Here is a 144179-nt window from a genome sequence, read left to right on the forward strand (position 1 = left end):
GGCGTGAACCCGGGAGGCAGAACTTGCAGTGAGCCGAGATCGCACCATTGCACTCCAGCCTGGGCGAGAGAGCGAGACTTCGTCTCAAAAAAAAAGTTTGGAGAATATATCATCTAATATACATACTAATCCAGAAGACTGAATTATGATAATCATTAATGTGTGAATAGATACTCTAGTGACTATCTTGATATCAAATATTCAATGAAGTTCCTGTCTTTTCAGTAAAATGTGTGTGGCAGGTTCTTACTTTACAGGCATTTAAATTGGTCAGCTCCATCACCTAATAGATTCTGAAAATTGATATTTTATGGATTATATAGACTACCAGACTTTCAAAGGATAGGCAGACCTTTTAAAAAATCTGCAAATTTTGAACTTTTATTGCTCTTCCTATACAAAATGAGAATCCAGATGAACCAGTGATTAACAATTTACTGGCAACAAGTCTGATTAATACTTAAAGGAGTTGCCTAGAAAAAACAAAGACCTCCCCCTAATCACACCCAACCCCCAGGGTCACTATAAGATAACAATGACTCTTAACTAGAATGCATGCTCATTGAGGGCTGGGATTTTTATTTTTTCTGCTGTATCCCCCAGTGGCTAGTGTCAGAGATAGAGATTCAATAAACACTAGTTGATTGCATAGTATTCAAATTTGGCCAAGAACTTGAGGACATGGGCTTTCAAATTATCTGATTCCAACCTTTAAGCCAGGAAGAGCTAAGAAGCATTCCCTCTAAATAGTATACATAAAAACAATTGAAAGCAAGTAACATATGGGAAGGGTAATTCCTTAGAAGTGATGTTATACATATGATGCAAATCACACATCACATCAAAGTCTTGTTCTATTTCCTAGTTTTAGCTTTTTAGCTTTCACAGTGCTAGGTTGGCTCGTCTGATCCCAGAAGTATCCTTGCATCATGGCATACCACAGGTACATAATTCAACTCAATTCACACATAAATGGGGAAAAAAAAAAAAAAGAGAAACGAGACTCAGAGGCACATTCAATAGGTTTACATTTAATAAAGGCTGTGGTGAGACACTTTAGGAAAACCGAAGACAGAACTCTCTTGGTTTGGCAATATTAAACTGGAAGCAGGGCCAGGTGCAGTGGCTCATGCTTGTAATCCCAGCACTTTGGGAGGCCGAGGTGGGCGGATCATCTGAGGTCAGGAGTTCGAGACCAGCCTGGCCTACATGGTGAAACCCGTCTCTACTAAAAATACAAAAATTAGCCGGGCATTGTGGCACACACCTGTAATCCCAGCTACTTGGGAGGCTGCGGCAGGAGAATCACTTGAACCCGGGAGGCGGAGGTTGCAGTGAGCTGAGATCGTGCCATTGCACTCCAGCCTGGGGAACAAGAGCGAGACTTCGTCTCATAAATAAATAAATAAATATCTGGAAGCAGAAGTATTGACTTAAGGCCCTTTCTGCCATTTTGATTCTAGAAAAAATAAAAACTGCCTGATTAATTTTTTGCCAAACAGAAGGGATTAGTAGCAGGATTATTTTCCCTCAAAATTATGTAAAATTGAAATATTTTTGATTTGTATGCATTTTTTGTTACAAGTGGTAATGAGAATATAGCAGAGAAACTTATAAATTAGGTCCTTTAATAACTAATACTTCCAAAAGTAAAAAAACTAAAATATTTCCAATTAAAAGCAATGATTAAACTTAAATACTATCTATACAACTTGGGAGCAAAAGGGATATCTGTAGCTATGATGTGAATCTGATTTGACAGATTATATACTTTTACATTGAGTATAATGACTAGTATTATAAAAGGGAGCTATAACTAGTAGAAAAATAACTCAGTAAGATTCTGCTGTTTTGTAATCAGGAAATATATTTGTCATTGACTCACAAAACAAAATGTGCTTTCAAAATCTTTTGAAACAATTTTTCTGAAATTTATTTCTAAAAGTCAGAGACAAAACTTTAGAAGTGACACATTTATACTAAGCATACATGCGTGAGCAAAAAAAATAAGCACGGAATACAAAAATGAAATAGTAAAATTTTAATACAGTATTCTGAATACAAGTAGAATACCACTAGATAAGAATTGTATTTACCTAAGAAATCTATGATAGTGTAGGTGGAGATAAACCAGTTTAGGATAGCCACTTCACTATTCACATTTTAATCAGTGCTGACCAGAAGCTAAAGCAATTTCTTTTAGGCTAAGATTGGCAAAAAATCATAGACCCAATTTTCCTTGTTATGAATCAAATGAACATGTTTTAAGGTGATTTGTCCTCATTTAACAGTAGCTGGGGTAAGTCAAACCACAGAGAGCCCTTACAAAGACTAAGCACCAAATGATGAACTGTTTGTGGCTTTTGTTTTGGGCCATCTTAAGTTTTATTTTGTGTTTTCCATTAACATTCATGTGCAAATTCTTACAGGCAAAAGTTTTAACATGGAAGTTTCAGCTTGGAGATCTTGCCAACTGTACTTACAAGTTTTAAAGCAATTGATACTTTCAGAACAATCTCAAGCTTAATTGGTTACCATTATAAGATGCAGAACTTTTTAATGTTTTCTGGTCCCTGAAAATTCAATAGGGCCAAATGCATTAACTGGAAATAGCATTTTTTTAAAGTCTTAATCAAAGATGGTAATGGATAAAAGAACTATATAGGCTCTCATACACAATCTTTCTTAATTTTCACCCTGTAAGAAATGATTACAATGTCCTTCAGGCTTGTTATACACCCCCACAGAATCAAAAAGAAAGCCAACAAAGAATTGAACATTTCAACAAGCTAGGAAATATTTACTGTAAGCATATCGTGAAATTCTGGAAGACATACTATCAATACTTTGAGAAAACACTATTAACATGTGTTGAAGAAGGCAGTTTATAAATGAAACATTACAAATCTTATGTTTATGCATACAACTTATAAAATAGAAAAAAGCTGCTATTTTTCCAATAGTATAGCATCACACTAACACTATATAGTTAAGATTGAAAACTTCTGTACACACGTTCACTACACCTCCAAAGCAGCATATGCCTCTTAGACATCCTCATTTGTTATCTAACATATGCCAATCATGGTTTCAGGGATTTGTATCAGTTTGAGCAGGCTAAAACAATCATTCTGCTGTATTTATTTAACTTTAGACACAGTTAACTAGCTTCAGGGAACAAAAGTTCCATAATCAATGAAGAAACATTAATACCAAATCCCCACAACAGGATGGAAAACATTTCTAAGGAGAGGATATAATCCTAACAGAATGGACTATGCCCCTAGTTACAGTGAATGTGGGAATTAATTAGGAGTCTGAAAAAATACATTAAGATATATAAAATTTAAGTGATTATCAAATCAGTAGTAACTACTAAAACTTAAATATGAATTATTGATGTTTTTCTAATGCAACATCATCCAGTTTACTGCTTAGGACCACCCTCAAAGCTGATCTGCCATTACATTTTGCCATTAGTGCAAATTAATACCCAAATAATAGGGAGCAGTTTGAATCACATGGAATTTCAAAAAACAGAATGATTGTGTATCTTTTTGTATTCTGAAAATAGTGCTATAAAACTCAATTATTCCTAGCTTCTAAAATCTACCATCTTAGTTCAAATTAAACATGGTTGCCTGCAAATTCTTTTCTAGAGGAAGTAAACGCAAAACACATATGGTTATGTTTTGCTGCTGGTCTCCTCATACATGTGCTTCATCAACGAGAGCACTACTCTAGGCATGCATTTATCATACTACTTTAACGTAACTGAACATGAGGAAAACAGTTCACATTTTGATAAGTGATTTATTTTGGCGGCAGGCTTATTTTTTAATGAAAACAAATCTCTGAAGTCAAATGGCCAGTTTGACAACCTGAATTAGAAACTTAAGTCTGTAAAAAAATCTTAAGACATGGAAAGCTGTTACTGAAAAATACACAATCTAACTTTTTTTCACTTTGGCTTTTTCTTTTATAAATGAAGATTTGCGGTAAAAGTCAAAGATAACTCCAAGTCACACAGGGCATCATTTGTCACTGCTTTGTAATAGAAATATATCTTATAAGTATTTTTAACTTGAATTTCAAAGAATTTAAGATTTTTTATTAAAGCTCTAGTCCAAGTTTCCAGCTGTTAAATTTTTAAAAAATATAATTCGGGTCTCTGATAGAACTTAGCTGAGCTAAGCTACTTGGATAACCTTACAGGACAGTGAGGTTCAAACAGAGATCATTTCCTGAACATGGCTGATCTTTAAGAGAACAATTTCCTCACCCAAAGTTATGCAGGATACTGCCAGATCTCCGCTACAAAAAACCTGCCAGAATTTCTAGACAATTGTCTACCATCCATGTTAAAAACCTTGTACCACCACAGGCAAAGCAGATAAACTTGTTTCTAGTCTAGACTATTCACCTAAATAAACTCATAAAGTTGTAGAGAAAACTTAATAGAAAGTAATTTTATCTGATCTGTCAGCCAAAAAAATCATTACTAATTCTCTATAATAAAGAGAAAACGCAACCATAAAATGTCTGTTTAAGTAAAAATGCCAATCTTGAAGTCTTTTAACACCAAGACATAGAAAACAGTTTAGAAATTCAAGATGATGCTTAAAATGAAAGCTATGGTTCGAAATTAGTATTCATAGTAAGAGACTAAAATCCTGTCACTGCAAAATTCCCCTTGGCTTTTGGCATTGACATTGAAAGATTTTAGTCTTTTGGTCACTTGAAGCTGCTACAAAATACAACAATAAGCCTTTAAAATGGTGGCGGGGGAAGTATGGAATTGAAAGATAGTTAAGGTGACTACATCATATACAAGTAAAACATAGTTTGAAATAAACAGTCATTTCTGCTAGGGATCTGAAGATATAAGAACAGTTTTCCACTATCCCTTCCTTTCTGAAGAGGATCCTCTAAAGAAAATAATTCCTTTAAGTTACTGTTAAGTGGTGTTGCCTGGCAGCAGCTTCAATAGGCTAGTCTTCAATCCAAGTAATTAAGCAATCTCACAAGGAATAATCATACATGGCAACAGGGTAAAAAAGCAGGGCAGTTCTTCCATGCACAAACATTTCAGGAGAAAAACCATTAATTTTAAAGATAACCATCAGGTTTCAGGCATCCTAGCACACTCTAAACCTAGGTTTTGCTTTATACCATTGGTGACTAAAATTAACAATAAGTTTTGCAGTGAGGTGGTTTTTTTTTTGCCTGCAACTATATACACATTGCAAAACTATTCTGCGTCACATGATTTTAAATGAAATAAATACAAAAATGAACCACACAATCAACACATAACTTTAATACTCCACATTTATCTTGATCACAATGGTGGTAACCTCCTAGTCAACAATCTTGTGAGTTGAGGAGTTGATTCTCATTCTCATATCCATCAGGAAGATATGCCCTCCGTAGCTGGTCTGACTTAGGTATGGAGCCTCCATTCTTCACATGGCGAGATAGGAAAGCACGAACTGCTGGGTGATCAGCCTTCTCAAGTGGGATGTTGGCTTCCAGGCACATTTTCACAAAGTCCTGGATAACACTGACTTTCTCTGTTTGCGCAGTACTGTTGCACTGAAGAGATGCAGTTAGGGGCCTCTGCTTCTTTCTCACATTCTGCTCTTCAAATTCTGCCTTCCTCTTGGTATGAGTCTTTGACTTGAGGTGGTCACTAATGGCAGACTTGCGAACATGATTCAGAACCACATTGCAAGAAGTGCAGAAGAGTTTTCCTCCATCTTCATGCAGCTCACCTCCAAACTCAGTGACTCGATCCAGGGGAGTCACATACAAAGCAGTCTTAGAACGGTTTCGAGCAGGTGGTGCTGTTACTACAAATCGCTCCATTCTGACTCTAAATAAATATGGTTCTTTCAAGACAAAAGAAACAAAGATGAGTATTATAACAACAGTTCATTCTGGAAGTAATGAACAATAAAAGGCAGTATATAAACACTTTAAATACTTCAAAAAACTTAATTCAAATTAGTAGACTGTGTGTCTATTAATCTTAACTTACCTGAAATATATAAGGGAAGGCAAAACTAGAACAAGTTACTAACCAGTAGCAATCAGGTCCATTCCTTGATTTTTATGAAATTCAAGTAAATTAAAGACTATAAAGAAAGAACTCAAACTATCCCAGATGTCACTATTATTTAGGGAAACCTAATCACAGTTCAACATTTAGGATATAAATTACATTCAGGATATAAATTGTATTAATCTCATCCAATTTAGATATGCATTCAAGTTCAAAAGAGCTTCTTTCCTGTCACAATTCTGGGACAACTGATTTTAGGAACACAACTGTGGATAAAGTTTTTTCAAACAGGTGGGCCTATAAACTGCCATAATTCTATATGAAGATTAATATAGTTTCCAAAATTGTTCTGAGGAAAAACCACAAAAAAAAAAACCAGACCAAATACAACTAAAAGCAACAATGACATTAAATTGTAAAGCCAAAATATACAGTTCAGTTATTTTGTAATGCATGTATACCTCCGTTTTCCAAAAGGTGTTAAGATATGCAAAGTCTTACTTCTCTAATACTTGTTTCCTTTTCCCATTAAAATTAATAATTACATTTGTTAATACTTACTTCACTTAACTAGTAAGAACAAAATCAAGAACATAGAGTCTAGTATACAGCAGAACCTCAATTAAAATTTGATGGAAAAAGTACGTATCTTCACTATTTGTCCAAATATTTATATTTATTTAATCTAGAAGCAGCTTAATTTCTCAATTTATCCTAATAACACACTTTTATGAGCACTGCACTAAATACCAAATGACAGCCTTATGGGCATTGAAACCTTTAGATAATGAACATATTTTGGTAGGTGACAAATCATCAAGTCTTAATTGTTCCCTGGGGCCATACCTTTGGGCTCTTACAATAACCAAGACTTAAGAAGTTAAAGTGAATTTGATAAAATTCAAGATGGAATTCTGTCTGCATAAATATGTTAGAGAAATAATTCTAAGTGTGCTCTGAAGAATTATGCCTCATAAGTGTAATCAGAAACGATGGAGTATTCCATGAATACATACTAGAGAATAGCTGGGTAACATGAACTCTCTTTCAAAAGGACTTTAAATTGCCAACGTATCAGACACTCATGGATCCAGAAGATTAAACATTCCACAGAAATTCTGAAAAGTACGATAAAGTCTAGGTTTTAATAGATTTTATTTTTTCCACTTTTTTTTTTTTTTAAGTGCACAGGTCTCATTTGCCAAATATTGTGTTAGGCTACAGGTTTGCAACGGCAGAGAAGACAGTTATGATTCCTATCTAGTACTCACCATTCATTACACGTTTAGACTTTAAGTAAATGGTATGTGTTTTACACTCCCTCACAAATCAGTACCAATTATGATTAATGGTTCTAACCTAGTTGTGGTAAATATACCAAATATAACCTAGTTGTGGTAAATATGAGGTAACTATACCAAATATGGTTAATGGTTCTAACCTAGTTGTGGTAAATATTAAATATTTGTGCCCCGTAATGCGTAAGTCTTACTTTCTATGTAAAAAGTCTTGTATCTTTAAATATTTGGATTTCAAAAACAATAAGCATGTAATTCTTTATAGCATAAAATGCTCAATCATTTGTGCTAATGTGAAAGGCCTATACTTTCCAATGTTTTCGTAATTTCGAGAAGTCTGTTTGCGTTACTGCAGAGGCAAATTTCCACCCAGTAGAGGATGCTCGAGTTTACATACCCGAAGAACAAAAGTGTTTTCAATAGAAGATAAAACATTTTCAACAAATGAAGAAATTAAAAAGTGCAGGAATTAGCCAACAAAAGAGAAAAAGCATATCGTTTGCTAGATCAAAATAAAACTCATCATAAGTTTTCAAGTTTAAATGTTTACCGGATTAGTTTCCAGTTTTTTTCGTCTTGATACTTAGCAGGGAATGGTCTCCAGAGCGAAACCAGAGACGCATCAAATCCTGGCACTTTCCGTTTGTTCAAACCCGGAGATGCCTTCAAATCAGTTTTTCAACAAGTGGTGGTGGGGAAATAGTTTCTGGGCTTGCACCCGATTTTCCCTGCGGTGCCAGGAAGTCATGCCTTTACTGTAAAACACGAAAAACAAATGGAAGGAAAAAATGGGGGACGGAAGGAGGGTGACTGAAAAGATGAACAAGAACGTCAACAACTGCCACCACGCAGGTGTTTCTAAAATCACTTTATAGGTAACTACAAACCCGATCCCAACGTTTACCCTAACACTTCCCCTCCCAGGTCCTCCTCGGTGGTCCGCTCGCTTGGCACCTCCTCCAGCTCCCCAGGCCCGGGGGTTCGGGCGGAGGCGGGGGAGAGGCGGGGCCCGGGACGTTCCGGGCGTCTGGGCTCTCTCCTCCGGCGCCAAGCCCAGCACGCCGGCGCCCAGCCGTCCCGACCCCGCTAGCTGGGCAAGGCCGAGTCCCAGGTGCCAGCTGTGGGCCCGGGAACTCGACAGCCGACTTGGCGGCAGTCTCAAGGGAGGCGGCGGCAGGCGCCTGGCGGAGGCGGCCGCTGTCAAGCTTCCCGTCTCCTCCCTCTTCCTCCCGCCGACAACTGTGCCCCGGCCCCGCCCCCGGTTCCAGCTTCTGGACGGAAGGCCCCGGGCCCAGAGCCCGCACCAACGGTCGGGCCCACCCTCGGCCTCCCTAGCTCCTTGGTACCGTAGGATCGAGGCCGCCGTTAGGGAAAGTGGACGAGGCCCGGCCGGAAAGGAAAAGAGAAGGAAGAAAGAGGAGCAAGGGAATAAGGGAGGAGGAGGATCCGTCGCCGCCGCCGTCGCCGCCGTTGCCCGATCGAGCCCCGCGGCGGCCGCCGTGTCCCCCGCCGCGCCCCGTCCGCCTGCACCGCCTATGGCAGAGCCCGTAGGCGGTCCCCAGCAACCGCCGAGCAGCATTGACCAACAGACGGCCGGTTTATCAAACAGACTGCCGATTTCACCAATAATAGTGGAAAGGCGGGCATGAGCATGATTGGCAGCTTGCGCCTTCCAATAAAAACTGGGGGCGTGGGTGGGCGGAGCCGGAAGTAGAGCCCAGCCGAGAGGCCCCTGTCCGGCTAGGGAGGAGGGAAGGGGGAGGGAACTAGAGAGGAGGAGGAGGTTAGCCTAGGCATCTACGGCGGCGGCGGCGGCGGCGCAGGGGCTGGTACGCGCTGGGCGGCGAGAGCCTCATGGCGGAGGAAGAGAGCGACCAAGAGGCCGAACGCCTCGGAGAAGAGCTTGTGGCCATTGTGGAGTCCCCGCTGGGCCCTGTGGGGCTTAGAGCTGCGGGCGACGGCAGAGGCGGCGCTGGCAGCGGCAACTGCGGCGGCGGCGTCGGAATCAGCAGTCGGGATTACTGCCGACGCTTCTGTCAGGTGAGGCGTCCGTTGGCCGCCCCGACTTGTCACCCGGGTCCTGGGCCTCTCTGCGTCTCCTGGCCTTCTCGTCCATGAATCTGGTCTATGTCCAGTGCCCGCTCCTCCCCAACAAGGAGGGTGAGGCTGAAGCTCCCTCCTCCACTTATCCGGCTTGGGGTGGGGGGCGGGGAGCAAGGCGAGGGTGACCCACGGGCTTAGGGTTGCTGAGAAAGTGAGTTTGTCGGGGATGGAGGGGCTGGAAAGAAGGAAGGTCGGCTGTCCGGAAAGCTCTGTCCTGACATGCCTTCCCTACCCCAAACAGACCTTCCTGCCCGAGAGTCCCGCCTTTCTTGTGTTTCCTACCCTGGTCTTTCTTACCTCATTTGGCACCTCTGGTAACATTTTCTGCCTTCCCCTCTCCGCCGATTGCCCCCCGTGTTCTCCCCTTTTTTCCGGGATGGGAGACATGCCATCTTTCCTGTCACTGCCACTGTTCCCCCTCTTCTAGGGTCTCCTGTCATCCCCTCACAAGATCCGGCTGGGCCGGTTCTCCAGTTGGCGTAGACGCTGACCCACGGTGATTTAGTTACTTTTTTCGGACAGAGAGTGCGTTAAGGCAATGTGATTGTCATTTTTTTTAACCTCCTTCGGTTGACACACGCACTCTTTTCTAATTAACTGCTCATAATGAAAGTAATTTTCCTTAAACTCTTGCTCCGGTTAACATCACCAACCCCCCTCATCCTTCAATATATAATGTATTTTATTTAGCCTGTAAAATACAGTGTCCGAACGGTGACATTAAATTATTTACTCAGTCGACCGTCACAGGGGTTTGATGTTCAAAGTGTTTGTAATCAAATATAACAAATATACCCCTACTTTTTTAGGGGTAAAGTTTGTGTACTCTGCATTCTCATCTACTTTCATTTGTAATTTAAACGGTTTGTTCCCATTCACAACAGTCTTTTTTTGCAAGCTATTTTGGGGAAAAAAATTAACTGCTCCTTTTCCATCCCATCCCTTTTAAAATGCGTCCATTAATTTGGGTGTATAGGGTTCAGATTCTGGCTCCACCATCTCCTGGCAGAAATTATTACCTTGGACAAGTTACTCTGTGTCTCAGTTTCCCCTTCTGTCAAAGAGGAGTAATAGTTAAATAAATATGTGAAGGGTTTGAATCAGGTAGCTATTAATTTCATTCTGATAACAAGTAGGAAATAAAGTTAATGAGAAATGGGCATCATGTTTGCTGACATTTCTTTCAATGCTTGTAAGGAATTTTTTCAATGCTTGTAAGAGAAAGCTTGTAAGAATTCCCTTACAAGTATTGAAAGAAAAAGGATGGAGTTGACATTTTTCAGGTAAGTTTTTAATGCTTTAATTTAAATTGCCTTTTGATTTCATGTTTTCCCCCAGTGTCATAAAGAAGTTGGTTTGAAGAGTATGTCAGTTTCTTTGGCATTGCTATTTAATGACTTTCTTGAAAATGTATTTTTATTTTGATAATTGGCATTCACTTTTATTTTGATAATTGGCATTCACTGAATTTAGAGGTTCAGTGTCTTGTTTTCAGAGCACTTGTTTTGTAACTATACCTTTTACATCTAGAAACCACGCTATTGGTAGATTTTGTATCTATAGGAATTGTAAACTTCTGAAAATTAGGATACAATTTATATTTTTAATATATTCAGGGGCTGAAAATCTATTTGTTTGTTTTGCTTTTTATATCAACGACCAGCTACTAAAATTTTAGACCAAATGACAAATTTAGCCTGCAAAACACAGTGTCTTAATAGTGACAGTACAATATTTTAAGAACAAATGAAGTTGACTACTTTATGACTTCGCTACCTCCTGTATATCCAAGGAAATAAAACAGGAAGAACTTAATGAACGTTTATTTTCTATTGCTAAATTATGTTAGACTGACATACTTTCATGTTACCAACTTTTACCTGAAACATAGTTTATTACCTGAAACTTGACATATTTTATAATACTCTAGGTTACTGATAGATCTGCTCTGAGGTTTTGTCCTGGTTTTACTTTGCAGGTGAGCTTTGTGAAGTCCTTTTTTATATTAAAGCTTTTAGATGGAATAAAATATTCCTTTATTAAGTTGAATTTTATCTACTGAGAAATAAAATTATACCGTAGTAATTGCTTCATTCGTCAGTAAGGGAAGCAGGGGGATTATTTAATCTAATTCCTAGTCGAAGATTTCTTTTTAAAAATTTGGTTTTCTGACACTGAGGCTAATATTAACTATAATAATTTGTTTTTATTAGTGAATGACTTAATCGTGAGTAATGCAATGGATATTGTGCAGTTGGGGTATGTGACAGTTAACTAAATACATGAATTATACAGACAGGCTAGTGGTGTTTCAAAGAAAGGCTCTGGTTTATCTTCCTCTTTTTAGAGGGAAATATGAATCAAAATTTCTTGGCAGTTAGTTGTGTGGGCAAAGGGAGAGAGGAAGGAACACTTCTTTTCCAGAGGAGTTTTTGTCTCTTTTAACCATAAGGAAAAGTAAAACAGAAGATACAGTGTAATGTTGGACTGGCCCTATCACATCCTCCCTTGGCTCTTGTTAGCTGACTCAATAAATGCTTAAATAAAACTGGCCCTTAACTGATACTTAATTTGCTTTGAGGATGAAAGGTAGGGGAAAGTAACTTATGGAAGGCCTCCTAACTCTTAAGCTTCAGACAGCAAGTAGCATAGTTGAAATTGAGGCATGAACAAGTTAAAGTGTCTTAGTTTCCATTATGTAGACATGCTGGGATTTGAACTCAGTCTTCAGTTTCTGCTGAAAAGCAGTAAGTAAATCCTCAATTATAGAGGGGAGTTTTTTTTTGTTGTTGTTGCAAGTGATGTGAAAGGAAAAAGAAGTTACTGGAAATAACTTGGTATTATGGATGAAAAGTTTAGAAAGTACTCTTTCATTATGACACAGTAGTAAGAAATACTTCAAGAAGCAGACTGTTATTGTCTGACTTAAGTGCTGTAAACACTTTTCTAATTCCTGAAAGTTTTAATAATTCAATTTATTTTGTCACCAAATACACTGAATTTTTTGTCATAAATTGATTGTAAACTAAGGAAGTTAAGATACTTTCTTCTTAGTTCAGTGCCAGAATGAATATAATGAGTAATAAAAAAGGATTTCTGGAACCACTTTGATATGTTGATTGAAATATAATTTAAAATTATTTCATACTACAGTGGGGTTAATAGTCATGCCACGAGGATGTCATGAATATAAAAAGAGAGAAGAATATAAAGTACTTAGTATTGTACCTAGCACACAGATAGATTTAAATAGGTAGATGCTATTAATATTTCTCTCGTAAAATCCTCTGAGGATTTATGAGGGACATTAGAGATAATCTGTAGGTAGCTTATAATTTGTGTTTCGCAGTAAACTTGAGAGAAAATTTAGAAATGTTACAGTTCTTAAATTCTGTTATTTAATTAGAAAAGCCGAATGCTCCTGGTGAAACACAATGATTTGTAAAACAACTATGGCAGGGGTTCTCAGAGATTTTGTTTCTCTTAGGAGACATTTGGCAATGACAGGAGATAGTTTTGATTGTCATGATTGAGGTTTGCTGCTGACATCTAGTGCATGGAGGCTAGAGATGCTACTGAACGTCCTACAATGCACAGGATAGCTCTAACAACAAAGAATTATCTGGTCTGGAATATCAGTAATGCCGAGGTTGAGAAACTTGGCTGTACCCTTACTTTGGGACTCTTAGTGGGTACCTTATGTGCGTAATGCTGATATAAATGGCAGTAAAGTTTTTAATGATCCTCAAATAGTTTTTAAGTAACGACTGTGGGCCAGGCACTGTAATAGGTGCCTTAAGAGATAGTATTCACAGAAAAGAGAGTTTGTCCCATAGTATTATAAAATACATTCTAATGTCTCTTAATTTAGAGAAATTAAAATTTGTCTCAGGAAGAAACAATCCTTATTTCTTGGTCTTGATATAGGATTTACATAATACTTATTATAGCTCTATGAATAGTTTTCTAGGGTATAATACATTTTTACTAATTCTTGCTATTAATTGGGATTATTTTTAATTTATCTTTAATTTTTATTAATGTACTTAGTTTTAAGAAGTCATATAAGGCCTAAGTATCAGGAATTGCGTTTTGGTGCTAATGGAGACCTGACTTAAGTGGTTCAAACAAGGTGGGCATTTATTTCTTATGTAAAAAAATCTTGAATAGATAGTGTAGGGATGGTACAGTGGCCATACTATCATTTGCTCTTTCTTACTAGTCATCCTTGTCTTAGCATCCCGAGTTTGTGTCATGATCCAGGGTAGTTGCTTGAGTCCCAACTATCACATCTGACTTCCCAGTGGCAGGAGCTGGTTGTCTCTGTGGTGTAAACCAAAACAACTTGTCCTAAATCCTACTTAATGACCCACTTTCATCTTGTGAGTTATCCCCATCTGAAAAGAATGTTAGGAAATTTTTCTAGATTTTTGTTTCTTTGATCAACACATGCCTATGATTCTGTCAGTATGGAAGAAAACAAGAATGGATATTATTGAACAACCAGCTTCTTTTTTTTTTTTTTTTTGCCATAGCTTATAACAAAAAATAGCAGTCATGCCCTGTCCTCTTCCTTTCCTACTTCTTATTCTCCAGAGGTTATCACTGGCAACTCTTTCAGTTTTGATATTTACCTCTATATTTATAAGTAATTTTTTCCCTAGTTGTTTTAGATGGAATCAGTTGGCCTAGTACAGGAAGGAGATAGGGACTATCTTACTGTCTCACTATTGATCTCACTATTGAGCATGTTCACTAGGTACACTTTGATTATACCCCGTTTTTGTTTATCTCTTTCCTTCCTCCTACCCTCTTTGTGTCCAAATGGTCAGTGTCTTCAGAGAATTAGGAGTTAGTTGCCATTGTTTTGTTAGGGGAGGGATCTGGGGGAGATTTTGAACTGATCTTTTTGTTTCTGACTCTGTTTTCACATCTTTTGGAGGTATGTGGTACCTCAAATTCCTGAGATGTTCTGGGGTTCTGGAGTTGATTCAAGCACACATGAGCTTGTTCCCAAACTCCCTCTACTGATGGCTTGGCTTTCAGTTTCTTGGGTCTGTTAAGCCAGTTACCACCCATCCATCTAATTTCCAACTACCCATCTGTAGATATCTCTCCTTTTTCATTGCTTTGTCCAGTGGGTTTAGCTCTTTTAAAACACAAATATTTTTACTGTTATTTTAGTGGAGTTTTCAAGTAGGATCAGACGTAAATGTGGTTCAATCTGTCACATTTAACTAGAAGTCTCAAATTAGTTTTCTAGCTCAGTAAATAATAGTATGAAAGATGAAAAGGAAAGTATTGAGAATAATTTGCGGTCACTTATTTACTTTTGAAAAAGAGTATCCTATTTTCTGATCTATTCTGTGGTGAATATCCAGAGCTAGAAATAATTTAATTGCATTGATGCAATTAAATTTAATTGCATTGATAATTTTTAAATTGCATTGATAATAATTTTTTAATTGCATCGATAATTGAATTGATAAATTTAATTGCATTGATGCAAAATTATTTTTATTTCTCAATTGCAAATGAAAATTTTAGCTTTTTAAAAAGTTTTCAAATTTTGGCACATTTGGGATATTTCAAGTCTTCATAAAAGGTGAATTCCCTGGAAAGACATTAACTCGTTTATTATAATTAGGAAAAAACAAAACAAATGAACCTTAGATGTTGATGGCTGTATTTGGGGAGCTAAATCCTTTTTTTTTTTGTTATTGTTGCTCCTTAATGCCTTTATAGGTTGACTTTCAGAGTTGAGTTGAACTGATTGTTCATAATGACGTTGTTTGTAATAGTAAATCATTGAAAACTACCTAAATGACTATTATTAGGGGAGTTAGTACATATAATGTAATCCTATGTCCCTTTTCCCTAAACAATCGTGTATTTAAAGAATATTTATTGATACGAGAAACTGTTTATAGTATAACTACTGAAAAGACACAGGACACAGGTGATTTCACCTTTGTAAATAAAAAGACTGAAATATACCAAATTGTTGTTAACTTTGTGGTGGTATGCTTATGGCTGAATTTTATTTTTTACATTTATTTTTTTAGTTTTTAAAAAATTAAACCTACTTTATAATAAAGAAAAAATAAAGTATATAAAATAAATTTCATTTTCTTTTCCTACCTCACAGATTGTTTATTATTATTATTTTTTTGAGACAGGGTCTGGCTGGCTGTGTCGCTCAGGCTGGAGTGCATTGTCTGCCATCTAGGCTCACTGCAACCTCCCTGTCTGGGGCTAAAGTGGTTCTCAGCACCCATCAGCCCCCACCCCCAGTAGCTGGGACTTCAGGTGTGCACCACCATGCCCGGCTAAATTTTTGTAGTTTTAGTAGAGACGAGGTTTTACCATGATCTGCAGGCTGGTCTTAACTCCTGAGGTCAAGCGATTCACCCACCGTGGCCTCCCATGATGCTAGGATTACAGGCATGAGCTACCGCGCCTAGCCCTAGATTGGTTGTTTTTTACAAATAGATACAAGATTATTTTGAGTATGATGAAATTTTAATTCTTTGTTTCCCCAAAGCATGTGAGATGCTTTTTTAAAAAAATGAATTGGTTAAATAAACTTATGAACATCATTTTAGAATGACCAATGAGGTTCTAAACTTCAGTGATTTTTTTATACACAGTCTTTCATTAGATACATGACTATTATTGCTTTCCAAATAACCACTCATTACACTGCTTCAAAAAATCTATCCCTGCCAGGGTGTGGTGGCTCACACCTGTAATCCCAGCACTTTGGGAGTCCAAGGCAGGCAAATTGCTTGAGCTCAGGAGTTCGAGACCAGCCTGGGCAACATGGTGAAACCCTATCTCTACAAAAAAACAAAAATTTAGCTGGGTGTGGTGGCACACACCTGTAGTCCCAGCTACTTGGGAGGCTGAGGTGGGAGGATGGCTTAAGCCCAGGAGGCGGAGTTTGCAGTCAGCGGAGATCTCCAGCCTGGCTGACAGAGCGAGACTGTGTAAAAAACAAACAAACAAACAAAAAAACCAAAAAAACCTCAATTTTAATTTTGTAGATAAAATGGCAGGAGGAAATATATTTAAATGGAGTCATTGCTTTTAAGTTTTTTAGTTATATCATCTTTTCACAGTTCTGCCAAACACAAGTAAGGCACCATTTGTACTGTTGTTATTGGCACTGAATTTTCTTGCTTTCCTGCCAAAATGTGCTAAACTACACCTTAAAAATTACAAACAAAAACAAAAACAAGAACTTTACGAAACCTGTAGTAAAATATGTGTCTGGTAAGATATGTGAAGAAATAAAATAAGATCAATTAAATCTGACCCACTGAATGACACGTTAATTGTATATTAATATGTAATGTTAAAGATATTAGGAGATGGTGGGACATTGTGGCAAACTAAATTTGGGAGGAGGTTGAATTGTATAATTTATGAAATCCTACATTAACACTCTCTACTGTCAACTTTTCAAAGCAGTGGTGAATACAAAAACTGAAAGACTCCATCTAAACAGTAAAAAAGTCACTAATGTGAAGGTTGAAGCTTGTCAATTATATAAGGCACTGGGGATACAGTGGTAAGCAAACAGACATTGCCCAATTTTGTGTGCAGTTATAACTTTGGTAAGTGCTATGAAGAAAAGATACGCAATACTATAAATGGGAACTAATAGCTTGACTATGTATATTTGGATACCTGGGCAAGTTCTGCTCTACTGAGATCCTTTCGTTTGGTTTGATATGTTGAATTTAAGGTGCTTTTGCCTCATCCAAGGAGAGATCTTAGAGATAGCTGGACTTAACAGAAGCCAGAGCTCAAAAGGGAGGTCCGGTTATCATAGCTGTGTGGATGGTATTCGAAGTCATATGTGTGAATGAGCTCACATAGGGAGAGAAAGTAGACTAGGAAAAGGAGGACCTTAAAACTAAAGCTTGAGGAGCCTCAAAATTAAATGTCTCAGTAGGAAAGGATGAGTCTTCAAATAAAGTTTGAGAAGGATTAAAGAGGTTTCAGAAACCCAGAGAACTGTGGTGTCACAAAAGGCAAGGAAAGAGAATGTTTTAGGATGGGGTGAATGGTAACTGGCATTGCAAACTGTTGAGATCCAATCGTTGAATTAACATGGAGTCTTGGGTGACTCTAAACAGAGCTGTTTTGGTGTAGTGATGGGATCAGCAGTCAGGTTGGAGTAGTTCCAAGAGTGGGAGGTGAAGGAATAGACAGTAAGTACAAATAACCTATAAAGGAGAAGGAAAGATATGGTGGTAACTGGAGGCATTGTGGATTGAAGGTAAAATTTTCTTTTCTTTCTTTATTTTTTTAGTAAATTGGTGTGAACTGTGTACACTTAAAATCTGGTGAGAATGATCCATTTGAAAGGAAGATACAAATCTACAAAAGAAGGGATTATCTATATTATAAGACCCCTGAAGGGGAGGAAGGACAACACTCAAAGCACAAGTGGAGGGGTGTTGCTTTATATAGGAGTTTTGTGGTAGGAGTAAAGTTCATCTATTAAGAGTACATGGAGGTGGTTGGTAGCTGATTAGAGAGGTATGTTGAATTGACCCACAGAACCATTTGAATCTGATCATTGTGAGTGCAGAGTGACCATTAGTATGTACCTTTGTTCATCAGTGCTTATTTGTCTCGGTGAAGGTGTGAAAAATGAGTTACATTTATTCAGGATTAGGTGTAGACTATGATAAATCAGTTAATTAACTTTGAGAAAGAAAGGGACAGGTTCATTTTTGGGCTCCACTTGTGGCAAAACATAGCACAGAGAAGTGAAAGGAGAAGAAAAGTGGTTGTATCAGTACATATTAATAGGTGCACAAAATTGTTCTGTGTACTGTGAAAATAACTGTGCATATATAATGTCATAATAAAACATGTGCAGGTTGTTAATATGTATTTCTACAACTAGAGTTTATTGACATCAACCAGTATGTTTTGGTTACTCTAAAGTTGAAATATTATAAATACTCTTCCCAGTGATTTGATGTGTGTATGTTAATGTTTTTAATATCTGAAAGCTATTATTGGAATGCTTTATATATGTATATGCTGTATATATGTATATAACTCATTTTGAATGCTTTCCATGAATCAGGGATTGTGATAAGTTGTTTACCTGTTTTAGCTCATTTAATCCACTACCCTACAAGCTATGTGCCATTATTCTCATTTTTATAGGTCAGGAAACTAAGACCAGAAGAGATGGCTTGACCAAGTCCTGTACCTAGTATGTGATAATCAGACTGTAACCTAGCCAGTTTGACAGCCATAAGCCAGCCCGTGCACTTAGCCTCTGCAGTGCAATACAATACATTGTATTGTATCTAGGAATAAGCATTTGGTATCTATTGTACCATCTATGCATATATATTTGATATATACTGTAGCTTACTAAAGTTTTGATTGAGTGGAAGCAGTGGAATGGACACTGTTAAAAAGACTCAAGGCAGCAGAAACTAAAGATGTTCATAAATGTGAAACAGAAGAAAAAAATCAAATTCAATCTAGCAGAAGTTCCCCATCAGAAGTGATTCTCAGGCCAGGCGCGGTGGCTTACACCTGTAATCCCAGTACTTTGGGAGGCCGAGGCAGGTAGATTACCTGGGTCCAGGAGCTCAAGACCAGCCTGGCCAACATGGTGAAACCCCATCTCTACTAAAAATACAAAAATTAGTCGGGCATGGTGGTGCATGCCTTATTCCCAGTTACTTGGGAGGCTGAGGCAGGAGAATCACTTGAACTCTGGAGGCGGAGGTTGCGGTGAGTCTAGATCGCGCCGCTGCACTTCAGCCTGGGTGACAAAGTGAGACTGTTTCAAAAAAAAAAAAAAAAAGAAAGTGATTCTCAACTCTTAGTCCACCCCCCAACCCACTTGAATGGGATATGCTTAGATGAGATAGTAACAATGGCTCAGTTATAACTTTTCTTCATAGCACTTATCGAAGTTATAACTACACAAAACAGGACAATGTTTGCTTACCACTATATCCCCAGTGCCTTATATAATTGGCAAGCTTCAACATTCACATCAGGACTTTTCTGCTACTTAGATGGAGAGTCTTTCAGTTATTTTTGTATTCACCACTGCTTTGGAAAGTTGACATTATAGAGTGTTAATGTACTGGACTTTAGTATCTCGTGTAATATATTACACAAATTATAGCAGTTCTCAAAATACCAAAGTTATGGTGACTGCAAACCAGTAGAAGTTATTTTATGTTTATTATCTTGTGTTTTGAAAGCAGGAGAGTATGGGATGTGTTTTAAATGTTGATCCTAAATGATTAAAGTTTGTCAGTCTCTCCATATTTAGATTTAACCTTGAATATCTGGAAATCCTACCAGTCCCAAATACAATGGATGTGTTTTTTTGGACTTTATCTGTCGTACTGTCATTTGACAAATCTCTCAAATTACAGAATTTATTTTTAAAGTCTAAAATTTACATATATTCCATGCTCATGAGAGTATGAAGATCTCTTTTTCAGTTGATGGGAGTACAGATCACCACGACTTTTCTGGACTACAATTTACCAAGATATTAGAAACCTTAAAATAATTTGTACCTTTTGACTTAGTCATTTTTCTTATAGCATTCACTTCTGAGGAATTATAAATTTGGACACAATACTATTCTTCATAGCATTAATTATAATTAATGTAATGAATGAAAATAGGAAACCAACCAGAACATCTAAAATAGGTGAATATCTTTTCATCTCCCATAAATTAAAATTTTATGCAGCCATAAAAAATGATCTTTTCAGTGTCCACGTAATGATTGAGGTAAAGTTTTATTTGCATTTTCTTGGTGAGCAGATCCAAATTTCTTTTTTTTTTAAATCAGATTCTTTTAAGAATTTCAAAACTTGCCAAACAAATACAACCCAACAATAATTCAGACACACCAAAAAAAGTTATGAACCTTTGCTATACGCCACTGTGGCAAAGGCAACACTGCCTGTTTTTTTTTTTTGCAAATCATATTGGTGTTTGCCCATTTAATTTTATATACTCTGTGATTGCTTTCATGATACAACAGCAGGGCTGAATAATTGGGTTGGAGAAAGTATGGCCCATAAGCTACTTTTTGGCCCGTTAAGAAAAAAAGTATGTCAGTTCCTGTCCTAGATTCTCGTTTATCCTTTGCAAAAACTCTGTGAAATAAGTACTGTTTTTATCGTCATTTTATGAATGATGCAGCTGAGACTCAGAGAGATTAAGCAACTACCTTAAGACACACAGCGAGAAAAGGGATCAAGATGTTAATAGTGGTTATATGTGGGCAGTGCAATGATGGATACTTTTTTTCTCATGTATTATCCAAATTTAATATAGCGAGTGTACATAACATAAAACATAAGATGAGGGAAAGATATAAAACATAGGTAGAGAGTTGTGAGGATGTTAAAACTCATTCATCAGTTCTCAATTTATTACTTTGATTTCCTGCATATCATCCTGTCATCGTGTGTTTATAAACTTAGAGTAGATATTCAATTTTTGCTTTCCTTCCTGGCACCTAAAACTGTATTATGCAGTTCCCCAATTCTTGATTTTATTTAAAAAGTAAGAAATTATTATCTCGTTTCTTAAAAACTTCTGTATTGGGCCAGTCGTGGTGGCTCGCGGCTGTAATCCCAGCACTTTGGGAGGCCAAGGTGGGCGGATCACTTGAGGTCAGGAGTTTGAGACCAGCCTGGCCAACATGGTGAAACCCTGTCCCTACTAAAGACACAAAAATTGGCCGGGTGCAGTGGCTCACGCCTGTAATACCAGCACTTTGGGAGGCCAAGGCGGGCGGATCACAAAGTTAGGAGATCGAGACCATCCTGGCTAACACGGTGAAACCCCATCTCTACTAAAAATACAAAATAATTTAGCTGGGCGCGGTGGCGGGCGCCTGTAGTCCCAGCTACTTGGCAGGCTGAGGCAGGAGAATGGCGTGAACCTGGGAGGCGGAGCTTGCAGTGAGCTGAGATCGCGCCACTGCACTCCAGCCTGTGACAGAGCGAGACTCCATCTCAAAAACAAACAAACAAACAAACAAAAATTAGCCGGGCATGGTGGTGGGTGCCTTTAATCTCAGCTATTCAGGAGGATGAGGCAAGAGAATCACTTGAACCCGGGAGGCAGAGGTTGCAGTGAGCTGAGATCGCACCATTGCACTCCAGCCTGGGCGACAAGAGTGAGACTCCGTCTCAAAAAAAAAAGTCAAAAACACTTCCGTATCAAACTTCACTTGTGAAGCCATTTTGTACTTAACTTTTAAGACTTTTTATCTTCTCTCCTATATTTTGAAGTTAACTTCAACAACTATTAAATGCTCATAACTTGTAAGTGCTCATAAAATGCTGTATGTATTTTTCTTGTCAGACAGTACATACTTTTTCTTACTATCAATCAGTTGAATATCCTTAGATATCTTAGGCATAAATCTACATATATAAAGTACAATAATTGAGTATTGTAGAGGGTATTCCTTTAAGAAAATAATAGGTACTATGTGAAAAGCTTCATTTTAGTGATTATAGGGAATTTAAAGGAAAAACCATCCTTGCTCTAAAGGAACTGAATTATCTAGTAAGGGAGAAAAGGCATATCTAACTATTATTTCTGTCTATTATGACCCTGATCCAAACCATAGTTATCTTTCTCCTGGATTATTTTATTTCCCTGTTGCCACCTTTCCTCACTTTCAGTTTATTTTTTACACAGCAGTCAATGTGATCCTTTTAAAGGTATGAGTGAGGCCTCTTCCAAACCTTCCATACTTCTGTATCTCAGAGTCAAAGCCAAAATCCTTATAGTGTACTGCAGGGCTCCATAATCCTGCCCCATCTAGCTCTGTGACTTTTTCTTTTGTTACTGTACACTCACCAACACTAGTGTCTTTGCCACTCCTTGTACATATCTGCTTCTTGGCTTTTGTTTTGTCTGCCAGAAACATGTTTCATTTGGATATTATATAGTTTGCTGTGGGATCCTGCTCAGATAGACTCTTATTAGAGAGATAGAGGCCTTCCCTGAACACCCCATGTAAAGCAGCATCCCATCTCTAGTATTCTTTTTCCCCCTTACCTGTGTTTTATTAATATTATATTTAAAGGTACTTAACACCATCTAATATATATTCATTTACCTCTTATCCCTCCACAAAAAAATGAAAGCATCAGTGAACTTGGTACACAGTAGGCACTCTAAGGTTTGAATAAATTAATGAATAAATATAAATAAACCCTAAAATAGGGAAAGTGTGATTAGTGCCACTATTTGAATTCCTATGCACGTTCACATGGAGAGACCATTTCTGATAGAGATAATTTGGAAAATTTTAATGGATGAAATAGGATTTGACTTGACTCTTAAAAAAATTGTTAGTTTTAAAATGTAGGCATGAAGAAAGGAAATAGTATGGGGTAGGTGGACATTTTAAGTAGAGGAGATAACTTGTGAGAAGATGGATGGCATGGCACATTTATGAATGGCAGTAGTTAATTGATTAGAAATATGGTTCCTAACGTGTGGATCTCCAGACCAGCAGTATGAGCATCACCTGCAAACTATTAGCAGTACAAATTATTGGCTCCACCCAGACCTACAGAATCCGGAACTGTGGGACTAGGGTCCAGCAATCTGATTGTCACATTTTCCCAATGAGTCTAATGCATGCTAAAGTTTGAGAGCCACTGGACTAGAACATAAACTCAAAAAAGAATTGGTAGATAATAAGATTGGAAAAATAGATTGAGGCTTGGCTTAGGGGTTTGAATTCTGTGGGATAATATAGCATTAAAGGCAAAGTCATGCCATTATTAATCTTAAAATACTGTTTTAAGATACCACAGGAGGTAAAGAATGAAAGTCTACATAAAAAAAGTAAGCTATCGAAGTATCCCAGAAAAGGAATTGAGGGCCTGGCTGAATAACGGCAATGAAAATGGAGTGGCTGGAACAGTTTCAAGGAACATTATGTATAATAAAGTACTTAGCGTTTTGCTAAAAGTGGAGACAAGGCACCAAAGAATTCTATGAAATTATACTGGGTTTCTAATCTAAATATCTGAGAGTATAGTGATGGTATTAATGATAAATGGTGGGAGGAACAATTAAGGTATCTAAATGAACAGTATAGTTTTGGTTCTATTGGGTTTGAAGAGTTAGTGCATTCTTAAAAAAAGGAAGAATAAAAATTGTTAATCAGTAGCTACAATGTACATTTTTATTAATCTTGAGTATATTTATCCCTATTTAAGAAGAGAGCAGTGGATTTTCTAGTACCTTATGGTAAATATAAAACTCATAATTTATTTTCTCCTTTTAGTAATGTCTCAGTACTTAAGAGTATACGGCTTTTTAAGAGAGGCAGTTTCTGTGTTTGAGAAAGCTAATTAACCTGTGATAGTTTTTTAGTTTAAAATTTCCTTTCCAGTTTTAATTTGAGGTTTTAATTTGAGCTTTGGTACAGGGGATCAAATGTCCACAAAAATAAGAATCTACCAGATTTGATCATTTGTCTCCCATTTTTGAGTTCACAAAGAAAAATTAAAGTCTAGAGTCTAAAGACGTTAAGATCCCAAATTCTTCCCCTTCTAGAGTATTACTTAATCAGAGCCAGTGGGTTTCTCATGTGCCCCTATGATTTAGAGATGGGTATTTTTCAGGAGCTGCAGCTTGGGTTTACTTCCTCTGATTGGGAGTGGCTTCTTTTAGCCCTCTAAAGGAGAATTCTTTAACTTCCAGGCTCTTTTTGTATCTTACTTTTTTTTTTTTTTTTTTTTTGAGACTGAGTCTTGCTTTATCGCCCAGGCTGGAGTGCAGTGGCTTGATCTCAGCTCACTGCAATCTCTGCCTCCTGGGTTGAAGCAATTCTCCTGCCTCAACCTCCCAAGTAGCTGGGATTACAGGCATCTGCCTCCATGCCTGGCTAATTTTTATATTTTTAGTAGAGACAGGATTTCACCATGTTGGCCAGGCTGGCCTTGAACTCCTGACCTCAAGTGATCCGCCTGCCTCGGCCTTCCAAAGTGCTGGATTATAAGCGTGAGCCACCGTGCCCGGCCTGTGTCTTACTTTCTTAAGAGTCTTGAAGATCAGTAGGGCAAACATTTATTACTGCACCCAACCCAATACCCATTAAATTTAGAAATATACTAATATTTCTGTCAACTATACTATGTACTAAATTCAGGGAATTACTTTTGCCAGTAAAAATTAGTGATATCAGAAGGACGATGGATGTACAGAAAACAGGATACCAAGTGAATTTTGGTTTAAACCTCACCAGGCTCACCAGTGTGCCAGTTAGTTGTGCCAACTGCCAGTGTCCATAACTTGTGCTTATATTTTACTAGGAAAACTCATCAAGTGGTTAATTGTGCTACTGTCTGTTTACCATATTTTGTGGAGGGTGCTCCTACCCTGACCATTTCCTCCTTCCTGAAAGTAGTATCCTAATTTCTGTCTTTTTGCAAAGTTTACAAATTTCCATGGACGGTAGCCCCAGGTACCTCATCTTAATTGATGTTTCCTACTTTATATTTCCATCATATTAAAAGCTTTTAATTTCTATTTCTTCTGTGTTTTCCTGGTACTCCTTGTGCTGAACTAAGTGTGGAATCTGTTGAGTGGCACCGCTTCTACTAGCTGTTATAAAGAGCATATCACTTACTTGTAGTTTGTAAAGCTTCAAGCATAGTCATTTCCTTGCAGCCTCCACAACCTGTGTTCTTCTCTTGCATCTGTATTTCTCTAGCCCCAAACATGTGCCAAGGCATTTTTAGTCTTGCGCTACCTGGGCTGTTGCCATGCCCCCTGAAAGTTCTAGGCCTATCATAAAAACACTCTTTTTGTGCCCTCATATTTGTATTATTTGGATAATAACCATGGAACAGGTACCTAAAGTGGAACTACTTTTGTTGTTTCTGAAGTCTGTGCTTTTAGGAGCCCAGTAAAGACAATATCTCTTCTGCTGCTTGCTCTTTTAGACCTTTTCTTTGCTCTGCTTTTAATTATTCTAGGCCTTGCATAATTTGTTCTACTTTATTGGCAGAATAAACATTCCTTTTTGTCACATTTCTTTCAGCAATAGTAGGATATGTCATTTCAGATAAGCAGCTGGTTTTTGTGTTTGTTTACATTTGAGCCTGTTATTAAATTTGTCTCGCCTATCTTCCTTTTCTTTTCTCTTGGTTTTTTTTGTTCCTTCAGTTATCTCTTGTAGTGTCTTCCGTAATGTTAGAGAAGGAAAGTCAAGGAGTTCCAAGTGCATCAAAAAGCATTCAATATCAAGCAAATTTTGCTCACTCTCGTATCTGACTTAAGAAAAAAATCTTACCAGCACAACATCAAACCCAAGACTGACCTCTTAACTTTGTTTCTCTTCAGCATAGCTTTTCCCATTTACTTCCCTGAGACCTAACTTTGACTTTCTGGAGCACTTTTCTTTATGGCACAATGCCATACTGTATGTTGTCGTTTGTGGTAACTATTCACCTGAAATGCACCTGAAATGCTTCAGATATTTTAAGGTAATCTCCCTGCTTTTTAATTTATCAAATCTGTACAGATTTTATATTACTTGTATAGTAGTCTCAGTCTTCAAGGTGTGGTTTTTCAGTTGCTTTTATTATAGACTTTCTGCTTTTTAAAAAGCAAGCTTTTGCCATATTGCCATAGTTGGATCTCCAGTCTGGTTCACTCTTGACATTTCCATCCCATAGTTACCTTCTGTCCCTCAGTTAGGTACTTTTGTAACCAGTCACCCTTCCTTTATTATGAGTAACATCTATAATGTTTTTTTCCCCAATTTCATCTTTAAGTACGGTTACTTCTGATATATATCTCCTTTTTTCTTTTTTGATATCTGTCTAGTCTAGCCTCTAAGAGTGAACTTTTATTCCTAAGGAAGTCCCTCTTTTCTTTTATCTTAATCAGTATGCCCTCCTTTTATTTTTCTTTAATTCTTCCACTGTTAATTGTGAGTGCATCATCTGTTTTGTTTTGTTTTGTTTTAAACAAATTTAGTTCTTGAAACCGAGCATACCTCATCCTAGAGTTGGTGTTTGTTCATCCCTTATTTTAATTTGATCTTCATGTACTTCTTGTGCGTATATTTTGGGGTTCCCTTGTCCATGCACCAATTTTAATATTTATGAAGGAAGCATTTAATATATTACTCTCAGCTCTGATTTTGGAATGAAATGAAAAATTGGCAGGGATCAAAATTCATCTAAAGCCTTTAAAATGACCTACTATTCATAAGAGGAAAGTTGGATCTTTAGGCAGATACCTAAGCTGCCACATGGAGGACTCTGACCTGCCTCAAAGGTGGTGCAAGTAGATAACTCAAGAGGGATATGAGAACCAGACCAATACATTAACCTTGGCCAGGAGCTGATAGACTCTTATTAGTATTGTTGATTTTACTTCCCTGGAGTAAAAGAATTTTAGGGAAGGAGGAAAATCATCCTCTCACTGGTATTTTTTGAGATAGAGTAAGTTCTTATTTTATAAACAGGAATGTAGAGGAAAAGAGAAAATGTTTGCCCCAAACTTACCATGTCCAGAATTTGGGAAGAAGATAAAAATACAAGAATCAGAATAGAGGAGGAGGATTGTGAATGAATTTTTGTTGTTTAGCCTTCTCAACTCATCTCTGTTTCACTCACCAATATAGGCAGTGTGCTTTCCATTTCTTTGCCCTGGCTTATGTTGGTAGTTACAAAAAAGAGAAAAAGTTACAGACTTAAATTTTTTTTTTTTTTTTTTTGAGACGGAGGCTCGCTCTGTCACCCAGGCTGGAGTGCAGTGGCGTGGTCTCGGCTCACTGCAAGCTGCGCCGCCGGGTTCACTCCACTCTCCTGCCTCAGCCTCCCGAGGAGGTGGGACTACAGACGCCTGCCACCACGCCCAGCTAATTTTTTGTGATTTTTTTAGTAGAGACGGGGTTTCCCTGTGTATGGGGAATCATTGTTCTTCATTTAATTTATGAAATATACCTATGAAAAACTTGCATTTGTGGGAATGTCAGAAAAATTATACTGCTTCTGAGATAGGGAAACCTTTTCAAAATAACACATAGGAAAGATAAATGAAACATGCTGTAATACTTACTATTTTTATGTAAACTGACAGAATGCAATTTAACAGAATATTTTAAAAACTGAAGAAGTCACAACTGATTTTAAATATTAATGTCAAATATCTTGGTTCAAAGAGTTATTTACTTTGTGTTTAATGGAAATCATTTCTCGAAACCAAGGTTTTTTTTTAGTGTAGAAGTAATTCTGTATACTCTGTGTTGTAGCTTCACTGTATTTCATGAGTCACCAAAGCCCCTTGTTTTGTATATATGTTGAATTTTAGGTGACTATTATGAATGTAAATAAAACTACTTCATAGGTTGAATTCCTTTGTGAAATGTTGTGAAATTTCTTTGTGTTTAATATAAAACGTGCTTAATATGCTAATTCTGGAATCCCTATATTAGCAAGTATAATACTCTTTACATTTCAAACTATTGTGAATATCGGACTGATTTCTTTGTTAAACTAGTTAGTAGGGTTTTGATATATATTCTTTCCTCTTGGATGGAATTAATTCCTATAACATTATTTAATTTCATTCCTTCTTGTGCATGTTCATTATCTTCTGTTAAATCAACTGGTATGAATGAAGGGGGTACACCCTCTGCTTTGCATAGAAAAATAAAACTACTTCATTTTATTTTTGGAACTTCTAACAAGGTGAATGATTTTCAAATTGATAACTAAATGTGGTTAAACGTATTAAAGCCCAAAACAGGTAGGGAAAGCTGGTAGGGTATTTTTAAATAAGTTTAAATCTCATCCCAGGATACTGGGGTAGGGGGTGGGACAGGAAGCACTTTAAGATTTGAAGATACAAATAACTGAAGAGATGCTGTTAGTTTAGATAGGGGCAAATATTCTGTTTTCCAGAAAGGTAGGTTATGGGAACAGATGGCCACTAAAAGTAGTATAATGTTGAGCAAAATTATTGAATGGTTAGAAAGGAGCTCTTCATCTCTAGCCATCACTATGGGTTCATTAAATCAGGTCATTCCAAATTTTTGTTTCTACTTTAAAAAAATGGATTACTGGTAATGGATATGAGAGATATGACAGACTCATCATATATGGATTTCAGCATGGTTTTGTATACAGAATTTCTCATGGTATTCTTATAGATAGATAGGGAGATGGGGGATGGATTAGTATTACTAACTGACTTAACGCTGTTGACTAAAGAATACTGATTAATGGTTCTAAGGATAGCTAAGGAACTGAACTTGGTTCTATTATAAATCTCTCTGTGAATTTTTTTTTGTATACAACTTTGATGATAAAAAACTAACTTTTCAGATTTATAGGTGACACAAACTGGGAGGAAAAGCTAATGTATTGGCTAAAAAGTCAGTGTTGAAGGTTTGGGCTGAAACTAAGAATGGGAAAAGTGAGAGGATTAACGTACAGTTATACCGTAAAAAATCAACTATAAAAAGTTATTGGATCTATATGAAAAAGAGCATTTTTGCTGACTCAACCTAAAGTAACTTCAGGCTACATTAATATTATCATCGAGTCAAAAACAGGGAGATGATAGTCCAACTAATTCTGACTAGAGTTGACTGAAGTCTTATGTTCCATATTGGGAGCTGTGTTTTGTTTAAGAGGAACATCCACATTTTGGAGCACAAACAGATATGCTAATAAGAACTGAAAATTTTGTAGACTATGGAGAAATAGTTAAAATGGATGAAAGGATAGCAGATATTTAATCTAGGAAGAGACTATAATAAAGATGTATGTGATAGCTGCCTTATAATATTTGATGGGACATTGCATGTTTTGTTTATATAATTTTAAAACTTCAAACTGGAACTGATAGATGGATGTCACATCTATCTATTTTTGTTTCATAATGAAGAATTTTCTAATAAAGATACCTGTAAAGTTAAGTAAATTGTCATCTGAGATTGTGAATTACCCATCAGTAACAGTATTCATGTTGGTTAACTCTCTGGGAGTGATACTGTAATGGGTATTTTTGCTCTGGTTGGTAGGTTGGACTAGATAATCTTCAAGATTCCTTTTAACAGTATGATTGTATGGAATATTAATATTTAGAGATGCTTACTCCATTTTCCATTTTGAAAAGATTCTGTCTTATTACATTTACAGAACCTATCAAATACATTAATGTTGTATAAATATCAACTTTTAAGGAGTAGTGAGTTGAACAGTATGCTTTACTAAGCCCCCAGAAATACCGGATTTTAGGTTGCTTGCTACTGTAGATTATGTTCTTTGCCGATTTCACACAAGTTTTAACTTAGAATGTATTTCTAAACCATTTTGGTATTTTTTTTAAAAACATGACTTTTAGATTTCCATTACATGATTATACTGATAGAAAAGGTCAGATTGACAAATGACTCTTTTTTTTTTCCAAACAATTTATCTTTTTCATTCTCCAGGGAGAATTGTAAAAACAGTGAATCTTCAGGTATCTGTTCAGGCATGTAGCATTTTATTTATATTGCTGTATGTAGGATATGCATCGTTTGTCAGATGAGCATCAAACTAAATAGCTGAAACTCAGCAGTCGTTTTCAGATTTTATTTAGGAGTGAACTGTTTGCTTGCTAAAAGTGAGTAAAATTTGTTGTAATTAATCATACTTGGAAACAAATAATGAACCAGTTCATACTGATGTAATGAAATTGTCACTAAAGCAAGCTTAATTTTGTTGTTTTCTTTTCTTAAAACAAGGTGCACTAGTAATGGTGCACTTTATATCTGTACTGTCTTTATATCTGATAGCTCTTGTTCGTTACATGCCAGGAATTACCCTATATTTTAATATATGTCTTATTTAAATTTTCAATAGGCCTGTGATTAAAGTGATATTAAATTCATTTTATAGGTAATTTAGAATAGAAGTTTAATGATTTTGCTAAGGTTACCAGCTAATAAGTGACAGAGCTGGAATTCAAACCTAGGTCTGTCTGCTTCCAAAGCCTATACTCTTTCCATTCTGCTGCCAATTTACCTGCTTTATTTTTCCATCTGACTCTTAACCATAATACCTACAGGCAAGGGCAAATCTTGAGGTGCAAATAGGTAATAAAGTAGAAAAAGTAAATGTAGAAATCTGCTTATGTTATCAAATAACATCCAGAAAATCTATAACAACATTGAAATTTGAGGGAAAAGGTTGGAACAGACAGATTTGTTTTTAAATTTTTTAAAAGTGAACTAATTTTAGACTTACAGAATGCAGTACAGCTATCAAGAACAGGAAAGTAACATTGGTACAATAGTCACAAAATTGTAGACCTTTTCAAATTTTTCCACTAATGTTCTTTTCCCATTCGAGGATGTTATCCGTGATCTCACGTTGTATTTAGTTGTTTCTCCTTAGTCTCTTCCAGCCTGTAACAGTTCCTTAGCCTTTCCTTGTCTTTGCTTGCCATTTTTGAAGAGCACTGATCAGTTATTAATATTTTGTAGAATATCCCTCGGTTTGGGTTTGTCTGATGTTTGTTTTCTCGTGATGGGAATCAATCTATGCATTTTTGGCAGAAGTGCCACAAAAATGGCATTGTGTCTTTCTCAATGTATTGTTATGAAGAGATTCATGATAATAATGTATTTTATTATATAGTTCACAGGTGATATTTACCTTGATGGCTTTAAGTTTATGTATGTGGGGGTTTTCCACTGTAATGTTACTGTCTTTATATCTGTACTGTCTTTATATCTGTTGATAAATGTCTTGGGGGAGATACCTTGAGACTGCAAATCCTGCTTCTCCTCAAACTTTCACTCACTATTAGCATCGATGCATGGATGTTGTCTGCAACGTTTGTCATTGTGGTGTCTGCCTAATGGTGCTTCTCTGTTTGTCTTTTTCCTTCTTTCACTGTAAGAAACAGCTGTCTCATTGCTAACATTTATTTAATTATTTGTATCAGTATGGACTTACATATATTTAATTTATTGTATGGATTAAAGTCCAATGCTATCATTATTTTGTTGTTCAAGTTGTGCCAGCTTTAGCCTTTAGGAGCTCCTTCAGGTTGGCTTCCATATTCTCATATCCTGTTGTTTTTCACAGCATTTCTCTACTTTCTGGCACCACAACATGTTCCAGGCTCATCTTGTGTTTTCCCTATTCCACCTCTGGAATCAACTGCTTTGTTCCTTTTATTGGAGAATGGTATTTAGAGGCCAAGATTTGGGCACTAAGTGTGTTTACTGTTACTGTAGAGTCATTGCTTCTAGGATCTCTCAATGGATAGCTAGGAAATACTTTTATATATACAACTACATTACAAATGAATAACATAAGCATACTGAAGCGGGTAAGACTAACCTAATGTGTTTTAAAACATTTTAGGTATTTAGAAAATTAGCAAACTTATCAATGCACAGATTGTATTAGTCTGCGTTCAACAAATTCATACAGGAGTGTATCACAGCCATTCTTTGACGCCCCTAAAATGGAGGGTAATTGTGACACGTCTTCTGGTTTGTTAATCAATTTTTTTTTTTTTTTTTGAGATGGAGTCTCACTTTGTTGCCAGGCTGGAGTGCAGTGGTGCTATCTCAGCTGACTGCAACCTCTGCCTCCCGGGTTCAAGTGATTCTCCTGCCTCAGCCTCCCAAGTAGCTAGGACTACAGGCGGGTGCCACCACGCCCAGCTAATTTTTGTATTTTTAGTAGTGATGGGGTTTCACCATGTTGGCTAGGATGGGCTCGATCTCTTGACCTTGTGATCTGCCCGCCTCGGCCTCCCAAGTGTTGGGCTTACAGGCGTGAGCCACCACACCTGGCCTGTTAATCAGTTTTTAAAAGTGGCTGGATTTGCTGTAAACAAATGATGAACTTAATATTAGTGAACAGCTTGAATGACACCTATGAACTGTGAGGTGTTTGAGGTAATGAAAGTTGATGACAATGGGAGTCTTCAAGGAGGAAAGAATAATACGGACGTGAATAGCCAACTAATAGAAATAAAGACATGCTTGATGCTGTGTTATTGATCTAGTCTGTTAATAGGGGTTTAGATATGAAGATCATTGTTTGCTCAGTGACAAACTAATGTTTGGTAGTTTTCTTTGTTACATTACAAAAAAGGAGAGCTCAATTAAGAAACAGATACTCATATTTTAGTTGATCACTTTATATGTTTTAATAGTTGTGTATTACTTAAGCTGCCATAGGAAAATGCTTGGTGGCTTAAACAACAGAAATTTATTTTCTCACAGTTCTGGAGGCTGGAAGTCCCAGATCAGGATGCCAGCGTGGTCATGTTCTGGTGAGGGCTCTTTTCATGGCTTGCAGATGACCTGTGTGCTCACATGGCCATTCTTTGGTGCATGTACATAGAGAAAGAGAGAGGTCTTTCCGCCTCCTTCTCCTTTTCCTCCCTCCCCTTCCTCACTCCTCCTCCCTCTTCCTCCCTCTTCTTCCTCACTCTTCCTCCTCCTCCTCACCACCAATCCTACTGGAATAGGACTTCACCTTTATGACCTCATTTAAACTTAATTACTTCCTCAAAGCCCTGTCTTCAAATACAGTCCCATTGGGGGGTTAGGGCTTCAACAAATGAACTTTAGGAGGACAAAATTCAGTCCTTAACAATTTAGATGATATATTTTAGTGTTCCTAAATGATTTAATGTAATTTTAACTTAATAGTTTTATGTTGTTTACATTTTGACAGTTTTGACTGATGAGTCTTTTCTCATTCTCACATTAATTTACCTTGGTTAATTAAGATATGACATTTTATAGTATATACTATATCCCATTTAGAGCAGAGTATATGCTCTTGAAAGTGCTGCTGGATTATTAGAATAGTCTAACATCTTTCTTTGGCATCAGCTTTGTCCTCTTCAACTCCCTTTATATCATAGCATGCTTCTGGTCTTGGCTATTGCTTCTGTCATCAGTGTTCCTATAATTTCTGTAAATATTCACTACAGTAATGTTTGTTATGCTCTTCAAAATGAGAAAAGGGTTTCCACGATCCATAAAAGATTGCTGGCCTTAATCTTCTGCTTCTTAGACCATTTTCTTTAAAAGTTTAGAACTGTAGTAAGAGTGGGTTTTTAAGATCCAGGAAAACACTATTCTTATTTGTTTGTAGCAGCTTCAGCATTATCCTGGCCACCATTATGTTAATGGCAACCTACTAGAATACCAAAAAAGAAAAAAAGTGAAAGATGTGTTGCTTACTGCCTTGTGTCCTTGTAGAACACACAGATTAGCTGAATGCGTATGGCAGCACTCACAGCATAGGAGAAAAATTTCATTTTAATAGGGCAATGTAATGTACTTATTTTATATATATATAGAGAGAGAGAGAGAGAGAGAAAATATTTCAAAGAGAAATAGTGTTGAAATAGTGTTATAATGAATTACAGTGCCTGACACGACATTAAACAATGTAAAACGGTATCTAAATTTCAGTTGATTTTGTTTATGTCCCTTTCAGGGTATTGTAGCAAACCTAATGGAGGTGTTGCCCACAAGGACTTTTATTGTGTTAGGTTTGGCCTCAGCTAGACTAGGCAATGCATTGGTAGCCGAACCTGGATGAATGAAGGAAGCTATAATGAGAACAGAACCTGAGAAAGTAGAAAGCTTCTCTTCTAAGGAGATAAATCCAACCCATAAATAGGGAGCAGATAAGGTTGCAAGTAAACATGGACTGGGAACAAGAAAAATGTGAGGCTGTCGGGTACCTATTTTTTATGTGGCACCGGAGTAGGGGTTTGGTAACCAGAGAAAGGCAATAAAGCTGGTCAAAGACTTCAGGGAAGAGAAAATTTAGAGCCAGGGAACCAGTGTTTTTTCTAACATTCCTCTTTTTTAGTCTGTAGTGATGACCGCATAGTTAGTAGTAGTTTTTACTTTCCAGCTAGTGAGAACTGCAAGAGCCAGACGAGATACAAGTTCAGAGACAATCTCCTTTAGCTTTCCTTTTTTATCTGTATGTGTTCCCAGAAACATTGGAAAGATGTGTGAGTACCTGGTACTGCCATTTGGAATTGTCAAGAACTGTGAAGAGTGAGATTTTATCCAAGTTTGCCTGCCACAGTTTTACAGGTGCTGGCAATGACACGAAACTCTTGAGTCAGAGATAATGGACTTTATTAATCATGGCACAGCAAGCAGCATGAGTTTCGTGTTTATGATGATGCCCCTTGCTACCTCAAGTCTCATACAGTTGACATGGTAGCCCAAGTGGATGCTACACTTAGTAGGTTTTCATCACAGTTGAGGAACCTCAAGTTTAAGGAACGCTAATCTTTTATAATGGTCTACAAGCACATCTGCCTGACCTCTGCCCTAGAGGGAGAAAATATCTTTATTATACTGGCTATAAACAGGTTCTCTGCTCTGGAGGGAGACAGCATCTCTGTTTTTCAAGGCTGCTTCCTATAAATATCTTTGAAAAGATAAAGTCAGCTAGGACTTTTTGAAAAATTGTAGAAATGTGAGAGACCCATGGAAAATTGTCTCCCAGTAGGAAGTCATTAGTGTGAAAAGTCTTTTGGGCTCTGAGTGTTCTTGGCTTTTGTATTCTAGTTTTCTTAGCTTATGTATCAGGAGTCAGCAAACTTTTTTCTGTAAAAGGATAGACATTAAATATTTAAGGCTTTGTAAGCCATATTCTTTCTGTCACAACTACTGAACTCAGTTGTTGTAGCAGGAAAGCAGCCACAGACAATACATAAATGGATGAACCTGGTTGTGTTCCAATAAAACCTTATTTATAGATATTGAAATTTGAATTTCATGTAATTTTCACATATCACAAAGTGATTTTTTTTCCAACCACTTAAAAACGTAAAATCACTTTTACCTCGTGGATGTACAAAAACAAGTGGCAGGCCAAATCAGGCGTGCAGGCAGTAGTTTTAGATGATGGATTTTGTTAATATAATATATTGTTTTAATACAGCATTCTTGCAACATAGCAATTGATGTTTCTAAAATGTTTTCTCATAAATTACCCCAATTTGGCTTCAGAGAGCATTGTCATCTCCATTTTATGGTAAGGAAACTAATGCATTGAGAAGGAAGATGACCTGTTGACCTACCCAGATTCATAAAACTAGTTAAGTGACAGAGCCAAGACTGACTGTATTCTGGACTCTTTTCCCCATAATATGTACAGGTTAAATATTCATAATCAGTATCATGTCATATATCTTTTGTTGTCAGAATATTCATTTATTGCCAGAATGCTTAGAGTCTTATAAATAATAATGATAATAATAATGCATGATCGTTTCTAATTTTCTTTATTACTATATTCTACTCTCCAGCTATTTTAATAATGAATAATTGTTATTTTCGCAAAAGCTGGATATAGGAGGTAAAGGGCATTGGTTAACAAAATTTGGTAAAACATTGGCAGTTGAATAGTACAGACATTCATACACTATATTTTCCATCTTTTCAAAGATAATAATTGATTTTATTTTCAGATATATATCGTCAGAATAAACAGTATAGAAGATCCCTTCCTTCAGTCACCTGTGTTCATGCCGATCTAATATTTTAATTTATCCAGTAACTTTTATGCAAATTTTTAAACTCGAGATGTTGAGAACATTTTCTATAGTAATGTCTGGATTGCTTCCCTGTCAGGTGGTTGAAGATTATGCTGGAAGATGGCAGGTCCCTTTGCCACAGCTTCAGGTTCTTCAGACTGCCCTTTGTTGTTTTACAACAGCCAGTGCATCATTCCCAGATGAATGTGAGCACGTACAATATGTTTTGAGTAGCCTTGCTGTGTAAGTACTTTTTACTTCTTATAAATGAATTATTTTTCTTGATGTGTTTGAGAATTTGTTTTTGATAATTTCTTCTGAAGAAGAAACCTTTCCTAAAGTATTCCCTCAGAAAGAAATGTTTATTTTTTCACTGAAGTATTCAGGTTTAATTTTGAACATGTAACCATAATTTTACTTTAAGTTTTAATAGTTAAATGGAATTTTGATATACAGATTCTTCTAGTTACTACAAGCACTTTACTTTCCTTTTTAATTCTCCAGATTGCCTTGGGAAGCTCTAATGGTAAGTCCCAGAATACAGCAGTTTAGGCTATGATAGTTACCAGAGAGACCTTAAATCAGGTCAGAAAGAGGTTAGGAAAATCCTGTTTGTTTGTTTTGTTGTTTTGTTCTTTTTGAGAAGGAGTCTCGCTCTGTCGCCCAGGCTGGAGTGCAGTGGCGCTGTCTCATCTCACTGCAAGCTCCGCCTCCTGGGTTCACGCCATTCTCCTGCCTCAGCCTCCCAAGTAGCTGGGACTACAGGCGCCCGCCACACGCCTGGCTAATTTTTTGTATTTTTAGTAGAGACGGGGTTTCACCATGTTAGCCAGGATGGTCTCGATCTCCTGACCTCGTGATCTGCCTACCTTGGCCTCCCAAAGTGCTGAGATTACAGGCTTGAGCCACTGTGCCCGGCCCATTGTTTTGTTTTTTTGAGACAGAGTCTCTCTGTCACCCAGGCCGGAGTGCAGTGGTGTGATCTTGGTTCACCGCAACCTCTACCTCCCAGGTTCAAGTGATTCTCATGCCTCAGCCCCAGAGTACTTGGGACCACAGGTGTGCACCACAATGCCCAGATAATTTTTGTATTTTTAGTAGAGACAGGGTTTCACCATGTTGGCCAGGCTGGTCTTGAACTCCTGACAGGTGATCTGCCCACCTTGGCCTTCCAAAGTGCTGGGATTACAGGCGTGAGCCACCACGCCTGGCTGAAAATCCTGGTTGTTAAAAAATGCTTACAGAGAACTTCAAATTAAAGTTTAAAAACTGAACATTTGTGATTATGCCTTCTGCCCTCCTAAGAACCCACTAAAATTATAGTAAAGAAGTAAAAGAGAGAAGAGAATGAAAATAAATAGAGAAAGATTATCAGTGAATGAACGATTTCTACAGTTTTCTAGGGGACAGAAAGCAGATAGAGGAATGGTCATTGCAACACAGCGGAGCAAGTCACAGCTTCATCTGTTATTTATTTATACCTCAAATTGTACTCACACCACAACAGTGGCTTATAAAAACACTTATCATTACAAATTGCAATAGAAAATATCAGAGTATGTCTCATAGGATAAGTATTATTATGTGAAACATTTATTTAGGGGAGAATGCAGATAAATTAATTACAATTTTTTAATGTAGTTCAATCACCAGGCCTTACGGACAGGTTGGGGTGGGGAAACAGCATTAGAGGTTGAGTATCCCTAATCTGATAATCCAAAATCTGACATCTGAAATGCTCCAAAATTCGAAACTCTTTGAGTGCTAACATGATACTCAAAGGAAATGCTCATTGGAACGTTACAGATTTCAGATTTCTGGATTAGGGATGCTCAATCAGTAAGTATAAATACAAATACTACAAAATCCAAAACCTGAAACATTTCTAATTCTGAGCATTTCAGATAAGGGACACTCAACCTATACTACTTTTTTATTTCCTCTATATAAATTAAATAATCTTGGAGCAATGACCTTTGCATTCTGGCATTTACAGATTCCTCAGTGAGACTACTAGCTAATTGCTTAATTACGCTAAAGAAAAATTCATCAGTCAAGAAACTCCAGACTCATGCTCATAGGGCTCCCAATTATTAACATATGGCCTGGTTTTTTTACATATTAATGAATATCTAAGAATCATCAGATATTTAAAAATGCCTTCAATATGAAAAAATGCAATGAAAAAGTGAAAAATAATTTTGAAAGAAAGTGTTAATGTTGAAAATAAAAATGAACTATAAAATCTATAATTAGCATTTTTAGAGAGAATTGAGAAGTTACGTACAACATTAAAAACATCAATATCACGCTGTGTGAAAGGAATAATGAGATATGAAAAATGAATTTGAAATTAAGAAAATATGATGGTTAAAATTTAAAGTTCTGTAGGAAGGTTGGAAGATGTAAAGCTGAAGAAGAAATCCAGAATGTAAAACAAAACCAAAGAGAAATTTAAATGTGTGTGTGTACACTGTGCGTCTTTAAAAATTGATTTGTATATATTTAAAATTGTAGGAGGGAAAGAGAGTTTAGAATATATTATTTAGATTTGTAAGAGTGAGGCAGTTTAAAAAAAACCTTTATTTATTTATTTATTTATTTATGCATGGATGGAGTCTGGCTCTGTCGCCTAGGCTGGAGTACAGTGGCATGATCTCGGCTCACTGCAACCTACATCTCCTGGGTTCAAGCAATTCTCCTGCCTCAGCCTCCTGAGTAGCTGGGATGACAGGCACCCGCCACCATGCCTGGCTAATTTTTGTATTTTTAGTGGAGATGGGATTTCACCATGTTGGCCAGGCTGGTTTTGAACTCCTGACCTCAGATGATCTGCCCACCTCAGGCTCCCAAAGTGCTGGGATTACAGGCATGAGCTACCATGCCTGACCTAAAAAAAAACTGTATTAAAAAAATTATATTTATTTTGTGATGCCAGAAGGAATATGTGAATTTATTTGTATTTGAACTTTTTGATTATACCTGGCAAATCTTACTCAAGCTTACGTATTAAAAAAAAAAAAAAAAAAAAAGGCCGGGTGCGGTGGCTCACGCCTGTAATCCCAGCACTTTGGGAGGCCGAGGCGGGTGGATCACAAGGTAAAGAGATCGAGACCATCCTGGCCAACATGGTGAAACCCTGTCTCTACTAAAAATACAAAAAATTAGCCAGGCGTGGTGGCAAGCGCCTGTAATCCCAGCTACTCGGGAGGCTGAGGCAGGAGAATCACTTGAACCCAGGAGGCGGAGGTTGCAGTGAGCCAAGATCATGCCATTGCACTCTAGCCTGGGCAAAAAGAGCAAAACTCTGTTTAAAAAAAAAAAGAGTGTTTTATTAGATAACTAAGCCATAGAAAAGCAAGAACTGGGACTAGTTTCAGGATTTTCTGAATCTAGAGAATAAAATAAACAGTTGCTAGGTGAGCTAATATCATCTAGAAACTGTTTCTTTCCATCTTTCCTCTTTGGGCTTTATTCTTTTAGGGCTGTTGACAATTCTAGGATTAAGCTCAGTTTATTAACCAAGGAGGAAGAAACCCCTTCTGCCTACTACAGATCCCAAAAATATCTTGAGAAGAAGTCTGGTCAGACCTGAGTTATGTTCCTACTGCTTAGATTAATCACTGTGTTGAGAATGTCATAAGATTTTGGGCTAGTCCATGGCTAGGGAAAAGGAGAATAAGTCATGCGCTGCATAAAGATGTTTCATATGAGATGGTGGTACCATGAGATTATAATGGAGCTGAAAAATTCCTATTGCCTAGTGAAGTCATAGCTGCCATAATGTAGTGCAACACATTATTCATGCTTGTGGTGATGCTCGTGTAAACAAACCTACAGCTCTGCCAGTTATATAAAAGTATAGCACATAGAATTATACATATAGTACATAATACTTGACAGTGATAATTATATTAATGATTTATGTATATGCTCTACTTTTTATTGTTATTTTAGAGTGTACCCCTTCTACCTATTAAAAAAAGGTTAATTGTAAAACAGCCACAGGCAGGTTCTTCTGAAGGCATTCCAGAAAAAGACTTTGTTATCATATAAGGTAACAGCTTCATGCATGTTATTGCCCCTGAAGAACTTCCATTGTGACAAGATTTGGAGGTGAAAGAAAATTATATTGATGACCCTGATTCTATGTAGAACTAGGCTGATCAGTATGTGACTTAGTTTTTAACAACAACAAGAAAAATGTAAAATACAAAAATGAAAAAATTTTTAAAAATGGAAAAAATTTAAAGAATAAGGATATAAAGAGAAAATATTTTTATACAGCTGTACAAATGTGTTTGTGTTTTGAGCTAAATGTTACAAAATAGTCAAAAAGTTAAAAATAAAAAGTTTATAAAGGTTATAATAAGGTTAATTTATTATTAAAGAAAAAATTGTTTATAAGTGTGGTATAGCCTACATATACAGTGTTTATATTTCTACATTAGTGTGTAGTCATGTCATAGGTCTTTACATTCATTCACCATTCACTCACTGACACACCTATAACAACATCATTCTTGCAAGCTCCATTCATGGTAAGTGCCCTGTACACATAAACAGCTTTTATCTTTTACACCAGGGGTGTCCAATCTTATGGCTTCCCTGGCCACATTGGAAGAATAGGGATTGTCTTGGCCCATACATAAAATACAGTAACACTGACGACATCTGATAAGCTAAGAAAAAAAAATCGCAAAAAGATTACGTAATGTTTTAAGAAAGTTTACAAATTTGTATTAGGCCTCATTCAAAGCCATCTTGGGCTGCATGCAGGCTGTGAGTTGGACAAGCTTGTTTTATGCTGTATTTTTACTTACTTTTGTCTGTTTAGATACACAAATACTATTGTTACAGTTGTCTATGGTATTCAGTACAGTAACATGCTATACAGGTTTGTAGCCCAGGTGTGTAGTAGACTATACCATTTAGCTTTGTGTATGTACATTCAGTGATGTTCACACAAGGACAAAATCACCTAATGATGCATTTCTCAGAACATATCCCCGTCGTTAAGCAACATAATGACTGTACTATGTTGGCTGCCCCATCAGAACCACAGAAGTGTTGGAGAGAGGAGCAATTTCCTTAAAGAACTGGCTACGTAGACAAAAATAATAAAAAATAATTAATAATCACACTACAAGGAAAATGTTTACATTATTTTGCAGATTACCAAAACTGTTTCAGTTATTCTCTACTGATTTTTGAGGAAAATAAGTATTAAAATAAATTATTTGTAAGCAAGAAGTATTACTGTTTCAGTGCCTATTGGAATTTTTTCCCTCTTTCATCTATATAATCTTTGTTAACTTTAGTGTTATGTGAAAATTCTTATACAACTTTCAAAAGTTCTTTGGTTTAAAATGTCATTTATTGACTTCTCTTGCATTGCCTGCTAGCTGATATGGGTTCACTGTGTCCCCACCCAAATCTCATCTTGAATTGTAGCTTCCATAATCTCCACGTGTCATGGAAGGGACCCAATGGGAGGTAATTGAATCATGGGGTCGGTTTTTTCCTGTGCTGTTCTCATGATAGTGAATAAGTCTCATGAGATCTGATGGTTTTATAAAGGGCAGTTCCCCTGCACATGCTCTCTTGCCTGCCGCCATGTAAGACATGCCTTTGTTCCTCCTTCGCCTTCTGCTGTGATTGTGAGGCCTCCTCAGCCATGTAGAACTGTGAGTCCATTAAACCTCTTTTTCTTCATAAATGACCCAGTCTCGGGTATTTCTTCATAGCAGTATGAAAATGGACTAATACACTAGCTTTTCTACTACTGCCCATGTAAAAAATAATGTGTTAAGCAGAAGCAAATCTTATCTAAGATGTTCAATGTAAGGCAAAAGAAATATGTTATCTTGATGACTTACTAAATAGTAAAGATTTCTTAGAAGGAAAACTTTTTGCATTATTTGTATTTACCTTACAGAGAAGTTAATTATATTTTCCATACCAGAAGAAAAATGGGGAAATAGCAACATGTTGGTCCTACTAAAAGAGTAGTAAATCTTCAATAGTATGTTATTTTATTTAAATATTTAATCAAAAAATTTTTCTAACAATTACTGCATAATTATTTGGTCATTTATTCTGTAAAGCTCTGCTTGCTTCTAGGGATAAAATAGAATATAAGATAGATAAATTCTCGTTCTCAAAGATGTTACAGAGCTAAGAGATATTATATTAAACAAGCAGTTATACTTTTATATAATTGTAGTTAGGAGAGAATTACAGAATGCAATGAGAGGGCATAACAGGGACTTGACCTGTCTTGGAGGTCAGTAAAAATGTGCTGGGTGAGCTAACTTGCTGTACTCTGAAGGAATGACAGGAATAACTTAGATGAAGGAGCAGAAGAGCCTCTTAGGGATGGCAAACAGAATGTTTAAGGCACCTGGATATTAACAGATTTCAATATATTTATTATCTGTTTTTACAGTTCTTTTGATTTACATCATGACTTTAAATTTTTTATTTGCTTGACATATGAAGTTTATTAAATAATGTTATAAAATAATTTAAGGAGATTATGTCTTTTATATATGTATAACATTTACAAATAAAATATGTTATATGGAAAAATTGTGAGTTAACTATATTCTCTGGCAGTATTGTCTGGTATATATGTCCACCTTAATAAAAGCCTTTATCTACTTTGTAATTATACATATGTATTGATCTGCGTTCTATCAGCTGGGAGACTCAAAAAATTAGAGTTTTGCTAGTGTTGTCTACAGGGAAGGAAAGTGGATTCTGCTTTTATTTATACTTGAGTGTTATTTCAGATGTTACAGAAATAAAAAGTCATGTAGTGAATTGTCTTAAATCAGCTAATTATAATTCTGTCTAACTTTATCTGGGTTGACTATCCTTATAAGATGTATTTTCTGAAGAAACAGAGATTTTGCTTTGTGCATATGGACCTCAAATTCATTCTTTGTAGATAAGAAAACTGAAGCCTGAAAAGTTGGGGGACTTTTGCAAATTGAGTTAATTAAGTTCTTACTGGTTTTTTCCTTTTGCCTTGTTTTAGATTGGTTAAATACTGATTCCTAAGTTAAGTTTCACAGGTGAAACAAAGCCAAACACCCTGAAACTAAGTGGACTTTCAGGCAGAAAACATAGACTTCATAAGTTTTACATAAAAGAAAAGCAAATTGTAATGCTGCCTTCACAGCCTCCTTTTACCCAACAGAAGGTAAATGTTCATAGATTTCAGCATTCCAGGTAGAGGTGAGTTATGGGACAGCAGGTATTTGCCTGACGGCCACTAGGTCCACAAGAATCACTGGAGGAGGAAGTAGTTCAGCTAGTAGTATTTGGTGTGTGCACTGGCAAAGACTAAATGGTGTATTGGCAAGCTGTCTAAGAGAAAAGACCAAAGGGTCTTGTCTTCATGGAGCTAAGTGGGTATACTCAGTCTCTTATTTTGAGTGGCTAGATCTTCTTGGACTAGACTACACATGTAATGTTAGATCACTGATCCTTTCTGATTATGTTGCTAAATTGTACTGTATTTCATACAGCATTTATGCCTAGCCTAACTTCAGTCTCTACTCTATAATCAAGTTTTACTTGATTGCATTTATAATTTAAGTCTAGGCTTTCAACTAATTTAGGAAATGACTTGGAAATAAAGGAAGAAAGGCTAATTATAAAGGTACATTTGTTTTTTGCGGGGGCTGGGCCCCACAAAAGGTGTTTGTCTTGTAGGTCCCAATGAGTATTGCCCATCTCCACAGCATCTAGTACTCTTACTCCTGACTCTTTATATTGACGAACAATTATTCAACACCTTAACCAATTTTGTATCTATTGTCTTTACTAATCATTTGTGACATGTGAACTTAGTCATTTGAGAGAAAAATCTAGGTCGTCTAGCCTTCTATTTCTTTGTCTTCTCTGAGGAAGAGATAATATTCTTTTTTTTTTTTGAGGCAGTTGGTGGTCTTAATTCTTTTCTCTTACTAAACTTCATGAGATGGTTTTGTTCTTCCCTGTTACACTAGAATATTTTGTTTATAGGATTTGTTGTAGCTAAAGTCAATATTAAAAAACTCTTAGTGCATTTGTTTGTATTGGCCATCGTTAGAAACTTAGTATTGCATTTGGTCTTAGTTGTGACTAGCATCTTTTCCCGGTAATTTTGGTCTTTATTGCTCCTTCTATTGATTTTGGACTATAGTGGTTGGGACTATAGTTGTTTTATGAGCAAAGAGATAGATTACTAATTGGTATATTTGTGTTGGTAGGGATGGAAAGTGATCAGGGGAAAAGAAATACCCTGTTCCCACCCACATTAGTATTTATATCAGAATCTAGAGGGCTGTAGATGTGTAGTTTTGGAAAATGGTATTTACTGTTTTTCTATTCTAAAGGAAGGAAAGCTTGATAGTTCTCTTGGTCAGTGTGGATATACAAAAATTAGAGCAAAACAGCAGTTGACTACAAGCTACTGTTAGGAAGATCTTTATTCTTTAAAAGTTATTCTTTAAAAGATGTATATAGTCATTATGAATGGTGTAAGTACATTTGAATTTTTTTATTTTGAATGGCTTAATCTTGTGCTAAGTCAGATCATTAAAAAACTACAGAGCTGAACTTTTTTTTTCTTTTTAACTTCCTTCCCACTAATATTTTTGATTTATAGAACTAGAATACAATATTATACTGGCAGCTTTTACTGTGGAATGAAGAAAAAAGAAAAAAATTACATGCAATGCTTCTGTAATTATAAAATTGACAAAATTTTGCTCACTGCTTCTTACAAAGAAAACTTATGAGAAATTATCCCAGGATTAAGGCACTGGAAGAATTTCTTCCAAGTTTGCTGTATAAGAAGCAATGAACAGAATTATAGAATTCAAAATATTTAAGGAAATCATATATTTTTAGTAATTTATTGGTTGAAGCTTATTAGCTATAGTTTTCTTAAGCTTTGGTATCTTGAAAAGGTTTTCCCTTTATAAGAAAAAATTTGCTCCTTGTTTTGTAGGGAATAATTTTCAATGAATTCACTTTTGTTTCCTTTTTTATGTTTTCCCCCTATGAATAGGACTATCAGTTATGTTAAAGAGAACCAATACCATCTTTTCTCCTGTGGAGCACAGTGATAAGCATATTTTTTCAAGGATATGTTTGGGATAGAAAGGGGTGGGGAGAAAGGAAGAGACAGGAATGTGAATGTATTATGTACTAAGAGAAGTGACAGGGATCACCCCCTTTTAGCCCTTTGCTGTTTTTTCCTCTTTGGTTTCTGTATCCTCAAGGTATGCATGCAACATCAGTCTCTCTTCATAAAATGCTGTCATAATTTGTAGACAGTTCACATTAGCTTCTTTTGCAAGAACCAGGGCTGCTTCATCTGTCTTTCCATTTCATTAAAAACATAAATTGCCACAGGAATCTGTTGCCCCAATGATCTTTTCTGGTTCTAGTCTTATCTCGAAGCCCCAAGCAATATCATCACTCTGTTCTCTTTTTTGGACTTGATACTGTCAGCACAGTTTGAGAAATTGGATTTCTTTGCTACTTTGTGACTTCTCGCCAGGCTTGTTATTTTAACCCTCCTTCATCATCTTAAACTTTTTTGTAAACTAAGAAATGAGCTAAAGGCAATCCAAGTTTTTCTCAGATTCCCAAGTATTGTGCTCCTCAGAAAAGCCTTTCCACTTCAGCAGATACTCCACTTGCCCCTTAACCACATGCCTGTCTAGCACCTTCTCCACAGTGTACTCCTCTTCATTCTCTGATGAACTGTTAGCTGTGTGCTTGGTTTTCTTTCCCATGTTGCACTGTTCTACCTGAAGTACTAAGGCCACTGCATCCCAGATACCCCCAGTTTGTTCTTTCCCTCTGGGCTATCAGTAGTGGCCTCCCCTCCCGGGTCTAGGGCTTGGCAGACTGACCTTCATTTTCTTTTTGATTAAGATCTATTTCAGTCAAGATTCAATTAGGTAAATGTCAACCATCCTAGATAATTAAGTAGAAGGAACTTACTCATAGAATCACTTTTAAAGGTGTTAGATGATCTGAGAGAATAGACAGGAGATGGTGAACCTGAACATTGGCAATTGTGGCAAGTTGCTGTTAGCTCTAGAAATGGAGGGACAAAGGAAAAAGAAAGTATTACTAGAGCCCACAGACAAGAGATGGTTGATGAGAGGAAGCAGCACCGATTTGTGTGAGAGGGTACCTCTGAAGAGATATAACTACTGCTATAGAGGATCTTGAAGCAGAGGGGTAAGGGGAGAAAGACCCTCGTTTCTCCTTCCTCCTGACTTCTGACTTCTGCCATTGACTCCCTTTAGCCAAAACTAACCAGAACCCAAAGACCTTTGTTTTGGAAGACATTTCCACTGATTATTGAATTTTAGATTGGCAATTTTTTTCTTCCCATACTTTAAAGAAGTCCATCCAGTGTCTTCTGGCCACATTTTCTTCTGATGAAAAATCTGCTTTTTATCTGGTTCCATGTATATAATGTACCCTTTTAGGGGCTTGCTTTTAAGATTTCATCTTTATCACTTTTAATTTTTGAGTAGGTAATACATGTTCATGGTTCAAAATTCAAAAAGTATGGAGTATACAATGAGATACCCTTGCCATTTACATTTATCTGTCCCCCAGTTTCCTAGTTTCTGTATCTGTAGCCATCCAGTGTACTTATTTTCATGAGTTTTCCTTTCAGATATATAATGCATATATAAGAAAAAACCCTCATATTATCATTTTAGACAAATGCTAGTATACTATACACACTGTTTTGTATCTCTGTTTTTCACTTAGATATCTTTCCCCATCAGCATAGAAAGAACACTGGTCATCACATTGGCTGTAGAGTATTTCACTCTTATGTGTATATCAAAATGTAATTAACCAGCCCCTTAGTAATGGATAGTTTTTGTTTCAATCTTTTGCTGTTATCAACAACCCTTTAATGAATTACCATGTATGACCGGAATACGTACAAGGGTATTTGTATATCTTAGATGTATCCTAGGAGTAGAGTTAATTGCTAGATCAAAGAGTGTAATTTATCACTTATCATACATTTATACGAGGAATGTAATTTTTCATTTTGGTAGATGCTGCCAAATTTCCTCTGTAAAGGTTGAACCAATTTACATTCTTGCCAGCAAGGTAAGAGAGAACCAGTTTTCTCACACCTTTGTCAACAGTTTTTTTTTTTTTTTTTAAATAATGGGAGACTTTTAACACCCCACTGTCAGTATTAGACAGATCAATGAGACAGAAGGTTAACAAGGATATCTGGGACTTGAACTCAGCTCTGCACCAAGCAGACCTAACAGACATCTACAGAACTCTCCACCCCAAATCGACAGAATATACATTCTTCTCAACACCACATCACACTTATTCCAAGATTGACCACATAATTGGAAGTAAAACACTCCTCAGCAAATGTAAAAGAACAGAAATCACAAGATACTGTCTCTCAGACCACAGTGCAATCAAATTAGAACGCAGGATTAAGAAACTCACTCAAAACCGCTCAACTACATGGGAACTGAACAACCGGCTCCTGAATGACTACTGGGTACATAACGAAATGAACGCAGAAATAAAGATGTTCTTTGAAACCAATGAGAACAAAGACACAACATAACAGAATATCTGTGACACATTTAAAGCAGTGTGTAGAGGGAAATTTATAGCACTAAATGCCCACAAGAGAAAGCAGGAAAGATCTAAAATTGACACCCTAATATCACAATTAAAAGTACTAGAGAAGCAAGAGCAAACACATTCAAAAGCTAGCAGAAGGCAAGAAATAACTAAGATCAGAGCAGAACTGAAGGAGATAGAGATATAAAAAACCCTTCAAAAACAATCAATGAATCCAGGAGCTGGGTTTTTGAAACGATCAACAAAATTGACAGACCGCTAGCAAGACTAATAAAGAAGAAAAGAGAGAAGAATCAAATAGATGCAATAAAAAATGATAAAGGGGATATCACCACCGATCCCACAAAAATACAAACTGCCATCAGAGAATACTATAAACACCTCTACACAAATAAACTAGAAAATCTGGAAGAAATGGATAAATTCCTGCACATATACACCCTCCAAAGACTAAACCAGGAAGAAGTTGAATCCCTGAATACACCAATAACAGCCTCTGAAATTGAGGCAATAATTAATAGCTTACCAACCAAAAAGGGTCCAGGACCAGATGGATTCACAGCCAAATTCTACCAGAGGTACAAAGAGGAGCTGGTATCATTCGTTCTCAAACTATTCCAATCAATAGAAAAAGAGGGAATCCTCCCTAACTCTTTTTATGAGGCCAGCATCATCCTGATACCAAAGCCTGGCAGAGACACAACAAAAAATGAGAATTTTAGACCAATACCCTTGATGAACATTGATGCAAAAATCCTCAATAAAATACTGGCAAACTGAATCCAGCAGCACAGCAAAAAGCTTATCCACCATGATCAAGTGGGCCTCATCCCTGGGATGCAAGGCTGGTACAACATACGAAAATCAATAAACGTAATCCATCATATAAACAGAACCAAAGACAAAAACCACATGATTATCTCAATAGATGCAGAAAAGGCCTTTGACAAAATTCAACAACACTTCATGCTAAAAACTCTCAATAAATTAGGTATTGATGGGACGTATCTCAAAATAATAAGAGCTATTATGACAAACCCACAGCCAGTATCATACTGAATGGGCAAAAACTGGAAGTATTCCCTTTGAAAGCTGGCACAAGCAGGGATGCCCTCTGTCACTCCTTCTATTCATCATAATGTTGGAAGTTCTGGCCGGGGCAGTCAGGCGAGAGAAAGAAATAAAGGGTATTCAGTTAGGAAAAGAGGAAGTCAAATTGTCCCTGTTTGCAGATGACATGATTGTATATTTAGAAAACTCCATTGTCTCAGCCCAAAATCTCCTTAAGCTGATAGGCAACTTCAGCAAAGTCTCAGGATACAAAATCAATGTGCAAAAATCACAAGCATTCCTCTACACCAGTAACAGACAGAGAGCCAAATCATGAGTGAACTCCCATTCACAATTGCTACAAAGAGAATAAAATACCTAGGAATCCAACTTACAAGGGATGTGAAGGACCTCTTCAAGGAGAACTGCAAACCACTGCTGAATAAAAGAGGACACAAACAAACGGAAGAATATTCCATGCTCGTGTATAGGAATAATCAATATCGTGAAAACAGCCATACTGCCCAAGGTAATTTATAGATTCAATGCCATTCCCATCAAGCTACCAATGCCTTTCTTCACAGAATTGGAAAAAACTACTTTAAAGTTCATATGGAACCAAAAAAGAGCCTGCATTGCCAAGATAACCCTAAGCCAAAGAACAAAGCTGGAGGCATCACACTACCTGACTTCAAACTATACTACAAGGCTACAGTAACCAAAACAGCATGGTACTGGTACCAAAACAGAGATACAGACCAATGGAACAGGACGGAGCCCTCAGAAATAATACCACACATCTACAACCATCTGATTTTGACAATCCTGACAAAAACAAGAAATGGAGAAAGGATTCCCTATTTAATAAATGGTGCTGGGAAAACTGGCTAGCCATATGTAGAAAGCTGAAAATGGGTCACTTCCTTACACCTTATACAAAAATTAATTCAAGATGGATTAAAGACTTAAATGTTAGACCTAAAACCATAAAAACCCTAGAAGAAAACGTAGGCAATACCATTGAGGACATAGGCATGGGCAAGGACTTCATGTCTAAAACACCAAAGGCAATGGCAACAAAAGGCAAAATTGACAAATAGGATCTAATTTAACTAAAGAGCTTCTGCACAGCAAAAGAAACTACCATCAGAGTGAACAGGCAACCTGCAGAATGGGAGAAAATTTTTACGATCTACCCATCTGACAAAGGGCTAATATCCAGAATCTACAAAGAACTTAAACAAATTTACAAGAAAAAATCAAACAACCCCATCAGAAAGTGGGTGCCGGATATGAACAGACACTTCTCAAAAGAAGACATTTATGCAGCCAAAAGACACATGAAAAAATGCTCATCATCACTGGCTATCAGAGAAATGCAAATCAAAACCACAATGAGATACCATCTCACACCAGTTAGAATGACAGTCATTAAAAAGTCAGGAAACAACAGGTGCTGGAGAGGATGTGGAGAAATAGAAACACTTTTACACTGTTGGTGGGACTGTAAACTAGTTCAACCATTGTGGAAGTCAGTGTGGCAATTCCTCAGGGATGTAGAACTAGAAATACCATTTGACCCAGCCATCCCATTACTGGGTATATACCCAGAGGATTATAAATCATGCTGCGCACACGTATGTTTATTGCAGCACTATTCACAATAGCAGAGACTTTGAACCAACTCAAATGTCCATCAATGATAGACTGGATTAAGAAAATGTGGCACATATACACCATGGAATACGATGCAGCCATAAAAAGGATGAGTTCGTGTCCTTTGTAGGGACATGGATGAAGCTGGAAACCATCATTCTGAGCAAACTATCACAAGGAAAGAAAACCAAACACCGCCATGTTCTCACTCATAGGTGGGAATTGAACAATGAGAACACTTGGACACAGGAAGGGGAACATCACACAGCGGGGCCTGTCATGGGGTGGGGGAAGGGGGGAGGGATAGCATTAGGAGATATACCTAATGTAAATGACAAGTTAATGTGTGCATCACACCAACATGGCACATGTATACATATGTAACAAACCTGCACGTTGTGCACATGTACCCTAGAACTTAAAGTATAATAAAAGAAAACTTTATTATGACAATTTTCAAGTATACTTGAAAGTAAAAGTAGTAGAAGCAACTATCACCTAGCTTCAACAGTTATCAGTATATTGTCAATCTTGTTTCAGCTGTATTTCCCCACTCCTTACCCATTGCTAGTTATCTTTTTTTATGTAAAGCTTTATTAAAAAGTATAAATTCCATATAATTCACCCATTGTCAGTTTATAATTCAGTGATTTTTTGGTAAGTTTTATAGAGTTGTGCAACCATTACCACAATCCAGTTTTTCATTTTCATTACCCCAGAAAGCTCCCTCATGCTCATTTGCATTCAGTCCCCAGTGCCTACCCAGCTCAAGGCAACTACTGCTCTGCTTTCTATCTCTATAGAGTTGCTATTTCTAGACATTTCATATAAATTATATCATAGAATATGTAGTATTTTGGATACTTTCACTTAGAGCAAGTGAAAATATTTAAAAATAGTCTTTCGAAATAGTCATGTAAAATAGTCTTTTAAATGACTATTTTTCACTTAGAATAATGTTCTTGAGGTTTACCTATGTTAGCATTTATCAGTAGCTCATTTCTTTTTGTGCTTCATAGATTTCAGTATATGGATATATTATATTTTATTTATGCATTCAGCAATTGATGGCTATTCAGATTACTTCCAGTTTTGGGCTATGAACATTTCTGTATGTGTCTTATGTGGCCACATCTTTTCATTTCTCCTAGGTAGATACCTAGGCATAGAATTGTTAGAGGTATGATTAGTTTATGTTTAGCGTTTTGTAAAACTGCTAACCAAAGTGACTGTACGATTAAAATTCTAACCAATTTCTTATGGGGGTAGCAGTTTCTTTACATCTTCACTAATACTTTTTATCTTTTTCATAATAACCATTTTAATGGTTATACAGTAGTATGTCATTTTGGTTTTAATTTGCATTTCCTCAGTCCTGTCGTTGGTAAGCATCTTTTTGTATGCTTTGCTATTTTATATTTTCTTTGGCAAAATCTATCAAATTTTTTTGCCCATTTTTAAATTGTATTATTTGTCATCTTACTGAGTTCTAAGAACTCTTTATGTATTCTGGATATACACTCTTTATCAGATATGTGATTTGTGATTTATCCCATGCTATATCTTGTCTTTTCATTTTCTCATTGGTGTCTTTTGAAGTTTATTGCTGGTTTAAAGAAATTTGGTTGTAATGTGTTTTGTGTAGTTTTCTTCATGTTTCTTGATTTTAAGCTTCTTGGATCTGTGGGCTTAACAATTTTTGTCAACTTTTGGAAATGTCCTCAAAAAACTTTTTTTAGAAACCACTATTGTGTTTTCTTCAGGGATGCTACCTGAAGGGGAACAACAGCTGTCTTGCAGCTCATTAATAGTTCTAGTTGTTTTTTGTCTTTCTCTTTTATTTTAAATAGTTTTCTATTGCTATACCTTTATTTTCCCATTATACTGTTATCTTCTATAATGTCAAATTTGCTGTTAATCCCATACAGTGTATTTTTCACTTCAGACATTTTATTTTTTATGTGCAAAAGTGTGATGAAGGTCTTTTTGTGTCTTCCATTTCTTTACTTAACATGGTTAATCTTTTCTCTATCACTGGGATTCACAAACTATGGCCCATGGGCCAAATCCTAAAATAGTATCTGGCAATTCAGTCTCTACTGTAAACCCAATAGAATAGTGTAAGAATTTGAAGCCAGTGGTGCACTGAAGGTCATGATACCAACAACAAAACCCATATTCAGTTTAACTTCTAACCGGTTTTACTCATATGCTCCACAATAAAGACATGCCTCTTTCTAGGCATGAATGCTGTTTACCTCAACCTCTACTGTCTTTTTTTTTTTTTTTTTAATAATTTCAACTTGTAGTTTAGATTCTGGGAGTATGTATGCCAGTTTGTTGCATGGGTATATTGCTGAGGTTTGGGATATGAATGGTCCCATAACCCAGGTGGTAAGCATAGTAACCACTAGATAGTTTTTAAATCCTACCCTGTGCCCCACTAGTAGTCTCCAGTGTCTGTTGTGCCATCTTTATGTCCATGAGTATGAAATGTTTAGCTCCCACTTATAAGTGAGAACATGTGTTATTTGGTTTTCTGTTCATGCGTTAATTCACTTAGGATAATGGCCTTATATAATGAAGCCCAGCTTTCAAAAACCAGAAATTACAGACACATTTTTTTTAAAAAAAGAGACCCACTATTAAGAGATAAAGCAATCAGTAGAACCAGATCCCGATATAAAGGCTATAGTGGAAAAGACCGATAATACGTTTGAGCAGATTGGAAATTTCGGTACAGAAATGTTCAGATTCAAATGGAAATTCTGGAAATAGACACAGTAACAGATGAGGAATGGCTAAGACCTTCAGATTCTTTAGTAGACTTAATGCAGCTAAAGAAAGAATGAATGAACCTTGAATGTAGATTCATAGAAATACCCAAACTAAAAGGCAAGGAGAAACAGAACAGAGTGTCTAAGAATTTAGGAAAATCTAAAACTGTATAACATGTCTACTAGAATTTCAGAAGAAGATAAAATGAGGCAGAATAAATATTGACAAAATAATGGCCATGAATTTTCTTAAAATAATGTAAAGGATCCAGCTACAGAAACTAGAACACAAGTAGGTGAAAGTAACAAGAGAAAAAAGACATGATCCAAAGAAGAATGAAGATAATGTGTAGCGGACATCTCTTCAGAAATTGCAAGCTAAAACACAATGAAGTGACAACTTTAAAGTGATGAAAGAAAGAGATGTATTTTTTTTTTTTTTTTTTTGAGATGGAGTCTTGCTCTGTCTCCCAGGGTAGAATGCATTGGCGCCATCTTGGCTCACTGCAACCTCTGGGTTCAAGCGATTCTTCTACCTCAGTCTCCCAAGTAGCTGGGATTACAGGTGCCCGCCCCTATGCCTGGCTGATTTTTATATTTTTAGACGGGGTTTTGTCATGTTGGCCAGGCTGGTCTCGAACTCCTTACCTCAGGCAATCCACCTGCCTCGGCCTCTGCTGGGGTTACAGGCATGAGCCACCACACCTGGTCAAACTTTCAGTTCGAGAAAATATATTTCTAAAGTAAAAGAGAGAGATGTATGTAATCAAAAACTGAGGTAATTCATTTCTGGCAGGCCTGAACTACAGAAAAATGTTAAAGGGAGTTCCATAAGCAGCACCAGATGCTGGACAGAAATTTGGATGTATCTAAGGAAATAAAGCTGAAAATGGTAAATAAAAACTGAAGATAATATCAAATTAAATTTTTCTTATTTTTAAACACTGTAAAACATAACTGATCATCTAAAGCAGGGGTTGACAAAATAGTTTTTAAAAGGGCTAGATATTTTAGACTCATGGACCGTAGTGTCTCTGTAACTACTCAACTTTGCTCTTGTAGCAAGAAAGCAGCCATAAACACTGCATAAATTAATGGATAGCATTGTGTTTCAACACAATTTTTATACAAACTGGCAGGCAGCCTATGGGCCATATATTCCAGATGCCAGGAATAAAGCAAAAATTGTAGTGAAATATTATTGGTTTGTAGCATGTTTAAAACCAAATGAATGACAAAAATAGTACATAGGTTATTATACCTAAAGCACCATAATATTATTTGAGATTAGGCGGGATTTTTAAAGACATGTATATTTGTAAACTCGAGAGTAACCGCTAAAAACAGGTGAATGTGTTAAGCCAAAGTGGACACTAAATGGAATCTTAAAATTGCTCAATCCCAAAGAAGGAGGAAGAAGAGGTCAAACAGAACAATGAATAGACAGAACAAAGAAAACTATTAAGATGATAGGGTTTAATCTAAGCATATTAAAAATTACATAAAATTCATCCAGGCACGGTGGCTTACCCCTGTAATCCCAGCACTTTGGAAGGCCAAGGTGGGCAGATTACTTCAGGCCAGAAGTTTGAGACCAGCCTGGCCAACATAGTGAAACCCCGTCTCTACTAAAAATACCAAAAATTAGTCAGGTGTGGTGGCGCGCGCCTGTAATCCCAGCTACTCGGGAGACTGAGGCAGAAGAATCACTTGAACCCAGGAGGTGGAGGTAGCAGTGAGCTGAGTTACACCACTGCACTCCAGCCTGAGCAAGAGAGCAAGACTCCATCTCAGAAAACAAACATAAATTACATAAAATTCAAATGCTCTATGCCTATTAAAGACAGGAATTCGGTTGATAGAAAAGCAAGGTCCAACTAACAAATAACATATCCATGCCCTTTTTTAGATAAACAGATACATACATTTTTCCACCCTGCTTTTTTTACTTAGTATTATATCTTGGAGATCATTCCACAGTGATACAGACTATTCCAAATTCATTTTTTACAATTTATGGTATTCTGTGAATTCTATGAATTCTGTTGTGTTGATGTAGCATAGTCAGTCAATTTGTCCTCTACTACTGGTATGCATTTGGGTTGTTTCCATTGTTTTCCTGTTATAAATAGTGCTATGATTAATATCCTTTTGGATACCTCTTTTTGAATTTTTGCCAGATTTTGGGGGTAGGTTCCTAGAATCTGGGTCAAAGGATGAACACATTGTAATGTTGCTAAATATGCCCAGTGTTCCTTCCATAGAGCTTGTACCATTTTGCATACCTACCCACAAAATCTGGCCTTGTATATCTCTGACCTCATCACAATTTATTCTGTCAATCTTCTAATTTTTTTTTTGACTAAACTAATAAATGAGAAATGGCATCTTGGTATATTTTTAATTTGTATTTTTCTTCTTGTGACTGAAGTTTGAATATCTTTTTTTCATATCCTTTGGTATGCTTTATCCCCCCAAAACTCATATTGCAATTTAATTGGAATTGTAACAGTATTAAGAGGTGGGACCTTTGAGAGGTGATTAGGCCATGAGGGCCTGCCCTCACAGGTGGGATTAATGCTGTTATAAAAGGGTGAATTTGGCCTCTTTTTGCCGCTTGGCCCTTTTACCTTCTGCCATGTAATGATCTAGCCTTCTTCCTCTCCAGAGGATGTGGCATTCACCGTGCCATCTTCTCAGAAGAGAAGGGCCTCACCAGACACCAAACCTGTTGGCACTCTGATGAGCTGCCAGAACTGGGAGCCAAATAAGTTTCTCTTCATTATAAATTACTCAGTCTCAGGTACTCTGTTACAGCTGTACAATGGACTAAGATGTTCTTGAAGCCCATCTGTGTTTGATTTTTCCTGAGCTGTCTGATGATATGTCAGTCCTACTTTCTATAAATCAGTTGGACTTTTTCTTTTCATTATTGTTATAGGGATGTTAAGCCCTTCCTGTGGTGTAAGTTGAAAATGTATATTTTTTTCATTTATCTTTTTGTTTTTTTGGAAGACAGAGTCTCACTCTGTCACCCAGGCTGGATTGCAGTGGTGTGATCTCGGCTCACTGCAGCCTCTCCCTCCTGGGTTCAAGCAATTCTGCCTCAGCCTCAGGAGTAGCTGAGATTACACATGTGTGCAGCCACCCCCAGCTAATTGTTTGTATTTTTTGTAGAGACAAGGTTTCGTTCGCCATGTTGGCCAGGCTGGTCTCAAACTCCTGACCTCAATTGATCCACCCACCTCAGCCTCCCAGAGTGCTGGGATTACAGGTGTGAGCCACTGGCCTCGGCCCTTTTTTTCATTTATCTTTTGCTTTGCATGTGGTGTTAATTTGTTTAATGCTTTTTTAAGCTGTGTAGATTTTTAAAATGTAATTAAAATATATTAATGTTCCCCTATTGCTTCTGAGTTTCTTATCATAGTTAAACATTTCTCAGTAACCAAGTTATATGAGGATTTTTTTTTTCTGATATTTGTCCTGTATAATTTTTAACATTTGGCTGTCCAGTATGAAGAAGTGAATTTTTCCCTGATTTGAGATGCTGTTTTTATCGTATACTAAATTTTCACATACTATTGTGGTCTCTTTTTGGATTTTCTATTGTTTCATTAGCCTATTTGTCTGTTCGTGTGCCAACACAATGTTGATTTAATTATAGAGGCTTTACAAAATTGGCTGGTCCCTTTTCATTTCTCTTGTTTCATGTTTCCCAGATACACAATTTTGTAATGAAATTGTCTACCCCCAGAAAAACTTGAAGATACTTTTATTGTATGTAAATGTGTAAATTAGTTAAGGGGAATTTAGCTCTTAACTTATTGAGGTATACACTTTATATACTTTATCTTCCTCCAGTAAAATGGCATTGGAACACTAACGCTGAATGAATGCTTATATGTTATTGATGTCATGTGTTTTTGCTCTATTTTTAAAGCCTAGATGAGATTATTTTTATTAGTACTTCAAATTGTCAAAATTCGTTAGCCTGTATATTTACTGATTTGCATCTTAGACCTTTCCAATTTAATTTCCCATGTTTTTGTAAACAATCTATATCTTTCTCTGTTTATCCACTGCTCTTTATTGGTATTTTATAGTTTATTATGATTAGCTAGATGTAGCTAGATGTATAATTGTTTTATTTATCTCTATTGGCATTTTCTGGGCTCTCCTGAATTTATGGATTTGGATTTTTCGTCAGTTGCGAAAAATTCTTGTCCAGTTAATGTCTTTGCCACATTTCTTATTTCCCTTTTAGAACTATGATTAAACATGTATACTCCACCTCTGTGTTCCTTAACTCTTGCTTCTTGTGTTTTCCATTTCTTTGTCTTTCTGTAGGTACTCTGGATAATTTTTCAGATTTTTTCAGTGTACCAATTTTTTCTTCAGGTGTATCTAATCGTCCATAAGATCTGCCTGTTGACTTTTAATTTCAGTGATTTTAATATTTCTGGAAGCATTTTGACTACTGATAATTTTATCTTGTTCTTTATATTTTCAGTGTCATTTCTTAAACTATATAATACCCATATTTTATATTCTGTATGATTTTAATAAAGTCTCTGTGACTAACGTTCTTTTGGCCTTGTTCATAATGCTGTGTTTCCTTGTATGTTGTGGTTTTTATTGTTCTTATCATTATTTTTTTGTTTATATTGTGTTTGTATTTTCTAGAATAAATTTATTTGTGGTAATTGAAGCCTGGATTGAAAGAATTTGCATTTGTTTTTGTCAGTTGCCTGGAGATATTACTAGCTTGGGACCAATATTAGTTAAATTCTTGGCTTGAGAATTTTTTGACCATGTAGGTATATGAATTCAGGTCACGACCTACATGAGAAGATTTTCAAAGTAGTTCTTTTTTTTTTCCTTTTTCTACTTAGCTCCAAGTTCACACTGGCAGTTTTCCTTCCAGTCTAGAAATGTGGGGAAGAATATACTGGTGTAGCTATTTGAATTTTTAGTCAAGGCAAGCTATTTTATCTAGTATTTTAATTGTTTTCAGAGGGAGAATCATTAAAGATACCTAGTGACTCGTACTATGGAAAATAGTGTACAGTTTTCTTTAGTTTTGTCTGTACAATAGTCTCCCCTCATCTGTGGATTCACTTTCTGCGGTTTGTTACCCATAGTCAACCATGGTCCAAAAATGTTAAATAGAATATTCCAGAAATAATACATTTTAAAATTGCAAGCTATTCTGAGTAGCATGATGAAATCTCACACCATCCCAACTAGGATGTGCATTATCCCTTTGTTCAGTGTATCTACGCTGTATACGCTACCTGCCCATTAGTCATTTCGTAGCCCTCTAGGTTATCAGATCAACTATCATGAGTATCACAGTGCTTGTGTTCAGGTAACCCTTATTTTACTTAATAATGGCCCCAAAGCCAAGAGTAGTGATGCCAGTAATTCATATATGCCAAAGAAAAGCTGTAAAGTGCTTCAGTTGAAAAGGTTAAAGTTCTCAACTTCAGAAAAAAAAAAATTGCATGCTGAGGTTGCTAAAATCTCATAGTGAGAACAAATTTCCTATCTCTGAAATTGTGAGGGACAAATAAATTCATGCTAGTTTTACTGTCACACCTCAAACTGCAAAATTTAAAGCCACATGGTGCATGTTAAGGTGCTTAGTTAAGATGGAAAAGGCGTTACATTTGTGAGTGGGAGACATGAACAGAAACATGTTCAAATTGATGAAAATTGGGTTAGGTGCTATCCGTGGTTTCAAGCATCCAGTGGGAGGGAAGGGGTCTGGTAATGTATCCCCTATGGATAAGTGGGCACTAATGTGTGTGTGTGTGTGTGTGTGTGTGTGAAGAAAACTGTTAACTTTTTCCTCCCTCAGTAAAGATGTTACTGAAGAAAATATTTTGAAGATTAAGTGCATTAGAATAGTTGAGTATGTCAATGTTACCCACAATCAAATGCTCTTTGTTACTAAGTAGGACTGAATAGAAATTTCTGTAAGATACCAAACCTTCAGTTAGTATATATAGAAAGAGTTCTTAAAAGTTGAGTGTTTTAAATAAAATGTGGGTAAGAGTTTATTATATTATTGTTTGACTCACATAGAGTAGACCTAATTTTCCTTTACTTAAATTGGTAAGTGGATTTCTTTTATTTGGACAATTAAGTATCATATTTAGTGGAATTTTCCTATGGTAGATAAATGCACAAATCTTTCTTGTATTTTAGTGTAAAAATTACTAATATGCTACAGAAATCCAGAAAAGAGTAAGGGTTAGCAGAAGTCTAAGAGTTTGTTTATAAGTAGACCTGCACAGTTTAAATCTGCGTTATTCAAGGGGGAACTGTAAATGATTTTGTTTGGGAATATCCCGGATAATTATTTCAATTTAGGTAAGTGAACTGTACATAACTTATAATTTGGACTAAAATTTTTTTATAAATGTATAAACTGAACATATTAAACATGGTAAAAAATAATATATTAAACACATTTATTATAGAAACATATTAAACATGTTCAACAGGAAAAACTGCTAAATGTTATGATACAATAATACATTTTTGGAAAGAAATCTTTTGATGAGTTTAATCAGATTTTTTAAAAAATCTTCATAATTTAAGAATAATTAGCCTGTTACATTTCAACAAAATTGACATATGCATAGCTGAGCAGAACAAACCTCTGAAGATCTTGTGTTTCCTTATAGATTGTTGAAGAAAATCTGGATGGTGACACGTTAATAAATAATGGTTGTACTATGTTATTAATCAGCAAATACCTATGCACTTAAGTGCCAGGAATTGTGCCAAGTGCTTTTCAAGAGGTAGTTACTATTATTGTGTTTTATAAATAAACTGAAGCATTGAGATATTAAGTAACTTGCTCAGGGTTACTCATCAATTAAGTAGTGGAGCTGAGATTCAAACCCGAACAGCTAGACCATGGGTCTGTAAAGGACCAGATACTAAATATTATAGGCTGTCTGCCTGTAATAGGTCTGTGTTGTCACTGGTCAACTCTACCACTGTGGTATGAAAGCAGCTGTAGTCAATATGTAAATAAATGCATATGACTGTGTTCCAGTAATACCTTATATATTGGCACTGATCATTGAATTTCATGTAATTTTCACCCACCATGAAATACTGTTCTTTTGACTTAAAAAAATTTAAATATGGCTAACCATTCATTTCTCATGTACTATACAAAAACTGGCCTTCCTCGGGCCAGATTTGGCCTGTGAGCAGTAGTTTACCAGCCTTGCTGTAGGCTGTTACTCATATTTTGGGCTTCTACTTTATACCATTTTGGACTCATTCATTCTGTACCCTACAGAGTTTTCTTCCATAAGGAGAGCTATACAAGTTGATCTCTAAACATTTAGTTGACTATTTATACAGTCAATAGGAAATACAACAGGTTGGAAACAAGAGGTTTCTAATTCTACATGTATTTCAGATTCTTATAGTAATTTCAGACTTTTCTTCATAAATACTTGCTGACTTCCTTAAAACTTCCTCTAAGGAAAAGGTTTGATGTGTTTTGCCTTTATTTGCTGTTACTTTGTATGTGGTTTTTCTCTTTTTAGTATCATTATCATGGAGTTGGACCATGTTATTTAGGTAACTGGTAGTGGGGCATGCACACTACCATCTGTGCTTTAGATAGTACAGTCCAAACAGCAGTTTGTAAAGTTGGTAAGTAGTGGGTTCATTTCTGTGTTTTAGGAAGATAATAACTGCTGTGTTGAACATGGATTTTGAGTAAGTATGGAATGTCAAGAGTGGAGGTCCATTAGATGTTTAAAGATGAGATAGATGTGAATTAGTGCTTTGTTACTAGGAATAGAGAAGATTCCAGAGATGCTTTTTGTTGGGCTTGTTTTATACTTATTAATAGTAAAAATGAAAAATTACAAAACGATTAATAACGAAAAATAATTCTCCCTTTCATTTCTGACCCCTAGTTCTTATTTACCCTTTGCAGAGTCAGTTGCTTTGTTGGATATCCTGCTAGATAGTCTGACAATCTACAAACTTTATGTATTGGTATATATGTTCCCCCACCCCCTGACCCCTCACCTCCATTCCCATTTACACAAAGATAATGTACTGAATATATATCTCTGGGTCTTTGCTTAACAATATATCTTGGAATTTTTAAATTCATATAGATGTAGCTATATTCTCACTAATGTTCCATTAATATTTGTATTATATTTCATTGTATGGATATATTTAATTTACCTAGTACCCTATGGTAGACATTCGGAGTATTTCCAGTTTTTTGCTTCTATAAGCCATTTGTAATGTATATTGTTGTTTCTGTCTTTGAGCTTATATATGTATATTTCGAGGATGAAGTTTCTATAAGTAGAACTGCTAGGTCAAATGGTATGTGTACATTTTAAATTGTGATGAGTATAGGAACATTTACATTCCCTCCAACAAGATTATCAGGTCCTGTTTCTATACACCAAAGCCATCATAGAATACATCATCTCTTTTATTTTCATAAATGTGAGAGGAGAAATGGCATTTAATCTTTATAATTTTGGCCTAATAATGAATAAGAGCATGTTTTTCTTTTGGAAAACAAATCCACTTGCATTTACTTTCTGCGAAATATTCTCTTGCAGTTTTCTGCTAAGTTATAGACTTTTTTTTTTTAACCTAACTTCTAGAAGCATTTAAATTAAGGAAATCATCAAAGAATATTTTTCAGTGTATCAGTTTGCTTTTGATTGGTTTTACGTTTTTTGGTCTGTTGATATTTTAAAATTTGTAGTAGTCAAATTTATAAAAATGTCAGGTTATGGAGTATGGTGATTGTGCTATAAATGTGTAATTTTGTAATATTTAGGTCTTTTATATAATTTTAAAAGCATATATATTCTCATGTTTACATTTTATAATTTTAGTCTATTAGTGATTTGTTTTGATTAAAAGCAAAAACTATTAAAAAAACAACTTTAGGTAGTTACACTTGAGGATCTGCTAGATGAATTAAGATCTAAGATTTAGAGGGATTTGTCACTTGTACTGCTTTAGGATTGCTAAATAATAAATTATAATTTTCCATGCTCATGATTAGGAAATCATTCATGTTCCTTTCTTTATGAATCATAAATTATTAAGAGCACATAAAGTATTTAGTAACAGTATTTCCAAATTTATTTAAAAAGGAGGAACTACAGAATTTGAGCCATCCTGTTATGAGTGGGATAATCAAGGTAAGCTTAGTGTGAGGAACCATGTGTCATTTATTAGATATGGTTGTTAGTATATGCTATAATATAAATGTTGGCCGAGAGTTTTATGGTGATTTTCTAACTTATGTTTTTGTGTTAATTTTATTCAACTCTTGTATCACCCTGAAAAAAATGAGATTTTGGATTTTCTCTGGAGTCCCATTATATTAGAGTGAAGCCGGACTTTGGGTTCATTTTAGATGATCCTTGTGTATATAGCTATCATTGTTGTGACCCTGTATGCCATTAAATTGTATTGCATTGTGGTCATTAGTAGGCATGAGTAGTATAATTGTTTCATTCTATAGTTGTAAAACTTAAGTATATTTCTTTGTATTTTCCTTGAAGGCACTTCTTTTAAAATCTTACAGAAAACATAATATGAATTCTAGTGATCAGTACAATTTTTTAAACCAAAATATTTTAAGTCAAATATTGATATTAGATAGCTGATACTGTTTGATAATCTTTTAATTGGAGCAAAACTCAAAGAAGCAATGAAAGTTATTCACTTATTCTTTCTAGGAGTTTCTTTGAGTTGCTGCTGTTCTTTGGAAGAGATGAGTTTTATGAAGAGCCCTTAAAGGATATTCTTGGATCATTCCAGGTAAAAAACAGTTTACTACTTCACACTTTGTCTACACTTAAAATAGACCATTATGCTCCCCCTAAATATAGCTTATTGGTTATTATTGCTTATAAGTTTTTAATGATTGCTAAGGTGACAGTGTTTAAGATCCTATTATTACTGGCTGATAAAGAAAATTCATAGAATTAATTTTTAACTGTATTTCCAAGCAGTTCATAGCTGGAATTCCTATTCTACATTTGTGAGAAAAGAGCCTGCTACCACCCTTGTGGATTCCTAGAACTTAGCCCTGGTGAAAAACGATTCTTCTTTGCCAGACTTGAAGCAAGCTGTCTATCCCATGCCACTTTTTCCCTTGGCTGTACCTTGATTTTCTCTCTCATAATAGCTTTCCCAAGCTAGGAGACAGAAGATTTTTTTTTTATTTTCGGGCACCTGGTATAGGATAGAAGAGAGTAAATTCAGATGGGAATGACAAAAGAGTCAAGACCTCTCCTGTAGATGAAAGACATTTGATCTTTTTACTACTTACTGGAAAGCAACCCTGACCCACTCGGTGAAGTAAAGGAAGATGTACTTTGAGCTCCCCCTAGGGGTGAAGTGTCCCTGATCACCCATTTAGAACTGAAATATACAGACAACATATCTTATATTTGTTAACCATGGTGTTAAAGGCTTATAGACAACCATACTGCTGTATTAGGTACGTTATATTGAACATTCTACTTTAACCATTCTTACCTTCAGCAAAAGAGGTAAAAATGCCTGTTTTCATGGAACTTATGTTCCAATTAGAGTATACATTCAAGTATTTAAAACTTACTAATTTTCCATTCTCCGTAATCCATTCTTAAACTTTTACTTGGCAAATGTTTATTGAGTCCCCACAGTGTGCTAATGCACTAAGGTCTAAGAAAAACGTAGTAAGCAAAACAGAAAAAATCTTCCTATTGTGAAGTTATTAATGATTCTGGTATAGGGACAGAAAGACAATCAAACCTTTATAAATGAAAAACTGACAGATTCCTTACAGAAAAATAAAGGAGGACGGGGATAGTGCTGGCATGGTGATATTGGGGAAGGATATTTCAGTATTAAATGGGGAGGTAAAGAAATACCTCATAGAGATGTTGGCTGACCACTGATAATGGGAACCACTGAAATGTTTGGAGTAGATGAGGGACAATATTTAACTTCCACTTTAAATGTATGAAAAACATAACATTTGTGAAGGGATATATCCTTTATTTTTTCCCTTGTAAGCAGGGTGCCCATTCAGTTATCAAAATGATAAATTTCTCAAGGAAAAGTTAACGGTTTTGCATACTTTTCTATCTCCTGCTCTGATCCTTTGACACTCTCTAATCCTGGCTGATTCTAAAGCCCATATACTACCCCCCTCCCCCAACCTTTTAAAAATCTCTGCCATTTCTGCCACTTTTGTTACTGTGGCTTCTTCCTACTCTGAATTTCCTTGAGCCTCTAACTCCTATCTTCTAGAATAGGTTTCACCTTTTGCTGTCATGTTATCTTTACCTAGAGAAACATCCTTCATTTGCTGACCTGAGCTTATGCTGTAGGTGCTTCCCAGGCCTGTGCCCTTGGGAACTCAGGAAGGGCCAACATGTAGTCCATCATGTATACCTCCCTAAAACCTTGTATTTTCCAAGCTTATGAATTCTCCAGGCTTTTGACTGACAGTGATAATAGTGACCAATAGTGATAAGTGACTAATTCAGTGACAACCCCAAATGTAACTTTTTGAAATATTTTTAATAAATTGTACTGTGCAAGTTAAGTGCAAACCCTAGCTCCGCAGTGGTTCATCTCCATACATCTTTCATACAGATTCATACCAGCATAAGATGGTGTTCTTTCTCGTCTCCCATAAGTAGGACAAACACAGTCCTACTCATATTTTAATGTACATAAAGATCACCTGGGGATCTTGTTAAAATTTAGATTATGAATCAGTAGTTGTGGGAGGGGGCCTGATAGTCTGCATTTCTGATAAGCTCCAAGGTGATATTAATGCTGCTAGTCCCTGAACCACACTTTGAATACCAAGGTATTCTTTGTTGGATTTGAGTTAACTTCTCTTTCCCCCCACTGTATTTCAACTGTGAGTTTACCAGCTTTGCTGCTTACACTGTGTCATCCTGGGCAGGTTTCATAATTTCTGTACCAGTTTCTTTATTTGTAAAATGGAGGCAATAACTATACTTGCTGCATAGTCACTTTATGGGTTAAATGAGTAAAGTGCTTGGCATAATTCCTGGCAAAATGATCATGTCACTATTTTTAAGGTAGGCAGTAGAGCCTGTCTGGTGAAGGGTATGGGTTCTCAAGTCTTACTACCTGGATTTTTATTTTTACAATAATACCAAAACTAAGCTATTAGATTTATTATTTTCTTCCATGAATTTCTGATCTCCTAAAATCTGAGTTGTTCAAGTAGAAATTTTTAACTCTTCTTACCTATAATTTTTCCTCTCCGTTATTTCTAGAAGAAACTTCATTCTTAGAGCCAAATGTTCCATTTACTGGCTTCCGAAAGTTTTCTTCTTAGCCTTTTACTTCCAGTAGTTTTTGTTTACATTTCTCATATGATGCATCTGCCTCATCATCATCATCATTATATCTAGCAGTTTGAGATTCCCAATGAAGTGACAAAAATAATGTAAAATGAGGGAAAATAATAATGATAAATGCTGGAAATTAGGATGGGAACTTTATGTCAGTTGCTCAGGGATGAAGCCAGATTGACAGATGGGCCAAACAATACTTGATTGACTGAATGCGATGAAACGAAAATGTGTGAGAGAGGAAAAGATAATATAGAGAGAAAGAGAGAACTTCCACTGGTATCCAGTCATGTCCCCCTCTATCCCCTGCTTGTTAACAACAAGGGCTGGAGGAAATAGCAGGTGGTAGGGATTTGGGGTGTGGTCAATCTCATTCTTGTTGCCGCTTCTCAGAAGTGCATCAGGCATGCAGCAGAGCCTAAAGGACAGAAATCCTGAGTGACTTTTATACCCACATTAAAAATAAGATATATGGGCCAGGCACAGTGGTTCACCCCTGTAATCCCAGCACTTTGGGAGGCTGAGGCGGGCAGATCACCTGAGGATGGGAACTCTAGACCAGCCTGACCAACATGGAGAAATCTCGTCCCTATTAAAAATACAAAATTAGCAGGTCGTGGCGGCTCATGCCTGTAATACCAGCTACTTGGGAGGCTGAGGCAGGAGAATCGCTTGAACCTGAGAGGCAGAGGTTGCAGTGAGCCGAGATCACACCATCGCACTCCAGCCAGGGCAACAAGAGCGAAACTCTGTCTCAAAAGAAAAAAAAATACATACATACATACATACATATATATATATACACACACATATACACATATATTATATATACGTATGTATATATGTTGTGTGTGTGTGTATATATGTATATATATGGCTTTTCATGAGAGCATTCTTCCCACTGAGAGAATGAGGGTATGATCCAAACTAAATGCAGCCAGCCCCATTACCCAGAGGTAAGAAAGTCTTATAAGAGAGGTGTGGTTGTCTTTCACTGAAGCATCCTCTTTACTCTCTCATAGGCCATGATCTACCAAATTAAACTGTAGTACATGTAAACTTCCTTCTTCTCTCTTTGTTTGGGCATGAAGGATTTGATAGAGACTTATTCACCTGCTAGTAAAACAGTTCTCTGTTCTAGATGTTCTAGGTAAAGATGACTAAAGAGGATAAATACCTCAGTTATCATCAGTTAACTGGAAAGATAAGACAGTTTAGAAAAATTTTTTCTTAAAGGATCTGTAACGTTTTTGCTGAGGTTGAGTTTATAATATCTTCCATGAATATAAGTGAAATTGCAAAGAAGGGACAACCCGAAAGAACATACAGAGGTAAAATATTATATAGAGATGGAACTATCAAATTGAAAGTACAGTGAAGGCAATTAGCAGATTAACTCCAGTAAAAACCAAATTAATGAAGGAAATAATATCTAAAATGTAATTTAATTTTCAACTCTTAATTACTTACAGACATAACTTGATTCTACTTTTTAATTTTGGGGATAAAGGAAAGTTCCTCAAAATGTAGGACTCATGTAGAACAAACAGGATTCCCACAAAGGAAAAAATCAAATCAGGCTGGCAATAAAATTCTCTATAGTAACAAATGCCAGCATAAATAATGTCTGGATTTTTTTAAGGGGAAAAATATGATTTAATAATATAGTTGTCAAGCCCTATAGTTTATAAGATAGAGCAACAGAAATAAATAGTCTAAATACTTGGAAACAAACCAATGACAGGTCTTTTATCAGGACAACAAAGTAGTATGCCAGGTGATCAAAATAAAGAATTTACAAATGGGGTCATTACAGAATAAAAGAAATAGGACTGACCTGAGGAAAAAATAAGGCTTTTTTATTATGGTTATCATGAAGAATCCATTAATGTCTAATGATTCCAGAAAAGGAAAATACAAATTGTAAAAAGCACACACAATAATCTGGAACTAGAATCTCAGATTATGGTATTGATTGGATGGAGATAAGGAAGATAGAATCAAATGTATTTTTGGGCATCTATGTGGAAATAACTACAGGGTGGTGACATTTGTTAAGGGAGCAGTGATTATATAAGGGGAAGTGCAGCATAGAGAAAGATGTTAAGTTTCATTCTAGACACACTGAGTTTTAAATGTCTGGAACTTATAAGTACTATTGCCCAATAGATGGTTAGTTTAAAAAAAAAAAACAACCAAGAACATTTACTACTTTTATAAATTAAGAGAAACATAGATGTTTTAGTTGTTGTTGTTGTTTTAATAATAAGGGAAAAAAGCAACTGTGGGGTAGTAACTGAAATGCCAACTAAACCAGTAATCTAAAAGTCTTACTACCAAAGCTCCGCAAATGTTTTAATGAGCCTGCCCTGACGTTAGAGAAAAGTCTATCCTTATCCCGTGGAGCCAGTATATAAGTCGCAAAGATCTTTTTTTGTTCAGGCTAGAAGTAGGCCTTAATAAAGCCTTCTTTCCCCGAGACACAACCTGTTTTTTATTTGCTTGTCCTTTGGGTCAGTCAGGAAAGGGAGTTAGGAGGTGGTATGGGATATCATGTCCCAAGCAGGAGGCTCAAGGCTATCTCACTGCGTAATATACCATAGGAGAAGTGGAAAAAATCATCAAAGGTAAAAGAGCCAGCCACATGAAAGGAGTTGAAAAGCCTACCCTCCTTTGTGGGGCAAGTGTTGATCTCCCCTAAGAAATGAGTGTATAGTCATCATAAACCAGCAAACCTCCCAGATTTTATTATTTTTAGCTAAGATGAAGACGTTTAGAACTACTGACTTTCCACTAAAACCTCAAAACCTGGACCATGGCCCTTCTCTAGAGTACTTGGAATAAGTTTCCCAAAGACTTAATTTGGGAAGGTCCTAATCTTGGTAGTCACAACAGTCTTTGTAGTGCTAGCTAAAAGGCTTTAAAGAAAACAACCATATCAGCTTAATAGCAAAGCATTTTTTGAGGTGAATTTTCAGAACTGTGCTACCATATTTTCTGCTCAAATAGTTCTCTCTTGGGTCTACTCAACTGCACTTTGACTGTATGACAAATCAAAACCACAATGAGATACCATCTCACACCAGTTAGAATGGCAGTCATTAAAAAGTCAGGAAACAACAGGTGCTGGAGAGGATGTGGAGAAATAGGAACACTTTTACACTGTTGGTGGGACTGTAAACTAGTTCAACCATTGTGGAAGTCAGTGTGGCGATTCCTCAGGGATCTAGAACTGGAAATACCATTTGACCCAGCCATCCCATTACTGGGTATATACCCAAAGGACTATAAATCATGTTGCTATAAAGACACATGCACACGTATGTTTATTGCGGCATTATTCACAATAGCAAAGACTTGGAACCAACCCAGATGTCCAACAATGATAGACTGGATTAAGAAAATGTGGCACATATACACCATGGAATACTATGCAGCCATAAAAAATGATGAGTTCATGTCCTTTGTAGGGACATGGATGAAATTGGAAATCATCATTCTCAGTAAAGTATCGCAAGAACAAAAAACCAAACACCGCATATTCTCACTCATAGGTGGGAATTGAACAGTGAGAACACATGGACACAGGAAGGGGAACATCACACTCTGGGGACTGTTGTGGGGTGGGGGGAGGGGGGAGGGATAGCATTGGGAGATATACCTAATGCTAGATGACGAGTTAGTGGGTGCGCGCACCAGCATGGCACATGTATACATATGTAACTAACCTGCACAATGTGCACATGTACCCTAAAACTTAAAGTATAATAATAAATTAAAAAAAAAACAAACAATAATTATTGGAGACTAACTAGCCCACTTTGTAGCTTAGGCAGCACTGTGACCTGTTGCCTTGACTGACTCCAGTGTTCTTTCTGCTAAATCAAATTTTATATTTATTTCTTTGTATGCAAACCTGTGCTCAAAAAATCTTGCATGCACCTTAATTCTGCTTCAAGGCCTGTGTTAGGATGATGACAGTAGTTAGAACAGTGACAATTAATATGGTAGCCATATTAATTCATTACTTATTTTAAAATGCTAATGATAGGGTTGTACTTCCATTAGCATGGCAACTACCAACTAATTTTGAAATATGACTATGCTGTTAGTTGATGGTTTTACTGTAGTTATGATTGGCTTCCTCTTCAGATAAAACTCTGCTAATTAAAAGTAGCATATACATTTATTACTTTTTACTTATTAAACAAGGAATAATTATTCATATTTTAAATATTCTTTTTTCAAGTCACAAAAAGGATATCCTTAAATAGCTCAATCAATACATAATTCTACTTATTTAAAAAAAATCAAATAATGTAACTTATAGGCATTCATACATTTTTATAATTTTGAGACTGAGAGTCATCTTAAAAATTATTAATCCAATTCCCTTATTTTACATATCTGAAAATTAAGTTGCAACAGAGTTGAGGTTTATAGAAGCAGAATGAGGGCCTAAGTCTTACTCTTAACCCAGCATTCTAATTCTTTCTATATCATATTCCCTAATCTATTATAAAGATATGCTTATATGTTTACAGTAATGTATATGGCAAAAGAACAGGTTTAAATGTTTTATTTATACTGCTATCTTGAGAGCTTTATTGTCTAAGCTTTTAAAACCTTCTAAAGACTGCCTTATTAGGAATGGGGAGGGATGAAGAAACTTTAGTTTGGTGATCTGAGTGGTAGTCGATAGAGGCCTAGACTAGAATGGTAATTGTAGAAATGGCAAGGAAGAAGCAAATCAGGAGATGGTGAAGAAAATTGACATGATAATCAATAGAAGACAAACATGAGTTTTACATTCAGCCCCAAACACAAATATAAAAACAAATAATACCTAAGACCAGGGTCTCCAGACTTCTGATATACTATACAGTTTTTAAAATACAGTTTGAGCACATATCCCCTTTATGCGTATATTACTTACGCACATGTACTCATACTATATACATTATAAAACAAAAGTACATTTAAAAAGGATAAAACTAAAATGTTTTAAATTCAACAGTATAAAGTCAGTGACATTAATGTGATTATAGCGTATTTTTGAAAAATTTTCAAAATTACTGTATCACAGTGATATAGTAATTCAAAGTCTGATTTTAGGTTCAGTTTACTTTGATGTTTGGTCATAAGTTGAAAGGATACTTTTGATAGAAAATTTTCTTGTCTGAGCATTACCTAATGCATGTGGTGCTTAAAACCTAGGTGATGGGTTGATAGGTGCAGAAAACCACCATGGTACGTGTATACCTATGTAACAAACCTGTATATTCAGCACATGTATCCCAGAACTTAAAGTAAAATAAATAATAAATCCAAACAAAGATGAGCAAAATAAAAAAAAAGAAAAATTTCCTTTCTGAATCATGATGCTCAGTTTAAAATGCCTTCCGTGAATTATGCAAAATTTGACTACCAAATTTGTATTCCTAAAGTCAATCCATGTTTTCTTTAATACTAACCACTTTTAACAATGAATTAAAAACTCATTAAAATGTTCCAGTTGAAAATTTTTTCAACAGAAAATTCTTAAGTTTTTTAATGGCATAATAGAAGCATTATACATGACATACTGATTTTTGGCAACAGCAATCATGTAATAAATGCAGATACTTCCAAATGTTCATTTTAAATCATTTTCTTTGTAAAAACTTTCTATTGAAAAACAGTAACTTCTTTCATTGTTATAACTGTCCCCTTTATTTTATATGGGCAAGCTCAGAATGATTAATTTTTGAAAATACCAGGTAAATATTCCTCAGGAACCTATCATAAAAAAAGAATGGCAAATTAAACATGATTGCCTTTTTGTAAAGGAAAAATGCATAACATCCTTAAATTTTATAACTTTATGAAGTGCTTTGCTATGAGATAACCAATGAATGTGTAATAAGATTTATGATTATTCTCATCTCATTTCAAAGTATTATAAAGACTACTGTATTTCAAAGATTACGTTTTTATAATATTAACGATATTGAAGACCTTTTACATTTTTGTCTTAATTTGCTGCAGTAACTTGCTTATGAGTGAATTGGATAGGTGGTGTTCTGTAGCTTTATTCTGGAATCTTCATTTCGTTCAGACTCCATAGTGCTTCCATTTACACAGATTTCCATAAAACCCTATTTTGATTAAAAAGTTACTTATTATTGAGAATGTATCTTCTCTGGCACACCTTTCCCTTCCTGTCTGTTTGAAAAAACTTTTAACCACCTAAGAAGATGTCAACACTTAAGATAGTAATGCAAGGCCTTCCTCTTACATAATAATGTAGCACAAATGTTCAATATGGCAGGAGAAGAAATTAAGTTTATTATGGATTAAGGTAGCTAGTAGAAGCTTCTTGGGGAAAGTGGGATTGTGTAAAGATAGGATTTAGATACGTTCATGGAAGTTGTAGGAGAATGACATGAGAAATGGCATAGGTAAGAAAAGACAAGGTGAATTTTGGGAGATGTGGAAGAGACCAGGCTGAAGAAAAGAATTCATGATGTGCAATAGGTGAATGAGTAGGCAGGTAAGTCCAGAAGTCCTTAAATTTGAGATTAAAGTGGTAAGACTTTCATCCTATGATAAACTGCTGACGGATCCAGACCAATTATGTAGAATGGCCAGAACACTGATCCATAGCTTCACAGACACATGTTGTAGGTGCCTTCTCTAAAATGGCAACCAGTTCAGGGAAAAGAATCTTCCTTTTGGGGTAAAATATTAAGAAATGTATTCTGAAAGAAGTGAGGGAGTTGTATTTTCGCTCTACCTTTGGCCAAGACACAAAGTTGAATGGAAGTAATTAAGGGGATTATATTTAGCACAGTGTAATGTGGGTATCAATAATAGTAGACTGATGACTTAATAAAGGATTAAGTTGATATAGAGGCACAATTTATTATTTAAGTAAATATTCTAGAAAAATACAATATGTATGGCTGGGTACGGTGGCTCACACCTGTAATCCCAGCACTTTGGGAAACCGAGGTGGGCAGATCACCTGAGGTGAGGAGTTCGATACCAGCCTGGCCAGCATGGGGAAACCCTGTCTCTACTAATAATACAAAAATTAGCTAGGCATGGTGGTGGTCGCCTGTAATCTCAGCTACTCGGGAGGGTGAGGCAGGAGAAACACTTGAACCTGGGAGGCTGAGGTTGCAGTGAGCCAAGGTCGCACCATTGCACTCCTGCCTGGGCGACAGAGTGAGGCTCTGAGTCTCAAAAAAAAAAAAAAAAAAAAAAAAGAAAGAAAAATACAATGTGTATATATACCCTAGGAGAGAATAAGTTGTGCATTCTACAGTAATTTAAGTGCTTCCTTATTCACTTCGAGGTGTTAAATTGAATATCATCCAAAAAAGCCACTATTCTATTTAAGGAACGAGGAGCCAAAAAATACTTGTAAGCTTATTGTTCTTTCTTCCTTTGTCTTTTTAAATAGACCAAAATGAAATCTTTATTTCATCTGTTTCCTATCCTGAGCTGTTTTCCATAAGAGTGGTCTCCAAAATATGGTATTTTTGACCCACGAAGTGTACATACACAAAAACCCCATTTATAATTAATTTTTATCTTAGAAAAATGAATGGAAGCTAGTTTACTAATTTTTAACAAAGATCGGCAAGAGTCAAATATATAATTCATAATGTAATCATTTATGGGAGTAGACACTAAATGTGGGAGGTGTAATATTAAAAGTGTCCCAAAGTTGCCTGTGGGTGGGAGTTGTTAAATATTCAAATTATCAGGGCTTTCCCCTAGAAATTCTGATTCAGTAGGTCTAAATTAGGTCCTAGGAATCTGTTTTTTAAAAAGAGCTCTAAGTGTTTCTTATTTTCAGCCAACTTCAGGAAGTTGGAAATACATCTTGACTTAGTCCTAAGTCCAGTTCTAAGTCCCATAGTACTGACTGATGCCTCACCTGTCCTTAGACAACTAGAAAGATGGATTGTCCCAGGACCGAGCAGCAGAACTAAGCTAACCAATGACTCAGGGACTAGTGTCCAACTTACCTTATTTCTCATGCTTTGATTGGACCAAAAGCTAGTTTAGAGTAGTTGAATTTTCAGGGCAGTCATCTGTATGTCTAGAGTAATTTGGGAGCTTGCTACCTTGCTTACCTTGGGAGGTTTCAGTTGATCATTGTTTTTACCCATGAAGCTGTTCCCAAGAATCATTACAGTGTTCCATGTATGTTAAATTCATGGCTGGTCAATACCTTTATATTTATCCCATATTTAATGAATGCTTTAACATGCTGACATGTGGAAATGCAGAAATTTCATGCCAAGGAAATTAGATGCCCTAAAATAAAATATTTATTCAAACTGTTAAAATACTAGAAGAAATAATAGCTAATGTCTTTTGAGCGCTTACTAGGTGCTAGGCACTGTTCCAAGCACTTTCTAGTACTGTATATTATTACTTCATCCTCACAACAATCCTATGAAGTAGGTGTTTTAGTATCCATTTTACAGAGGAATTGACTGATAGAGCAGAGAGGTTAAGTAACTTGCCCATTGTTGGTAGGATTTTTGTTTGCTTGATTGCTTAATTTGGGACCAACCTTAAATAACTTAGAAGATATTTATTTTCATAATGTTTGACTATTTATAAGTGATGTTTTGACTGGACTGAATGATCATTTTAAAACTTGGTTTCTTCTACTACTTTCTTCTCTCATAAAACAAGTAAAACCTCTTTTGTATATTTTAACCAGGAATGCAACGTGGCATATATACATCACTTTACAATCTCAGCAAATTATGAAAGAATATGACAGTTTAATAAAAGCAAAGTGTTTGTAGCCACTTTGAATATGTAGCCTTGATTCATCTAATAAGTAACATTTCTGAAAATATGTTTTTTAAATTCTGAAGCTTTGCTTTATAACTGCTACTACGTTTTTAATATCTGAGAGATTTTGTGAGCACAGAATTAAATTCTGGCAATTGCTTGTGTTTTGATTGATGTACAATACTCAGTTTTTTTTTCAACATTGCCAGTTTCTACATCTAGTTTTTTCTTAACGCTTTAAGCTCTATTTATGCATTTTTGAAAATAATACTTTTACTAGATATTCAGTTAATCTTTTTAAATTGTCAAATTCGATTCTCTGAACCATTTTAAAAAACAATACCTTGGCCGGACACGGTGGCTCACGCCTGTAATCCCAGCACTTTGGGAGGCCAAGGCAGGCAGATCATGAGGTCAAGAGATTGAGACTATCCTGGCTAACACGGTGAAACTCTGTCTCTACTAAAAATACAAAAAATTAGCTGGGCATGGTGACACGCGCCTGTAGTCCCAGCTACTTGGGAGGCTGAGGCAGGAGAATCGCTTGAACCTGGGAGGCAGAGGTTTCAGTGAGCCAAGATCGTGCCACTGCACTCCAGCCTGGGCATCAAAGTTGAGACTCCATCTCAAAAAAAAAAAACCAAAAAAAAACCAACAATATCTAATAAAGTATGTAATGAATCAAAAAGCATAATCAAACTATACAGATCTTATAAATCTAGATCTAATAAATGAGATTTATATATTCAGTAAACTAAGATTCATTGCTTACAAACTTGTTACAAATTTCATGTTATAATGACAAGTCCAAGCAGATTCTCTGAAAAACATTTCAAATATCTTTTTTTAAAAACCTAGAAAATGTATGGACAAATTCACAACTATTGCCCAACTTAACAATACATCTTTATCTTAAATCTAAAGCAAAGTAGAGGTTGGATTTACTTATTTATAGATTTATTTCTTTAACCTGTCATTTATTAAATCCCAGAACTGCAAATCTAATTATCCAACAAAGGGAAACAGAATCTCCATCTTCCAGCCTTCTACCACAATTTAGATTATATATTTGGGATCAGGACAGGAGACTTTTGTCTACCTGCCAGCCAGAGAGAGACTTTACATTTAGCAGACACCCCACGCCCCCTGCCCTACCACGCTCTCTTTTTCTTGTCAGGCTCTTGCCTGCCATTGTTAAGAGAAATTTTATGAACCTTTATATAAATTTAACTGAACATTTAAGTTTCAGTTTTTTGCAACCTGGTTCTTTTCCTAGAAATGATGTGTCCTTTAGGTTACACGTCATCCCTATTTGGGATTTTCTAAGTCCAATTATACAGATACTGCTGTATAACCTTTGGCATTAAAGCCTATTTGTGTTCATGGGGTTTTGACACCCTACTTAGGTTACAATAGTAACCCTTTCTCTTTTATAATTTAATAGCTGCCTCACTGGCCATCAGTCATTTTATTGACAATGATGATCAAGGTTAGTTTTTAACCCCTTTAAATTCACAGAGCCAAAATGATTTTTCTCTCCTAGGAATGCCAGAATCACCTCCGCAGATATGGAAATGTGAATCTGGAACTGGTGACTCGAATCATTAGAGATGGTGGCCCATGGGAAGATCCAGTGTTGCAAGCTGTCCTTAAAGCTCAGCCAGCATCTCAGGAGATAGGTACTTCAGGAGATTCAAAATCAAACCAACATTTGTGAGAAGCAAATACACTTTCATTTACTAACTAGAGCAGTAATAGTAATTTTTCTTCATTTTATAATACTGAATAATGGGAGTGATGTATTTTCACATGAAAAGTGTTTGTTTTTCTAACCTGGCCCAAAGTGACTTCTGACACCCGGATCGGTACATTTATTTCTCATAATGGAAATTCTCAGTGGTAACACATCTACTAGATGTTATTTATTTACAGAGAGTGTATTTTTGTCACTTCAGTTATATTATTAAAATTTGTTTAAGTAGAAACATTTTTTTTTTTTTTTTTTTAAGAAACAAAAAGTCTGCTTTTCATGAAAGCACATGGAATCTCACTTCCCTTACACAGGAAACTTAATGAGGGCTGGAACTCTGAATTTTTGTCACTACTACTGCATATCCTATAGCTAGCCCAGTGCTTGGTACAGAGTAGATGCTTAATATAAGTATTTGTTGATTGAATGAATGACCACATGATGAATGTGTGAGTGAATAAGTGACTAACTGAATGAATAAATTTGAATTCTAGAGCAGTATTTCCCAAACTTCATGCATTAGAAGTTTTGTCTTATACCCTTACTACCTGCATATTTCTTTGATATCACCTCCTGTCCAATCTGATTTAACAGCGGTCCTTTGTAGGCCAAAATTTCCTCTCAAGGCAGGAGGCTTTGTCAACTGCTGTTAATTCTTTTTTAAAATGTTCCCCATATCATTCCTGAACCCCAGAACATTTTGGATCACCAAAACTGTAGAATGTAAGCTCAGTAACAGTAAATAAGCACTAAAGTGTAGAAAACATTTAAAAGTGTGGAGAGAGCCAATGGAGTTTAGTTATGAGACAGCCAAGGGGAAAAAAACAAGACCTCCCAACCCTGGAACCAGTTAGACCTTGGTTTTGTGAAAAAGACATTTCATACCACAAATTTTGTTGAGCAGGTTATTTCTGTTAGTCACAGGCTAAGGAGTTAGGGTGGGTTGTGAATGCAGTTAAGTGGAGGAGGAGCTGTGAAGGGATGGGAGGTGGGACAAGACTAGGAGGATAGGGCTAAGGTATATGTGACAGTGTTATGAAGAACCCAAAGGGTAAAAAGGACACTGGTGTTTGATGTGTGGATCTTGGAAAGGGAGTTAAAAAAAAAAACTAAAAGGGAGAGAGTTGTTGCTGAGGAGGAAGAGTTGGATTACTGAAGAAGTATGAAGAGTCAAATATAGGGAAGGCAAGGGTGACAGACTGGAGGAAATTATGAGGAGACTGCATGTGCCCAGAGGGGAAGAAGCTAGACAAAGACAGAGTTTCAAGAGAAGTGAGGACAGGGGAGAAGAAAGTTTGAGCTTTTAAGGGATAGATTTAGGCTTCACTCGTAGGATCTAGAATAAACCTGTTGTTGGTTCGTCTGAGGGCTGATGGCCTTTTAGGCTGGGAATTAAATTAAAAGAATAAATACTCCTTTGATACCTATACTAGCATACCTCACACTTTGGGAAAAGCTGCTCTAGAGCCTCATTGATATGGATGACTTTTCTCTAGTTGGTGATCATTAGGGGAAAGACCAGAGTGAAGTTATCTTTGCATTAACTATACAAATCAGTGTTTGCATATCATATATTGTAAACAGAATTGCAAGACAAATTTTTAAGTCAAAATAAAACATTTGTAAGCACTTTAGAAGCTACTGATTAAATATAAGTAATTAAAATACTTCTGGATTCAAAATCATAAAAATACGGGTTCCAGTTCCTGCTCTGCCACTTAATTATTTGTCCTTGGGCAAGTCATTTGACCTCTCTGAGACTCAGTTTTGCAATCTATAAAGCTAGTATCATAATACCCATCATAAGGTTGTTGTTAGGTCTAAATAAATTTATGTAGCTAATGGTGTTTATATATTTAAAAATTGTGTAAAGTATTAATTAGTAATTATCCTTAGTAATACATAAATGTATATTAATAAGCAGTCCTATTTGGCGCTACTTTTGGATTAATTTTATCTTTAAATAAAATATATTTTTCTTGTGATTCAACTTTTTCATTAATTCAGATTACATCTCTATAATTAATGTGAACTAACATGGTTTTAATGTGACAGATTAGGATTCAGCCTTTTAATCTTAAAGAAAATATGGAGCAGTAAGAAGATAAAGTATGTAATCTTAGACTAAAAAGACATAGACCCATGTTACTTGGAACATATTTTAACATATTAATGAACTGAAAGAAGAAAAATTTTTTTTTTTTTAAATTTTGTTTCTGTTATTTACTTTTTAGACTGAGAAGAAATCAACAAATATTTCTTGAGCACTGTTTTGGTGTCACTCTTATTTTCCTTTTTCCAACCATATAACTGAATATTTTCACAAATAAACTCCTACTAAGGAAAATGCTATTTAAGTAGTTAAATCTAATTAGAAACCATATTTTAGTGGTAAAGTTTCAAAGAACAAAGTTTGAGAGAATCTTTTCTTGAGAGTAATAGAGTCTGTTTTCTTTTTAATATAGTGAACAAATATTTAAGTTCTGAAAATCCACTGTTCTTTGAACTACGTGCCAGATACCTAATTGCTTGTGAACGCATACCCGAAGCAATGGCTCTTATTAAATCTTGTATAAATCACCCAGAAATCAGTAAAGACTTATACTTCCATCAAGCACTCTTCACATGTCTGTTTATGTCACCTGTAGAAGATCAGCTATTCCGGGAGGTATTGTTTGAGACTATTTTTGCCTATTACCATTTTAACCCTACCAAAAAAAAACCAAAAAAAAAAAGTAGCCCACTGTTGTTGTTAAATTCCTTTTACAGTAATGCCAAAGATTTAAGGATTACATTATCTGGATGTGTTTTCTTTTGGCACCATAACTTAAGGTCATGTTGAATTAGTCAAAATCTGATATTAACAAATGATGAAATCAATAAAATATACTCATTAATAAGTATTATTCACATTGCACTTTTGATGTGATGGAGAAGAGGTCAAATAAAAGTCAACAAGCTCACAGCTTGCCAGGAGTAAAAAAAAAAAAAAAACCCAAGAAGCATTATGATCTTGCCTTTAAAATAAAGTACTAGAGGTAAAATGCTCATGTTTATTTTGTTTCTTAAGGTGAAGGAATTAATCTTTTCCTAATATGGATCATATGTACCTATAGGTTGTGGACATTAATGAGATTAAAAGTAGTCATTGTAAAATGTAGGTGCTGTACAGTGAAACTATGAAACCATGAAAATATTTCTGTACAAGTCATCATTGTCTTTGTAGAAGAAAACTAGAAATCTAAGCAATTTCTCTTGAATGTTTAAACATTTATTGCAACTAGCTTCTTAGATATTTTTAATTATATGAACTGATTTCTCTTTTCGTCTTACAGCATTTATTGAAAACTGATTGTAAGAGTGGAATTGATATCATCTGTAATGCTGAAAAAGAAGGCAAAACTATGTTAGCCTTGCAACTCTGTGAATCCTTTCTTATTCCACAGCTCCAGAATGGGGATATGTACTGTATCTGGTAAGTGTTTGTAAATAAAGAAATTGAAATGGTAAGATGGTCAACAGAAAGGAAATTGCAGTTTGAACTTTGTTTTTTACATTGTGTGAAAATGTCAAGCTACTTTTAAAAAAAAATTGATTGTGCAAGGAACAATAGTAGATTCTAAGAACTAGAGACTTTAAAAAGAAATGATAATGTGCCACTAAACTGATAGTGTAAATGTTTAAGGGATGTGCTATAATGAAACAGTGGTTTGAAATTAAATTTTAATTTGGAGTCTGAGTTTTTAAAACATTTAAAAGTTGCTAGTAGAATATATGAAGCAGCAGGTTTACCTAGCAATCGTGTAATTTAAAATGTAATATGAGTGTTTTTAGGTAGCTAAAATAAAAACACTCTTCAGGGGCTATTAAGAATTTCTGTTTCCTCAGCTCCAGTACACCCATATACACACGTACACACACAAAACTCTTACCACTTTGCTGTTTCATTAATTCTTAACAGAAAACTAGGTTTTATTTGCTAAACATAATCTGAAATGATCATGGGCTATAAACATTTTTTTAAATTCTCAATTAAAACAATAGCTTGAAGGCATATAGCTGCAAATCATAATACTTCAATATTCTTGGTTATTTTTTGTTTTTGTTTTTGTTTTTTGGAGACAGGGTTTCACTGTGTCTCTCAGGCTAGAATACAGTGGTGCGATCACGGCTCACTGCAGCCTCAACTTCCTGGGCTCAAGTGATTTTCCCGCCTCAGCCTCCTCAGTAGCTGGGACTATAGATGTGTGCAACCATGCCCAGCTAATTTTTTTTTTTTTTGTAGAGATGGGGATTCACTGTTTTGCCCAGGCTGGTTTGGAACTCCTTGGGCTCAAGTAAATCTGCCCTCCTCAGCCTCCCAAAGTGCTGGGATTATAGGCATGAGCCACTGTGCCTGGCCCTATTCTTGTTTTATAGATTAAAATCTTCAAACTCAGAGATAAGAGTTAAATAGCTAGTTAGCAGGAGACCTGGATCTGGAAACAGGTAAATTTGTTTTCTAGGGGTTACAGTATACCTTTAGTTAGATTATGCTAATTTTTATTTAAAATTATACCATGTAAATTGGAATTTCAAATAGAGAAAGGGATTAGGAGGTAGTGGTAAGACATACACACACCTTTATATACAGTTATGCAGCACTTAATGATGGGGATATATTCTAAGTAATATGTCAATAGGCAGTTTCCTTGTGTGAATATTGTAGAGATACAAACCTAGATGGTATATCCTACTGCACATCTGGGCTATATGATGTAGCCTGTTGCTCCTAGGCTACAAACTTGTATGGCAGTGTTACTGTACTGAATGCTGTAGGCAATTATAACACAATGGTAAGCATTTGTCTATGCAGACATATCTAAATATAGAAAAAGTACAGTAAAAATGATATTATAATCTCGTGTGACCACTGTTGTATACGCAGTCTGCTGTTCACTGAAATGTTGTTACACTGCATATAACTGTAGTTTTTGAAGTATTATCATTTTTTGATATGTGGTTATTTGGAAACTGAAAATAGTCATGACAGTTATAATAGATCTTTTCCTATGGGAATAGAAATGTTCTCTGCCCTGAGCTATATCACACTATTTAAACAGGGTATCTTTAGTTCTTTCATTGTAATATACTCATAAATAAACCAGAAACAAGTATACACACACACACACACACACAAAAAAAAACCCAGAAAAACACATTTTATTTTCTTATTCTCTTGGTAACCCATTTCTACTCTTCAGGGAAGGACCTAAATATTATAATGCCTGTCTTCCGGCTCCTGGCCACAGAAACCTTCTAAGAATAGAGGCTCAGTGTCTCCAGCTGCCTAACTAAAAAGGAGTCTTTAGCCTTCTTTTTGTCCCTTCCTTCTAAATAGCGTGGGTTCTGATGGCCTACTCTCTTATTTCTTCTACCTCTTTTCTATATTTCTGAATGTTAAGGTCCCTTTTCTTCCTATTAAAAGTTAATTTTTACTGTAATTTGATGAGCAGGATTTTTTTTCAGTCTCCAAAGTCTGCTGTCCGTTTCATCCTGGCCTAGCCTATGAGTCAGCTTGTCATTTATCTCCCCTCTGTGTGAATAGAACCAAATCCACAGTTTTGCTGTATCCCAAACCAATGGGGCAAGTTGCTAAGCCCCTTTCTCCTTCACAATCATTAATAATAATAATAGCTGCAAATGTTTGCTGAGTGCTTCCTATATTCTTTGCTTTATATATGCACATGTCATTTAACCCAACAAGCTTATGGAAATAATACTGTGTTCAAGCCATTCAATATTGTGTTCAAGCCATTCAGCTAGTAAGTAGTGAAGCCAGGATTCAAACTTAGGCAGTCTTCCAGCCTCTGCTATATTAAAATAAAATAAATGCGTCAAGTTTGAAAAAAAAAATTCTGTATTGTAAGTGTGACTGACGTCATTATATAGGCTTTTTTCAGAAAGTAGATGACTTAATGGTAATATTAGTAGTTAATAGGGTCTTTTATTAGCTAGTTACCTGGGAAATGCGTTTGTACACTGAATGAGTGCTGTGTTTTCTAATGCACACATTGAATAAAGGAAAACGTGTATAAGCTTCATTAAACCTGCCCTTTTGGTCTTCTAAAAGAAGACTGTCGATGGTTTTCAGGATTTTTTTGTTGTTGGTTTTTGTTTTCCTTCAGAATCCACTGTACAACTAAAACCTCAGATTCCATGTTTTAAATCCAATCAAAATGGAGCTTCATAACACTATCCTAAGATTTCTGCTTTGCCTGCTTTAAAGCAAAAATCCATAGTGGTAGTCTTCTCTTGGCAAACTTATTAGGATATTGCAGTGTACCTATTACAGGCTTTCAACATTTAGGGGAATTATATGCCAGACATTTCACCTAGGTGTTTCAATTATCTCTCTTAATTCTTTTAATAAAGATGCTGAATAGGAATAATCCCAACCTTTATGTGTAAGAAAACTGTATATAAAATAGATAACAGTCATACAGCTAGTAAGAAATGGAGTTGGAATTTGTACTAGTTAGTTTGCAAGTGATAGCATCTGTGCCTAAATAGGAAAACATTTAGGGTGCAGTATGAGCTACATGAAAGCTACATGGAAGGCCACAGGTAGTTCTCAAAGATAACTGCTACCAGGGACACTGATACTGCTAATGTTTTTCAAAATCTGTTTCTTTTCTGTCATTTGGCTTCAGCCTCTCTTGCTGTAGACCAGCAGGAACATCAACAAACCCCAAGCTTAATAGTTTAGAGTTGAGAACATTCCAGAGATTCTGACTAGCCTGACTGGGATCACTTTCCCACCCCTGAATTAATATCTGAAGGGGAATGCAGAGGAGGGTCACATAGGAGACATGGCCACTGGTTTTCTACCTTTGTGTTTTAGGGCTTTTCCTAGAAAAGCATGGCTCATTGAACTGGGTGTGCCACTCCAATCAGTGTATAATGCTGTATTGAGATTTAGGTCTCTCTTATTTCCAATTCCATGTTCTTGCCACTGCATCCACTAAACAATGTGTCATTGTGTATACTTACAATATATTAATGGTTGGGGAAATAGGTAGGATCGATAAAATATAACAAGGAAGCATATGATAGGCATGAAATCAGTAAGAGGGATCTTTTCTGAAGTGTAGGTATCACTTTAGTTTGGGGTATTCATGAAGGCTTTCCTGAAGAGATACTTGATAGGGCCTTTGAAAGATAAGCTCATCTTAGGAATGAAGTACTTTCCAAATACAGCAGTCAGCATAAACAAAAGTGAGAATAAATGAAACAGTTTAGCTGAGAGTTAGGAGTTCCTGAGATTCAAATCCTGAAACTCCTAACTCTACAACCCACATTTCTATTGCTGTTAACTTTATAGCATAAGCACTAAATGAAATATGATCAGGGAGGCTGAAAACAGATCAGGTTAGAAACCACTGTAGAAATACATGTGTAAAATTAAAGGGCCTAAAAGGGTAACATTGAGAAAGAATGACAAAGCTGAGAGCAAAAGTATACTTGAAATGTAAAGACACTGCAAGATAAACAGGTTAGAACCAGACCAGAATAGAGGAATGTTTAGTGTCACTGCCTGATCTAGGAAAAGATTATCAGTTTTGCAGGAATATGATTAGTTCTGAGTGGGTTCAGGTGATGGAAAGCAATATCAATTGAAACACCCAGGCATGAAAACTGGAAAGCAGTAAAAGCTAGAGATGTGGTAGGAAGGTATGAAACCTTGTGAGAGTTCTAAAAGAGTGTGAGTTAAAAAAAAAAAAGGTGGGGGGTAGTGGACTGAAACTTAATAAATAGCTAGTATGAAATGGAATTGGAATTTTGGTTTTACTTCTCATATGTTGCTTGCTGTCATTTTCTGTTTTTGTCTGAGTACACTATGTGCACCCTCATGATGGTAATCAAGCTGTCCTTAGATTTAATACCTGTATGTGCTGAGTTCAAAGTATACGCTCATCACTTTTAAAAAATACTTTCATTAATTATTTTAATACTTTTAGATTATGATGCTTTGTACACTTTTATGACATGTTTTAAAGAATTCTAATTTGCTAAAATGTGACATCCAAATATATCAGCTCTATCATATGATTTGCCTTTGCCTAAAAACCCACCGCTCCTAGCCTTGTGCATCAAATAACAGTGGCCATATTTGAGAAAAGAATCTACCTATGAAATAGTTCAAATGGTCCATAACCTGTCTGTTTTAAAAGTACGATATCTGAAACATACTATTTCAGAATCAATACTATACTTACAGTTTTAATTGTTAGTACTTTTGATATCTTAATAAATTGAAAATGAAAAGTATGAACCATTTCTTTATAGAGAGTCTACAACATTGGTTTCTAAATTTACAAGTAAAATATTAATTAAAGGCCAAAGTTTATTATTTTTAAGTAATATCAGTATTGGCACATTAGGATTAGAATTTCTGTTTTGATCTGATACTAGAGACATCTTAGGTATGCCAACATATTGTTGGAATTCATTCCTTACTACTGTACATTTGTGATTTCTGATATTTCTTCCTCTCCCAACTTGTTTTAGTCTCATATAGGTAGAAGTAGTAGTTTGGGGGTGAACGTAATACATATTTACACTCATATACATCCCAGCCAGGGCACTATAGAATCAGGGAAAGATAGCTAATGTCTGTATTTGAATAAACTGTATTTTGGATAATTCTCTTTTTTTCTCATTTACAGGGAGTTGATTTTCATATGGAGTAAACTACAGCTTAAATCTAATCCTTCAAAACAAGTTTTTGTAGATCAATGCTACCAGCTTTTAAGAACAGCAACTAATGTGAGAGTCATATTTCCTTTCATGAAAATCATCAAAGATGAGGTAAATAGGATATATTTGTCCCTTAAATTTAAAATTGAGTGACAGTTCACTGAAACTTGAATCTCTTTTGATAAAATTTATTTGATTTTAAAACTGAAGGAAAGGAGGATTTTAAGGCCACATTCTCCATACATTACATTCTCCTCTGCCCTAACTCCAAACTCTCAACATGGGAGGCTGATTTATTGTTACTTAAAATTTAACATGGAAGCAGTTGCTTCCATTACAACCTTTTTTCTTATAATTAAATATTTGTTACTTTCAATATTATCCTAAATCCCATTTATAGAATCTTAACTAATTTGCAAATAAACTTGGTGTATCTATCGATAATACCACTTCACTGTCACAGAGAAACTTAGTTCCGGTTTTAGGTCTGCTGTTTACGTGTAAGGGAACAATGAATTCTGAGGTGTTTTTGAAACTTAAGGACAGAGTTTTTAAATTGTTTATTTGAAGTAATTGTAAAAATGTGTTACCTCTTTCTAAAAATAGTCCTGAGTCAAGTTTTTCTTGGGCCACTTGCAAGTGAGTACAATAATCCTACATGAGTCTTACATAGACATGAAAGTGGATCCTGCAGATCTTTAGTTTTCCCCCCAAAATATCAATAGGACTTCGAGTATAAAGATTAAAGCCACTTTACATTTTAGGTAGCACCATTAAACTGAATCTCTATGTTGGTTACTTTTAAATATATAAGGAGGCGTCTATTAAATAATACATTTTAATTTTTTTATGTATTTTTGCATTTATTACATTCATTATCACATCACTCATTAGATGTATGATCATGTAGTGATCATATTCCCATGATAATTTTGCTAACTGCATTTATGGTATGCTTATTAAATAGTGAAATATCATTCAAATGCATTCTCAAAGTAAACTCCTTCCAGCAAAAGAGGAAAACTATGTTACAGAACACGTCTTAACATTTGATGTGCATCAGAATCACCTGTAAAACTTAATTTTAAACAATAAAGATGTATCCATATTTTTGTACATATGAATCTTATTGGTACCAAAAATTGAGATATATTATTATAGAAAGTTTACAGTGTAAGCGAGGTTTTGCCAGTCATCACAGAGCTTTCTTATTTTCATATGTGGGGTAAACCTGTGAATATATTATAAAAGGAAAATTCAAAGATGAAATAAGTATTAAAAATATGATGCTTAATAGTTTATACTCTACTAAAAAGACTTTTATTTGTTGGAATAAATCATTCAATTGCCTCAGTACTGTGAAGAGTCATAAATACTGTGTGAGTTTAGGAGACATAGATGGCATATCTAAAAAGGGTTCACAGAGGAAATAATTTCAGCTGAGTTTTCAATGACATGAGGGTAGTACTAACATTTGTAGAGAATTTTATAGTTTACAGAACACTTTTTCCTCATTTTATTATTTGTTTTTCACAACCATCTGGTGACATTAAAGGGTAGCAGAGAAATACGGGGAAGTGGGTGGGGGATGAGACTAATGGCAGAGACTGTGTGTGGTAGGAGGAGTGGTTGTCGGAGATACTTAAAGGGATCTGAATGCAACAATTCACTCATTTCATTGAAAAAATTGAAAATTCATAAATATCCTGGAACCATCAAAAGATTTCAGGTAAGGAAGCAGCCTGTTCTCTTTTTGGATGATCTTAACATTTTTAAACTTGAGCATCTGTATACATCATAATTTTATGAGCCAAGATAGAGGATGTAGGCTGGGCGCGATGGCTTACACCAGTAATCCTAGTACTTTGGGATGCTGAGGTGGGCAGATCACTTGAGGCCAGAAGTTCGAGACCAGTCTGGCCAACATGGTGAAACCCCATCTCTACTAAAAATACAAAAATTAGCCAAGTATGGTGGCTCACGCCTGTAGTCCCAGCTACTGGGGAGGCTGAGGCAGGAGAATTGCTTGAACCCGGGAGGCAGAGGTTGCAGTGAGCTGAGATCGTGCCATTCGACTCCAGCCTGGGTGACAGTGCGAGACTCTGTCTCAGAAAAAAAAGGATGTAGATAGAAGTATGGAGAAAGAAAACGAATTCTGTTTTGAATGAATGGATTTTGATTTGCTGTATCTGAAAAATCTAGGTAGTAAAATCTAATTATAATTGACATTTAGAAATCAGTAGTTGGAATTCAGAAAGGATTCCAAGTTGTAAATGATGGATTTATAGGAGCAAACTAAGTAAATGGAATAGGTCTGATTTTCACTCATTCTGCAAACATTTATTCAGAGGTTACTATGTACCAACTTTTATGCTAACCATAGGGAGACATAAAAAATGAGACACTGTCACCTGTAATTTAGGAATTCACAGTTGGGAGGTGAGGACATACACACACACAGATATTTATAAAACAAAATTGAAATGTTTTTTAAACATAAGTTATTGTTGGTGGAAAGAATGGGGAATTTTAACTGTACCTCAGGGCAGAGACCAGGATAAGTGGGGAGAAAAACCTTCAAATTAGAACTGATTCTCAAAGAATGAATAGGAGGATCAGTAGGAATTTACTAGCTGGATAAAGTGAAAATTGGATGTGCCAAGTTAAAGTCTGCCTGTGGGAACTGTAAGTAGTTCTTCAGGGTTACACAGCATGTAAAGGACTAAGAAAACGTGAGGCTGGCAAGGTAGTATTCCTCCCTGTAATCTATACTATACCATATGTAGGCAGTATGATATATATACATATATATGATGTCAAAGACATTATTATGGTATCTCCTCCAATCAAAATAAGCCTTTAGATTATTCCAAACCACTAGAGACACTATTATAACTAAGATGGGTCGACAATAGATTCCCAAGTAAAAGCTGATGCAATTATCCTTGAGTCATCAGTGAATGTTTCAAAGCTTGAGTACTATTCAGATAACTTCCAGGGGGCTCATTATTCTGAGGCTTATATACCTTATTAGATTTGGAAAGATTATAACTGCCTTCTTTATGTGTGCCACATTTCCCCCCTTATTTGGATAAATAACATTACTTAATAAGCAAAATAAGTAATATTTTTTCATATAGCACTATAATAAAAGTTCCCATAAGCAGTTTTTTTAAGCCTAGTTTATTTCTTGATGTGGAAAATTGATAAATCTGTTAAAATACACATAATTTTGACCTTTCTCTCAAAGAATATGAGATTTGTACCTAAAATAATAAATGGGGGTCCAGAATTGTAAGAAATCTTAAACACCATAAGTTTATGAATCACCATAAGTCCATTTTGTATTATGGATAGTGGGGCTTGTCAAATGTGAAAATTAAATAAATTAGAAGCTAAAATGCTATCTATTCCAGATTATTTTCAAGTTTAAGAAAAAGAGAAAGGTATATATTTAAAAGAGTTAAACAAGGCTACTAAATATGGAAAATTGCACATTGGAATACTATGTTTATTCAGCTTTCATTTTAAGAGTTGTGTTTTTTAAAGATAGACTAGTATAACCTTTTTTTTGGAAAAAACAGTATTTAGCACTAATATTTTTCTTTTTACAGGTTGAAGAAGAAGGCTTGCAAATTTGTGTTGAAATATGTGGTTGTGCTCTACAACTCGACCTTCATGATGATCCCAAAACTAAATGTCTAATTTATAAAACAATTGCACATTTTTTGCCAAATGATTTGGAGATCCTCAGGATTTGTGCACTCTCAATATTTTTTCTGGAGCGCTCCTTAGAAGCGTATCGAACTGTTGAAGAGCTTTACAAACGTCCAGATGAAGAATATAATGAAGGCACAAGTAGTGTTCAAAATCGTGTTCGTTTTGAATTGCTTCCAATTTTGAAAAAGGGATTGTTTTTTGACCCTGAATTTTGGAACTTCGTAATGATTAAGAAAAACTGTGTAGCATTATTGAGTGATAAATCAGCAGTTAGATTTCTAAATGAAAGCACACTGGAAAATAATGCAGGTAATCTAAAAAGGACGGAGGAACAGCAAGGTTTGGATGAAGGGTTTGACTCTCTTACAGATCAGAGCACTGGAGAGACTGATCCTGATGATGTATCTGGAGTGCAGCCTAAAGGTCATATTAATACGAAGAAAAATCTTACAGCTCTTAATACTTCCAAAGTAGATCACAATGTCCCAAGGCATCGTTGTATGTTATGTAACAAGGAATTTTTAGGTGGTCACATTGTAAGGCATGCCCAGGCTCATCAGAAAAAAGGCAGTTTTGCATGTGTAATATGTGGTAGGAAATTTAGAAACAGAGGACTTATGCAGAAGCATTTGAAGAATCATGTTAAGAAGATACAGAGACAGCAAATTGCTGCAGCTCAACAGGATGATCAGGAAGTCACTGCTTTGGAAGAAATAAATTGTTCTAGTTCTTCCATTTCATTTGAAAATGGGAATTCTGATAGTAAGGATTTGGAAGTGGAGACACTTACTGCTTCTAGTGAAGGAAACAAAGAAGTCATCCCTGAGCATGTGGCTGAATTCATTGAAATTCCCATAAGTGTACCAGAAGATGTTATTGAAAATGTTATTGAAAATGGCAGTCCTAATAATTCTTTAAATAATGTCTTCAAGCCTTTAACTGAATGTGGGGATGATTATGAGGAGGAAGAGGATGAAGAAGGTGATTATGAAGAAGATGATTATGACCTGAATCAAGAAACTTCAGTAATTCATAAAATCAATGGAACTGTGTGCCATCCAAAAGACATATATGCCACAGATCAAGAAGGAAACTTTAAGTGTCCTGCTCTTGGCTGTGTCCGGATATTTAAAAGAATTGGGTTTCTAAATAAACATGCAATGACCGTACATCCAACTGATTTAAATGTGCGACAAACAGTAATGAAGTGGAGCAAAGGAAAATGCAAATTTTGTCAAAGGCAATTTGAAGATTCTCAACATTTTATAGACCACCTTAATAGACATAGCTATCCAAATGTGTATTTTTGTTTGCATTTTAATTGCAACGAGTCGTTTAAGCTGCCGTTCCAGCTTGCCCAGCACACAAAAAGTCACAGGATATTTCAGGCTCAGTGTAGTTTTCCAGAATGCCATGAGCTTTTTGAAGATCTTCCTCTGCTATATGAACATGAAGCTCAACACTATTTAAGTAAAACACCAGAGTCATCTGCACAACCAAGTGAAACAATTCTTTGGGATGTTCAGACAGACTCAAATCCTAATCAGGAAAAAGACTCATCTAGTAATGAGAAACAAACTATTAGTCTGCCAGTTTCTACTAGCAAATCAAGGAAAGAGTCTACAGAACCAAAGACATGTATAGAAAGTATGGAAAAGAAAACAGACAGTTTAGTTCAGAATGGAAACGAACGTTCTGATGACACTGTTTCAAATATAAGCTTGATAGACCAAAAGATGCCTGACATAGAGCCAAATTCTGAAAATAATTGTAGTAGTAGTGATATAGTCAATGGACACAGTGAAATAGAGCAAACACCTTTAGTTTCATCAGATCCTGCTTTGAAAATTGATACAAACAGAATCAGGACAGAAAATGGTTCCATTTTACCCAGTGTTGTACCACAAGAACACAACACCTTGCCAGTATCTCAGGCACCTTCCAAACCAAATCTGACAAGTGAATATACTTCATATGGCTTAATTTTAACAAAACCATACGTCAGACCATTGCCTCCCAGTTACCTTGATGAACGGTATCTTAGTATGCCAAAACGCAGAAAATTTCTGACTGATAGAGTAGATGCCTGTTCTGATCAAGATAACGTGTATAAAAAATCAGTGAAAAGATTAAGATGTGGCAAATGCCTGACCACCTACTGTAATGCAGAAGCACTTGAGGCTCATGTTGCACAAAAGAAATGTCAGACACTCTTTGGATTTGATTCAGATGATGAAAGTAAGTCTTCTGTCTTCTTAGTAGAGGTATCTGTAGAAAGAGAAAATGGCATAAATAAAACTATTATAGATCTTTGAGATTTAAAAAATTGATATTTGTGTAGCACAGATAGTGAAGCATTACTCCATACATTATTTCCTTTAATACATACAACCACTATGAGGTGATACTAATATTCCTGTTTTATAGATCAAGCAACTGAAATTCACAAGTAATTTGCATAGGGCTTTGCCTATGAACTTGTGCAAGGCAGAACCTGAACACAGGTTTTTCATATTTTTTGATTATACTTCTTCCATTGTATCAAAGGTTATTCTTCATTCCAAGTTTCATATAATAAAAGTTGTAATTTTGATGGGAATTATTTTTCATATGCATTCCAGAATATAAATCAAGTGAATCTGTGTCTCTGTTACAAAAATAGAAGTAGAAAAAGAACAGAAAATAATTGAGAAACAAAATCAGAAAAAGAGCTTGTCTGTCTACTAATATCAATATCCTTTAAAATGACAGGGTATAAATTAAACAGGAATCTGACTTGGAATTCCGGTCGAATGTCAATAAAACTTGAATTAACAGATGTGTTCTGTTTTACAGGTGCCTGATGAAAATGTTTCAGAAAGATCTGTCAATCAAGCAGTAGTGTGAAAAAAGCACTATAAGAAAATGCATCATCAGTTTGCTATTTCCCTGATGGCCTTAATTTTAGAGTGGTCTCGGATTACTAAAGATAAAGACAAAGCACATTTTCTAGAATGAACTCACAGAGATGTGCTGGCTTAGACTCCAAAAGGGTTATTATAAAACTCCCAAAGTACCAGTTTTCCAGAAAACCACATTTTACAGTTTATGATGATTAATAGCAGCAGCATGTTCAGTTTCGCTTATATGAGAAAGATGTTTAGGCAACTAGTCAGACAACCAGCTATGGCCTTACAGAAAGGGAAAAGTTAACCCATTATTAAAAAGTGTGTGTGGGGAGGGGGGCTGGTTTACAATAATAAACCATTTAAAGTATTTTATTCTACAAATGGGGTTTGTTTTCTTGTCATGCATAATCAGACTATGTCCCCTCCCTTCTGGTTAAACATGGTTTAAGGAACCGCTGCTGTTTGGTTTGTGATATGATTTAGAAACTTATACATTAACTTACCACAGTGCTACCAATTAAAGATTGTAACTGGTTTCCAGATGATTAATTAGGTCAAAGTTCAATGAATGGCACGCCAGCATTGAAAATTAAAAAACAAAACAAAAAAAACCACAGTGCTTTGCTAATAAGCTCTTGATAGAACCTCCCACTAACTACTTTTGTGGTACAAATTAGTTACATTTAAAGGGCAGCAGTGTCAATAAAATAGAAAAAAAACCGATCAGTAACTCTGGGGAGAGATGAAAGGAATCTAAGACTTTACAGGCTTTGTAGTTGAAGGAAAACACTGAATTGCAAATTATTCAATGTGAATAATGGTAAAAGCACACTGGGATATTTCTGTTTGTGTATATGTTGGGACATTGCTTGATGATTCATAGTAAGGTCCTTTAGACATTAATGTGAGTTATCTAAGTACAGTCCTATTAAAATAACTGGCTCAAAAAATCAGCTAAGAATCAGGTTGAGAAATCATTCATTTTATTCTATTTAGAAGAGGTAATTCCAAAATAAGCCATACTATTCCTGTTTTTTTAATTCATTAGTGATGATTGGTCTGAATAGTAATTTTTATATGTAAAAGGAAGTATTTACACAAAACATTTGCACAAGAACACAGTAAGAGATACATTCAAGCATTGTTTTCCTTAGTGATGTTATTTTCCTAAGAAGATTTTAACTTAATAAAGTGTTAAAACAATAAATATTTTTAAAAATACCCTCTCAGATGTTTTCCATTTGTCCATTATTGAAAGGAAGATGCTTAAAGACTTCCTTTTACCTAATAGTGTGTAAATCTAAAACAGGGATAAAAATAACAAAAAGGCAAAGTGTTTCAAAACAGATCTCCTAATGTCCCAATGTCAAATATTCCAGTTATTCTAAATAATAAAATCTTTGTTCAAGGCAGGTAATCTCATCAGACCCTATTAGAGCTTCTTGAATGAGGCTATTACGGAAGTGGGGAATTTCTTCCAGGTAGCATCCATATTTTATTAAATTAGGATTTCCAGATCATGATAGATCAGATGATTTTCTTTTAATTTCCTGGTTTTATTGGTTTATCATCAGCATTCACTACTATGCAATGATGGTCATAAGTCCATTCCAAATTTATATTTGTTTCTGTTATGTAGCCTACATTAGGCTGTGGAATTTACATTTAGGTAACTAAACACAGCTCATAATTAAAATCTTTTCTTTAAGGTCAGCTAAAAAAAATGTTTTCTGTATTTCTTGATACTAAAAATGTAATGATTTTTATTTTAGTTCATTCTAAAAGTATGTCTTGTAATAAAAAGTCTGTTTGGAAACTGGTTCATTTGGACAGTGAAGTCTTTTGAAATATTTCTGCTTTGTACATTTTCCAGAAGTTTAATATTTTATCACATTTTCCACAAGTTGTAACAATTGATATAAATCCATGCCCACAAAGTATTCCATTTTTATTACTTTTACTGTTCATGCCAAGATGTTTCAAATATATTCCATTTGTAATCTGTCTTTAACTTGAGGTTTATTTCTACTTTTGTGTTGCTAAAATTATTTCCGAAAGACTGAGATCAAACTGGTTTATATATAACTAAATCAAGGAATGTTTTATAAAATTCTATTTGACCACACTGTCTTAACCTCGGTTTATATACTTCTCAAATAGCTATTGAAAGAATGTGTTCATTTTATTACGTCTGTCTTTTAAAACATAAACCTACATCATTTTGCTTTTATAGGGTGCATAAACTTCCAACAGTTCTAATTTGAGCGCTTCAGAAGAAAAGGAAGCTTGCTTCTTATTCCTCAGATTCTTCTTTTTTTCTGTTTTGAGGATGTATTCATCCTACATGGACCAAGTTTCAAATCTTTGTTTTTAAATAAAAATTTCCTTCAAAAAATTAAATGTTAAATTTCTGCTGTGTGTCAGTAAGGTGAAGAAAATAGCAAATCTGAATTTTTGCTGCTCAGATATTATGGAGGAGGTAAAAAGGGGAATCTCCGTGGACAAGGACACTGGTACTTTGGGCTTTAGCCATATTCATTTTTTTGAAACCACCAATAATATAATACTTAAATAATTTATATCATTGAACTTGTGATTCTTTTCAAATCACACTGAAGGTTCAGCCGTACTCCTTTCATGTTTGGTTTAATACTGTTGTATGGATGAAAAACCTAAAAGGGATGATAGTGTTTATTTTTTAATTTATTTGGTACTGTAAAACACCTTTTCAGAATGAGTAAATGCTGCATATGCATTTTGGAGTTGTTAATATGTGAAAGATATTACAGATTCAGCAAGAAAGGAAATTTGTGCTTCCTTGTTGAATGTTAAATTATTTTACTTTGCATTTTATAAGAGTACAAATTAAAACTGAGCCATTGAACTGCAATAAATCAACAATAGTGTCTCATTTCAAGAAATTTTTTGTACTGTACATAGATTTGTTCAATAAAACGTCCTTGTTGGTAATCAAGTGTTCAATTTTATGTAGTACATTGCTTTCAAAAGGAATTAGACTTATATAAGGTATATATTATGAAAATGTCTATTATGTCTCATAAAGGAATGGCATATTTCAGTTAGTATATTACCATATTTGGATTGAGTGATTTTTTTAAACAATATAGAAAATAGAAGTATCTAAAATTTTACACAAAATAGGCATTTTTGGACATTTTAACGAATGCCTATATGGAGGAATAAAAGTTGATAGAATTCTGTTTTTACTAAAGTCACTTCAGGTAAGTGGGTTCAGTGTGATATAGTACGTTCTGCAAACTTAGTAGGTGTCGGAACTCTCCGAAGGCAAGAAAGTAGATAAATTTGTCTACACTGGTAATTCTTCAAAAATGAAGAACTTCTGGTGGAACTTAAAAAAACAAAGACTGAAATCATTTTGAAATATTACAATATAAATGATGATGAAAATTACTTCCTAGGAAAGAATTTCACTGGGGAAATGAAGTCAGTAAGCTGTAACCCAAAATGATGTCCTTGAGCATGAAGGCTCCTACTTTTTTGGTTCACTAACAAAGGAAAACCCTCCAAACTATTTGCTATAACTTGCAATTGGAAAAAATGGGGCTTTAAGTAGGAAAAAAACTTTTTTGATGTGATGAGACCACACTGCAAATAGATAAATGGGATAAAATGATTTGTGCATGTTACAAGCATTATGCCTTGAAACACTATGAGTGTTATTGAAACATTCTAGAGCTGAGATCTAAAATGATAGTCTGATTTATGGTCATATGATCTTAGACTCAATATATTCCATATTCAAAATAATGAATGTAGTGAGGTATTTGGACAAAGTTATTGGGGTTTAGATAACTTTTCATTTTCCTTTTCTGAAATTTGAAGAATTCTGGGAAGCAACTACTACTAAATAGGCTTCCAAGATAACCAAATTAAGCTGATTTTCATAGCATAATATCTGTACTGATATCAAGAATCAATTGATAAAACAGGGACATGTTTTAACTACATCAAGATTTGAAATAGAGTCAATCCACTAATACTTGGAATAAAAATTGTAAATGATAGAAAGTTTCATGCCTTATTGATGGGTACTGCACGTTGGGGGGAAGAAATGGCTTGTTTATATGTGCTGCCTCTAATTGTCACAACTCAAGGGTAAATATGAACACTGCTCTTTAGACACCAAAGCTCAGAAAGGTTAACCTGATTAAAATCACACAGCTAATAAATGCAGAGGGTGACTGAAAAATCAGATGTGTCCTAAAACCATGTTTCCATTGTGCCACACACTTTTCCCTACAAATGTAGACCATGAGTGGATCTAATAATCCAAATGGGGTCAGATTTGCCTGAGGATCAGTGATTTCAGAGTCAAAGGATGAAGCCTGGTAGAGAGATATCTGGTTGATGTAGTAGTATCTTCTAGCAGTGATTCTTAAAGCATGGTTTATAGAGCAGCAGAATCAGCATCACCTGGAAATTTGTTAGAAATGCTAAATTGTGGTCAGGTTGGAGGCCATCTGGCTTAACAAATCCTCCAGGTGATTCTGATACAAGCTAAGGTTTGAAAATCACAGATCTAAAGCAATAAAGTTCTTCGTATTTCCCTAGAAGATAAACTGTTCCCCCTTAAATTTATAGAACCCTCTCAAAAATTAGTTTCCAAGACATTTAAAGAAGTCCCCTATTAATAGCTCCTTAAATGGTTGGGTGAATGGATACTTTAGTAGTAAGATCTAATATCCCAAACCGCTCTAATTGGGACGGTTTTTTGTTGTTTTTTGCTCAAGTTGTATTCAGTAAATGAAACTACCAGAACAGAATTTGATGTAAACAGTGCAAGAAGGTGTGGGGATCAGTTACACTCAAATTCTAGCATGCTAGTTTTATCATTGTGGAGAGTTATACATCCCATTGATACAGAATTTTGCTAAATTTCTCTTCATATTAGGCATGGCTCCCATACCCTGTCTTTGGCTGCAGTCATATTTAAACCCCCCACCTACCCTCATCATGTTATTTTAGTTCATGCATTTGTCACTACTATTCCCTTTCTACTGGTTGTTCACCTTTTTGCCTGTCCCATCTCATTCTTTGATTTAATCCTTCCTAAGCATAACTACTTTGTCAGAAAGCCAGATCTCTTGATTACTCCCCCAGCATTCCTCCTCTCAATAAATGGCAACTAGTTGCCCAAGCCAAAACCTTGTAATCATCCCTGACTCTATCATGCCCTTCAAGCCACCATTTTCTCTAACCTGGACTATTTTAATAGTCTCCTAACTGGGTTCCCTGCTTCTACCCTTACCCTCCCCTTCAATCTTCACACCAGCAACGAAAGTAATCCTGTTCTGAGACAAGTCAGATAATGCCATTCCTGTTTAAAACCTGCCAGTGCCTTCAAAGCTCATTTATTCAACAAATATTCATTGGATACCTACCATGTGCGGGCCTCTGTAACAGGCAATGAAAGACAAAAATCCTGGCATCACAGAGCTCATATTCTACTGGGGGACAACAAACATACAGTATGTTTTCTGAGTATGAGTGCTATGCAGAAAAATAAAGTGGGTAGGAAATGCATAAATAAGCATGGTGTTGGTGGTGATTTTAAGCAAGATGATGAGGTAAGGCCTCTCTGATAAGGTGACTTTTGAGCAGGAACCTGACTAAAGTATGGGAAAGAGCCATTCAGATATCCAAAGGAAGAATATGCCAGGGGCAAGAGCAAAGGCTTTGAGGCCAGAACCTATGGCAAGTTGAAGGAGCAGATGATAAGGGAACCACTGACTAGTCTGGAGAGATTGACAGAATAATAAGGAAGTCAGAGATAAAAAATGAAAGCTAAAGTCCATATAATGGTCTACAAGGTTGTATATCTACACGATCCAAGACAGTAGTCACTAGCCATGTGTGGCTATTAAAATTTAAATTCAAATAAAACATAAAATTCAGTTCCTTAGTTGCACTAAACAGTACAAGAAGCTCAAGAACCACGTGTCTGATAGTTACTGTATTGGACAGCAAAAAACATTTTCACCATCTTGAAAATCATCTTGACAGGTTTTACATCCATGGCTCTTAATTGTGGGTGATTTTGCCCTGCAGGGGACATGTAACAATGTCTGGAGGTAATTTTGGTTGGCACAGTGAGGGAAGGAGGTGCTACTGGCACCCAGTGGGTAGAGGATGGGGATGCGTTAAGCATCCCAAAATGCACAGGACAATCCCCTCGACAAAAGGTTATCCTGCCCAAAATGTCAACAGTTGTATGATTAAGAAACCCTGCGTTAGATCAGTCTTGACTGCAACTCTAACACATTGCTCATTGCCTCCTCCTTGCTCAAACGGGCTCCAGTCTCCTGGACTCCTTCCTCAAAATCTCTACTGTTGCTTCTTCCTACCATGCTTCTCCTGCGGCTCACTCACTTTCTTCTGATCTTCAGTCACTTAAAGAAGCTTTCCTTTCAACCTGTATAAAGTACTAACATCCTCTCCCATCCCTGTCTTCTGGATTTTTTTCCATAGCATCTCCTGGCCGACTATATAGTTTCTTACATGTTTACTGTCTATTTCCTCCCAACAAAATGCAAGCATTGCTTTTTGTCCCCAGTACAAAGAACAATAACTGGCAAGTAGGTGCTCAATTATAATACATTTTTAATGAACGAATGAAATAAGTTGGACATGCCCTCCACGTGGTCCCGTACCAACATATTTTAGCACTTATCTTGTCATCTCTTTACTAACAACACTCCCAAAAGCTTCTTGAAGAAAGGTCAGGGTCATGTCGCTGAACCTTCAATAGCTAACATAGCAGGCATTCATTAATACTTAATTTAAAATACGAAGAATTCCTGTGTTGAGTAAATGGTACCCCAAATAACATCCACTGACAATTTCACCATATTTTGAATGCTTTAAGGACTACATGTACAATATATGACTGATATTTAGCTATTATTTATTTTTGAGACAGGGTCTCGCTCTGTCACCCAGGTTGGGGTGCAGTGAGTGTGGCGCGATCTCGGCTAACTACAACCTCTGCCTCCAGAGTTCAAGCGATTCTCCTGCCTCAGCCTCCGAGTAGCTGGGATTACAGGCGTCCGCCACCATGCCAGGCTAATTTTTTATATTTTTAGTGGAGACGGGGCTTCTTTATGTTGGCCGGGCTGGTCTCGAACTCCTGGCCTCTTGTGATCTGCCCGCCTCAGCATCCCAAAGTGCTGAGATTACAGGCGTGAGCCACCGCGCCCGGCCAAGCTATATTTTAAACAAATTTGCTCACCAGGATCTGCAGATGTGTACATTTCAGCTACTAAATGGCAATACCCCAATTAAATGTCAACTGATCAAAAATACGACTTAAAAATGGAAAAAGGCAAGTGACAATGCATTTAGTCTGATTCCTGCTTAGCAGAGCATGACTATTTCTCTCGTAAATGTGTGTTGCTACCATGCCAATAGTAATAACAGCCAAAGTTTAGTAAGAGCTCTTTAGTAAGAGCCCCATGCACTGTTCACCCCGCCCCCACAGCCCCAAGAGGTAGGCATCTCCACTAGATCCACTTCCATTGGAAACTGAAGGGGAAAAGGCTAAGGAGCTTGCTTACAGTCAGGGTAAATGGCGGAGTAAAACCCTGGCAATCTGGCGTCCAGAACCCCCAACCTTAAATTGCGCGCGACATCGCCTCTTCTAAGGCCGAGCCGGCAACAAGGGAAATGGAGGCAAGAGACGGTCCCGCCGTGTTTGAGAGGAAAGTCCGCTGGAAGGCGGCCAGGCACAGTGGATTATCTATTTTTAACTTTTCATACTATAATGTTAAACAAAACTAAATTATTTTAATTTACTTAATTTAAGGAACCAAACTACCGGCTCACCCAACTCAGAAGTGGCCGCAGAAGACATTCAAGCACTCCCGGGGGCCCGGCCAGCGGGCGGGGAGGAGCCGCCTCCATTGGCCGGCCCCGCGGCATCACGGGAGCTCGCGGTGCGCCCGGGTGGCGGGCTGCTTTCCACGCACCTGCACCTGCGCAGCCCTCCAAGGCGCTCTTTTGGAGGAGGGACTTCTCTTTCGGTAACCAGCTCCCTTGCGGATAGTCTATGTTCTCCATATAAACCCAGCACTTCCCTTAATTGAGATACGTGGGACTTCACTCCGTCCCCAGCCCGGAACCACAAGTGAGAGCACTGCGTTTCCTGATTGACCTCTTTGGCGATTACTTCCGCCCAGGGGCCTGGAATACTGGAGGCCCTTCGACGGAGAACAACAAGAAAGGCACTTCCGGTGTCTGTTGCCAGGCGCGGGCCCAGTGGGCCGTAGGGGCGACATTGTTGCCGTCGTCTTTCCCCCCAGTCCCGGGGATGGAGATGTCGGGACTCAGCTTTTCAGAGATGGAGGGCTGCCGTAACCTACTTGGCCTACTGGACAACGACGAGATCATGGCCTTATGCGACACCGTCACCAACCGCCTGGTGCAGCCTCAGGACCGCCAAGGTAAGGGCGGACCCTTCACCTAGAAGGCTGCCGCCCCTTCCCCGGCCTCACGCCTACCCCGCTTAGGCAGAATCCTCGGGAATGTTGGCCGTAGCCGCAGATCCACAGCTCTGGAACCACTACGCCGACTTGGGCTGCCGGGTCAAGGCGGGGAGGTGGTGGCGGTGATAATGGCACGGCTTCCAGGTTTTATCCATTAAATATTATGGGCAGCGCTTGTTGATTCAAGGATTCGGAATAAGTCATTTAAATTTTTAAAAATTTAAAAAAATTTTCTGGGGAGCCAGAATGTTTTGCATTTTCAGTTTCGATCAGCTGAAGAGTCAGCTGCTGCTTGGGCTTTTTTCTTCAAGTTTGAGTGGGAGGAGGATGGCAAACATTTTGTATGTCTCTGGTAAAAAGCAACTACTGTAATTAAATGGCAGGCACCTTGAATCCATGTCTCCTTTTGGAGGCAAAATTTGTCTGAGATGATTTTTCGTACTAGGAATACACACAAGCGAGCTAAATACATATACCGGTGGATTTTTAAGGGGTATTAGTGCTAAGTCTGATTGTGACTAGTCCATATAAAAATGTAAAGCGTTTGTTCATTTTGTGTGTCGGGTAGCTAGTTTTATTTTAAATTTGCTGAATTTTACTTCAAAACGTGAAAAATTCCAGATTCCCATATTAGTATATGATTATCTTTAAAAGATTCTGCCCTTATAAAACTGGGCTTTTCTGCTTAAGTCGGATTTCATTTTTGGCATTGAAGAAAGTCATTTGTCACTTCGAACCATGGACACTAAAAGAGGAAGTTCCAAAGAATTAAGACCGAAAATAGCTTTAGACTTATATGGTTCTTCAGCGTTTATTTTACATGGCTTTCACCTTCTTACAATCATGGTGAGTGTGAATTTGAAATTATAATGGATAAAATGCTGCATTTAATTATAGGGTATCTAAAAGCAAATAAGAAAAAAATTCCCAGTTCAAAAACGTTTAAATGACTTGAATAAACATTCCTGGGGCAGGGGGTGGGAAATAACCCTTAAGCATATGAAAGTATACTCAGCATCTTTGGAAACTAATGAAATGAAAACCAGAAACAGAAGTTGTCTTTTCTGTGTACCAGATTGGAAAAAATATATATATATATAAACTATAAACTTCAAGTGTTCATGATCAGGTGAAGCAACTCGTTGACAACTAGTGAAGGGGTTTAAGTTAAAACTGCCACTTTGAAAAAACAAATTTGACATCTCCTAAAATGGCAGATTAGACACATACTCGAGACCTAGTCTTCTCAAACTTGAATATGCTTTTGAATCTCTCAGGGATCTTGTTAAAATGCAGGTTCTGACTCATTAGTTTTAGGGGATGCCCAGAAATTCTGCTTCTAACAAGCTGCAGGTTGATGCTCATACTGCTTGCCACTTTTTGAGCACTGGGAGATATGTATGAGAATGTTCAAAGTAACAGCGTTTGTAATTGGACGCAGAATAGAAGTCTGTAAACAGAAGAGTAGTTGGATACCTTGTGTACAGTCATATAACTAATTATGATATAGCAGTGAAAATGGGTTAGCTATGTATATCAAATTAATCCAGAAAATATTGAATGAAAAGCTGATTACAGAAAACTATATACTGTATATGGATGGATTGAATTTATAGCACAATTTAAAACATACCAAACTAAATATAGTTCAGGGATACATACTTATGCTGTACAACTATAAAAGAAAGGGGGAATTTTAAAGCAACATTTAGGATAGTAGCTACTCTGAGGTGGATGCGAATAAAGAGGAATAGCATTAGGGAAGAGACGAAATGGGGGCCTCAAAGATAGTAATTTCTTATGTCCTAAGCTAGGAGGTATGCATATGGGAGTTCGTTTTATTGCCATTCTGTATGACTCACACATGTCAGAAATATTCTTTGGTCTTGTATTTTAAAATACAAGTGGGCCAGGTGTGGTGGCTCACGCCTGTAATCCCAGCAGTTTGGGAGGCCGAGGCAAGCGGATCATCTGAGGTCAGGAGTTCAAGACCAGCCTGGCCAACATGGTGAAACCCTGTCTCTACTAAAAATAGAAAAATTAGCTGGGTGTGGTGGCACACACCTGTAACCCCTTGGGAGACTGAGGCAGGAGAATCCCTTGAACCCAGGAGGTGGAGGTTGCAGTCAGCTGAGATCGCGCCACTGCACTCCAGCCTGGGTGACAGAGTGAGACTCTGTCTCAAAAGAATAAAAATTAAAATATATAAAGATGTAAGCCCTGGTTCTGCCACTTTCTAGAAATACAATAATTGGGCCGGGCTCGGTGGCTCACACCTGTAATCCCAGCATTTTGGGAGGCCGAGGCGGGCGCATCATGAGGTCAGGAGATCGAGACCATCCTGGCTAACACGGTGAAACCCTGTCTCTACTAAAAAAATTAGCTGGGCGTCCTGGCAGGCGCCTGTAGTCCCAGCTACCTGGGAGGCTGAGGCAGGAGAATGGCGTGAACCCGGGAGGCGGAGCTTGCAGCGATCCCAGATCGCGCCCTGTGCTCCAGCCTGGGCGACAGAGCGAGACTCCGTCTCAAAAAAAAAAAAAAAAAAAAAAAAAAAGAAATACAATCATTGATACCTAATATGGCCTCAACTTTCATTATCTGTAGAGTGAGGAGATAGGACTAAAATTCCTTGACATCTAAAATATTGTTGTAATTGTCCCTATTTTTAGAGGTTGTACATGAATTTAGGACTGTTGGCCTTATTAGAAAAAATATTTTTTCTCGCTTAAATGTTTTCTTAAAATGTAATTCTTTAAGAGGAAATGCTAAACTTTCACTATCACTTATGGGAAGTGAAAAGAAGAGATTTTAGGTAAGGGAAGTTTAAGGCATAAAGATGTTAAAAGAAAACTGACAACGGACTTCCTATTTTTTAAAAATGATGACTATCATGTAACAGCAATAATGCTGTGACGAGAGTTTATAAACATTATTTGATAGAGTTTCTACCGACCTGGCACAAATTTGTAAGTGCCTCATGATTTTTTATTAATCTTTGCAATTTCTTTCTAGATGCTGTTCATGCAATATTAGCATACAGTCAAAGTGCAGAAGAACTTCTGAGGCGTAGAAAAGTCCACCGAGAAGTTATATTTAAGTACTTGGCAACACAGGGGATTGTTATACCTCCAGCTACTGAAAAACACAATCTTATTCAGCATGCGAAAGATTACTGGCAAAGGCAGCCACAACTGAAATTGAAGGAAACGCCAGAGCCAGTTACAAAGACAGAGGACATCCACCTATTTCAGCAGGTAAAATAAATCTTATGGTTGTATTCTGAACCTTTGTTCTGTCTGAAACTTTGTTGATAATCCTAGATCGTGGGGAACATGGTTAATAATGTTTGTGGGGTTTTTTTATTTTTATTTTTTAAGAGATTCTTTCTCTGTTGCCCAGGCTGGAGTGCAGTGGTGTAATCATAGCTCACTGCAGCCTTGAACTTCTGGGCTCAAGTGTTCTGCTCACCTCTGTCTCCTGAGTAGCTAGGGCTACAGGCATGCACCACCATGCCTGGCTAATTTTTAAAATTTTTTGGTAGGGATAGGGTCCCAACTATGTTGCCCAGGCTGGTCTTGATCTCCAGACCTCAAGTGGTCCTCCCGCCTCAGCTGGAATTACAGGCATGAGCCACCATGCCCAGCCTATTTTTTTTATATTTTATAATTTTAACTTTATTTCATATCCTATCAATCCTGAAGGAAGGAAGAGACCAGTAAAGCAACTAAGAGCAAAAATATTTCTGACATATAGTGATGCATATATAATCATCTACTGATATGCGAGAAAGTATTTTTCAATATCAGCATCATCAAATGAGGACTATTGGATTTTTAGAGAGTAAACTGCAAGGTTAATTTTAACTTTAGCTCTGTGTAATTTTTTTTCACTTTAGAAGAATTTTATTGCAAATTCTTTCTCACTTTTAAGACGTTTTTGGTATTGCAAAAATGTCATGAAAGGAACTTAAAATTTTACTTTAAAAAAAATTTTCTTTTAAGTTCCAGGGTACGTGTGCAGGTTTGTTAGATAGGTAAACATATGCCATGGTGGTTTGCTGCACCTATCAACCTATCACCTAGGTATGAAGCCCAGCATGCGTTAGCTATTTTTCTTGATGCCCCCGCCCCCACATTGGAACCTAAATATTTTTTATACTTTTTTTTTTTTTTAACTAGAAAAAGTCCTATTGTAGACATTTTCTCCAGCGGACATTGGCTGTTTCTGTTCTTTATATTATCTCCACTGTACATTTTAGATATTGCACAAATATTTAAGTGTTGCTTGAATTAACCTCTATGTAATTTGCAGATTTTTAAACTACATATCACATTTTTTGAATTAATGAGGTTTCACAGTGAGAAAGCTTTGCCTTCACACTAGGAAAGAATCTTTAAGAGCTTTCTTACTTTATGTACTGATAAGAGCATTGACTTTGAAATCATACAAATACGACTTCAAATTAGGGTCTGCAATATACTAGGTGTGTTAAATTAGGCAAATAACCAGTGCCACGCACAGTGCCCAGTGTATTAAATAGCAGGTGCTCAGTAAACCTAAGATCTCATACATCTCAGTAAAGTACTGTGTTGTGGAACACATGGATGAATGAGATTTAGTGTATCAGGTAGATTTTTACAGTAACTTTTTTTTTTTTTTTGAGACAAAGTCTGCCCTGTCACCCAGGCTGGAGTACAGTTGGCATGATCTCAGCTCACTGCAGCCTCCACCCTCTGGGTTCAAGCACTTCTCCTGCCTCAGCCTCCCAAGTAGCTGGAATTACAGGCATGCGCCACTACACTCAGCTAATTTTTGTGTTTTTACTAGAGATGGGGTTTCACCATGTTGTCAAGGCTGGTCTTGAACTCCTAACCTCAAGTGATCTGCCTGCCTCAGCCTCCCAAAGTGCCGGGATTACAGGCATGAACCACCACGCCCAGCTTACAGTAACATTTTCTGTGAAAAAAGAGAAATAATAGAATAAAATTAATCCCAGTTATAGAAAATAACCTGTTTCAATCACCGTAAGAGTATCTATTTAAAGACAATGAAAATGCTTACTTATATTAACTTTATGTCATGTATATGCAAAATGCATCCATTTAAAGTGAACGTTTTGAAGGTTTTCACATATATACCTGTGATATACATATATACCTGTGAAAACACTGCCACAATCTGAGAAAACACATAAATCATCATATAATTTATATATTTTTATATATTATATATTTATATATATGACTGTTCATACTGATTTTTTTTTTTTTTTTCACACGGAGTCTCACTCTGTTGCGCGGGCTGGAGTGCAGTGATGCTATCTTGGCTCACTGCAACCTCCACCTCCCAAGTTCAAGTGATTCTCCTGCCTCAGCCTCCTGAGTAGCTGGGAATACAGGTACACGCCACCATGTCCGGCTAATTTTTGTATTTTTGGTAGAGACGGGGTTTCACTATATTGGCCAGGCTGGTCTCAAACTCCTGACCTCAGCATCCGCCTGCCTTGTCCTCCCAAAGTGCTGGGATTACAGGCATGAGCCACCACGCCCGCCAAGTTCATACTGATTTTTAAATTGGCCTTACTAAACCTTACTCTCTTAGCTGAATTTTCAGCAATTTCAGCTGGAAATTTCTAAAATGATTTTTCTCCTCTTGAAAAAAGATTTTTACTATGCATAATGGGTTCAGCAAGTTCACATATAGTTCATTTCTCTCTGGTGTAATGGGTTCATTCAAACTTAATAGGCTAGATAGAAAAATAGATATGAAAGTTAAACCTTAGTGTTATTTTGTATTTATTTTATTTGTTTCAATCAGCAGGTGAAAGAAGATAAAAAAGCTGAAAAAGTTGATTTTCGTCGCCTAGGAGAAGAATTCTGTCATTGGTTCTTTGGACTTCTTAATTCTCAGAATCCTTTTCTAGGACCACCTCAAGATGAATGGGGACCACAGCACTTCTGGCATGATGTGAAGCTTAGGTTTTATTACAACACATCAGAACAAAATGTTATGGACTACCATGGAGCAGAAATCGTGAGCCTTCGTTTGCTGTCACTAGTAAAAGAAGAATTTCTTTTTCTCAGCCCCAACCTAGATTCACATGGACTGAAATGTGCATCTTCTCCTCATGGGCTGGTTATGGTTGGAGTTGCTGGGACTGTCCATCGAGGAAACACTTGTTTGGGCATTTTTGAACAAATTTTTGGACTCATCCGCTGCCCTTTTGTGGAGAATACTTGGAAAATCAAATTTATCAACCTGAAAATTATGGGAGAGCGTTCCCTTGCTCCTGGAACATTACCGAAACCAGCTGTTAAATTTGAACAAAGTGATCTAGAGGCCTTTTATAATGTAATCACTTTATGTGGTACCAACGAAGTACGACATAATGTAAAGCAGGCTTTGGATAGTGGAACTGGGGACCAAGTTTGAGGTAGTGGAAATGAGACATTGCTGAACAAAAGAGAGCTGGGTTTACCTGACCCTCTAAAGCGCTAAGTACTGTCAGCCTGAAAAAAATCTTCTATACAGAAACTCTTCCAAATACTATATCAGTAATGTCTGAATGATTTCAGATGTGAAAATTGACATATTTTAGTTGAAATACCTTTCTGGACTACAGACTTACATATCATGTGAATACTTACCTATTTCTACCCGAGTTGCAGCAAGTATTCTGAAAGCTTAATGCAAATAAATCCCACTTTAGATCTTACAGCTAACTGTGTGCCTTAGAAACCAGGTAATATTTTCCTTTTACTTACTGAATATTCTGCTAATATCTGCACTTTTCATGTGGGAAAGGATTAATAATGGTCCAGGCTTCCCCTCTTTAAGTTTCATGTTTACTTTTGTCTAACTCTGGATAATTGTATTTTACAAATGCATCTCACTGTAGTATATTTTTAAAACTATTAAATATTTTAGAGATGTTTAATGTAAACTCAAAGTTCTCATTTTAGAAAATTTAAATAACATTCTTTTTGCAAAAAAGTCCAATAATTTAACAGTTGAAGAAAAACTTACTACCTCTTTAAATATTTGAGAAACATTTTTCAAAGTTATCAGCTGTAGTCCAAGCTAAATATCTTTTGTAGTCTGCAAAATTTTCCTTACTGTTTTTGGGCAGTGATAAATGCTGTTCTCGAAACAGACTTTATTCTTACCTAGGCTTCAGCCAACAGTTTTATAGAGCAGTTACTGTAATACAATATAAAGGAAATATGCTGTTGAAATTTTAAAGGTATGCCCAGTTCCTAACTTTTAAACAAATTACCGTTCTTCCTCTTGGCTGGTCTTGGCAGAGATGACAAAAAAACCCCAAAACAACCCATGCATGTATAATGTGTGTATACACATATACAGAAGTATACATATACTCCCACATTATAACTTAGAATGTTTAGTTTTTTACCTGTTACTAGGTTTGAGTTACATGGTTGAGTTGCCAAATTATTTACATGCTTTGAAGTTTAAATTCTTCATCACCTAGCAACTGTTTGCTGATCATGGATTTACTTAGTTACTTTAATTTATAAAATTACCATTTGGAAAATAATTGGGAAATGTGATGACATATTGTACATGTTACTTTTTCCTTTGCTGTAATCATCTAGGGAGACTGATGATAAGAATTTGGAAATGGGAGCCTGGAAACTCATCTTTGTTTTTTTAATGCTATGCCTCTTACGAGGAATACGAACTGGTATGTCCTAAAATAAGAACTTAATAAAGGAGGGAAATCCCTTTTGTCTGCTATAAGAATAGTGTATCGTTCAGATTTAATTTATAGTTGTGTTGCTCTTAAAGTTTTAGGCATTTAATGAGAACAAAGAAAATTTTATAACTGCTAGTTACACTGTTATTGTAATATAATTAAGTATAAAGAAAATAGTGTGCAAAATAATTTCCTCTCATATTTTTATAAAGGTACACAATCAGGTCACAAGTCCATCTTTATCCATCCTATACCACTGCTTGAGTTTTGAAAACTGGGTTACCTTTTATTTCTTAGTTTGAAGTTTGAAATATCATTATAAAGTGTAATAGGTAAACATCCTAAGTAAAGGATAAAATTAAAAACCATTCTTGTTACTACAGATACTCAAAAAGGGCAGGGATTTCCTCTAGGTACCTTTAGTATTAAACTTTTGAGTTCGTGTAAAGCACAAATAAGGCTGCAATTTCTGCACATAGTTTTGAATCAACCTTAAAAATGTAAAATCTTTTTGATAGTCTTGAGATTCTTGAGGATTGATGCTGTTTTATTTCATGTTTATTTCATGAATCCCTAGATGTGGGCACACTACAGCCTAATATTGGAGTGAATGCATTAACGAATGAGCAAAAACAACTTATATACCGTGTACAAAAGGCTTTTCCGCTTCTAGAGTTTATCTTTAGTTCTTCTCATCAGTGTTACTTTTTCAGTCACATAGTTTCTTTGAATTTCATACTTGAATACGCAGAAACTTTTAGGCCCCCAAAATAACTCAGATTTGTGAGGAGAAAGATACAGACTTTAAAAGCCCAGGGTCAGTAAGAGACCCTGAGATTCTTGAGGCTACCTGGAAAACATTACAGGGGAAGTGTATGAAGAAACAGTATTTGGAGGAGAAAGACCTAGAGGAATTGAAGTCTGTTAGTGAAGCTTGAAGCTTGATCAGTCTTTTGTGAGAACAGCCAAAAGCACAGTGCCAGGATTGAACTCTACTTGTGCAGGATTGAACCCCATTAGTCTTTTTATGCCAGGGAATGGTGGAGAAAGAAACCAGCTGTAGTTCTCTGTTTTGATATACCCAACTGGTATTTGGAAAGTCTGGAGTCAGTTGTAAAGAAGAATACAATACAGATAATTCATTATAATTGGGTGGTCAAACTGGGGAGACCATCTGGACCTTTACTTTCTGTAGGCTAATTTGCCATAGCCTAATAACAGGGCATACATAGTAAATATCCTTTTTTGTTAAAATTTTTTAAAAATTGTAATAGTTGTTAGGATACTTTGTTAGAATCTAGAATGTGAAATAACGTACTTCATGTGTCTTCTTACCAAAAATACCAACGATAAGGGGAAAAGCCATCTTTAATTTATTAAATCAACTTGAAAATGGCAAACAAGATAGCAGATCAGGAAATGTTCCTGGGTTTTCAGAAAGGTAACATACTAAAAGAAGGTTAGTTACCTATTACCAATAAGAAATTGTAATAGTGGGCTGGGCACGGTGGCTCATGCCTGTAACCCCAGCACTTTGGGAGGCCGAGGCGGGCGGATCACCAGTTCAGGAGATCAAGACCATCCTGGCTAACACGGTGAAACCCTGTCTCTACTAAAAATACAAAAAATTAGCCAGGCGTGGTGGCGGGCACCTGTAGTCCCAGCTACTCGGAGGCTGAGGCAGGAGAATGGCGTGAACCTGGGAGGCGGAGATTGCAGTGAGCTGAGATTGCACCACTGCACTGCAGCCTGGGTAACGTAGCGAGACTCTGTCTCAAAAAAAAAAAAAAAAAAAAAAAGAAATGGTAATAGTGTCTGAAAAAAGATTTAAAAAACAGTGGCTTAGAAAAAAGTAAAAAACTGCGTTTTAACAAAATAGGTTATACGGCTAAGTAGATCATAAAAATGAATGCAAATCCCACTGTAATGTTATCCTTAGGATATCTCTGTTTTTACAAACTTAGATGACCTTTTCTTCACTGCTTCATTTGGGTTGTGGAAGTTGGTCATACAAGTTGAGTGTTGTGTTCTTGCTCATGAAAAATGTTTGCATGAATTTTTAGAGTTTTTACATATTTCATTGAGTCAGTGGGTTTCACTAAAACAGCTGTGTGTCTTATTCTCCATGTTTGGAAAATCCTGCCATAATAATTACATTTACCCCAGACGACTACTCTACTGTGTTAAAAAGTGAAAATATTTATAAAAGATCTTGTGGTATTTTTAAGTCCTTAAGTTAGAGGACTAAACCTTTTTTATGAATGAAAGGATAATCTCTAGGAAATGTTAGTTTATGATAGTTGTAACTTGTGAATTTTGGTTTTCAAATATGGAGACAAAACCAACCAAAATACTGTCAAGTGGAACGTAAAAATATTAATTCAGAATTCATTTTATTTTGGCAAGATAAATTTAATGAAGAATAATTAACATGCTTTGGAGAAAGTGATAAAAACATGAAAAAAAAATTTAGAAATGATTCTCCAGACCTTTACAAAAACTTTTCCTAAGAAATTATTTAGAAATGATTGTATATTGCTAATTCTGATGAAAGATTTTGAAAACAGGAACATTTCTTCTTTACAAAACTTTTCCTAAGAAAAGACCTTTACAAAAACTTTTCCTAAGAAAGTATTTAGAAATAATTGTATATTGCTAATTCTGATGAAGGATTTTGAAAACAGGAACATTTCTTCTTCCGGGCCTATCTATGTATGTGATCTCACCTTATACCTCTTCTTCCTGCCTGTCCTCTCACCCCCAGAATCCTATTCATAACCTTTGTTATTTACCCAGTTTTGATGCAGATAGCACAGCGTCCATGCTAGGAAACAACACTTTCTGGATTGGGATTCTCTTCAAGTTTATTTGGCATATATTTATTGGGCATCTATTGGTAAGTCACTGAATCAAGTGCAAGACAAAATACATCAGTAGATTATTTACATAAACTTACATTGGATTCAGATCTCAGTCTCTGAGTTTAAGTTTTCTTAAGGTGGAAACTTCTTTAGGCCCTTTGTCAAAGGATTCAGATCATTTTATATGGTCTGGAAAAATTTTTAATTGAAATTTTAAATAACCATATGACTCTAGCTAAGCCATATAGATTTTTTTTTTTTTTTTTTTTTTTTTTTGAGACGGAGTCTTGCTCTGTCACCCAGGCTGGAGTGCAGTGGCGCGATCTCTGCTCACTGCAAGCTCCGCCTCCCGGGTTCACGCCATTCTCCTGCCTCAGCCTGCTGAGTAGCTGGGACTACAGGCGCCCGCCACCACGCCTGGCTAATTTTTTGTATTTTTTTAAGTAGGGACGGGGTTTCACCGTGCTAGCCAGGATGGTCTCGACCTCCTGACCTCGTGATCCGCCCGCCTCGGGCTCCCAAAGTGCTGGGATTACAGGCGTGAGCCACCACGCCCTGCCCGTTTTTTTTTTTTTTTTGAGACGGAGTCTCGCTCTGTCACCCAGGCTGGAGTGCAGTGGCACAATCTCGGCTCACTACAACCTCTGTCTCCCGGGTTCAAGTGATTCTCTTGCCTCAGGCTCCCGAGTAGCTGGGTCTACAGGTGCGTGCCGCCATGCCCGGCTAATTTTTTTTGTATTTTTAATAGAGACGGGGTTTCACCGTGTTAGCCAGGATGGTCTCGATTTCCTGACCTCGTGTTCTGCCCGCCTTGGCCTCCCAAATTTCTGGGATTACAGGTGTGAGCCACCGTGCCTGGCGCCATATAGATTTTATCAATACAAAATACAGGATATTTTGACAGGCCACTTTATTTAGGATTGGAAACAAAAGTTTCCAAATTGTTTGAATGTGCTAAATGCTTTTAGCTTTATTTTTCTAGTCTGAACCTTTCCAGTAGCCTTTCAGTAAGATGTAAATATTGAAATTAAATGTAATATTTACTGTGGTATATAAAACCAGAAACTCCAGAACTACTTGTGTTAGTCATGAAATCACTGGCCTAGAGTTTGGTAGCTTCTAACTTCTATTGCCAGTACTGCTAAATCTTCTTTTTTTTTCTTTTTCTTTTTTTTTTTTGTGAGTCATTTGGTGAGGCTCTTGATTAGTAATTTTCATCTTCAGTTTGTAGATATCCTAAGTCTCAGGTATGCAATTAGTTATACTTGAATTAATAAATTTAAGGATTGAAGGAAAAATCACCCACTGCCAGCTGTTACTTGTCTGATTCAGTGTTTTCTGGAAAAAAAAAAAAAAAAAACCAGGAAAGCCTTTTCCTTAAAACATTTAGTTTATAAGTTTGCATCTTTTCCATGTCTCATCTTTTACTATACTAATCATTAGTATCACACTTAATTCTCAAATTGTTACATGTAAGTTACCTTTGCCTCCCTAAATTGTAAATTATTAGAACCGGTGATTCTTACTTATTTTGCAGTCTTCTTTTTCCCAGTGCCTTGCACAGGATAAGTCAAATTTGGGGTGCTTATTACATGCCAGTTACTATTCCATATACATTGCATGTATTTACTCATTCAATCTTGTGAGCAGCTACATGAGATAGATGCGATTATCCCTCTTTTACCTGAAAACAGGATTGAATAACTTCCTAGGCTATCAAACTATGCGATAAATACTGTGACTACACTATATTTCCTCATATGTAGTAGGGTTTTGAGGAATACTTTTTGACTGATTATCTTCAATGTGAAGGTTTTCATTTGCTGGCATTTATTTCTAAAACAAAGATTCCTTTAATCTATATTGCTTGTCTAAATGCAGAGTAGGAGTATTATTTCATATTGTATTCTACTTGTAATTATATCTCGAATTGCTTATTTAGTGATTTATAACATCTTGGAGAAAAATACAGAATATTCATGTAAAACAATATTTCATAAAGATAATTGGGTAACATATGTAACAATTTATATCAAATATCTTGAACTCACCACAATCTCTAGTCTTTTTCCCCTCCTGTTTATGACACCATTGTGCTTTTAGTGTCAGAGACAGTCTTTGTTTCATATGTTCAATTTCTTGCCACATCTGGATGTAGCGTATCTGTAGTGTTTTCTGTTTCAGCTGCTGCTGCTGTTAGGTCCTCTTTACCTAACCTTTCACTAATTTTAATCTTATTTCTCTGCTTTAATATTTGTTGCCTATTTATGACATTAAAATTTTCTTAAAGTACAACTTTCATGTGCAGAACTTTCAGTGGTGTTGCATTACCTCCAAAATAAAATCCGGATTTCATAATCTGCCATTCATCGCCACCTAGTTTGATCTACTCACTTTCACACATTGTTTGGTACAATCAACATCTACTAAGTAGGCTTTCTCTTTATCCTGTACTTACTTAGACCTCTGTTTTATGCCCACGTATCCAAACTTAATTTTTGGCCAGGCGCAGTGGCTAACTCCTGTAATCCCAGCACTTTGGGAGGCCGAGGCGGGCGGATCACAAGGTCAGGAGTTCAAGACCAGCCTGGCCAACATGGTGAAACCCCGTCTCTACAAAAACAAAAATTAACTGGGCGTGGTGGCATGTTCCTGAAGTCCCAGCTACTCCGTAGGCTGAGGCAGGAGAATTGCTTGAACTGGCACCCAGGAGGCAGAGGTTGCAGTGAGCTGAGATCGTGCCATTGCACTCCAGCCGGGGCTACAGAGTGAGACTCAGTCTCAAAAAAAAAAAAATTATTTTTTATTACAGGCAGTTGGATAATATATTGTAGAAAGAAAAGAACTATGATTCAAACAGTTTAATAATGAAATTTCTTCAATAAATCAAGCTTTGTTCCTCTGCAGGAGTTTTGTGTACATTGTCTAGAATAATCTTTCCCAAGCTTTTTGCATGGCTGCTTCATTTTCACCTTTGAGGCTGCCTGCCTTTTATCTTGGATTAAATGTATTCTCTTATCTAAATTCTCAATATTTATCAGAGCACCTTGTTTGTTTGAGTCTAGCACTTTAGATATTATTTGGTAATTTACTAATTTATTATGTATCTCCCCCAGTAAATTTTAAGCTGAGAACAGGGACTGTAACTGTTTTACTCACATTATATTTGTATTGCTTTGCACAGAGACTAGATATTAAATATTTATTAAAGATAGAAATAAGGAAGTGATGCTACTTTGTATTCAAAGCTTTATATATTCCTAGACCTTTGCTTATCTGTTAAAAACAAGACCTAGCATATAACATATATTAGATGCTCAGTAAATATGTTTAATGAATAAAACCAAAGTTATCTTCTGGAATCATAATACATGAGTTCTAATACACCCTGGTAGATAGAATTATCTAGTTCTTATACTTTTTTTTTGTTGTTGAGATGGAGTTTCACTCTTGTTGCCCAGGCTGAAGTGCAGTGACACGACCTCAGCTCACTCCTGGGTTCAAGTGATTCTCCTGCCTCAGCCTCCCGAGTAGCTGGGATTACAGGCGCCCACCACAACGCCCGACTAATTTTTTGTATTTTTAGTAGAGATGGGGTTTCAACATATTGGCCAGGCTGGTCTTGAACTCCTGATCTCAGGTGTTTCACCCACCTCGGCCTCCCAAAGTGCTGGGATCACAGGCGTGAGCCACCACGCCTGTCCTAGTTCTTATACTTTTTTTTTTTTTTTTTTTTTGAGACCAAGTCTCGCTCTGTCACCCAGGCTGGAGTGCAGTAGTGTGATCTCGGCTCACTGCAAGCTCTGCCTCCCAGGTCCGTGCCATTCTCCTGCCTCAGCCTTCCGAGTAGCTGGGACTACAGGCGCCTGCCACCATGCCTGGCTAATTTTTTCTATTTTTTAGTAGAGATGGGGTTTCGCCATCTTAGCCAGGATGGTCTCAATCTCCTGACCTTGTGATCTGCCCGCTCAGCTTCCCAAAGTGCTGGGATCACAGGCGTGAGCCACCACGCCTGGCCCCTAGTTCTTATACTTTTATGAAAGACAAAGAAGGTGAAGTGCTCCCCTGACCCCCCAACCCCGAAAAAAGCTTAGTAACATGCTGAAGGTCACATAGTTTTGTTGTGGTGACCTGGCCTGTTTTGTTTTTAACAGCAAAGCCCATGTGTTTTTCTTGCACTTTGTTTACAGTCTGACTACTGCCATTTCCTTAATTTCAAAGAATTTCAACTTGAATCCTCAATTTCTTCACATGAAAAAATGGACCATCTATATTAGATGGTTTCTAAGGTCTGCTGTGATTTTAAAGTTATGTAGCACTGTGGTTGTATGTCTTCACAGCAGTTCAAGAATATTGCTTTTAAAGGAATTTGTAGTTCTTTGTTGGGAAAATATTCTATTTGCTTCCTCATAAGTGATGCTCATTTTTTCAAAGATATACATATACATTTTTAAGTGTATGTATGAGTAGTATGTGTATTTCTGTCTACAAAATTATAAAATGATGAAACTATTCTGTCATACCTAGAATATAAAAGGGAAAAAAAAGTGTGAATTCTTTAAATATTTTTCTATGTCCTAATCACTGGAAGTCCTGTAGTTGTTTCAAACTGTTCTGTAAAATTTGTCTTGTTGCTTATGTTCAAAATATATTTCCATGTTTTAGTGAAGAAAAGTACAAAGTGGCTTGACAGAAAGTGAAATTAAGACTGCTGGTAATCCTTTGAAGAGACTTGTAATAGGAGTTGGCAAATATTTAAGAGTGGCATTGGAGACAAATGGCAGATTCAGGATAGGCTGTTTCTGTAGGAAGCATGGTTCTGGATGAGTGCTGCTCATAAGGTCATTGAAAGTTATTCCAGATAGTTTAATAGAAGTGTTTGTTTAGCAAAGACAACAGATTTTGCTATTTTGACTGCATTGATTGTATTAGTTCAGATTTATGAAAGAAAGAGCCCGGAATACAGAAATAAGATAACAATAGAAAATTTAAGCATGTCAAGAACTCTAATGCTGTAATTGTCACAGCAACCACAAAATTACTGGGCATCAATAGACTCCTAAGAATTAAGAGAAATTGCAGAATGTAAGCCATAATTGTCATTTTAGGAACATTATGCTAGAGCACAAGTTTAGGATTGGGCAAAAGAGTTGATTTTTAAGATTACATTGGTGTTCTCTCTCTCTCTCTCTTTTTTTTTTTTTTTTGAGACGGATTCTTGTTCCGTCACCCAGGCTGGAGTGCAGTGGCACAGGCTCGGCTCACTGCAACCTCCGCCTCCCAGGATCAAGCGATTCTCCTGCCTCAGCCTCCTGAGTAGCTGGGATTACAGGCATGCTCCACCATGCCCGGCTAATTTTTGTATTTTTAGTAGAGACAGGGTTTCACCATGTTGGCCAGGCTGGTCTCAAACTCCTGACCTTATGATCCACCCGCCTTGGCCTCCCAGAGTGCTGTGATTACAGCTGTGAGCCTCCGTGCCCAGGCCAGTGTTCTCTCTTAAATGTGTTTCAATATAGTGGACATTTATTGAGCACTTGTGTTGGGCGTTTCAACAGGAGGCACTGGTACGAAAAGTAGCTTGTTCTAGTTCATATATCATTTGCACTTTGCTTAACTTGTATAAGTACTTTTTACTGTTTAATAAATATTTTATTAGAAAATACTTCTCTGATCTCTCATTGATGCCCTTCTTACTATTTTAACCATTGTCATCTTTGGACATCTGTCTGAATTGTGGGTAAGACCTTAACCTTTGGAGTAGAGAGCAATGCTGCTTACAAAATAATGATTGTTGGTAGTCTGTTCAACAGATTTGCAATTTCAAAAAGAAAAAAATGCAACTTTTTCCCACATCTTTCACATATATTTTGCAAATCTTATGCACATAATTCACATATTTTGCACATTTTAAATGTAAGATGATTTGCATGACAATCCCCTTAAGTTTTTAAGTGTTAGTTTATTGTAGATGCATATGTACACAGTGAAGACTGTGTAGGTCAGTTTTAACCTCAGCCAACATGAGGTTAACCGGATGTTCACCTTACTAATGTTCTTTCGTATTAATTTTAATGCTTGTTAAATTTACATTTTATATTTGATACTCATTTTCCCAATTCACAAAATTGGCTTATTGAAAAATGATGAAAATAGTAACAAATATCATTTGTAAAAATGTTCCAATGGAAATAACTTCAGTGTGAATACAGAATGAGAAAATGTATGTGCTTTTGGCTGGGCACGTGGCTCACACCTGTAATCCCAGCACTTGGGGAGGCCTAAGTGAGTGGATCACCTAAGGTCAGGAGTTCAAGATCAGCCTGGCCAATATGGTGAAAACCCATCTCTACTAAAAATACGAAAATTAGTCAGGCATGGTGGCAGTCTCCTGTAGTCCCAGCTATTGGGGAGGCTGAGGCAGGAGAATCTCTTGAACCCGGAGGGCGGAGATTGCAGTGAGCAGAGATCGTGCCACTGCACTCCAGCGTGAGCAACAGAGTGAGACTCTGTCTCGCAAAAAAAAAAAAAAAAAAGTATGTGCTTTAGAAGAGATTCTGTGTGTATGATGTTTTCAGACATCAGCTGATACAGATAAGGAAGGACAATGACTATCTGAACTTATTTTTTTTTGGCCTGCATTCCATTCACCATTGGTCAGTACATTGCCTGTCAAATATCTACATGTCACCATCAAAGTTATCACATCATTTTTAAAGTACATTAATTTCTCTGGTAATGCATTTAGTTAGGTAATTACTTCACGTCTTAGTTTAAAATTTGTTATGCAATATTATGGATGAATCCAAAAGTACAGAAACGTCACCCAGAGTTGTATTCCTTTAAACCAAGTACAAAATAAGACATTGTTGCTGAGAAGCTTGTAAAAAGTGTTAGCAGTAATAACAAATATAATCAGGGGGAACAAATGCTATTGGAAAAGTATTGTTGATAAATTACATAATTCAGTAACAATGTGGAAGAACAATTCCTATGATTTGCCTTCTAGATGGTATTATTCAGACGAAACCACTGCTGTACAGTGTATGAATCATATGATGTGTGTTACATATATCAGTGAGAAGTCCGTAACAACTTTCTCTGTTTATCCCTGGAAACCTTTGAATATAGACAATGAGGCTATGCTGGGAAGTAAGTTTTGATGTGGGCTAGAAAGGGTGAATCATGACTTTTAATGATGGAGCACCAGCTATTTGAGCAGTAGCGAAGGTGATTGTAAATGAAAGGACTATACAAGAAAGCCAATCAACACATCCCTTTCTTAAAACACAGCAGTTAATTATCAACTGTAAACCATTCTAATGGTGATTTAGTGTTGAAGGGGCTAGAAAACACAAATTTTGATCTCTTGAGTCCAGTTTTATAATGCCATATGAAAAACTGGGCAGGAAGTTACAAAACTTCTTCCTACAATACTGCCTATATAGAGGAAAAGTATTCATGTGAAATTTTTGAGATAAGGACATAAATTTAAAACATTTCCTTGAGATGGTGTTAATGTTAGTAAAGGGCTTTTCCTTGATTGTAGATACCTTGCTCAAGTGGCCTATCAGCTAATCCAGTGTCTTGAAGAGCCATCACTCCAAGTCTTATGTGAATTTTAGTGGCAAAGAGATCTGATTATTTTAAGATTACACAACTCTCGTGCAAAGGCTCAGTCTTATAGAGCTTCATTTTTTCCCCCATCGTCTCATTATTTTTGCTTACCACAGAAACATAATGTATGTGGGGGCTTATTTAAAACTGTATCTAAATACAGCATAAAAACAATATAATAACATGAAAGAATGCTTCCCTGAGTTGAATGCAAAGGACAGATTGGGAACCCATTTAACATCATCTACAGGTAGATTTTTTGGTGACCTGAGTGAAAAGTTTATTTTGAGAGAAAGTATGTAACCAAAAAAAAAAAAAAATGTACATGTGGATCAATGAAAACAAGAATGTAAACCACATGTTTATTCTTAGAATAGCAGAAGAGTGGCAAGCTTCCTTTTTTTGTTTTTTTGTTTGTTGTTGTTGTTTTGAGATGGAGTCTCACTCTTCTGCCCAGGCTGGAGTGAAGGGGCATGATCTCGTCTCACTGCAACCTCCACCCCCTGGGTTCAAGTGATTCTCCTGCCTCAGCCTCCCAAGTAGCTGGGATTACAGGCGCCTGCCACCATGCCCAGCTAATTTTTTTTTTTGTATTTTTAGTAGAAATTGGGTTTTGCCATGTTGGCCAGGCTGGTCTCAAACTCCTGACCTCAGGTGATCCACTCGCCTCAGCCTCCCAAAGTGCTAGGATTACAGGCATGAGCCACTGCGCCTGGTGCAAACTTCCTTTCTTTATGAATATATTACTGTAATATAGAACGACATTGTAGGAAAAGTAAAGCTGCTCGTTTACCATTTTTATAAAGGTTCAAGCAAGTTGTACACTAAAAGCTTAATGCTGACCTGACTTTATATTTTATATGACTTCTTTAAAAAAAAAACAAACAATAATCACCTTTTTACACAAGCAGTTGAACTGGAATTGTGTACTTCTGCTTTTTAGAAACCATTCAGCCGGGCGAGGTGGCTCATGCCTGTAATCCCAACACTTTGGGAGGCCGAGGCTGGTGGATCACAAGGTCAGGAGATCTAGACCATCCTGGCTAACACGGTGACACCCTGTTTGTACTAAAAATACAAAAAAAATTAGCCGGGCGTGGTGGCGGGCGCCTGTAGTCCCAGCTACTCGGGAGGCTGAGGCAGGAGAATGGTGTGAACCTGGGAGGCGGAGCTTGCAGTAAGCCAAGATCGCGCCACTGCACTCCAGCCCGGGTGACGGAATGAGACTCCATCTCAAAAAAAAAAAAAAAAAAAAGAAACCATTCAGTGCCCCATATTTTATGTCTTTTCATCACTACTGTGCTATGGCAATTTAGTCAGTGATCACTGTCTCCTTTTACTTTCCACCCAAACAAGAATCCGTTTGAAACATTTTCAGTACTGGAATAAAAAAAATTGTTTTTAAATATTTTCTTTTGTTTACTTTCTATGAATTACAATTGCTAAGATTTTTAAAATGCCGTGTCATCTGTCAGTGGTCAGTCTTCTAGAAGTGTGTAAAGACATGTTTTTGCACAATATATTTTGGGAGAAGGGGAGATTTTCATCAAATAATGTTTGTATTTTTTGTATTCACTATCATAATTAGTAAATGTATAAATATGTTATATTTCTTCTATACCTAAATTGAGATGGCTTGCTGCAATGTCTTTCTTCATTTTATAGGTTAGTCTTTCTAAGGCTGACACTTTTGAAGCTCTTGGACTTGCACATTAGGGAAAGTCCCAAGAGATGTACACAGATACCTTTAAAATAGCCTTCTGGACTCGATTGTTAGATTTCGCAGAATAATGGTGAAGTTAAAGAGATTAACATGTTTTTCCATTAAATGTATTTTTCTTTTTATAAGTTCATATTTAAGAGCATTCAGAGTGTTTTCAGAAAATTCTGTATAGTGCAAATTTTAATAATAACTATGACTGTTTAAAAAATTACTATTTGTAGCCGGGTGTGGTGGCTCACACCTGTAATCCCAGCACTTTGGGAGGCTGAGGGGTGGGGGGTGGATCATGAGGTCAGGAGTTCGAGACCAGCCTGGCCAACATGGTGAAACCCCGTCTCTACTAAAGATACAAAAAATTATCTGGCATGGTGGCAGGCGCCTGTAATCCCAGCTACTCGGGAGGCTGAGGCAGGAGAATTGTTTGAACCCGGGAGGTGGAGGTTGCAATGAGCTGAGATCGCGCCAGTGAACTCCAGCCTGGGTGACTGGGCGAGACTCAGTCTCAAAAAAAAAAAAAATTACTATTTGCAGATGTGAGAATGTACGTATATATTTACACATGTACACACGCATACACACACACATATATATATTTTGAATTTTGTGCTATGTGCATATATTATCTGGTCAAAACCGATACAGGTATAAACAAATAATGAAGGCAGTTGTTAGTGTATAATCAACCTTACCCAATGAGAGGTCTGACCTTTGCCCCTAGCTCTAGGCTCTTGTAATGTTCTGCAACATAAGAGTGTCACTCCTCAGGGCTTTGGCTGTGGGACAGTCTAACAATGTGATTTATGATAGGTTTTGGGCTGTGCCATATCAATTTTTACCTACCTCCAGAGGAACTTGAGTTCAAAGCTATTAGCCCAACTTCTGGGAGGAACTGTAGACTAAAGGTCATCCACACAAACAATAAATAGGTGATCAAGCCTTAATAAAAACTCTGAACACCAAAGGCTGGGATAAGTATTGTCCCACATTGTGACTGGAAAGAGATAAAGCCATCTATGACTCCATGGGAGAGGGACTGGAAGCTCCACATTGGACCCCTGCTAGACTCTGTCCTATATTCCTGTGATGCTTAATTTTAGGAGTCAACTTGACTGGATTCAGGGATACCCAGATAGCTGGTGAAGCATTATTTCTGGGTATGTTTGTAAGGGTGTTTCCAGAAGAGACTGGCATTTGAATCAGTGGACTGAGTATGGAAGATCTACCCTGATCTAATGTGGGCAGGCACCATCCAATTGGCTGAGGGCCTGGATAGATCAAAAAGGCAGAAGAAAGGCAATTTGCTCACTTTGTCTCATCTGGAGTTGAGACACCCAGCTTCTCTTGCTCTTGGACATCAGAACTCCAAGTTCTCCAGCCTTTTGGCATCAGGATGTGCACTAGTGCCCCTTGGTTCTCAGGCTTTTTGGATTTGAACCAAGCCATGCTACCAACTTCCCTCATTCTCCAGCTTGGGACTTCTCAGCCTCCATAATCATGTAAGCTAATTCCTCTAACAAATCCTCTGTCATATTTATCTATCATTTATCTATCCTATTGGTCCTGTTTCTCTGACGAATCCTAATACCAGGAGTGATTCTAGAGGAACAGAACTGTAAGGTTGAGCTTCCTGAATTGGTTTTGGGACTTCTGGAATTGGCTCTCTAGTGTGATTATATTTAAAAATGCTAAGGACTCTGTTTCCAATAGTACAGAGAGCACTGGTTGTCCATGGCATGAACTGTTATACAGATATCAAAATATCTGCATTAGATACTCCTAATCAACCACTTATAAGAGGCAGGAAATCAGTGACTCTGTATGTAATACTTTTGAATGTTTACGAAAAACTGAGTGTATTAGTCTGTGTTGTGTTACTATAAAGGAATACCGGAGGCTGGGTAATTTATAAAGAAAAAGGATTTATTTGGCTTGCAGTTCTGGAGAGCTAGAAAGTTCAACTTTGAGCATCTGCATCTAAGGGCTTCAGGTTGCTTCCACTCAAGGCAGAACGTGAAGAGGAGCCAGCATCTGTACCTCATATGACAAAAGAGAAAGGGGGGCAGTGCTGGGCTTTTTTTTAACCACAGCTATTTCTTGGGAATGAATAGAGTGAGAACTCACCCTTTTCCACCCACAGGGAGGACATTAATCTATTCATGGGGGATCCACCCCAAGGACCCAAACACCTCCCATTGGGATCCACTTCCAACATTGGGGGTCAAACTTCAACATGAGGTTCGGAGGAGACAAATATTTACCATAGTGCTAAGGAATATAATGATATTTCTTGGTTGTTCCTAATGTTACTGCACAAAGTAATGAAAGAAAAGAATGAGTTAAGGGATTCACATTCCCAGCTCAAGCAATGCATACATGACCTCAGAGCTTCTAGATGTACCCTGTGGAAAAATTTTCTCTACTGGAGCCATAGGGCTAAAATTGCTAAAAATCAAACACAAGTCCTCATCATGCCATTGGCTGAATTGAATGAAAGTTGAATCCCTAGCCTCGTAGGGTATCTACTGTTAAAGTGAGGGCATTGATTGGGAAAGAATGGGATCCTGTAAGTTGACTTGAAGACATGTGGGGAGACATGATGAAGCTGGGGACATTGAGCACTTAAATTTTGATGAGTCTTTTTTGTGAGCAGAAGTTGCCTTCCCACCCCCAGAAGCAGTGGAATTCTTACCCACAGTTGTAGTGGCCTTTCTACCCTTAACCCTGCATTGTCTAAGGAAGTAATAATGGCCCCCTGAGGCATTTGCCGAGAAAGACAATGCTGATTCTCCCCATACCCACTTCTATCACCTTTTTGCTTTTAGGCTTGTAACTAGACTCAAATCCCAGCAGGCTCCTAAAGGTGAGGTACAAAGTCTGACCAATGAGGAGGTATGCTACACTCCAAAAGGACTATTTGAATTTTCTAGTTCGCACAAGCAGAAATCCAGGGAACATGTGTGGGAATGAATATTAAGTGTATGGGATAATGGTGGAAGGAACATAAAGTTTGATAAGGCCAAATTTATTAATATGGGCCCACTAAATAGTAATTCTGAATTTAATGTTGCAGCTTAGAGAGTTAGAAAGCATACAAACTGGTTGGTTGATTGGCTGAAATATTAATCAAAAGGCGGCTCACCATGAGCAAGTTGAAGATGCCTGATCTCCCTTGGCTTAATGCGGAGGAGGGAATTCAAAGTCTTAGGGAGATTGGAATGCTAGAGTGGATTGGTCACCTAAGACCTACTTACCCACACTGGGAGGGTCTGGAAAACATACCTTACCAATACACTGAGAAATAGACTTGTGAGGGGAGTGCCATCATCCTTGAAGAGCTCTGTGATTGTTCTTCTCTGCAGGCCAGTCTTTACAATGGGAGTCACAGCCACTCAATTAGAAAACCTAAATGCAATGGAAGTCATTGGATCCCAGATGGCAAGGTCCAAATGCTGACACTCAACTGTGAAAAGCAAGATGGGTGTGGTACTGTTACGTACAGTAGCATCAAAGTAGCAATCAGGATAACCTGATTTATGCAACCTATGAAAGTGGTTGTTTGATCATGATGTTCCTAGAAGTGAAATAGATAAGAAGCCTACTAAATTTTTACTTGATCTGTATGAGGAGAAAAATTATAGGTCAAATGAACAAACAAACATTTAACCTGAATCATAAAAACATCATCATAACCCCTCAATCAGTTCCCAGTCTTGAGCAGATTTACAGACCCGGAACTCCTTGAATGAGGGAAAGCCAGGTCCCATTAAGGAAGGACCCTAGTACAATACCAAAAATTTATAATTTTAATCTCTCTTTCACCCTTCCCCAAAGAGACCTATGGTCTTTTATCAAGGTAACTGTGCATTGGTAAAAAGGAAATAATCAGACCTTTCAGGAACTACTGGCCAGTGTTACAGTAGTCCCTGAAAGGTCTGATTATTTCCTTTTTCCATGAGACCAAAAGCATCACTGTGGCTCTCCAGTCAGAGTAGGGTCTTATGGAGGTCAGATGATCAGTGGAGTTTTAGCTCAGGTCCAGCTCACAGTGGATCCACTGGGTTCCCATCCATCCTATGTTATTTCCCTGTTGTGGAATGCATAATTGGAATAGACGTACTTAGCGACTGGCAGAATCTTCTCATTGGTTTTCTGTCCTGTGGAGGGAGGGCTACTACGATGGGAGAGGCCAAATGGAAGCCATTAGAGCTGTCTCTACCTAGGAAAATAGAAAATCAAAGGCAATACTGCATTCCCAGAGGGATTGCAGAAATTGGTGTTATCATCAAGAACTTGAAGGAGGCAGGGTTGGTGATTTTCATTACAGCAACATTCAATTCTCTTATTCTGTGCAGAAGATAGATAGAGAATGACAGTGGATTATTGGAAGCTTAACCAAGTGGTGACTCCAATTGCAGCTGCTATACTAGATGTGGTTTCATTCCTTAAGCAAATTAACATAGCTCCTGGTAACTGGGAGGCAGCTTTTCATCATGAGCAATTCTAGGCCTCCAGACAAATATTTAAGAATGTGTCAAAATTATTTCAGTCCTATGGCGTAGTGTGGAGCAAAAACTATCAATGATAAACTTCATGCCAAACCACTGCAGTATATATCTTACATGAATGCATAAGACTGAGCCCTGTCAATCGAAATCTAAATCTAAAAGTGCATTCCTTCCAGCACTGCTCACAATAGCAAAGACTTGGAACCAACCCAAATGCCCATCAATGATAGACTGGATAAAGAAAATGTGGCACATATACACCATGGAATACTATGCAGCCATAAAAAAGGATGACTTCATGTCCTTTGCAGGGACATGGATGAAGCTGGAAACCATCATTCTCAGCAAACTAACGCAAGAACAGAAAACCAAACACTGCATTTCTCACTCATAAGTGGGAGTTGAACAATGAGAACACATGGACACAGGGAGGGAACATCACACACCAGGGCCAGTTGGGGGGTGCGGGACTAGGGGAGGGATAGCATTAGGAGAAATACCTAATGTAGATGACGGGTTCCTGGGTGCAGCAAACCACCATGGCACGTGTATACCTATGTAACAAACCTGCACATTCTGCATATGTATCCCAGAACTTAAACTATAATTTAAAAAAGTTTTAAATAAATAAATAAATAAAAGTGCATTCCACTATGCCTCTTAGTAAAACTCATTGAAGAACATAAAAATTAGATGTTGAGACATACAGTTTTTGAAATGTGGCTCAATTATTTAAAATCTAGTATACTTTGACATACTACTATATAAATGATAATAGCTAAGATCGATGTAAGATAATATGTGCAAGGCTTTGGCTTAAGTACTTTCTAGGTACTAACTCATTTACTCTTTATAACAACAGTATGAGGTAGGTACTCTTATTTTACTGATTTTATAGATAAAGAAACTCAGGCATAGAGATGTCAAGTGACATACTCAAAGTCACACAGCAGGCAAGTGGCATAGCTTTGGTTTGTACCCAGGTGGCTTAGCTCTGGAATCTGTACCCCCATATTAGTTTGCTAGGGCTCCCATAATAAAGTACCACAAACTGGGTGGCTTAAATAGCAGACATTTATTTCTCACAGTTCTGAAGGGTAGATGTTCAAGATCAACGTGTTAGCCAGGCGTGGTAATGCCTGTAGTCCCAGCTACTCAGAAGGTTGAGGCGGGAGTGTTGCTTGAGCTGAGGAGGTTTTGTGTTTTTGTTGTTGTGTGTGTGTGTGTGTGTGTGTGTTTTTTTTGAGACGGAGTCTCACTTCTTTGTCCAGGCTGGAGTGCAATGGCATGATCTCAGCTCACTGCAACCTCTGCTTCCTGGGTTCAAACAATTCTCCTGCCTCAGCCTCCCAAGTAACTGGGATTACAGGCACGTGCCAGCACACCTGGCTAATTTCTGTATATTTAGTAGAGACGGGGTTTCACCATAATGGCCAGGCTGGTCTCGAACTCCTGACCTCAAGTGATCTGCCCACGTTGGCCTCCCAAACTGCTGGGATTACAGGCGTGAGCCACCATGCCTGGCCAAGCCCAGGAATTTGAGGTTGTAGTGAGCTTTGATGTGGCCTGGCCTACAGAGTGAGACCATCTCTAAAAACTAACAAACCAAAACAAGATCAAAGTGTTGACAGGGTTGGTTTCATTCAAATACCTGTCTCCTCAGCTTGCAGAAGGATGTGTCTTCATTTTGTCCTAACATGGTTTTTCCTCTGTGCACACACATGTGTCCTAAGCTCCTCTTCCTATAAGGACACTAGTCACATTGGATTGGAGCTCACCCCAATGACCGAATGTCACCTTAGTTATCACTTAAAGACCTCACTTTAAATACCATAGCATTCTGAGTGGTATAATACATAAAGTTTGGAGAGGCATAATTCAGGTCATAAAAGTCCCTAACCTAACCTCAAGTGATCCGCCCACCTCAGCCTCCCAAAGTGCTGGGATTACAGGCATGAGCCACCATCCTGGCCAACATGGTAAAACTCCATCTCTACTAAAAATACAAAGATTAGCCAGGTGTGGTGGCTCACACCGGTAATCCCAGGTAGTCAGGAGGCTGAGAGGCAGGAGAATCACATGAATCCAGGAGGCATAGATTGCAGTGAACTGTGATCGCACCACCTCACTCCAGCCTGGGCAACAGAGCAAGACTCCGTCTCAAAAAAAAAAAGTCCCTAACCATTAAAATAGTGAATATTTTACCTATTATGTTTGTAATTATACATGTATGCACACACACAACACATTTGTGTTGAAGATAGTTGAAAATTGCTTAAAAAGTGGAAAGATTTTCTCCCTGGCATACATTATTTTATATATATATATATATATATATATATAATAGAATCTCTTCATGGCACTTGGTTGGATCTAGCTATTGTGCCATAGGGTGTTAAGTTAGATTTTGTTATGCCTAAATTTATTCAAGTCAAAATAGTCTGTACCATAACGATCATCAATAACTCCCAAGGATTCAATGCAAAACACCCGTCTGTAAACAAAAAAAAAGACTTGATTTTTGACATTTTGGAAAACTTCCCCCTTTGTTTAGATAGACTGCTGTGGTAATATCCTTGAGTCAAGTTGAATGAAACTGCTACAAATTAGGATCCAGATGCAAATGTGGGCTTTATAGCCAGCTGACACAATGTACGACCTTGAAAATAAAACCAAGAACACCATGCAGGAAGGTTTAAAGCAAGTGGAAGAGTAAATATAAAGGAATTTGGCTGGGAGCATAAAGTAGAAATCTGAATAAAGGATTTTGGTCTGCACTTAAACTGTGTGCAAGCCTCATTTCATTTAAATGAGGTAAAAAGGCAAATAGATATGGCTATAAAGTGGGAAGCCTGAGCCGATGTTGCAGTGTTTAGCCTAAAATATTCTAGCTAGACACCCTAAGCATATTGCTTACATTTTATAAAATGAATTTGGTACAAATTCTTAAATATCTAAATTAAATATCTCAAAGTAAAATTTTGGGGATTATTTAGACAATCCTCTGGCTAATTTCAAGTGCTTTTATGTTGTTGATAAGAACAAAAAGCTTCCTTTTCTCTATGTCCCAAATTAAGCCTGAAACTCATAAGCCCCCAAAAGCAATTTGTTGTCATTTTTCATAAGGCTTACATAATATTAAAATATGAACCTATCTTCAGTAGCTATTATCCAAAAAGTATATAAATAAAGACAAAGTTGGAGGCAAAAGTTACTATCAAGCTGTAGTAATCCAGACAGTGTGGTAAAAATAAGGATCCACAGATGAATGGAATAGAATAAAGAACGTAGATATACACTTGCACTTACATAGACATTTGCTTTTTAACAAAGCCAATGAGGAAAGAAAAGTCCCTTGGAATACTAAATATCCATATTTTAACAAAACCCCTTGACTCACACCTCACACTATACAGAAAAATCAATTTTGGATCCTAGACCTAAACATAAAAGCTAAAGCCATAAAACCTTTAAAGGGAAATAGAATATTTTTATGACTTGGGGATAAGCAAAGGTACCATCAGGTACAGAAAGTAAAATCATTTAAGAAAAAATTGATAAATTATATTTCTTCAAAATTAAAAGTTTCTGCTAATTAAAATGCACATTAAGAAATAAGCTAAGACTGGAAGAAATATTCACAAAGAAATATTCACAAATAAAGCTAAGACTGGAAGAAATATTCACACCTGACAAAGGACGGGTATGCAGAATACATAGAGTACTCCTACAACTCAGCAATAGAAAGTCAAATAACCTAATTAAAACTGGGCAAAGTATTTGAATAGACAATTTATAAAAAAAGAAGTACAAATTGCCAATAAAATCATTAAAGAGTATACGATGTCATCCATCACTATGGAAATACATATTAAAACCAGGAGACAAGACACTACCACCAGAATGACTATAATTTAGAAAGATAAACATTACCAAATGCTAGTGATGTTATAGAAAAACTGGACCTCTCATACATTTTTTTAAGGATTGTATAATGCCACAACTAAATGTTAAATGCTAAAACTAAAGATATCCCTACACTATGGCCCAGCATTTTCACTAATAAGCATCTACTAAAGGGAAATAAAAGCATATATTCACAAAAAGACATATCCAAGAATATTCATAGCAGCTTTGTTCAGAATAGCCTCAAAAAGGAAATAGCTCACATGTTCAGTTAGAGATTGGATAAACAAACTATGGCATATATAGTGAAATACTCCTCGATAATACAAATAAATGAATTATACATTGCATTCAACATGAAGGCCCAGTGAAAGATTTAAACAAAAGGGTACATACTTTGTGACTCCACTTATAAGAAAGCCTAGAACAAACAAAACCAATCTGCAGTGGGAAAAAAATAACATTGGTTGCCTCTGGAGAGTTGTTGGGGTAGGAATTTACTGTGAAGGTTATGAGAACTTTCTTACAGGAAGGTCAGGTTCTATATCGTGATATGGGTTTGACTGTGTACAGATGTATGTATTTGTCAAAACTCAGTGAATATACACTTAAGAGTTGTACATTGTAGTATATGTACATTTCACATAAACACACACAAATATTGAACTCTAAAGTGCTTACATAAATGAAAGAGATTTAATGGATGGGGGATGGATTGATGGATGGATATGATAAAGCAAGTATACTAAACTGTTAATAGTAGGATCTTGTGGAAGATATACAGGTACTCATTTAAAATTCTTTCAATTTTGCTTTATGTTTGAAAATTTTTATAATGTTCAAAGAAAAATATCAAAAACAACAACAGAAATTAGTTTGTTCATATTTCAGGTAAAATGACATTTTACTGACAGAGACTGCCAGAATATTATTTTGGTTCGACATTACTAAGTAGTTTGTCTACTTATGCCAGAGTTGGAATGATTAATTAAAATACCCTTAACATACATAATAATGTGGTTTGAAACATTTATGAAACAATAATCTCAAAACTGAGGAATATGCTAATATTCACACTGAAAACTGAGGAATATGCTTATACAACTTGACATGTAATTTGAATGTCTATATGTTTTAAAAATCCAGAATTTTGAGAAATTTGGATTTTTAATCCATATTAATCTGTATGAAGTTAACTCCCAACTATAACAAGTTTAGCATATCAATAATTAACTTCTCAACATACATACAGTACAATGAATACTATAAATATATAACAGTCTTGAATAACTAAGCAATAGGTAACATTTTCAACACTAAGTAAACTTGAATAATAAAATGTTTTAGGGCTGCATAGAGCTATGTATATGGATAAACAGATGCCTTTTATTCTAACACAAATTTGCTCTGAGGGATAGGCTTATTTTTATTGACAAGTTATCAATTTTCTCAGGATTTTAATAAATTCATTTTTACAATATTTTTTCATTTTATTTACTTTTTATTTAAAACAAAATAGATTCCTAAGCAAATTAACACAAGATTTTTTTCCACTTTAGAGTACCTACTTTAAATTGTTTAATTTTAATTTTATTTAAATGTGTTCATTGGATCACATTTTACTAGAAACTAATTTGTTAAGGCCCAGATAACATGTGATAATACTGCAAAACTAATTTATTTTTCTTCATCCTCCCTTCTTACCCATTGATTTTTTTTCTTTTAAAATTAAGAAAGAATCAGAGTACTTTATCTGTCCTCTTCTTGTTCAAAACCCAAATGCTGCTGCGGATCATTTTGAAGGAAGGAAGCTTATAATAGCACCTTAAAGTAGAAAGTGGAAATTGGTGACATCTTGTGGCCAAGGCTTTTCTCAGAGTGTTTCATGTCTATGTCTTAGAATTGGCTTTGTAGTAGTGCAATTCCAAGTGGTAAACTTACGCTTCTGAGGGTACTTGGAGACTTTCTGGAAAATTTGGCTGATCTAAAGAGTGTTAAAGCAATCAGTTTTCTGATCCTCAATGTCCTTTGCATTTTCCCCAACGAACTTGGTTTACGTGCTATACCATGTTTCCAGCCTTATTTCTTTTTTCTTTTCTCTTTTTTCTTTTCTTTTCTCTTCTCTTCTCTCTTTCTTTCTTTCTTTCCTTTCTTTTTTTTCACAATTGCTGTTCTTCCATTTTACAAAATAAACACCTGCTTCTCATCCCTTCTGAGTCTCACTATAGTGCATTGCCCTGTGGTATTAAAAACCTCTGGATGCTAGTCAAAGAGAATTTTCAATTATTAGTGTTTGTAAAGAGAAAGGAAATCACTATAATGATCGTTCAACAAAAGTTTTGTTAAGTCAGGTGGTTGCTAAACTATCTTTTAAATTATTTGATTCTAACAAAATTAAAGAAAAACTATGCTTTGGGAGGCCAAGGTGGGAGGATATCTTGAGCCCAGGAGTTCAGGACGAGCCTAAGTAACATAGCAAGATCCCATCTCTTAAAAAAAAAAAAAAAAAGGAAAGAAAAGAAAAAAGAAAAAAATTAGCAAGGCCTGGAACACGTGACTGTAGTCCCAGGTACCTGGAGAGCTGAGGTGAGAGGATGACTTGAGCCTAGAGGCCAAGGCTGCAATGAGCTGTGATTATACCACTCTACTCCAGGATGAGCAACAGAAGCTGTGTCTCAAAACAAACAAACAAATTGAAATAAGTTTTCATCTGATGCTCTGTTTACTAAAAGTAAATCTTGACAATAAATTACTATCTGATTATTTTCCTTTTGATCTAAAATTTGCATACATTAAAATGGACAAGTAAATTAGGAATGCATTTAAATTTGGATGATATTGTAATTTTGTCTCTACTTATAACCATGATTTGGGTATAAATCATGCTTATACCCAAAACCAACAACAACAAAAAATTGGAATGGAATTGATAACAAACCCTGACTTAGTCAAGCAGTAAGAATACTAATTCATCTCAGTAACTTATGGATTTCCAGTAAAATATGTGAACTAGTTAGGTTGTTCTGATCAATTATATGACAATAACAATTGTAATAATTCAATCTGGAAGACATTTTTTACCACAAAATATTGTGGGGAAGTTTCTAAAACTTATGATCACATTGTTGTTGCATAGAAATATTGTACAATGATCAATAAGTCTTTTAAAAGCACAAAATGCTGAGGTCACTTCCAAGATGGCCGAATAGGAACAGCTCCAGTCTGTAGCTCCCGGTGAGATCAACACAGAAGATGGGTGATTTCTGCATTTCCAACTGAGGTACCTGGTTCATCTCATTGGGACTGGTTGGACAGTGGGTGCAGCCCACGGAAGGTGAGCCGAAGCAGAGCGGGGCATCGTCTCACCTGGGAAGCACAGAGGGTCAGGGAATTTTCCTTTCCTAGCCAAGGGAAGCCATGACAGACTGTACCTGGAGGAAAGGTACACTCTTGCCCAAATACTGCACTTTTCCCAGTCTTAGCAACCGGCAGACCAGGAGATTTCCTCCCATGCCTGGCTCGGCAGGTCCCACGCCCACAGAGCCTTGCTTACTGATAGCACAGCAGTCTGAGATCGGCCAGCAAGGCTGCAGGCTGGAGTGGGGAGGGGCATCTGCCATTGCTGAGGCTTGAGTAGGTAAACAAAGTGGCCGGGAAGCTCAAACTGGGCAGAGCCCACCACAGCTTAGCAAGGCCTACTGCCTCTCTAGACTCCACCTCTGTGGGCAGGGCATTGCTGAACAAAAGGCAGCAGACAACTTCTGCAGACTTAAACGTCCCTGTCTGATAGCTCTGAAGAGAGCAGTGGTTCTCCCAGCATGGCGTTCGAGCTCTGAGAATGGACAGACTGCCTCCTCAAGTGGGTTCCTGACCCCAGCGTAGCCGGACTGGGAGACACCTCCCAGTAGGGGCCGACAGACACCTCATACAGACAGGTGCCCCTCTGGAACGAAGCTTCCAGAGGAAGGATCAGGCAGCAATATTTGCTGTTCTGCAACATTTGCTGTTCTGCAACATTTGCTGTTCTGCAGCCTCCACTGGTGATACCCAGGCAAACAGCATCTGGAGTGGACCTCCAGCAAATTTCAACAGAACTGCAGCTGAGGATCCTGTTAGAAGGAAAACTAAAAAACAAAGGAATAGCATCAACATCAACAAAAAAGACAACCACATCAAAACCCCATATGTAGGTCACCAACATCAAAGATCAAAGGTAGATAAAACCACAAAGATGGGGGAAACCAAAGCAGAAAAGCTGAAAATTCCAAAAACCAGAGCATCTCTTCTCCTCCAAAGGACTGCAGCTCCTTGCCAGCAATGGAACAAAACTGGATGGAGAATGAGTTTCACAATTTGACAGAAGTAGGCTTCAGAAGGTTGGTAATAACAAACTTCTCCGAGCTAAAGGAGCATGTTCTAACCCATCACAAGGAAGCTAAAAACCTTGAAAAAAAGGTTAGACAAATGGCTAACTAGAATAACCAGTGTAGAGAAGACCTTAAATGACCTGACAGAGCTGAAAACCACAGCACAAGAACTTCGTGACGTATGCACAAGCTTCAATAGCCAATTTGATCAAGTGGAAGAAAAGATATCAGTAATTGAAGATCAAATTAATGAAATAAAGCAAGAAGACAAGATTAGAGAAAAAAGAGTGAAAAGAAACAAACAAAGCCTCCAAGAAATATGGGACTATGTGAAAAGATCAAATCTACGTTTGATTGGTGTATCTGAAAGTGATGGGGAGAATGGAACCAAGTTAGAAAACGCTCTTCGGGATATTATCCAGGAGAACTTCCCCAACCTAACAAAGCAGGCCAATATTCAAATTCAGGGAATACAGCGAACACCACAAAGATACTCCTTGAGAAGAGCAACCCCAAGACACATAGTTGTCAGATGCACCAAGGTTGAAATGAAGGAAAAAATGTTAAGCGCAGCCAGAGAGAAAGGTCAGGTTACCTACAAAGGGAAGCCCATCAGACTAATAGCGGATGTCTCAGCAGAAACCCATCAAGCGAGAAGAGAGTGGGAGCCAATATTCAACATTCTTAAAGAAAAGACTTTTCAACCCAGAATTTCATATCCAGCCAAACTAAGCTTCGTAAGTGGAGAAATAAAATACTTTACAGACAAGCAAATGCTGAGAGATTTTTGTCACCACCAAGCCTGCCTTACAAGAGCTCCTGAAGGAAGCACTAAACATGGAAAGAAACAACTGGTACCAGCCACTGCAAAAACATGCCAAATTGTAAAGACCATCGATGCTAGGAAGAAAGTGCATCAACTAACGAGCAAAATAACCAGCTAACATCATAATGACAGGATCAAATTCACACATAACAATATGAATCTTAAAGTAAATGGGCTAAATACCCCAATTAAAAGACACAGACTGGCAAATTGGATAAAGAGTCAAGACCCATCAGTGTGCTGTGGTCAGGAGACCCCTCTCACATGCAGAGACACACATAGGCTCAAAATAAAGGGATGGAGGAAGATCTACCAGGCAAATGGAAAGCAAAAAAAAAAAAAAAAAAAAAAAAAAAAAGCAGGGGTTGCAATCCTAGTCTCTGATCAAACAGACTTTAAGCCAACAAAGATCAAAAGAGACAAAGAAGGCCATTACATAATGGTAAAGGGATCAATTCAACAACAAAAGCTAACTATCCTAAATATATATGCACCCAATACAGGAGCACCCAGATTCATAAAGCAAGTCCTTAGAGACCTACAAAAAGACTTAGACTCCCACACAATAATAATGGGAGACTTTAACACCCCACTGTCAGACAGATCAATAAGACAGAAGGTTAACAAGGATATTCAGCACTTGAACTCAGCTCTGTACCAAGCAGACCTAATAGACATCTATAGAACTCTCCACCCCAAATCCACAGAATATACATTCTTCTCAGCACCACATTGCACTTATTCTAAAATTGACCACATAATTGGAAGTAAAACACTCCTCAGCAAATGTAAAAGAACAGAAATCACAACAAACTGTCTCTCAGACCACAGTGCAATCAAATTAGAATTTAAGATTAAGAAACTCACACAAAACCGTTCAACTACATGGAAACTGAACAACCTGCTCCCGAATGACTACCAGGTAAATAATGAAATGAAGGCAGAAATAAAGATGTTCTTTGAAACCAATGAGAACAAGGACACAACGTACCAGAATCTCTGGGACACATTTAAAGCAGTGTGTAGAGGGAAATTTATAGCACTAAATTTCCACAAGAGAAAGCAGGAAAGATCTAAAATTGACACCTTAACATCACAATTAAAAGAACTAGAGAAGCAAGAGCAAACAAATTCAAAAGCTAGCAGAAGGCAAGAAATAACTAAAATCAGAGCACAAATGAAGAAGATAGAGACACAAAAAACCCTTCAAAAAAAATCAATGAATGCAGGAGCTGACTTTTTGAAAAGTCCAGCAAAATAGAAGACTGCTAGCAAGACTAATAAAGAAGAAAAGAGAGAAGAATCAAATAGACACAATAAAAAAATGATAAAGGGGATATCACCACTGATCCCACAGAAATATAAACTACCATCAGAGAATACTATAAACACCTCTACACAAATAAACTAGAAAATCTAGAAGAAATGGATAAATTCCTGGACACATACACCCTGCAAAGACTAAACCAGGAAGAAGTTGAATCTCTGAATAGACCAATAACAAGTTCTAAAATTGAGGCAATAATTAATAGCTTACCAACCAAAAAAAGTCCAGGACCAGATGGATTCACAGCTGAATTCTACCAGAGGTACAAGGAGGAGCTGGTACCATTCCTTCTGAAACTGTTCCAATCTATAGAAAAAGAGGGAATCCTCCCTAACTCATTTTATGAGGCCACCATCATCCTGATACCAAAGCCTGGAAGAGACACAACAAAAAAAAGATAATTTTAGACCAATATCCCTGATGAACATGGATGCAAAAATCATCAATAAAATACTGGCAAAACGAATCCAGCAGCACATCAAAAAGCTTATCCACCACGATCAAGTCAGTTTCATTCCTGGGATGCAAGGCTGGCTCAACATATGCAAATCAATAAACGTAATCCGTCACATAAACAGAACCAACAACAAAAAGCACATGGTTATCTCAATAGATGCAGAAAAGGCCTTTGAAAAAATTCAACAGCCCTTCATGCTAAAAACTCTCAATAAACTAGGTATTGATGGAACCTATCTCAAAATAATAAGAGCTATTTATGACAAACCCATAGCCAATATCATACTGAATGGGCAAAAACTGGAAGCATTCCCTTTGAAACTGGCACAAGACAAGGATGCCCTCTCTCACCACACCTAGTCAACATAGTGTTGGAAGTTCTGGCCAGGGCAATCAGGGAAGAGAAAGAAATAAAGGGTGTTCAATTAGGAAAAGAGGAAGGCAAACTCTTCCTATTTGAAGATGACATGATTGTATATCTAGAAAACCCCATCGTCTCATCCCCAAAATCCTTAACCTGATAAGCAACTTCAACAAAGTCTCAGGATACAAAATCAATGTGCAAAAATCATAAGCATTCCCATACACCAATAACAGACAAACAGAGAGCCAAATCATGAGTGAACTCCCATTCACAATTGCTACAAAGATAATAAAATACCTAGGAATCCAACTTACAAGGGATGTGAAGGACCTCTTCAAGGAAAACTACAAACCACTGCTCAACGAAATAAGAGAGGACAAAAACAAATGGAAGAATATTCCATGCTTATGGATAGGAAGAATCAATATCATGAAAATGGCCATACTGCCCAAAGTAATTTATAGATTCAATGCCATCCCCATCAAGCTACCAATGACTTTCTTCACAGAATTGGAAAAAACTACTTTAAAGTTCATATGGAACCAAAAAAGAGTCTGCGTTGCCAAGACAATCCTAAGCAAAAAGAATAAAGCTGGAGGCATCATGCTACCTGACTTCAAACTATACTACAAGGCTACAGTAACAAAAACAGCATGGTAATGGTACCAAAACAGAGATATAGACCAATGGAACAGAACAGAGGCCTCAGAAATAACACCACACATCTACAACCATCTGATCTTTGACAAACCTGACAAAAACAAGAAATGGGGAAAGGATTCCCTATTTAATAAATGGTGCTGAGAAAACTGGCTAGCTATATGTAGAAAGCTGAAACTGGATCTCTTCCTTACACCTTATACAAAAATTAACTCAAGATGGATTAAAGACTTAAATGTAAGACCTAAAACCATAAAAACCCTAGAAGAAAACCTAGGCAATACCATTCAGGACATAGGCATGGGCAAAGACTTCATGATTAAAACACCAAAAGCAATGGCAACAAAAGCCAAAATTGACAAATGGGATGTAATTAAACTAAAAAGCTTCTGCACAGCAAAAGAAACTACCATCAGAGTGAACAGGCAACCTACAGAATGGGAGAAAATTTTTGCCATCTACCCATCTGACAAAGGGCTAATATCCAAAATCTACAAAGAACTTAAACAAATTTACAAGAAAAAAACAACACCATCAAAAAGTGGGCAATGGATATGAACAGACACTTCTCAAAAAAAAGACATTTATGCCGGCCTCAGACACATGAGAAAATGCTCATCGTTACTGGTCATCAGTGAAATGCAAATCAAAACCACAATGAGATACCATCTCACACCAGTTAGAATGGCAATCATTAAAAAGTCAGGAAACAACAGGTGCTGGAGAGGATGTGGAGAAATAGGAATGCTTTTACACTGTTGGTGGGAGTGTAAATTATTTCAACCATTGTGGAAGACAGTGTGGCGATTCTTCAAGCATCTAGAACTAGAAATACCATTTGACCCAGCAATCCCATTACTGGGTATATACCCAAAGGATTATAAATCCTGCTACTATAAAGACACATGCACGTGTATGTTTATTGCAGTACTATTCACAATCGCAAAGACTTGGAACCAACCCAAATGTCCATCAATGATAGACTGGATTAAGAAAATGTGGCACATATACACCATGGAATACTATGCAGCCATAAAAAATGATGAGTTCATGTCCTTTGCAGGGACGTGGATGAAGCAGGAAGCCATCATTGTCAGCAAACTGTCACAAGGACAGAAAACCAAACACCGCATGTTCTCACTCATAGGTGGGAGTTGAACAATGAGAACACATGGACACAGGGAGGGGAGCATCACACACCGGGGCCTTTTAGGGGTGGGTGGAGGGCTGCGGGAGGGATAGCATTAGGAGAAATAACTAATGTAAATGATGAGTTGATGGGTGCAGCAAACCAACATGGCACATGTATACCTATGTAACAAACCTGCACGTTGTGCACATGTACCCTAGAACTTACAGTACAATAATTTAAAAAAAAGCACAAAATGTGTCACACTGGGATAATATTATATGAGGCCCTTGGAATAAAAGCACGTATTGAAGGAGTACAAATAAAATTTCCAGTTGTGAAAAAGGAACTTATATGTAAATAGATACTGATGAGTAGAAAATTCAACATTAGATATATTTTATCTATTATTTTTATTTATTTATTGTATATACTGAAGATGTGCAACATGATGCTTTTATACATATATATATAACATTACTACAGTCAAGCAAACTACCTGGGAATTGTGTATATTTGGAATCTGGTAAATAAAAAGATGTTTAGTGCAATAGAGAAATCTAAGAAGCACCAGGCTAAATCTTTCTGTGAAGTTCCTTTTGTTCCTGAATCACGCTTCTCATGTTCTCTTTTGACTGACAGATCCACCACAAGAGACATCTATGACTGGGATGAAAGGAATCATCTTTGCCAGGAGGGGCTGGCTCTGGGAGGACTCGAGGGAAAGCCTTGGGGCAGACGCCAGCCGTCAGAGTTCACAGCTGTGGTGATGGCTGCAGCAAGGGGAATTTTACTCATGACTCAGGAGGAGTCAAGGGACAGTACTGGACGCAGACACAAGGAGGGACACTGAATTCGCACTTTTTTTTTCTCCCTGTTGTTATCTACATCCTGGTTTCTCTTTTCCAAATTGATGTTCTTTGGATTGGCCTCTCAGTTCTTCCTCATTAATAGTATACCAATGATGGATGATGGCTATGAAGCTCTGGAATGCCACTCTGTCTGTTGCAAATCTAAAAGAAAGTTATTTTACTCACCAAATATAACCATTACTTTGCTGGAAGAGGGTATTCTGGAGGAACTGTGAAAAATTAAATGTGAATGAGGAAAGCTTTTATAGCTTGACAAGGTGGTGGAAGTGGAGAGGGAAAGGTCTGTAGAATGTAAATGTTTAATGGTCTACAGTAAGGTTGGCAAAGACTTGATTCCAAAACTCCTCCTCCCTCCTTCACCTTCAACCCATAAAGGACACCAGTAATCAATGTTCTCATTCTTTTCCACTGAACTCAAAGGAGGTCACACATTCTTGAATACATTTTTCCAGGCATCATTCCAAATCAACTGGTATTAGATAAAGAGGTAAAATCCAATCGTCATCTTGAGACAAGAAATCTTCTCACGATCAAAGGTTTTTCTTGATCCAAGGATTCGTGGTCTCACGGGCTTCAAGGAATGAAGTTGTGACCGCAGTGGCGAGTGTTACAGCTCCATCAGAGAAACGCGCGGACCCAAAGAGTGTGCGGGGGCAAGATTTATTAAAGCAAAAGTGAAAGTAAAGCTTCCACGCGGTGGAAGGAGACCTGGAAGGGTTGCCGTTTCTGGCTTGGGTGTTTTAGGCTTCTATCCCCTTATGACCCCTCCCCTCTTCCTTTTTCTGTCCTGTAGAATTAGCTTATTTTCTATCCCCTTGTGGGTTGGCGTGCCTGATTGGTTAAAAACATCAGCCTGCAGCTAGAGCTTAAACTCCCTATATGATTGAAGTTTCAATCCCTCAGTTTGCAGCTGTGACTCATTTTGGCTTAGGGGAGAGTCCCCTTAGGGAAGTCCCTGTTGACCCAGGAAGTCCAGCCAACTTAGCCACTTAGTCCCTCAATCTGAGGTCTAGATGTCTTCTGTGTTTCATGGAAAATAATGTTCTTGTTATGTTCTTCAAAAAGACATGTCCTTTGAAGCCACAATGTTGGCTTTTGTTAATATGATACTGATACAGGGGGTAGAAAGAAACCAGGCAGATAGTGAGTGTAAAAGAATCCTCTAAAGAGCTTCCCTTTTAACAAAAAGCAGACCTAGAAATTATTTTTGTTTCTAACAAAGAGCAGCCTGAAAACTCGAGCTGCAAACATGGAGAAGCAAACTGGAAGCTTGCATGGGTGAATGCTGGCAGCTGTGTCAATAAAAAAGGGCTACTTGGGGGTTAGGCATATCCATTATGGAGGCTCCATCTTCCTTTTTTGTTGTTGTTACCATGTGCACAGTAAAGGAATAGGCAACATGGCTCAGGTCAAGCACAGGACCAGCTTGCATAATAAAAGATTAGGGTGAGGGCAGTCAGAAATGCGTGCTCTGCACACTTGGTCCTAACCAGTTTTTCAGGCCCTATGCAAATGGCACACCTGGTTCAACCAATCTTTTGTGCCCTATGTAAATCAGACATCGCCACCTCACCAGGTATCTATAAAACCCCCTGCATTTCACCACGGATCCAGCAACCCATTTCTCTGGGACCCCTCTCTCCAGCAGAGAGCTAGTCTCTCTTTTTTTTTTTTTTACCTATTAAACTTCCGCTTTTAACCTCACTCCTTGTGTGTCTGTGTCCTTGATTTCCTAGACCATGAGACAGTGAACCTCAGGTATCACCCCAGACAATGAGGCTGTTGCAATAAATTACTCAATAACATTTATTTTGTATTCTGATTATAAATTTTATTGTGTTCCATGAGTATGGGATGTAGCCTTCAATAGTTCATAATGTAGATATATTTATATAGTGCCTCTGGTATTGGGAGATGATTAGTAGTGCAGCAAATGCTCCACAGTAATTATAGTGATTCTATTTAAAATTTGGTTTTGTGGGCCAGGGGCAGTGGCTCATGCCTGTAACCCCAGCACTTTGGGAGGCCTTAGCGGGTGGATCACCTGAGGTCAGGAGTTCGAGACCAGCCTGCCAACATGGTGAAACCCCATCTCTACTAAAAATACCAAAATTAGCTGGGTATGGTGGTGGGTGCTTGTAATCCCAGCTACTCGGTAGGCTGAGGCAGGAGAATCGCTTGAACCTAGGAGGCAGAGCTTGCAGTGAGCTGAAATTGCACCATTGCACTCCAGCTTGGGTGACAAGAACAAGAAAAAAAGAAAGAAAAACAAAATTGGTTTTGTGAACCCCAAATATCTGAGACAGTCTCAGTTAATTTAGAAAGTTTATTTTGCCAAGGTTGAGGATGCGCGCCCGTGACACAGCCTCAGGAGGTCCTGGCGACATGTGCCCAAGGTGGTCAGAGCACAGTTTGGTTTTATACATTTTAGGGGGACATGAGACATCAATCAATATACGTAAGATGTACACTGGTTTTGTCCGGAAAAGTGGGACAAGTCAAGCAGGGTTGGGGGCTTCCAGATCACAGGTAGGTGAGAGACAAACAAATACATCCTTTTGAGTTTCTGATTAGCCTCTCCAAAGGAGGCAATCAGATATGCATTTATCACAGTGAGCAGAGGGATGACTGAATAGAATGGGAGGCCGGTTTGCTCTAAGCAGTTCCCAGCTTGACTTTTCCCTTTAGCTTAGTGATTCTGGGGCCTCAAGATTTATTTTCCTTTCACAGTTTAATAATGTGAAACTTGTATTTCTAATATAATTATGATATATAGATATACCTTTTTAGTTAATGACATGATGTCTAACATTTACACACAAATAGATATTTGAAATTTCAGTGAGAAAACTATCTTGGTCACTTAAATATTTTAAATTAAAAAGTTTACTTAATATAAATAATGCATTTCATCATGTAATTATAGTTTAAAGTTTAGAGAGATTTCAGAGATTCTCAATTCCTCCCTAAAAAGTAATGCAGAAATTCCTTGTACAGCATTTCTTATAGATAGTCATTGAATTCATGAATTCAAGGTTCTCCAGAGAAACAGAACCAATAGAATATTTATAATATAGATATTTACATATGTATATAAAAGTGTTACCAGGAAGGAGTCCTGATCCGGACCCCAAGGGAGGGTTCTTGTTCTTGAATCTTACACAAGAAATAATTAGAGATGAATCCGTAAAGTGAAAGCAAGTTTATTAAGAAAATAAAGGAATAAAAGCATGGCTACTCCATAGGCAGAGCATAGGCAGAGCATACTCCATAGGCAGCAGCCCTCAGGGCTGCTGGTTGACTATTTTATGATTATTTCTTAGTTATATGCTAAACAAGGGGTGGATTATTCATGAGTTTTCCAGGAAAGGGATGAGCAATTCCAGGAACTGAGGGTTCCTCACCTTTTAGACCATATAAGGTAACTTCCTGATGTTGCCATGGCATTTGTAAACTGTCATGGCACTGGAGGGAGTGTCTTTTTGCACGCTAATGTATTATAATTAGTGCATATTGAGCAGTAGGATGACCAGAGGTCATTCTCTTGGCCATTTTGGTTTTGGTGGGATTTGGCCAGCTTCTTTACTGCAAGGTGTTTTAACAGCAAGGTCTTCGTGACCTGTATCTTGTGCTGACCTCCTATTTCATCCTGTGACTAAGGATGCCTAACCTCATGGGAATGCAGCCCAGTAGGTCTTGGACTCATTTTACCCAGCCCCTATTCAAGATGCAGTTGCTCTGCTTTAAACACCTCTGACAAAAGGAGATTTATTATGGGGAATTGGCCCATGAAGGTTGAAAAGTCCCATGACCTGCCATCTGCAACCTGGAAACAGAAAAGCTGGTGGTGTAATTCAGTTCCAGGGCAGGGTAAGATGAAATGAAATGCGTCAGTTCAAATAGTGAGGTAGAAAAAAAAGTGTGAAAGGGTGAAATTTCTCCATCCTCTGCCTTTTGTTGTATTCAGCCTCTTAACAGACAGAATGATGCTAAGCTACATTGCGGAGGGTCATCTGCTTTACTGAATTCACTCATTCAAATGCTAATCTCAACGGGAAACACCCTCCCAGGAATATCCAGAAACCATGTTTAATCTGGGCACCCTGTAGCCCATTCAAATTGACTTACAAAATTTACCACATTTTTTAGAACATATAGGGTAAGAGTTTCACTATCTCTCTAAGTAGTTCATTTAATTTGGGAGCAAGTATAATTATTAAAATTTCTTTATTTTTAAAACAAATCTCTGATAGAGTTTATTGGACCCTTAAGTACTTTAAAAGTATATATATATATATATATATATATATATTATTTGTAATAGAGAAGGGATTTGCTAGCAAAACAACTATACTTTTGTTACATCTAACACAATTAAAAAGGGAGACATAGATTAAGCAATTGTTGAGAAAATTATGGTTGTTTTGGTTGGATGAGTGTTAAATGGGGAACATTGTATTCTTTATTTTTTAATTTGTTTGGAAACTTTCCCAATAAAATGATGTTTTATTACCAGTGTGAAAGGAAAATAAAGTATTACCAGTGTAAAAGGAAAATAAATCTTGGCACCCCCAAATCACTAAGCCAAAGTGAAAAATTCTGGAAACTGCTGTCGGGCAAACCGGCCTCCCATTCTGTTCCTAAATATAATAGCTACAAAGATTTTTAAAGAAAGCTACATACCTCCCTCGCAATTTATCGACAAGGAAATTCCTTGTGGACAAAGGACAGACAGAACTCGAAAGTCATCCCTCTGCTCACTGAGATAAATGCATATTTTCCTGTGAAAGGAAAATAAATCTAGGGACCCCAAAATCACTAAGTCAAGGGAAAAGTCAAGCTGGGACCTGCATCGGGCAAACCTGGTTCCCATTTTATTCCTAAACAAGATAGCTACAAAGGTAAGAAGCTACATAATCCTTCACAATTTGCTCACAAGAAAATTCCTTGTGGACAAAGGACAGACAGAACTCAGAGTCATCCCTCTGAGGCTCACCTAAGACAGAAGCATTTCTGATTGCTTCCTCTGCCCTATTGCTTATGTAAAACTATAGATTCACTGAGCCAGACTAAATCATGTATTCAGTGGAAGGCTGATCAAAGACTCAAAAGAATGCAACCTTTCCTCTCTTACCTACTTCTGACCCAGAAGCCCCCACTTCAAGTTGTCTGGTCTCACCACCCTAAACCAATGTTCATCTTACACATATCGATTGATATCTCATGGCTCCCTAAAAATGTATAAAAGCAAGCTGTACCATGACCACCTTGAGGACATGTCAAGACCTCCTGAGGCTGTATCATGGGCATGTCCTTAACCTTGGCAAAATACACTTGCTAAATTGAGACCTGTCTCAGATATTTTGAGTTCATACTTCCTTTGCCTTATTGCTGCATTAAGCCAGACTAAGGCATAAGTGACTATTCTTGTAAATTGTGTATTCAGTAAAGGCCAATCAGAAGTTCAAAAGAATGCAACCATTTGTTTCTTACCTACCTATGACTTGGAAGCCCCCTCCCCACTTCAAGTTGTCCCACTTTTCTGGACTAAACTAATGTATATCTTACATATATTAATCGATGTCTCATATCTCCCAAAAATGTATAAAACCAAGCTATGCCCCGGCCACCTTCAGCACGTCATCAGAACCTCCTGAGGCTGTGTCATGGGCATGCATCCTTAACTTTGACAAAGTAAACTTCCTAAATTGACTGACACCTGTCTCAGATATTTTGAGTTTACACTAGAAATAGCCAGAAGAAAGTGTATATATTTCATATAAAACAATCTTTTGTTGAGTGACA

The 144179-nt window shown here is 36.8% G+C and overlaps 4 protein-coding genes and 1 pseudogene across 14 annotated transcripts; 2 read left to right on the plus strand and 3 right to left on the minus strand.

Moving 5' to 3' along the window:
- Nucleotides 1-1909: 1909 nt before the first annotated feature.
- CGGBP1 (CGG triplet repeat binding protein 1) lies at nucleotides 1910-5868 on the minus strand. Its single transcript, XM_055382965.1, has one exon. The coding sequence runs from the start codon at nucleotides 5866-5868 to the stop codon at nucleotides 5365-5367; it is 504 nt and encodes a 167-aa protein (XP_055238940.1). The 3' UTR covers nucleotides 1910-5364.
- Nucleotides 1910-9014, minus strand: LOC101142721 (uncharacterized). Its single transcript, XM_004035927.5, has 3 exons — nucleotides 8709-9014; nucleotides 7913-8117; nucleotides 1910-5891 (listed from the first exon to the last, which is right to left on the minus strand). The coding sequence occupies exons 1-2, from the start codon at nucleotides 8939-8941 to the stop codon at nucleotides 8033-8035; spliced, it is 318 nt and encodes a 105-aa protein (XP_004035975.2). The 5' UTR covers nucleotides 8942-9014; the 3' UTR covers nucleotides 1910-5891; nucleotides 7913-8032.
- Nucleotides 9015-9036: 22 nt separating this feature from the next.
- ZNF654 (zinc finger protein 654) lies at nucleotides 9037-94496 on the plus strand. Of its 10 annotated transcripts, none has more exons than XM_004035925.5 (9): nucleotides 9037-9402; nucleotides 36170-36315; nucleotides 62975-63056; nucleotides 75969-76104; nucleotides 78641-78843; nucleotides 79511-79650; nucleotides 84884-85025; nucleotides 88529-90872; nucleotides 91470-94496. In XM_004035925.5, exons 1-9 carry the CDS (start codon nucleotides 9217-9219, stop codon nucleotides 91475-91477), a joined length of 3387 nt encoding a protein of 1128 aa, XP_004035973.2. In that variant the 5' UTR covers nucleotides 9037-9216; the 3' UTR covers nucleotides 91478-94496. The 10 variants fall into 10 exon arrangements, with proteins under 10 accessions (XP_004035973.2, XP_030864975.1, XP_030864977.1 ...); XM_063703941.1 differs by lacking the exon at nucleotides 9037-9402 and adding an exon at nucleotides 62384-62431 and having other exon boundaries at nucleotides 36184-36315; XM_031009115.3 differs by having other exon boundaries at nucleotides 9065-9402; nucleotides 88529-94496.
- Nucleotides 45071-47036, minus strand: LOC109026075 (chromobox protein homolog 5-like; annotated as a pseudogene).
- A 5034-nt stretch (nucleotides 94497-99530) lies between the features above and the next one.
- C2H3orf38 (chromosome 2 C3orf38 homolog) lies at nucleotides 99531-107805 on the plus strand. 2 transcript variants are annotated; one of them, XM_004035926.4, is made up of 3 exons: nucleotides 99531-100002; nucleotides 103057-103298; nucleotides 105862-107805. In XM_004035926.4, the coding sequence occupies exons 1-3, from the start codon at nucleotides 99870-99872 to the stop codon at nucleotides 106474-106476; spliced, it is 990 nt and encodes a 329-aa protein (XP_004035974.2). In that variant the 5' UTR covers nucleotides 99531-99869; the 3' UTR covers nucleotides 106477-107805. The 2 variants fall into 2 exon arrangements, with proteins under 2 accessions (XP_004035974.2, XP_018879511.2); XM_019023966.3 differs by having other exon boundaries at nucleotides 105865-107805.
- Nucleotides 107806-144179: the final 36374 nt, after the last annotated feature.

This window comes from Gorilla gorilla, chromosome 2 (assembly GCF_029281585.2).
Source record: "Gorilla gorilla gorilla isolate KB3781 chromosome 2, NHGRI_mGorGor1-v2.1_pri, whole genome shotgun sequence".
NCBI classification, from domain to species: Eukaryota; Metazoa; Chordata; class Mammalia; order Primates; family Hominidae; genus Gorilla; species Gorilla gorilla.

Bases quoted from the DNA above. Each gene is read 5' to 3' on its own strand.
- CGGBP1 (XM_055382965.1), bottom strand. From the start codon at position 5,868: ATGGAGCGATTTGTAGTAACAGCACCACCTGCTCGAAACCGTTCTAAG.
- LOC101142721 (XM_004035927.5), bottom strand. From the start codon at position 8,941: ATGCTGCTCGGCGGTTGCTGGGGACCGCCTACGGGCTCTGCCATAGGC. The intron at 8,118-8,708 runs GTACCAAGGAGC...CGTGTTTTACAG, and splicing joins ACGGCGGCCTCGATCCTACG to TAAAGGCATGACTTCCTGGC.
- ZNF654 (XM_031009115.3), top strand. From the start codon at position 9,217: ATGGCGGAGGAAGAGAGCGACCAAGAGGCCGAACGCCTCGGAGAAGAG. The intron at 9,403-36,169 runs GTGAGGCGTCCG...CTTCCCTGTCAG, and splicing joins ACTGCCGACGCTTCTGTCAG to GTGGTTGAAGATTATGCTGG. The intron at 78,844-79,510 runs GTATTGTTTGAG...TTCGTCTTACAG, and splicing joins AAGATCAGCTATTCCGGGAG to CATTTATTGAAAACTGATTG.
- C2H3orf38 (XM_004035926.4), top strand. From the start codon at position 99,870: ATGGAGATGTCGGGACTCAGCTTTTCAGAGATGGAGGGCTGCCGTAAC. The intron at 100,003-103,056 runs GTAAGGGCGGAC...ATTTCTTTCTAG, and splicing joins GCAGCCTCAGGACCGCCAAG to ATGCTGTTCATGCAATATTA. The intron at 103,299-105,861 runs GTAAAATAAATC...TGTTTCAATCAG, and splicing joins ACATCCACCTATTTCAGCAG to CAGGTGAAAGAAGATAAAAA.